Below are 143800 nucleotides of genomic sequence, written 5' to 3'. Positions count from 1 at the left end.
CCCAGGCCCACCCTCACCCTCACCCTCACCCTCACCCTCACCCTCACACCCTCCCCACCCAGGCCCACCCTCACCCTCACCCTCACCCTCACCCTCACCCTCACCCTCCCCACCCAGGCCCACCCTCACCCTCACCCTCACCCTCACCCTCACCCTCCCCACCCCAGGCCCACCCTCACCCTCACCCTCACCCTCACCCTCACCCTCCCCACCCAGGCCCACCCTCACCCTCACACCTCACCCTCACCCTCACCCTCACCCTCCCCACCCAGGCCCACCCTCACCCTCACCCTCACCCTCACCCTCACCCTCCCCACCCAGGCCCACCCTCACCCTCACCCTCACCCTCACCCTCACCCTCACCCTCCCCACCCAGGCCCACCCTCACCCTCACCCTCACCCTCACCCTCACCTCACCCTCCCACCCAGGCCCACCCTCACCCTCACCCTCACCCTCACCCTCACCCTCACCCTCCCACCCAGGCCCCACCCTCACCCTCACCCTCACCCTCACCCTCACCCTCCCCACCCAGGCCCACCCTCACCCTCACCCTCACCCTCACCCTCACCCTCCCCACCCAGGCCCCCTCACCCTCACCCTCACCCTCACCCTCACCCTCCCCACCCAGGCCCACCCCTCACCCTCACCCTCACCCTCACCCTCCCCACCCAGGCCCACCCTCACCCTCACCCTCACCCTCACCCTCCCCACCCAGGCCCACCCTCACCCTCACCCTCACCCTCACCCTCACCCTCCCCACCCAGGCCCACCCTCACCCTCACCCTCACCCTCACCCTCACCCTCCCCACCCAGGCCCCCACCCTCACCCTCACCCTCACCCTCACCCTCACCCTCCCCACCCAGGCCCACCCTCACCCTCACCCTCACCCTCACCCTCACCCTCCCCACCCAGGCCCACCCTCACCCTCACCCTCACCCTCACCCTCACCCTCCCCACCCAGGCCCACCCTCACCCTCACCCTCACCCTCACCCTCACCCTCCCCACCCAGGCCCACCCTCACCCTCACCCTCACCCTCACCCTCACCCTCCCCACCCAGGCCCACCCTCACCTCACCCTCACCCTCACCCTCACCCTCCCACCCAGGCCCACCCTCACCCTCACCCTCACCCTCACCCTCACCCTCCCCACCCAGGCCCACCCTCACCCTCACCCTCACCCTCACCCTCACCCCCCCACCCCAGCCCCACCCTCACCCTCACCCTCACCCTCACCCTCACCCTCCCCACCCAGGCCCCACCCTCACCCTCACCCTCACCCTCACCCTCCCCACCCAGGCCCACCCTCACCCTCACCCTCACCCTCACCCTCCCACCCAGGCCCACCCTCACCCTCACCCTCACCCTCACCCTCCCCACCCCAGGCCCACCCTCACCCTCACCCTCACCCTCACCTCCCCACCCAGGCCCACCCTCACCCTCACCCTCACCCTCACCCTCCCCACCCAGGCCCACCCTCACCCTCACCCTCACCCTCCCTCACCCTCCCCACCCAGGCCCACCCTCACCCCTCACCCTCACCCTCACCCTCCCCACCCAGGCCCACCCTCACCCTCACCCTCACCCTCACCCTCCCCACCCAGGCCCACCCTCACCCTCACCCTCACCCTCACCCTCCCCACCCAGGCCCACCCTCACCCTCACCCTCACCCTCACCCTCCCCACCCAGGCCCACCCTCACCCTCACCCTCACCCTCACCCTCCCCACCCAGGCCCCCCTCACCCTCACCCTCACCCTCACCCTCCCCACCCAGGCCCACCCTCACCCTCACCCTCACCCTCACCCTCCCCACCCAGGCCCACCCTCACCCTCACCCTCACCCTCACCCTCCCCACCCAGGCCCACCCTCACCCTCACCCTCACCCTCACCCTCCCACCCAGGCCCACCCTCACCCTCACCCTCACCCTCACCCTCCCCACCCAGGCCCACCCTCACCCTCACCCTCACCCTCACCCTCCCACCCAGGCCCACCCTCACCCCTCACCCTCACCCTCCCCACCCAGGCCACCCTCACCCTCACCCCTCACCCTCACCCTCCCCACCCAGGCCCACCCTCACCCTCACCCTCACCCTCACCCTCCCCACCCAGGCCCACCCTCACCCTCACCCTCACCCTCACCCTCCCCACCCAGGCCACCCTCACCCTCACCCTCACCCTCACCCTCCCCACCCAGGCCCACCCTCACCCTCACCCTCACCCTCACCCTCCCCACCCAGGCCCACCCTCACCCTCACCCTCACCCTCACCCTCCCCACCCAGGCCCACCCTCACCCTCACCCTCACCCTCACCCTCCCCACCCAGGCCCACCCTCACCCTCACCCTCACCCTCCCCACCCAGGCCCACCCTCACCCTCACCCTCACCCTCACCCTCCCCACCCAGGCCCACCCTCACCCTCACCCTCACCCTCACCCTCCCCACCCAGGCCCACCCTCACCCTCACCCTCACCCTCACCCTCCCCACCCAGGCCCACCCACCCTCACCCTCACCCTCACCCTCCCCACCCAGGCCCACCCTCACCCTCACCCTCACCCTCCCTCCCCACCCAGGCCCACCCTCACCCTCACCTCCCTCACCCTCCCCACCCAGGCCCACCCTCACCCTCACCCTCACCCTCCCCACCCAGGCCCACCCTCACCCTCACCCTCACCCTCCCCACCCAGGCCCACCCTCACACCTCACCCTCACCCTCCCCACCCAGGCCCACCCTCACCCTCACCCTCACCCTCCCCACCCAGGCCCACCCTCACCCTCACCCTCACCCTCCCCACCCAGGCCCACCCTCACCCTCACCCTCACCCTCCCCACCCAGGCCCACCCTCACCCTCACCCTCACCCTCCCCACCCAGGCCCACCCTCACCCTCACCCTCACCCTCCCCACCCAGGCCCACCCTCACCCTCACCCTCACCCTCCCCACCCAGGCCCCACCCTCACCCTCACCCTCACCCTCCCCACCCAGGCCCACCCTCACCCTCACCCTCACCCTCCCCACCCAGGCCCACCCTCACCCTCACCCTCACCCTCCCCACCCAGGCCCACCCTCACCCTCACCCTCACCCTCCCCACCCAGGCCCACCCTCACCCTCACCCTCACCCTCCCCACCCAGGCCCACCCTCACCCTCACCCTCACCCCTCCCCACCCAGGCCCACCCTCACCCTCACCCTCACCCTCCCCCACCCAGGCCCACCCTCACCCTCACCCTCACCCTCCCCACCCAGGCCCACCCTCACCCTCACCCTCACCCTCCCCACCCAGGCCCACCCTCACCCTCACACCTCACCCTCCCCACCCAGGCCCACCCTCACCCTCACCCTCACCCTCCCCACCCAGGCCCACCCTCACCCTCACCCTCACCCTCCCCACCCAGGCCCACCCTCACCCTCACCCTCACCCTCCCCACCCAGGCCCACCCTCACCCTCACCCTCACCCTCCCCACCCAGGCCCACCCTCACCCTCACCCTCACCCTCCCCACCCAGGCCCACCCTCACCCTCACCCTCACCCTCCCCACCCAGGCCCACCCTCACCCTCACCCTCACCCTCCCCACCCAGGCCCACCCTCACCCTCACCCTCACCCTCCCCACCCAGGCCCACCCTCACCCTCACCCTCACCCTCCCCACCCAGGCCCACCCTCACCCTCACCCTCACCCTCCCCACCCAGGCCCACCCTCACCCTCACCCTCACCCTCCCCACCCAGGCCCACCCTCACCCTCACCCTCACCCTCCCCACCCAGGCCCACCCTCACCCTCACCCTCACCCTCCCCACCCAGGCCCACCCTCACCCTCACCCTCACCCTCCCCACCCAGGCCCACCCTCACCCTCACCCTCACCCTCCCCACCCAGGCCCACCCTCACCCTCACCCCTCACCCTCCCCACCCAGGCCCACCCTCACCCTCACCCTCACCCTCCCCACCCAGGCCCACCCTCACCCTCACCCTCACCCTCCCCACCCAGGCCCACCCTCACCCTCACCCTCACCCTCCCCACCCAGGCCCACCCTCACCCTCACCCTCACCCTCCCCACCCAGGCCCACCCTCACCCTCACCCTCACCCTCCCCACCCAGGCCCACCCTCACCCTCACCCTCACCCCTCCCCACCCAGGCCCACCCTCACCCTCACCCTCACCCTCCCCACCCAGGCCCACCCTCACCCTCACCCCTCACCCTCCCCACCCAGGCCCACCCTCACCCTCACCCTCACCCTCCCCACCCAGGCCCACCCTCACCCTCACCCTCACCCTCCCCACCCAGGCCCACCCTCACCCTCACCCTCACCCTCCCCACCCAGGCCCACCCTCACCCTCACCCTCACCCTCCCCACCCAGGCCCACCCTCACCCTCACCCTCACCCTCCCCACCCAGGCCCACCCTCACCCTCACCCTCACCCTCCCCACCCAGGCCCACCCTCACCCTCACCCTCACCCTCCCCACCCAGGCCCACCCTCACCCTCACCCTCACCCTCCCCACCCAGGCCACCCTCACCCTCACCCACCCTCCCCACCCAGGCCCACCCTCACCCTCACCCTCACCCTCCCCACCCAGGCCCACCCTCACCCTCACCCTCACCCTCCCCACCCAGGCCCACCCTCACCCTCACCCCTCACCCTCCCCACCCAGGCCCACCCTCACCCTCACCCTCACCCTCCCCACCCAGGCCCACCCTCACCCTCACCCTCACCCTCCCCACCCAGGCCCACCCTCACCCTCACCCTCACCCTCCCACCCAGGCCCACCCTCACCCTCACCCTCACCCTCCCCACCCAGGCCCACCCTCACCCTCACCCTCACCCTCCCCACCCAGGCCCACCCTCACCCTCACCCTCACCCTCCCCACCCAGGCCCACCCTCACCCTCACCCCTCACCCTCCCCACCCAGGCCCACCCTCACCCTCACCTCACCCTCACCCTCCCACCCAGGCCCACCCTCACCCTCACCCTCACCCTCCCCACCCAGGCCCACCCTCACCCTCACCCTCACCCTCCCCACCAGGCCCACCCCACCCTCACCCTCACCCTCCCCACCCAGGCCCACCCTCACCCTCACCCTCACCCTCCCCACCCAGGCCCACCCTCACCCTCACCCTCACCCTCCCCACCCAGGCCCACCCTCACCCTCACCCTCACCCTCCCCACCCAGGCCCACCCTCACCCTCACCCTCACCCTCCCCACCCAGGCCCACCCTCACCCTCACCCTCACCCTCCCCACCCAGGCCCACCCTCACCCTCACCCTCACCCTCCCCACCCAGGCCCACCCTCACCCTCACCCTCACCCTCCCACCCAGGCCCACCCTCACCCTCACCCTCACCCTCCCCACCCAGGCCCACCCTCACCCTCACCCTCACCCTCCCCACCCAGGCCCACCCTCACCCTCACCCTCCCTCCCACCCAGGCCCACCCTCACCCTCACCCTCACCCTCCCCACCCAGGCCCACCCTCACCCTCACCCTCACCCTCCCCACCCAGGCCCACCCTCACCCTCACCCTCACCCTCCCCACCCAGGCCCACCCTCACCCTCACCCTCACCCTCCCCACCCAGGCCCACCCTCACCCTCACCCTCACCCTCCCCACCCAGGCCCACCCTCACCTCACCCTCACCCTCCCCACCCAGGCCCACCCTCACCCTCACCCTCACCCTCCCCACCCAGGCCCACCCTCACCTCACCCTCACCCTCCCCACCCAGGCCCACCCTCACCCTCACCCTCACCCTCCCCACCCAGGCCCACCCTCACCCTCACCCTCACCCTCCCCACCCAGGCCCCACCCTCACCCTCACCCTCACCCTCCCCACCCAGGCCCACCCTCACCCTCACCCTCCCCACCCAGGCCCACCCTCACCCTCACCCTCCCCACCCAGGCCCACCCTCACCCTCACCCTCCCCACCCAGGCCCACCCTCACCCTCACCCTCCCCACCCAGGCCCACCCTCACCCTCACCCTCCCCACCCAGGCCCACCCTCACCCTCACCCTCCCCACCCAGCCCACCCTCACTCCTCACCCTCCCCACCCAGGCCCACCCTCACCCTCACCCTCCCCACCCAGGCCCACCCTCACCCTCACCCTCCCCACCCAGGCCCACCCTCACCCTCACCCTCCCCACCCAGGCCCACCCTCACCCTCACCCTCCCCACCCAGGCCCACCCTCACCCTCACCCTCCCCACCCAGGCCCACCCTCACCCTCACCCTCCCCACCCAGGCCCACCCTCACCCTCACCCTCCCCACCCAGGCCCACCCTCACCCTCACCCTCCCCACCCAGGCCCACCCTCACCCTCACCCTCCCCACCCAGGCCCACCCTCACCCTCACCCTCCCCACCCAGGCCCACCCTCACCCTCACCCTCCCCACCCAGGCCCACCCTCACCCTCCTCACCCTCCCCACCCAGGCCCACCCTCACCCTCACCCTCCCACCCAGGCCACCCTCACCTCACCCTCCCCACCAGGCCCACCCTCACCCTCACCCTCCCCACCCAGGCCCACCCTCACCCTCACCCTCCCCACCCAGGCCCACCCTCACCCTCACCCTCCCCACCCAGGCCCACCCTCACCCTCACCCTCCCACCCAGGCCCACCCTCACCCTCACCCTCCCCACCCAGGCCCACCCTCACCCCTCACCCTCCCCACCCAGGCCCACCCTCACCCTCACCCTCCCCACCCAGGCCCACCCTCACCCTCACCCTCCCCACCCAGGCCCACCCTCACCCTCACCCTCCCCACCCAGGCCCACCCTCACCCTCACCCTCCCCACCCAGGCCCACCCTCACCCTCACCCTCCCCACCCAGGCCCACCCTCACCCTCACCCTCCCCACCAGGCCACCCTCACCCTCACCCTCCCCACCCAGGCCCACCCTCACCCTCACCCCTCCCCACCCAGGCCCACCCTCACCCTCACCCTCCCCACCCAGGCCCACCCTCACCCTCCACCTCCCCACCCAGGCCCACCCTCACCCTCACCCTCCCCACCCAGGCCCACCCTCACCCTCACCCTCCCCACCCAGGCCCACCCTCACCCTCACCCTCCCCCACCCAGGCCCACCCTCACCCCTCACCCTCCCCACCCAGGCCCACCCTCACCCTCACCCTCCCCACCCAGGCCCACCCTCACCCTCACCCTCCCCACCCAGGCCCACCCTCACCCTCACCCTCCCCACCCAGGCCCACCCTCACCCTCACCCTCCCCACCCAGGCCCACCCTCACCCTCACCCTCCCCACCCAGGCCCACCCTCACCCTCACCCTCCCCACCCAGGCCCACCCTCACCCTCACCCTCCCCACCCAGGCCCACCCTCACCCTCACCCTCCCCACCCAGGCCCACCCTCACCCTCACCCTCCCCACCAGGCCACCACCCCTCCCTCACCAGGCCCACCCTCACCCTCACCCTCCCCACCCAGGCCCACCCTCACCCTCACCCTCCCCACCCAGGCCCACCCTCACCCTCACCCTCCCCACCCAGGGCCCACCCTCACCCTCACCCTCCCCACCCAGGCCCACCCTCACCCTCACCCTCCCCACCCAGGCCCACCCTCACCCTCACCCTCCCCACCCAGGCCCACCCTCACCCTCACCCTCCCCACCCAGGCCCACCCTCACCCTCACCCTCCCCACCCAGGCCCACCCTCACCCTCACCCTCCCCACCCAGGCCCACCCTCACCCTCACCCTCCCACCCAGGCCCACCCTCACCCTCACCCTCCCCACCCAGCCCACCCTCACCCTCACCCTCCCCACCCAGGCCCACCCTCACCCTCACCCTCCCCACCCAGGCCCACCCTCACCCTCACCCTCCCCACCCAGGCCCACCCTCACCCTCACCCTCCCCACCCAGGCCCACCCTCACCCTCACCCTCCCCACCCAGGCCCACCCTCACCCTCACCCTCCCCACCCAGGCCCACCCTCACCCTCACCCTCCCCACCCAGGCCCACCCTCACCCTCACCCTCCCCACCCAGGCCCACCCTCACCCTCACCCTCCCCACCCAGGCCCACCCTCACCCTCACCCTCCCCACCCAGGCCCACCCTCACCCTCCCACCCAGGCCCACCCTCACCCTCACCCTCCCCACCCAGGCCCACCCTCACCCTCACCCTCCCCACCCAGGCCCACCCTCACCCTCACCCTCCCCACCCAGGCCCACCCTCACCCTCACCCTCCCCACCCAGGCCCACCCTCACCCTCACCCTCCCCACCCAGGCCCACCCTCACCCTCACCCTCCCCACCCAGGCCCACCCTCACCCTCACCCACCCTCCCCACCCAGGCCCACCCTCACCCTCACCCTCCCCACCCAGGCCCACCCTCACCCTCACCCTCCCCACCCACCCTCCCCCAGGCCCCCCACTTGATCCCCACAGCCAGAGCCTCACCCTCCCCACCCAGGCCCACCCTCACCCTCCCCAGCCCCCATGGCCACCTCCCCCCTCACCCTCCCCACACCAGGCCCACCCTCAAGGCCTCCCACCCAGGCCCACCCTCGATCCCTCCCCACCCAGGCCCACCCTCACCCTCCCACCCAGGCCCACCCTCACCCTCCCCACCCAGGCCCACACCTCTTCACCCTCCCCACCCAGGCCCACCCTCACCCTCCCCACCCAGGCCCACCCTCACCCTCCCCACCCAGGCCCACCCTCACCCTCCCCACCCAGGCCCACCCTCACCCTCCCCACCCAGGCCCACCCTCACCCTCCCCACCCAGGCCCAACCACCTCACCCTCCCCACCCAGGCCCACCCTCACCCTCCCCACCCAGGCCCACCCTCACCCTCCCCACCCAGGCCACCCTCACCCTCCCCCACCCAGGCCCACCCTCACCCTCCCCACCCAGGCCCACCTCACCCTCCCACCCAGGCCCACCCTCACCCTCCCACCCAGGCCCACCCTCACCCTCCCCACCCAGGCCCACCCTCACCCTCCCCACCCAGGCCCACCCTCACCCTCCCCACCCAGGCCCACCCTCACCCTCCCCACCCAGGCCCACCCTCACCCTCCCCACCCAGGCCCACCCTCACCCTCCCCACCCAGGCCCACCCTCACCCTCCCCACCCAGGCCCACCCTCACCCTCCCCACCCAGGCCCACCCTCACCCTCCCCACCCAGGCCCACCCTCACCCTCCCCACCCAGGCCCACCCTCACCCTCCCCACCCAGGCCCACCCCTCAACCCTCCCCACCCAGGCCCACCCTCACCCTCCCCACCCAGGCCCACCCTCACCCTCCCCACCCAGGCCCACCCTCACCCTCCCCACCCAGGCCCACCCTCACCCTCCCCACCCAGGCCCACCCTCACCCTCCCCACCCAGGCCCACCCTCACCCTCCCCACCCAGGCCCACCCTCACCCTCCCCACCCAGGCCCACCCTCACCCTCCCCACCCAGGCCCACCCTCACCCTCCCCACCCAGGCCCACCCTCACCCTCCCCACCCAGGCCCACCCTCACCCTCCCCACCCAGGCCCACCCTCACCCTCCCCACCCAGGCCCACCCTCACCCTCCCCACCCAGGCCCACCCTCACCCTCCCCACCCAGGCCCACCCTCACCCTCCCCACCCAGGCCCACCCTCACCCTCCCCACCCAGGCCCACCCTCACCACCCAGGCCCACCCTCACCACCCAGGCCCACCCTCACCCTCCCCACCCAGGCCCACCCTCACCACCCAGGCCCACCCTCACCACCCAGCCCCACCCTCACCACCCAGCCCCACCCTCACCGCGTAATTTGGACACAGCGCGGCATTTTTAAAATAGTTTTATTTAAACGTATTCATTTGTGGGAGAACCCATGTCCAGGTCACGCTTCAGCAAATCAAGTGTACAGCAAGCAAACGAAGCGAAACAATAATTGGCTAAGAAAACAAGTGTTTCAATGCACAACAGTTTTTGACGCCGGCGACACTTGGTCGCCAGCCCCACACCTCGCGATATTTGGGCGTTGTCGTGCCGACGCCGCGGCTCCGCATCTCGCCGCGCGCTTGGCAGGAGCAGCGTTGGGCTGCTCGCTAGTTTGGTGGTTTTGGGGGGCGGGAAGTTATTTTGTTCTTATTCTTCTCCGTGTCGTCTGTCTTTGTACGATCTCCACCCGAAGCTTCTGTGCGAGTCTCGGAAAGGTGTTAGGAACACGAGGGGTGATTGGACGTGTGTGGGTTGATTTCTGCTTATTCGATCTTGACTTGAAGCTTTCGTGACTGCAGGAATTCATATTCTTTGGGTCTTTAAGTAAAGCCATTCAACTGCCTCTTCGGGGAGGTATATTTTTGCTTCTTTTTAGTCGCCAGCCCCACACCTCGCGATATTTGGGCGTTGTCGTGCCGACGCCGCGGCTCCGCATCTCGCCGCGCGCTTGGCAGCAGGAGACGCCGCGCGCCCGGCAGGAGCAGCGCTGGGCTTGCTGGGCTGCTGGGCTTGCTGGGCTTGCTGGGCTGCTGGAGCTCTCACGGGGCCCGTCACCAGCTGGCGCGTAAGCGCGGGTATGCACGTAGGCGTGCGCACGTAGGCGGGCCACGCGCGGGGGGGGGGGGGCTGAACTACATTATAAGAGCCGGTATAGGATGTAGGGGTAAAAGGTTAATACAACAGGCTTCCAAAATTAACCCCCCCCACCCAAAAAATCAACAGTGATGCGTTATATTATTGGCTCGTTCGGTAAATTCACGTAGATAGAAAAAATAAAAGTCAATAAAATATAAACATTAATATTCCCCAATCGGATGATAAACAGGGGCTTCGTTATATTGGGAACAATCTCGGGAGTCTCTAATTACTCGCAAAACAATTACATTGTTGAACCCAAAACCGTTGCGATAGAAGGTCTCACAAAACGCCATGAACCACACGAGTATCTTACTTGAAATAGGCATTATATAAATTATCCACATATCTTTTTACAAATTGAGGTCTCGCAATCACGCGCAAGGTAGCAGGGGCAGCACAGCGTTACAAATCACTAATTAAACGTGCTTAAAAGTAAATTATAACGATGGTAAAGTCTTTAACAACTGCTCCACTCGTAATTACTTCAGCTATCTTCAGCCCTGGCGATGTCCACCAAGTCGTTCACGAACACTCGCCCTTGGTGTTTTCCGCCAAGTTGCGTTGTTCGTCAACAAGCCGGCCCCGATGTCGTCTACCTCGGACGTCGATTAGCCCCGAGCCTCGCCCCAACTATACTACTACTACAACACGTGTGCCCTTTAGAGATTAACGAGTACGATCACCTGTGCCAAATTAGCTCAATGCGTACCTTTTAACACTTCCTCTACAGCCCCCTTAAACGTGTGTGTGTGTACAACAGCGGATGCAATTAGCAAACTCACGGCGATGTGCCGGTGATTCTTACGCCCCGTGCTTTCGCCGAGTCTCTCCCTCTGAGGTGCACGCTTTCGGCACACCCCCCCCACTCAATGTCGCCGGGTTAAATAGCCACCGATCACTTCCGGCGCTAATCCAATCGCCGACGTCCACGTGCCCACGCCCCCATTTGGCAAGGTGACGTGCAAATCGATCCGAAGTTGTGACGTCATTGTTCGCTGCATCTGGTGCGAAAGGAATTTTACGTGCGTACACACCTAAAGCGTAAATGACGTCACACACCTGAAGCGTAAATGACGTCACACACCTGAAGCGTAAATTGTCACACACCTGAAGCGTAAATGACGTCACACACATGAAGCGTAAATGACGTCACACACCTGAAACGTAAATGACGTCACACACCTGAAGTGTAAATTATGTCACACACCTGGGGCTCAATCATTTGTGACGATGCGTGACGAGTGGGGGAAGGGGAGTTTGAGAAATGTGACGTCACGTCAAAATGCGCAACTTTAAATAGCTGAGTCGACCTAGGGGAGGCCCAGGACCGGTTAAAATAATCGTCACCGGTGGTGACCGTGAGCAGGAATCGAACTTGGGTCGCCGGGTTCGTAGCGCGGCGCGCTACCCACTACACTACAATGCGTTACGCTTCCACATGCGCGGGTCACGTGACAGATTTGACGTCACAGCTCACTTGCTGTGCAAAAAATAAAATGATTTATTGAGCTCCCCCCCCCCACCAAAAAAAGTGTATTTTTATAATTTTTGCATAGTGTACACTCTGGAAAGTACCCACATGGCAAATTTCAAGTTTGTTGCATCTCGGGAAGTACGCTAAACATTTTGAACAGACACACATGCACAACTTTGCCTTTTATATACATGGAGATTTCAGCTTTCCAACGCCTCCTTTTTAATACAACATCATAATGCCACATTAAATAAGCACTACAATGACAAAAGTTTAAAGTGAGTTTGACACGTAGGCTTTCGCAACCAATATTATTCATAATATGGAAATATGGTTTTAGGGGGAGGGCAGAGCGTTGTGACGTCATATTTGAGGGGGTCTGACTTTTTGTGACGCCGTGTGACGAGGGGGAGGGGGGTAAAAAATCGGCAAAATCTCGTGACGTCATTTATGGAGGGCCCATTTCGTGACTGCAGGAATTCAAATTCGTGGGTCTTTCGGTAAAGGCACGTAGATGGTTCAAAGAAAATAACAAAAAAAATAACAAAAACTACGACGTTTCGATCACAACACAAGCGATCGTCATCAGTAGGAGAAGTGATCGAAACGTTGTAGTTTTTGTTATTTTTTTGGTTATTTTCTTTGAACCATCTACGTGATTTTACCGAAAAACCCAAGAATATGCGTACACACATACGTGTCTGTGTTGGTGTTTGTGTCACGATCGGTCTTCCTTTTACTGCTTCTGTAACTCAGGAATAAAGTCCCCCATGTCAGTAACAACGCGCGCACTTTGTTGTTTATAGAGCCTGTTTATATAAAGTCTCACCTCGGCAGACTTTGAACGGAACAGGTAAACGTGCACCACTGCAATGCTATTGTGATGCCACTCTGCGAGAGGGGACCTCAGTGATGCTTTCCTGGCCAAACAAGCGCAATAAACAATGCCCATGGGAATACAAAAGAGTATATTATATTCTAGTGGGCGGCAGAGATATGTTCGTGAGCGACAAGCCAATGTCGATGTCTGGCAGGCTCGAGATGGCATCAGGAGTGAAGTGTTCGGATTATTTTGCTATTCCTCCTACATTGAGGGAGCACAGACCACACTGGGTATACTTTATCGTCCATAGTCTGGGTCGCATGGCCACAATCGCAATTCTGTGGCTCATGTCCATTCACGTCCATTGCGGAAGGAGATGGTCGCATCGGCCTGGTGATGTGAAACATGTGTTTAAGAGTTTTTCGAGTATTTGGCTTCTGCTATAAATGTCCACGTGCGGATAAGCCATTTCTATAGAGCTCAGTAGCCCTTATCTGGTAAAATAAAAACACTTTATTTTAATAGTTTGTTTTGATGTTCTGATGTAATAAACGACGGGAAAGCAGATGTCGTGGTCCTGCACGCAATATTGGCTCGCTCTTCAAGAGCGAGAGAGGACGAATCAAAGTTGCGAGGAGGAACCACGGACGAGCGGGCAAAGCAACAGTCACGCGATGAGGAGCCGGCGCTGCCAACAGTTGCCCGAGATCTGCGGCCCTCTATCTAGAAAGGTGTTATGAGTGACACGTGGCAAGAAACCGGAGCTGCCGGAGAAAACCCACGCGTGCCAGGAGGCGAGCCACGGCATGGCACCTCCTCCTCGACGCCCACGGTAAGGGAGTTTCACACCTTCTGTGCGTGATCCACCAACTCTCGCTGCTGCCTACACAGTGCTGGATGGATTACACGCCACTGCCTTATTTTCTGGACTAAAAGACACTCCGGAAAGTAAGCCAGCCTCAATGCTCATTCGAGCAAGACGCATCACTCGGCTGAGGGCCTGCTCTCTGGACGAGGGCATGTTGTGGCATCTCACGTTTGTGAGAATTCCAACGAGATGGGAGTCCACATCCTCGCTGTAAATTTCGATTTAAAGCTTTCGTGACTGCAGGGATTCATCTTATTGGTTCTTTAGGTAAAGTCACGTAGAAGGGAAATAATAAATAATGGGATTCAGACGCTGTCTTTGCGACAGCCCTGTTCTTCACCTGAGGACGGCTGCTTGCGTTGTGCCCGAACGTCGTGAGAATTATTTTATTGGTTTATATTTAATTTTATTATTTCCCTTCTACGTGACTTTACCGAAAGAACCAAGAAGATGAATCCTTGCTGTATATAACCACCTTCCCCTGGCAGAGCCAGGGTACGGCACCTCCTCGAGGCCCGTGGGAGGGGAGTTTGACAACGACACGTTGCGGTGATCCACCAACCTTTCGCTGATGCCTCCACGGCGCTGGGTTACAACGCAGCCACCACTCTTGGCTCCCATATCGAGATCATTCATTGCATGGCCTCTGTGCAGCAGGGCAGATGTTTATTTTACACTTTCTGGCCACATCGTGAGCAAATAAAGTGGTTCCTCTCGGTGGCAGGCGCCTCGATTTTTTTGGTTTAGTAATTAAACACGTGGGTTAGGCGAGCGTGCAGATGTAGTAGTATTACAACTGTGTGCGCGATTGGTCATAATCTGCCCCGAATAAATTACGTGGACGGAAAGCTCATTCAACTGCATGCTAAAAGCATTTCAGTCCGCATTACGTGAAGTGACCGTTCATTAGGGTGGTGCCACTCGTTATGTACACGGAAAAAGTAAAAAAAACTATGTCCGGTACTGTACAGAGGATCTTTGTCTTTACCTGTATCATCGTCATCCTATTGTGATGACACCGATCTCTAGTTGTACAATCATATCTGCCGTGCACGCGAAGGCGAAATCACTCGATATTCATACACAAGGCTGGACTGGCCATGTAATTTCACGGCTGATATGCAAAGGCCCAACATGCTAAACGGCCAGACACAACCAACACTAATTTGTAAGAGATAAGCGTTACCACTGTGAGTTTTTATTGGGCGAGGTTATTAGAAGATCGATGATGACGATAATGGGAGGAGAGGGGATTCCAAAGTGGAGCGGTGCGAGCGAAGCAGCAGTGAGAGAAGTGAGGTGACCTGCGGTGTGGTGAGTGGTCGACCGAGTGGTCGACCGAGTGAGTGGTCGACTGAGTGAGTAGTTAACAGAGTGGGTGAGCGTCTTTATTATCTCATTCCGGTCAAAAGTTACAACAAAACAGAATCATGCTTTCTGCCCTTTTAAAATGTGTCGGCCGTGCCGATTTCTCCGGCAATGCTGTCTATTGCTATCTGACACGCTGTTTCAATAAGTGAGATCATCATGAGCCCCCCCCCAACTCCTGTAGCCCTTTCATGGCGCCAGCATCCCGTCCCTCCCCTGCACTTTTATGACCCCTCTGTATAGGTCAGGCCGCTGCCATCTAATTCACTCTATCTTGTTCACGGCTTTTAAACTATGTTAAGTGCCTGGAGCTAAAGCTCTTTCTATAAATACTAGCTTTACTACCCGAATTCGCCCGGTACTTGGATTCTTGTCTGGGATTAATTTCATATTCCCTTATATTTCACTGAAAAACCCTGAAAAAAATGTATGCTTGCAAGAAAGAAAAAATCCGAAACAACTCAAGTTAACTAAATGGGATGTTTTTCACTCAAGGAAATTAAACCTTAACCCACTTATACGCAAGGCCGATTTTGGCAACTCGGGAAGGGAATGCCGTGGCGAGCTGGAAATAGTCACGTTCACTTATAAATTACATACAGCGTAAGCTGTGCAAATTTCATGACGTCAGAGCTCAGCGTTCGAGAGTTTTTGCTGCCTTAACATTGGAGACAAAGTAATTATCACACGTGAAACATTTGGGTAAAGCAGTTTGCGAACAGTAAAGCAACTATTAGAACAAACATTAACTTGCATTGACTCCATGCTACAGTGTCAGGTCACCATATCGTTACAACCATGCTAATCTGATAAAGAAGCGTTCCCCCAAGATACCTGGCGGCATCATCCTCATACATGTGTAGAGGAATGAAATACGCGGTGCGCAGTTAACCGAGGGTAACTGAGGGCAAACAGGTGCGTGTGTGCAACATGGGGGTTGCACGGACAAACTGCCAGTTGTTAAGGGGCGAAGCAGGTGAAAACGGGGTCGACCGGTTGTGCAAGTTGTGACCGGAAGTGTTGCCATGGAGACGGGAGATAAGGGTTGATTGATGGGCCAACAGGCGCCGGCCTGGCGAGAGCTTCAAGAGACGCAAGAGGGGTCTCGGATAATTAGCAGAGGGATATAAAATTAACCCGTAAAAACACAGTTTTTCACTATAAATCCTTTATATGCGTGGCATCGGTTTTATTTTATTATTCATTTCTGTTTTTCTTGAGTAAGAGTTTCATTTTTATCACATTGGTATTTTAAATTAAATATGAAAAAAAAATTTTCCTAAAAAGTGGGAAATTTTGGAAAAAAAATTTCACGAAAATAAATTGTCACGCACAACGAGTCTGCGTGCAAAATGTCAGCTCGATTGGATCACGGGAAGTGGGTTAAAAAAAACGACCGAAAGATTTGCACGGTCGTAAGCGCGCAAGCAAGCAAGCGAACTTAATATAAAGGATTTAAAAAGGGTGTGTGCGTAAGCGGAGAGTGAAGACATCTCGCCGCTGCCGCTTCAGCGGTCATCGGGACCAACCCTCACGCCGTCGCCGGGCGGGTGTTGGCTGATCTCCCCGCCCAGGACAGACGTATGAGCAGGTCTCAGGGAGCGTAGATGAGGGCAGCGGTGGAGATGTAGAGACGCTGTGTGCGGAGTTGCTGAGAGCAGAGCTGCTGAGTGCAGGATAAGCGAGGTGAAAGGTAGATAAGAGTGGGGAGTGGTTAAACATAAGTGGCCGTATAGATAGTTATAGGCGTGCCCACAACTGGTGCAAGAATAGGTGAATACATTGTAAGCAGGTTATGTGTCGGTGCGAGTAATTTTTGAAGACACTACACATACAAAACAGAGGGAGAACATACAAACTCCATGCAGAGAAGTACCCGAGTCGGGAATTAAAACTAGGCACTTCTCGTTGTGAGCGTTTTTACCGTGGCGTTATTTTGCCTTCACTATTTATTTCGGAGATCGTTATGCTCATTGGCTGTACGGTACGTAAAGGAGTATTTTCCTGTATCACAGTTAACATGTTTTAAACATTTGTTTTGTCATTGCCCATTCTACCAATGGGAGATGGCACTAGAGCCACGTGGGTTAGCGTGGTGGGGAGCGCCGTCAGTGGTTAGAGCCACTGCGCAACGACTATTCGAATCGGTCCTGTACCTCTATTTCGTCGACTCAGCCTTAAGTGAGTAGCTGGTACGGTGTGTAATTATGGGCATTGGGTTGACAAAGGTGGCCAGGCATAGTGCAGGCCACCAAACCCCTTAAGTGCCATGTTGGCATTAATAGGTGCTTGTTAACAGCTCTTGCCCCAAAAGTCATGGCATCTTTGTCATTGGTGGTGGAAGCAACGTGAGAGAGCGTGTTGGTGGCAAGCAGAGAGGTAACGCGCTGTTGGGGGGGGGGGGGGATGGAGCGTAGTACAGCCACCAGCTGGGTGACACCAGACATCTTCCTCATCTGCAAGAGACATCTAGCGACTGTATAGTAATAATAACTGCATGTATCAGGGTGGGGGGATATCACACAGTGTATATTTAAGCTCAGCGTTTAGTGTAATTTAATAGCATTTTTAAATGGGAAAGAAAATGTGTCCCCCCCCACCAAAGGCGCGTGGGTTGATATGGCCGTGCGCGAGTCATAAATAAATAAAAGGGAAGCACACAATCGCACTAAATCGCTAATTAAACTAATTTTAAGTTGACGGATGTGAAAAAGGAATAGAGCTTGCTCACCACAGGGCTTACGGCGTGGTACTTGGCTATTGTTTGTTTACATAAACCCCACCCTGTTGGAGAGCCAAGCGCGCGACCACACACAAACCCAAACACAAGTTTTGACTTTTATATAGATAGAAGATAGCAATTGTACAATTCTTCCCACCGATATGTATTGAAACTCCGAGAAGCAAATGGCTTCATCGGCCAGGAGCGAAGCGCCACCCTAAATCTCTCAGCACGTTGTTAACAGCTCTAGAACTTCGGCGCGCGGAGAGCCATATGGTAGGGGTAAGCATTGCAATCCGCTTAAATCATGTGTGTTGCGGGTTGACGCCACAAACTTAATGGTCCTTCCCCCCCTCCCCAAAATACAAAAGTGTATTTTTCTTATTTTTACATTGTATACAGTATGGAAGCTACCCACATTCCAAATTTAAAGTTTGTAGCCTAGTGTATTATATCCATTATTCACCCCCCCCCCCAGCCGCGCATTTGTGCGGAATACACGGCCTACGCGGAGGGTTTGGGGGGGGGCGATGCGTGGCGTCAGCAGGCACACTGCGTAACGCTGCCGCATGTGGGTGACATGACAGATGTGACGTCACTGCTCACTTGCGTGCAAAATATCCATTATTGCGCCTCGCCCCCCAAAATACAAAAGTACATTTTTATACTTTTTGCATTGTGTACAGTCTGGAAGCTACACACATGCCCAGTTTCAAGCTTGTTGCATGTCGGGAAGTATGTGAAACATTTTGAACAGACACATTCACAAATTTCCCTTTTATATATATTCAATAAGAAATATACCTTCTTAAGGGCTGCTGCCTCATGTTGGAAGGCAATCGCATTCGTTTTGGGAATTGTCTACCATTATAAACCTCCGTTCATGCCTGAAATTCAAGTTCCTTCAGAGATGTAGCTGTAATAAATAATCGGTAGAAAAGCATTTACCAAAGTCTGTATGGATCATTCTTAAAGTGCTAACTGATTGTGTTTGCTTTGATACGTTACATTCTTTTCCCTTTCTATATTTTTGTTCACAAAATAATGTAGTGTTTTGTTACAATTTTATGGAACATGTTTAACAAAAACAACCTTACACCAGTAAACATTGTTTATTCTTTTTTTTATTCGAAATTTGCAAAATAAGCCGTACAGTGTAACATCAACATGGTCGTGCTTGTGCGCTGCTGGAAATACCACAAGGCCCAACATGCTCTTTCGAGGGTGAATTGGCCAAAAGGCAACCAGCATCTGTATACAGCGTTACAAATAACCATGTGCACGTGCTTAAACAGGTTAATTTAAATATCGTCTTAGAGATACCCATTAAGCTGGAGAGAGAAACTCGTCTTTTTGTGCACGGTCCTTTGTGTGGAGCCAGGAGCAACCACAATGTGGTCAGACCAGCGTGGGGACAGGTTGAGTGGAACAGGCCGACCAGGGGGAGGAAATGTCAGACCATTAATAGTCGGACCTCTCACGTGATTGGCCCAGGGGCTAAACAATGAGCCGAGGGCAGCACTATACAAGGAACACCCAAATCGGCAGTGGGGTGTTGGGCGGATCTCGAAGCAGAGGGGGCGGCAGAATTTCTCCACGACCACCCCCAGTAGTGGCTGGGCAAGATCCCACCCTCAAGCAGTGACGCCAATGTTTTCATAGAACATTTGGAGACGCCATCCAAGAATCCACTCTACACCCGTCCTTGTGGAAGAGGTACGTGGAAGAGGTACGTGGATGACACGTTTGTCATTTGGCCACATGGCTGACCAGCTCGGCACCAATTCCTCAACCACATAAATTCCATACACCCAGCCATCAAATTCACCATGGAGGTAGAAAAGGATGGCATGCTACCTTTTCTTGGATGTTCTTATCAAAAACAGACCAGATGGTTCAACTACACAATCCGCAAAGCCATCACCCCAACCGTGAGGAAGGAACCATCCGAGGACCCAATAAAAAACATCACCTTGCCATACAGAGCAGGGGTCACCAAAATATTTCCAAAATCATTAACAAATAGAAGATCCAGGTCCGATTTAACACAGTGCATACATTCGTGATCTGTTAAGGGACAAGATCCCTGACATGCAATATCCCGGCGTCTACAAAGCTGCATCTGATTTCTCTAAGACGATGGTAGTTTGCAAGCCCATTGACTATGAACAAAGATTTGTTCATGAAGCCATCCATATATACAGACAATTTCAACCGAGAGGATGGTTACAAACTCGGCAATCGCTGGAAGGACGTAATCAACCATTTTAAGTCGTAACTTGTCTTCTCTTCACCTTTTCTTTTCGTCAACTTGTGCTCGCTCTTGTCAACTTGTGCTCGCTCTTGTCAAATGGCGCTCGCTCTTGTGAAATGGTGCTCGCTCTTGTGAAATGGTGCTCGGGCCAACTGGTGCAGCCTGGCACTGGCCAAGCTTAGAGACTGTTGCCATCTGGTTCCCTAGGCGGCTGCTTGGCTGGCTGCGGACATCTCCCACTGCTCGAAGAGGGGATAAGCTCGAGGCACGAGCTGCCCACTGCGAGCGGTTAGCAGGCAAACAGTGGAAACCCCTGAGGAGGAACACAGGGCCATCTATAAAGCAGAGTTGCGTGTGGGAATGTAGGGGAGGTGTTTGACCCCCTCCCCCCGAAGCTTGTGTCTCGGGAAGGCGTTATGAACACTAGGTGTGATTGGACGTGTGTGGGTGGTTTTCTGCTTATTCTTATTCGTTTTATTTTCTTTGTGGTAGCCTGCTACCAGGCTACAGCTCCTCTGCTCGGGGTGGTTGGTGTCAGCTCGTTTAGAAATAAAAGCGGACATCCCTAACAGCCACGTCTCCGTGTGGTCTAACACCAGCTCGACGCAATACACCCCCAGCCGCCAGCCCTCCGTGGATAGGCAACGTGACAATGAATTTAATCGGCATTATTATAAAAGGCAAGGTGTTCAGCTTGTCCGCCAACTACTACATAAGAGCCTGTCAGAAGTCCTGAATCTAATAGTTCTAGGATGTAGGGGTAAAAAAATAGCCCCCCACCCCCAAAACAGTGATCTGTTATATTCTTGGCTCTTTCGGTAAAGTCACGTAGACAGAAAAAAATAAAAGTTTAAAATAAAGAATTAAATAAAAAAAATACCCAATCACACCCAAGACAACAGCGGCTGCGCCATATTGGATATCCACTCATCTTTCAGTTAGTCTCCAAGTGATCGATGTTGGTTTACATTGTTGTACTCAAGACGGCTGCGTTCCATGGTCTCGAAGAGCGCCCTGCACCACCTGAGTATCTCACTTAAAGTAGGCATTATACAAATTATCCACTTATCTTTTTACGAAATTGAGGTCTCGCAATCACGCGCAAGGTAACAGGGGCAGCACAGCGTTACAATTCACTAATTAAACGTGCTTTAAGGTAAACTATAACTATGGTATAGCCTTTAACAACTGCTCCACTCGTAATTATACTACTTCAACACGTATGTCCTTTAGAGATTAACGAGTACGACCACCTGAGCCGAATTAGCTTACTGCGTACCTTCTAACACTTCCTCTACAGCCCCTTACACGTGTGTGTGTGTGTACAACAGCGGACGCAATTCGCAAACTCACGGTGATGTGCCGATGATTCTTATGTCCCGTGATTTCGCCGTGTCTCTCCCTCTGACTGACGAACGACCGCACGCGAAATCTTCCGCAGATATTCTCCTCCCCCACTCTCCCCTCAATGTCGACGGCTGAAATAGCCACCGATCACTTCCGGCGCTAATCCAATCGCCGACGTCCACGTGCCCACGCCCCCATATGGCAAGGTGACGTGCAAAATCGATCCGAAGTTATGACGTCGCTGTTCGCTGTGTCCGGTGCGAAAGGAGTTTCCACGTGCGTACACACCTGAAGCGTAAATGACGTCACACATCTGAAGCGTAAATGATGTCACACACCTGGGGCTCAATCATTTGTGACGATGCGTGACGAGGGGGGAAGGGGGGTTTGAGAAATGTGACGTCACGTCAAAATGCGCAACCTTAAATAGCTGAGTCGACCTAGGGGAGGCCCAGGACCGGTTCAAATAATCGTCACCAGTAGTGGCCGTGAGCAGGAATCGAACTCGGGTCGCCGGGTTCGTAGCTCCCCCCCCCCCACCAAAAAAAGTGTATTTTTATAATGTTTGCATGGTGTACACTCTGGAAAGTACCCACATGGCAAATTTCAAGTTTGTTGCATCTCGGGAAGTACGCTAAACATTTTGAACAGACACACATTCACAACTTAGCATTTTATATACATGGAGATTTCAGCTTTTCAACGCCTCCTTTTTAATACAACATCATAATGCCACATTAAATACGCACTACAATGATAATAGTTTAAAGTGAGTTTAACACGTAGGCTTTCGCAACCAATATTAATCAAAATATGGAAATAAGGTTTTAGGGGGGGGGGGGCAGAGCTTTGTGACGTCATTTTTGAGGGGGGGGGGTCTGACTTTTTGTGACGCCGTGTGACGAGGGGGGAGGGGAGGTCAAACATCGGCAAAATCGCGTGACGTCATTTATGGAGGGCCCATTTCGTGACTGCAGGAATTCATATTCGTGGGTCTTTCGGTAAAGGCACGTAGATGGTTCAAAGAAAATAACAAAAAAATAACAAAAACTACGACGTTTCGATCACAACACAAGCGATCGTCATCAGTAGGAGAAGTGATCTAAACATCGTAATTTTTTTGTTATTTTTTTGGTTATTTTTTTTGAACCATCTACGTGATTTTACCGAAAAACCCAAGAATATGCGTACACACATACGTCCTTGCAATGTCGGAGCCACTCATAGCACAGTAGAATTACTACCTTGGGAATAATGTACGCCCTGTGTGCGCGTGTCTGTGTTGGTGTTTGTGTCACGATCGGTCGTCCTTTTACTGCTTCTGTAACTCAGGAATAAAGTCCCCCATGTCAGTAACAACGCGCGCACTTTGTTGTTTATAGAGCCTGTTTATATAAAGTCTCACTTCGGCACACTTTGAACGGAACAGGTAAACGTGCACCGCTGCAATGCTATTGTGATGCCACTCTGCGAGAGGGGACCTCAGTGATGCTTTCCTGGCCAAACAAGCGCAATAAACAATGCCCATGGGAATACAAAATAATCTATTATCTTCTAGTGGGCGGCAGAGATATGTTCGTGAGCGACAAGCCAATGTCGAGGTCTGGCAGGCTCGAGATGGCATCAGGAGTGAAGTGTTCGTATTATTTTGCTATTCCTTCTACGTTGAGGGAGCACAGACCACACTGGGTATACTTGATCGTCCATAGTCTGGGTCACATGGCCACAATCGCAATACTGTGGCTCATGTCCATTCACGTCCATTGCGGAAGGAGATGGTCGCATCGGCCTGGTGATGTGGAACATGCGTTTAAGAGTTTTTCGAGTATTTGGCTTCTGCTATAAATGTCCACGTGCGGATGAGCCACTTCGTTGAGCTATAATTTGTGGTCAGGTCACATTTTTTAAATATTTATAGAGCTCAGTGGCCATTGGTAAAATAAAAAATAATATTGTTGAATAGTTTTAGTTTAAATGTTCCGATGTAATAAACGACGGGAAAGCAGATGTCGTGTTCCTGCATGTGTCCAACAGAGGGCGCCAAGTAGCCGTCGCGGATAATCATCGCGTATGTCCGGACCATTCTCAATCCACATTTGGGTGATGACAATAAATGTAAAAACTTGTAAATACTGCGCCGCCGCCGATACGCAGCATTGGCTCGCCCCCGAAGAGCGAAAGAGAGAGGACGAATCAGAGGCGCGAGGAGGAACCACTGACGAGCGGGGAAAGCAGCAGACACGCAATGAGAACCCGGCGCTGCCAACAATTGCCCAAGATCTGCGACCCTCTTCATATATAAAGGTGTTATCTGCCAATTAATGAGTGACACGTGGCAAGAAACCGGAGCCGCCGGAGAAAACCCACGCGTGCGAGGAGGCGACACTCAAGATGAGAACAGATGGCGATTAGTCCACTTGTTGTTACGCCCTCTTCTGGCGAGCCACGATATGGCACCTCTTCCTCGACACCCACGGGAAGGGAGTTTCACACCTTCTGCGCGTGATCCACCAACTCTCGCTGCTGCCTACACAGTGCTGGATGGATTACAGGCCACTGCCTTATTCCCTGGATTATAAGACGCTCCGGAAAGTAAGACCGCCTCAATGCTCATTCGAGCAAGATGCATCACTCGGCCGAGGGCCTGCTTTCTGGACGAGGGCATGTTGTGGCATCTCACGTTTGGGAGAATTCCAACGAGATGGGAGTCCACATCCTTGCGGATAACACCACGGCGGCGTGGTGTTATCCGAAAATATGGCCGACTGTGAGGGCGGGCACATGCCGGCGTGAGTAGGTGAAACGTTGAGTTTTATAAGGACACCACGGGGTGACCAGCCCCTCCCCACCCAGCCCCTCCCCTCCCACCCCCCACCCAGCCCCACCCAGCCCCTCCCCACCCAGCCCCTCCCCACCGCGCCCCTCCCCACCCAGCCCCTCCCTGCACGACGGACGGACGGACACAATAATCCCCTGTGGGCTGGTGTAACCAGGAGGTTCCTACCAGTATAACCACCTTCCCCTCGCAGAGCCAGGGTACGGCACCTCCTCGAGGCCCGTGGGAGGGGAGTTTCACAACGACACGTTGCGGTGATCCACCAACCTTCGCTGATGCATCCACGGCGCTGGGTTACAACGCAGCCACCATTCTTGGCTCCCATATCGAGATCATTCATTGCATGGCCTCTGTGCAGCAGGGCAGATGTTTATTTTCCGCCTCCTGGCCACAGCTTGTGAGCAAAGTGGTTCCTCTCGGTGGCAGGCGCCTCGATTTTTTTTGGTTCAGTAATTAAACACGTGGGTTAGGCGAGCGTGCAGATGTAGTATTATTATAACTGTGTGCGCGATTGGTCAGAATCTGTCCCGTATAACTTACGTGGACGGAAAGCCCATTCAACTGCATGCTAAAAGCATTTCAGTCCGCATTACGTGAAGTGACCGTTCATTAGGGTGGTGTCACACTCGTTATGTACACGGGAAAAGTAAAAAAAGATTTCTAGGATCACACACCCTGTTCTCAATTAGCCACTCTTGGTGTGAAAGTCAATAACTAAGGACGCCATTCTAATCCGCTCACATTACTGGTGGCTAAGGATCTCACCCCCCCCTCCGCCACCACTTCTCTACAAACATGCCCTTTTAAGCTGTGGGCACTTGTGTGTTGGATGTCACGCATTGCTCAACTCAACCGAGCACCCAGTAAACATTGGGGGGATTGTCTCTGAACGCGCGGTGGCTCAGTGCAACAAACCAATACATCCGCGAGGCATGACCGTGAAGAAAATGCTGATATTTTGAGTGGCACCCCATGACGAAAGGTCATTGCCCGAAACGTCGCCAATTATACATGTTATTGTTTTAAGGGCACAGTTTTATGGACGAATGTGTTGTTCTGAGTTGTTGTTGGTTGTGAACCGCTTCCAAAGCAACGGCAGCAGCAGCATCATCACCGCGTAATTTGGACACAGCGCGGCATTTTTAAATAGTTTAATTAAAATGTATTTATTTGTGGGAGAACTCATGTCCAGGTCACGCTTTAGCAAATCAAGTATACAGCAAGCAAACGAAGCGAAACACTAATTGGTAAGAAAACAAGTTTTTCAATGCACAACGGTTCATTTGCACTCACAAGTCAATCAAGCAATCGATATCGGGCCGCATTTCCTAACCGAATCGGGTCACCGGGGCAGCGACTCCACCAAGGCCTTCCACATCCTATTCTTAGGATTTTTCGGTAAAGTCACGTAGGTAAAAAATTAATAAAAGTAAAATAAAATAAAAATCACGACGTTTCGGAGGCAACACAAGCTTCCGTCTTGTCGTGATTTTTATTTTATTTTACTTTTATTAATTTTAATTTTTTACCTACGTGACTTTACCTAAAAAACCTAAGAATATTAATCCTTGCAGTCACGAAAGCTTCAAATCTAGAATCTTCCACATCCTGTCGTGTCCTCCGCCAGCGGCATCAACCGGATCGTCGGTCTCTCCTTCTGCCAGGCGCACCACCACCTTTGTCTTTCCAGGGTGATCGCGGGCGGCCTCTGTGTCTTTTGCCTGGAGAAACGTCCTTCGAACTTCTCACTTTTATTTGCGCTCAGAAGTAGAAAATACATTCTTGTGACCCCCATAATTGATCAAATTTGATGTGCTCCACAAAAGTGGGTGGCTTGCATAAAACACAAATCAGAGTAGGTATGTCTCTCCAGCCTACCGATCAATGTATCCGAACTTATATTCGAGTAATCGTCACTCTATTTCATATCTGTTAACCCATTCGGTTTACAAGCCCACGGGTGTGATCAATAAAGTCTGAATTGGTCTGTAATAAGCTAGGCACTGACAAGGGGTTGACGTGTATGCTATTTATTCGGATTCACAACAACAATAACAACAACAACAACAGCATCCACACAACCGGCGCGAAGTGAGTGAGAGTGGGACAGGAAACGCGGGTCAATCGTCAAAGTCACGCGTCTCCTTGTGCCGGGCTCAACGTGACCGCGTTTCCTACCAGCGGCTCCCGTCAGCCGCTAGGGGCAGCATCGAGAGCACGAACGCCTCCCCACGACTCCCCACGACTGCTGCTGCTGCTCCCTCCTTCCCACCGCCAGCCACTCACCCAGGAGGCTCACCACCCACCACCACCCCCCCCCAGCCACCATCTCGCCGCATTCTGGCGCAAGCCGGCAGAGCCGGGCCCGGCCCCTCTCGCTGTTTGTTGGCTGGCGATGTCGCGGGCGAGGGGGGTGTAGTGTGGGGGGGTGTAGTGAGGGGGGGTTGTAGTGGGGGGGTGTAGTGGGGGGGTGTAGTGGGGGGGTGTAGTGGGGGGTGTAGTGGGGGATGTAGTGGGGGGGGTGTAGTGGGGGGGGGGGGTGTAGTGGGGGGGGGGGTGTAGTGGGGGGGGGGGTGTGTAGTGGGGGGGGGGGTGTAGTGGGGGGTAGTGAGTGGGAGGGGGTGTAGTGGGGGGGGGTGTAGTGGGGGTAGTGAGTGGGGGGGTGTAGTGGGGAGGGGTGTAGGGGGGGGGTAGTGGGGGGGTGTCGTGGGGGGGGTGTATGGGGGGTAGTCGGGAGGGGGTGTAGGGGGGGGTGTAGGGGGGGTGTAGTAGGGGGGGGTGTAGTGGGGGGGGGGTGTAGGGGGGGGTGTAGGGGGGGTGTAGTGGGGGGGTGTAGGGGGGGGGGGGTGTAGTGGGGGGGGTGTAGTGGGGGGGGGGTGTAGGGGGGGGTGTAGTGGGGGGGGTGTAGTGGGGGGGGTGTAGTGGGGGGGGGGTGTAGGGGGGGGTGTAGGGGGGGGTGTAGTGGGGGGGGTGTAGGGGGGGGGTGTAGTGGGGGGGGGGTGTAGGGGGGGGTGTAGTGGGGGGGGGGGTGTAGTGGGGGGGGTGTAGGGGGGGTGTAGGGGGGGGTGTAGTGGGGGGGGGTGTAGGGGGGGGTGTAGTGGGGGGGGGGTGTAGGGGGGGTAGTGAGGGGGGTGTAGTGGGGGGGGGTGTAGGGGGGGGGTGTAGTGGGGGGGGTGTAGGGGGGGTGTAGTAGGGGGGGGTGTAGTGGGGGGGTGTAGTGGGGGGGGGTGTGGAGGGGGGGGTGTAGGGGGGGGGGGGGGTGTAGTGGGGGGGGTGTAGGGGGGGGGTGTAGTGGGGGGGGGTGTAGGGGGGGGGTGTAGGGGGGGTGTAGTGGGGGGGGTGTAGGGGGGGTGTAGGGGGGGGTGTAGGGGGGGGGTGTAGGGGGGGGGGTGTAGGGGGGGGTGTAGTGGGGGGGGGTGTAGGGGGGGGTGTAGTGGGGGGGGGGTGTAGGGGGGGGGTGTAGGGGGGGGGTGTAGTGGGGGGGGGTGTAGGGGGGGGGTAGTGAGGGGGGTGTAGTGGGGGGGGTGTAGTGGGGGGGTAGTGAGTGGGTCACTCTATTTCATATCTGTTAACCCATTCGGTTTACCCGCATTCTTGTGCAGGGAAATTGGGCGTACAGCCGTTTCAATCCTGGCTTTGTAGGATGAACGTTGAGATTTATAAGCCCACGGGGTGATCAATAAAGTCTGAATTGGTCTGTAATAAGCTAGGCACTGACAAGGGGTTGACGTGTATGCTATTTATTCGGATTCACAACAACAATAACAACAACAACAACAGCATCCACACAACCGGCGCGAAGTGAGTGAGAGTGGGACAGGAAACGCGGGTCAATCGTCAAAGTCACGCGTCTCCTTGTGCCGGGCTCAACGTGACCGCGTTTCCTACCAGCGGCTCCCGTCAGCCGCTAGGGGGCAGCATCGAGAGCACGAACGCCTCCCCACGACTCCCCACGACTGCTGCTGCTGCTCCCTCCTTCCCACCGCCAGCCACTCACCCAGGAGGCTCACCACCCACCACCACCCCCCCAGCCACCATCTCGCCGCATTCTGGCGCAAGCCGGCAGAGCCGGGCCCGGCCCCTCTCGCTGTTTGTTGGCTGGCGATGTCGCGGGCGAGGGGGGTGTAGTGTGGGGGGTGTAGTGAGGGGGGTTGTAGTGGGGGGGTGTAGTGGGGGGGTGTAGTGGGGGGGTGTAGTGGGGGGTGTAGTGGGGGATGTAGTGGGGGGGGTGTAGTGGGGGGGGGGGTGTAGTGGGGGGGGGGGTGTAGTGGGGGGGGGGTGTAGTGGGGGGGGGGGGGTGTAGTGGGGGGTAGTGAGTGGGAGGGGGGTGTAGTGGGGGGGGTGTAGTGGGGGTAGTGAGTGGGGGGTGTAGTGGGGAGGGGTGTAGGGGGGGGGTAGTGGGGGGGTGTCGTGGGGGGGTGTATGGGGGGTAGTCGGGAGGGGGTGTAGTGGGGGGGGGGGTGTAGGGGGGGGTGTAGGGGGGGGTGTAGGGGGGGGTGTAGTGGGGAGGGGGTGTAGGGGGGGGGTGTAGGGGGGGTGTAGTAGGGGGGGGTGTAGTGGGGGGGGGTGTAGGGGGGGGGTGTAGGGGGGGTGTAGTGGGGGGGGTGTAGGGGGGGGGTGTAGTGGGGGGGGGTGTAGTGGGGGGGGGTGTAGGGGGGGTGTAGTGGGGGGGGTGTAGTGGGGGGGGTGTAGTGGGGGGGGGGGTGTAGGGGGGGGTGTAGGGGGGGGGTGTAGTGGGGGGGGTGTAGGGGGGGGTGTAGTGGGGGGGGGTGTAGGGGGGGGTGTAGTGGGGGGGGGGTGTAGTGGGGGGGGGTGTAGGGGGGGTGTAGGGGGGGTGTAGTGGGGGGGGTGTAGGGGGGGTGTAGTGGGGGGGGGTGTAGGGGGGGTAGTGAGGGGGGTGTAGTGGGGGGGGTGTAGGGGGGGGTGTAGTGGGGGGGGTGTAGGGGGGGGTGTAGTAGGGGGGGGTGTAGTGGGGGGTGTAGTGGGGGGGGGGTGTAGGGGGGGTGTAGGGGGGGTGTAGTGGGGGGGTGTAGGGGGGGGTGTAGTGGGGGGGGTGTAGGGGGGGGGTGTAGGGGGGGTGTAGTGGGGGGGGTGTAGGGGGGGTGTAGGGGGGGGTGTAGGGGGGGGGTGTAGGGGGGGGGGTGTAGGGGGGGGTGTAGTGGGGGGGGGTGTAGGGGGGGTGTAGTGGGGGGGGTGTAGGGGGGGGGTGTAGGGGGGGGTGTAGTGGGGGGGGTGTAGGGGGGGGTAGTGAGGGGGGTGTAGTGGGGGGGGTGTAGTGGGGGGGTAGTGAGTGGGGGGGTGTAGGGGGGGGGGGTGTAGTGGGGGGGGGGGTGTAGGGGGGTGGTGGGGTGTAGTAGGGGGGGGGGTAGTGAGTGGGGTGGCGGTTCCCTGCTTAGTCGCTCGCTCGCGCTGTCGATTTCACTTCCCCCCCAGGAGGCATCGCTTCGCCCACCGTCTCGCCTCTCTGCCCCTGGAGTCCCTCACCTCGCTGAGCTTGGTGGTGTTGTGTGGTGGTGGTGTGTGTGGTGGTGGTGGTGGGTGGTGGGTGGGGGGGTTTATTTCTTTGACTTGAGGTTTTTTAGTTTTCACGATTAGGGGGGGGGAGGTGTGTGAGGTCTGCGGGTTGTTGGAGACTTTAAACGGCAAGACGGAGAGGAGCCAACGCGTGTGCGTCCATCGCTCTCTTCCACATCACCCCTTCTCCTCGTCCTCCTCCTCCTCGTCGTCGTCTTCGTGGCTGGAAGTTGCGGGAAGCGATTGTCGCGTGCAACTGGGAGGCGATCAAGGTGAGGCGACTTTTCGTTTTGGTTTCGGCTGCGGTGGTGGTGGTTGTTGTTGTTAGTGGTGTGGTTGTTGTTGTTGTTAGTGTTGGTTGTTGTTGTTAGTGGTGGTGGTTGTTGTTAGTGGTGGTTGTTAGTGGTGGTGGTGGTTGTTGTTGTTAGTGGCGGTTGTTGTTGTTGATCATTGTTCGTTAGTGTCGGGGGGGGGGGAGCGGTGGCGCAGTGGTTAGCGCACTGCGCCCTCCAAACCCGGCCCACCCGAGTTCGATTCCCGTTCAGGACCAATAACAGTGGCGACTATTTGGTGCAACATGTCGAGGTGCCATGTGTCAACATCCCCACTCGGGAGACAAAGACGGCCGGGCTAACGGCGCTAGCCCCTACAGTCTGTTACAGGCTACACGTGGGATCTTTGCTAAAGTTCGTGGTGGTGATGGTGTTGTTGTGTTGTTGTTGTGGTGAATTGTTGTTGTGGTGTACTCTGTACAACTCCTCGTGCCGGTGTGGGGCCGTCGTCAGCCTTAATAGGCGCTCGCTAACACCACCAAACCTGCCCCTGCAGCTTCACATGAACCATGTTAGTGTGTGTGTACTGCAGCTGTACAGTATACAGTATACAGTACAGTATACAGTACAGTATATAGACTGTCCCGTACGGGTCGCACTGCGCTACGAACCCGGCGACCCGAGTTCGAGGTGCCGCTCACAGCCAACACCAGTGACGATTATCTGAACCGGTCCTGGGCCTCCCCTAGGTCGACTCCGCCTCAAATTAGTTACCTGGTTCGATGTGTCTACATCGGCACTGGGGAGACAAAGGCGGCCGGGCACGGTGCCTGCCCCATCGGCGCTTGGCTGTGTCTCTGTGGGCTCTACGCTAACAGCACTTGCCCCTACAGTCTGTAAAGACTGTACGGGGGATCTGTGTCTTTGTCTGTTAACAGCACTTGCCCCAACAGTCTGTAAAGGCTATATGGGGGATCTTTGTCTTTGTCTACGCTAACAGCACTTGCCCCAACAGTCTGTTAAGACTGTATGGGGGATATTTGTCTTTGTCTACGCTAACAGCACTTGCCCCAACAGTCTGTAAAGGCTATATGGGGGATCTTTGTCTTTGTCTACGCTAACAGCACTTGCCCCAACAGTCTGTTAAGACTGTATGGGGGATATTTGTCTTTGTCTACGCTAACAGCACTTGCCCCAACAGTCTGTAAAGGCTATATGGGGGATCTTTGTCTTTGTCTACGCTAACAGCACTTGCCCCAACAGTCTGTTAAGACTGTATGGGGGATATTTGTCTTTGTCTACGCTAACAGCACTTGCCCCAACAGTCTGTAAAGGCTATATGGGGGATCTTTGTCTTTGTCTACGCTAACAGCACTTGCCCCAACAGTCTGTTAAGACTGTATGGGGGATATTTGTCTTTGTCTACGCTAACAGCACTTGCCCCTACAGTATGTAAAGGCTATATGGGGGATCTTTGTCTTCGCCTGCAACGTCTAGATCCTATTGTGATGACACCGGACTCAAGTTGTACAATCGTATCCGCCGTGCACGACGAGAAGGCGAATTCACTCGATATTCACACACACACAAGGCTGGACTGGCCACGTAATTTTTATCACGGCCCGATTTGCAAAAGCCCCAACACGCTAAGCGGCCAGACACCACAAACACCACTAAGTTGTAAGAGGTAAGCGTTAACACTGTGTGTGTGTGAATTTTTATTTGGCGAGGTTATTATAAGATCGATGATGATGATCATGGGAGAGGGGATTCCAAAGTGGAGCGGTGCGAGCGAAGAAGCAGTGAGAGAAGTGAGGTGACTTGTGGTGTGGTGAGTGGGTGAGTGGTCGACTGAGTGAGTGGTTGACTGAGTGGGTGAGTGGTTGACTGAGTGGGTGAGTGGTTGACTGAGTGGTCGACTGAGTGAGTGGTTGACTGAGTAGTCGACTGAGTGAGTGGTTGACTGAGTAGTCGACTGAGTGAGTGGTTGACTGAGTGGTCGACTGAGTGGGTGAGTGGTTGACTGAGTGGTCGACTGAGTGGGTGAGTGGTTGACTGAGTGGTCGACTGAGTGGGTGAGTGGTTGACTGAGTGGTCGACTGAGTGGGTGAGTGGTTGACTGAGTGGTCGACTGAGTGAGTGGTTGACTGAGTGGTCGACTGAGTGGGTGAGTGGTCGACTGAGTGAGTGGTTGACTGAGTGGGTGAGTGGTTGACTGAGTGGGTGAGTGGTTGACTGAGTGAGTGGTTGACTGAGTGGGTGAGTGGTTGACTGAGTGAGTGGTTGACTGAGTGGTCGACTGAGTGGGTGAGTGGTCGACTGAGTGGGTGAGTGGTCGACTGGTCGACTGAGTGGTCGACTGCGAGGCCGTAGCCATGGAGTCAACATTGGGGGGGACCAAATCTTCCAGGGTGTCTGTGGGTCCCCAACCCAGAAAAATATCTAAATTTGAAAACTCATTTCCTGCCTGAAATATAAAAAAATGCACTAATACATGGGATGATTTTTTTTACAATAATGTCTAATAGTGTATTGTATTCCATTGCTCTGTTTTTACATTTTTTTACCATTTCTTGTTTCATTGTATGTAATGGCAGAGATTCGGGATTAATAAGCGTGAGTGAACGTGTTGTTGTGACTTGCAGTGCCAGCGGGGTGGCTCTGTTCGTGGTTGTGCGCGGTGTGGATGAGACGAAAGAGCCCCCTGCCTGGCAAGGCAGGCGAGCACAGGTCCTTCTTACAGACGCACTTGATAATTAATCAAAGCGCCACAAACCAAAGGAGCCTTGAGATGTTTAAAGCTGTCAAACAGTGCCTATCGCCTGCTCTGACATGCAGATCAGAAAACATGGTCCCTGATGAAGTGGATCGATATGTAGGAGGCGCGTGAGTTGGCATCGGTCGCTTGCCTGTGCGTGCGCCCGTGCAGCCGTAGAAATGGCTTCAATTCGCGCAGTTTGTGGTGGTGGGGGGAGGGTGGTGGTGGGTGGGTGGAGATTGGTGGTGGGTGGGTGGGTGGAGGTTGGTGGTGGTGGGTGGGTGGGTGGGTGGAGGGTGGTGGTGGGTGGGTGGAGGGTGGTGGTGGTGGGTGGGTGGAGGGTGGTGGTGGTGGGTGGGTGGAGGGTGGTGGTGGTGGGTGGGTGGAGGGTGGTGGTGGTGGGTGGGTGGAGGGTGGTGGTGGTGGGTGGGTGGAGGGTGGTGGTGGTGGGTGGATGGAGGGTGGTGGTGGTGGGTGGGTGGTGGTGGTGGGTGGGTGGTGGTGGTGGGTGGGTGGTGGTGGTGGGTGGGTGGTGGTGGTGGGTGGGTGGTGGTGGTGGGTGGGTGGAGGGTGGTGGGTGGGTGGAGAGTGGTGGTGGTGGGTGGGTGGGTGGAGAGTGGTGGTGCGTGGGTGGGTGGAGAGTGGTGGTGGGTGGGTGGAGGGTGGTGGTGGGTGGGTGGAGAGTGGTGGTGGGTGGGTGGAGAGTGGTGGTGTTAGTGGAGGGTGGTGGTGGGTGGGTGGAGAGTGGTGGAGGGTGGGTGTAGAGTGGTGGTGGGTGGGTGGAGAGTGGTGGTGGGTGTGTGGAGAGTGGTGGTGTTAGTGGTGGTGGGTGGGTGGAGAGTGGTGGCGATAGTGAAGGTGGTGGTGGGTGGAGAGTGGTGGTGGGTGGAGAGTGGTGGTGGTGTTAGTGGAGGGTGGTGGTGGTGTTAGAGCAGTTAGACTGTTAGTGGAGGGTGGTGGTGGGTGGGTGGAGGGTGGTGTTGGCGATAGTGGAGGGTGGTGGTGGGTGGGTGGGTGGAGGGTGGTGGTAGGTGATAGCGTGGAGGGTGGTGGTAGGTGATGGCGTGGAGGGTGGTGGTAGGTGATAGCGTGGAGGGTGGTGGTAGGTGATAGCGTGGAGGGTGGTGGTAGGTGATAGCGTGGAGGGTGGTGGTAGGTGATAGCGTGGAGGGTGGTGGTAGGTGATAGCGTGGAGGGTGGTGGTAGGTGATAGCGTGGAGAGTGGTGGTAGGTGATAGCGTGGAGGTTGGTGGTGCTGTTGGTGCAAGGTGGCGGGCGGCCGGCCGGCCCGACGCCAACTATTTATCCTTATTTATGGTTTCTGAAACTCGTCAACAGCAAGCACCGGAGCGGCGCTTGATGATAACCTGCGTGCCAGGACCTGCCCTCGTGTATTGCACGCTCGTACGGACTGCACGCCTCGCACTCCGCCAATCACCGCACTCTCTCGCACGCCGCAGGGCATGCGTTGGGCAAGTCGGGATGATGATGGTGATGGGGGATGATGATGGGGGAAGCTGCACAGTTGTTGGGCGAGTGTGGGAGCTGTGGGTGGATTGAGTGGGGTGCGGTCGAACGAGCTGGTTGGTGCGTTTCGTTGAGCGAACGAGCGAGCGGGTTGTGTTGTCAGTGTGGGTGAGCGAGAGATGTTGGTGGTGAACGTGTGAATGGGTAAGTTAATAGGCGAGTGGGTGAGTGTAATGTGTGGATGGGTGCGCTCCGAACCCGGCGGCCCAAGTTCGATTCCCGATCACGGCCAACACCAGTGACGATTATCTTAACTGATCCTGGGCCTCCCCTAGGTCGACTCAGCCTCAAATGCATACCTGGTGCGGTGTATAGTAAACATCGCCACTAGGGAGACAAAGGCGGTCAGGCGTGGTGCTGGCCACCCACTCCCTCGTGTACCGTTCCGGCCTTCATAGGTGCTCACTAACAGCACTTGCATCAATCGTCTGTTAAGTCTATGCGGGGGATCTTTGTCTTTGTGAGTGCACTGTTCAAGTGGTTGAGGTGTCAGGTGAGCGAGTCAATGAGTGAGTGAATAAGAGAGTGGAGTGTCCACACGGACACAACCATAACAATCAGGCGGGGGGGGGGGCTCTGAACGGGTCGCCTCCGAACTCGGGCAGCGACTCTGATTTTGACTTTCCTGGGTGACCCTGGGCGATTAAAGGGGTCATCGCGCTCGGTGTGGTTATGTAAGGGGGTGGAACCAGACACCGACGGAGAGGGGGGGCCTCATGGGGACATTGGGGGCAGGCGGGCTGCGGGGGAGAGAGGTGGAGCGATTACCTACTCGCGCAACTGCCAGCAGAAGGGCCTCCTGAACTCGAGGGAGCTCTGAAGAGGCGTTCTCGAGCCGTGCTTTGCAGCCAGTGTGCCCTTGGGCGTGTATTTGCTGCGTTTTATCGGCCCGGCACTCTGATCATGGTTGTGAGCATCGCTCCTCCGAACCCCTCCGTCTCTGTTGGAGGACGACTGCCTCCCAACTGCTCGGTGGCTTTCTTCACGAATGCCGAAGTTGACGCCATTAGACAAACACACTGACAAACATCTGTTAGCGAGCAGCACCTATTAAGGCCGCACAAACGCAATGATCCCCCTATAGCCTTAACACACTTGGGGCAAGTGCTGTTTGCAAGCACCTAATGAAGGCCGGAACGGAACACGAGGTGGTGGGTAGCCAACTCCATGCCCGGCCGTCTCCCCGGTGGCGATATTTATACACCGCACCAGCTACTCAATTGAGGCTGAGTCGACCTAAGGGAGGCCCAGGACCGGTTTGGATAATCGTCACTGGCGTTAGCCGTGAGCGGGAATCGAACCAGGGTTATAGCGCAGCGCGCTAACCGCTACATTACCGCTCCCCGCAAACACACACATTGACACACGTGGGGTGTGCATACCTGTCAACCCCTTATCGGTGCTTACCTTACTACAGACTAATTCAGACTTCATTGGTCACCCCGTGCCCCTTAGAAATCTCAACGTTCATCACAAGGGAGAAACACAAACACATATTAATTTTTGCCCGTATCGAAACGGCTGTACGCCGTATGGACCCGAAAACTCTACTTCCCTGCACAAGAATCCGGCTAAACCGTATGGGTTGACAGGGGTGGGTGTGCGTGACTCAACCAAGAGGCCCGGAGTTGGCATGCGGGATGGGTGGAATTTGTTTCCAGCGTTCTCTGGGGAGCCGCGGCTGTGTGACGAGCGCCAGGAATGGTGGTGGTGGTGGTGGAGGCCTTGCGGGCTTGACCTCGAGTCCCACTAAAATTTTTTATTTTATTTCACCAGGTTCGTTAAAAGGAACATTAGAGCTCGTTTTCAGAAGCGACCTAAAGCCACCGCAAATGAGAGCTCAACGAAGTGGCTTGTCATCATCACCACCATCATCATCACGTGGCCATTCATAAGAAGCCAAATACTCTGAACGCGTGACGTTGATGCTAAATGTGGAGGAGAAAACCGGAAGACTCCGGAGACAAATCCACACGGCCACGGAGAGACCATGCGTACTCCAAATATACAGCAGCAGGCGTCAGGGTCGGGATTGAACCCACGACTTCCTGTATACCAGGCGAGGTAGTTAACATCTCCCCACCGAGTTGCTTCTGAGATGGCGGTGGTGGTCGTGTTTAGGCAAGCGAAGGGTTTGGGGGGGGGGCTCCCCCACTTTGTCCAACCCCCCCCCCGCCCACCCCTTCCTCTCACTCTCCCTCCCCCCCCGTTACGTTGTTTCACAGCTACGTCGTCGCTTTATTAACACCGCTACCCGATTTGCGTCGCCTCAACCCCACACACTCACGGCATCGCCCGTCGTTTCACGTTATCTGTCGCCTCTCGGCCTTCGCCCCACCACCGGAACCCTGTAAATCGGTCTGTGACGTCGTTTCGATATTCGTCATCGCACCTGTTGGGAACGCATCCCTGACGTAAACTGGGGTATTACTCTACCAGTGCAGTACCGTCGAGCGATGGGTATTCCTAGGCTGCCCCCGATATCTTGCCGAGCACATAGCGCCCGTGGCATTCAGCTGAACAAACACCCCCAGATATAGGACGGCCGAGCTCGGGCAATCGTCGCCGCCGTTTTCGGGGCTGCCCTTGCATCCTCGTTACAGAATCTGCAGCCGCGCTTTGGAGGTCCAATTTGCACGAATGACACCGTTGCATACAATATTATTTTAAAAAATGTTAAGCCATATTGCAAACTGTTTTTGCACATTGTATTAAGTAACTTGGGCTTAATTTGTCATGGGATTTTCCCCGGCTCGTTTTGGGAGACTGGCATATGAGGAACGTGACCCATTGCCACACCCATTGCGGGTGGAGGTATATTGGATGTAGTGTGCCAGATGCGATTAATAATAATACCCTCATAATGCTTCCCAGCTACAAATGTCACATCGTTGGGAATGTGTACGGTAATACAGTGTCTCGCAATGCCGGAAGTGGGGAGAACCACATGCAACTGCTTCGTCTTGAGTGCTGTCATAATTATTCCTACGCGACTGACAAAAGCCGAGACTTAACATCCCGGCAAAGACTTTGAGAGTTCCTAGGAACAGCAGCTGACTCCCCAACGAGAGAGGACGATCCTGCGGAGACCAGGACAGCTGGCAGCAACAGCCCTATCGCCGACTCGGACACACCGGGCTGGTATTCAGTCCCGGTGGTCACACATCCAAGCACTGTCCACCCTCGGGCCTGCTCAGCTTCTGAGATCTGACCCGGCGTGTATGGAATAACTCCTTTCATCCGCGGAAATCATGTATCCCTTTTTTAATCTGGGGGAAAATATTGTGGATAATTGCGAACAGGAAGATTTTGCAAATGATCTCCCCGTTATTTGCAAAAAATTGCGGATAATAGGAAGCCCTTCCACAGATAATCGTTGGTAATAGGAAGAATAGGGGTGCGGATAATAGGGGTTTTCACGGACCATACAGCTCCAGCGAATAGTAAGAGTCACGAGTCTATGGGTCTCTGTGTACGACTCTATGGGTCTCTGTGTACGACTCTATGGGTCTCTGTGTGCACGAGTCTATGGGTCTCTGTGTGTGTGACTCTATGGGTCTCTGTGTGTGTGACTCTATGGGTCTCTGTGTGTGTGACTCTATGGGTCTCTGTGTGTACGACTCTATGGGTCTCTGTGTACGACTCTGGGTCTCTGTGTGTACGACTCTATGGGTCTCTGTGTGTGTGACTCTATGGGTCTTTGTGTGTACGACTCTGGGTCTCTGTGTGTACGACTCTATGGGTCTCTGTGTGTGTGACTCTATGGGTCTTTGTGTGTACGAGCCTATGGGTCTCTGTGTGTACGAGCCTATGGGTCTCTGTGTGTGACTCTATGGGTCTCTGTGTGTACGACTCTATGGGTCTCTGTGTGTGACTCTATGGGTCTCTGTGTGCACGACTCTATGGGTCTCTGTGTGCACGACTCTATGGGTCTCTGTGTGCACGAGTCTATGGGTCTCTGTGTGCACGAGTCTATGGGTCTCTGTGTGCACGAGTCTATGGGTCTCTGTGTGCACGAGTCTACGGGTCTCTGTGTGCACGAGTCTATGGGTCTCTGTGTGCACGAGTCTACGGGTCTCTGTGTGTGACTCTATGGGTCTCTGTGTGTGACTCTATGGGTCTCTGTGTGCACGACTCTACGGGCCTCTGTGTGTGACTCTATAGGTCTCTGTGCACGACTCTATGGGTCTCTGTGTGTGTGACTCTATGGGTCTCTGTGTGCACGAGTCTACGGGTCTCTGTGCGTGTCGGTCCCCAGCTCCTTATCCGCTGTGGAGTGGGGCGCTTATCTTGTGGCTTGCCCTCCGTGGCCGCGAGCCCCGTCCATCCTCCCGGCGTGCGTGCGGACGAAGGGAGGAGAGGGGGGAGGCTGCTACCATCGTCCTGTTTACCGGCCACTGGCTGCGCCGTTTATAGCGACTCGCTTCTGGCAGGCGACGGGGGGCCAAGGGAGTCAGCTGCTGCTCCTCAAAAACACCCCACGCACGCACAGCGCACTGCACACACACACAGACACGTGTGTGCTGTCCGTACACATGAGCACACACACACACAGACACGTGTGTGCTGTCCGTACACGTGAGCACACACACACAGACACGTGTGTGCTGTCCGTACACATGAGCACACACACACACACAGACACGTGTGTGCTGTCCGTACACATGAGCACACACGCACACACAGACACACACGTGTGTGCTGTCCGTACACATGAGCACACACACACACACAGACACACACGTGTGTGCTGTCCGTACACGAGAGCACACACACACACACGTGTGTGCTGTCCATACACATGAGCACACACACAGACACACACGTGTGTGCTCATGTGTACAGACAGCACTTACAGACAGCATATGCCATGCGCAAGTACATGTACTGTACTTAAAAAAAACAGCACCTGCTGCTTACAGACACAGGCAGCCACACAAAGATGCTCCCTGCCCTGCCATGGCCTTCACGGACTGCTGTTTCTATGCTACTGCATGCTGGACTTCTTTCGCACCATACGTAGCCAGCCGTGCTTTTAGGAGATGCGGGGCGGGGGGAAGGACAACAACATAAACACCAATAAGCAGTTTTGTCTTTAGTTGGGGCAAGTGCAGTTAGCGAGCCCCGATGAAGGCCGAAACGGCACACGAGGGGGCGGGGGGAGAGGGGCAGCACCATGCCCGACCGCCTTTGTCTCCCTGGTGGCTTGTACACACAAATGTGCACACGCACACATGTGTTGTGTGTATGAAGACAACCAAATGATTTGAACCAAAACAAATGGGGGCTGCAGCAGCAGCTACTCGGATCGTCTGAAAATTGCAAGCAGGCCGCCTGGACGGCGTTTGCGTTTGCAAGGGCTTGGAGATATTTGATTTGGAGCGAGGCCAAGGGCAGTGGTGGTGGTGTGCGACTGTGGGCGTGTGCAAGGTGTGGCAATCTCGACTGGAGCGAGCGGCCTGGTGTATCCGCGGCCGCACCTTGCTTGCGCCACATGGTGTCACGGTGGCGAGATGTTAACTACCTCACCTGGTACACAGCGGGGGGGGGGGGGTCGTGGGTTCGATCCCAAACCTGATGCCTGTCGTATAATTTGAACTTTGCACGTCTCTTTCTCTCTCCGTGGTCGTGTGGATTTTTCTCAGAGGACTTCGGTTTTCCCCCCGTCCACGTTTAGAAACGTGCGTCACGGTATTTGGCTGTCGTAGATTTCCACGTGATGAGCCACTTCGTTGAGCTAGGATTTGTGATAGCCACGGCGCTTCTGAACAAGAGCTACATAGCTCAGTGGGCCTGACCTGGTAACAAAAAAAGTTAGTTACAGACTATGCAGCAGCAGCAAGTGGAACTTTGCACACCCTGTGCACGATCTTTCAAATAGGGCGCATACAAAAGACAAATGCCCCCCCCCCCCACGTGCGTACCCTACACTGCGTAGAATGTTTGGGAACAAAGTGTACTCTGAGTGCCCTGCCCGTGGAGGGCTTTGTGCGCACCAAGCCCCAATGAGGATGCCAGCGCCACCGCTGGAGAGTTCCACCTTCACCCTTTTTACCCGTGGTGGCAGCAACAGCAGCAGCAGTTAGCAGTCGCAATGATGATAATAATAACACCTTGTTGTTGAGGATCGCTTCGGAGCTCTTAGAAAACGCGTTCGCGGAAGGGGCTCCCCAGCCCCTGGAGTAGGAGGAGAGACCTTGGCAGGAATGCGAGTTATGAAACTCTGCGCTCCCTCTCCCACTCGCATCTGTGTTCGAGAGAGGCGGCTCTTGTGATTTTATTCTTTGTTTTGCTGCTGTGGCCCCGCCGCCCGAAGGTCGCGGTTCGAGCCCCACGGCCGCCCTAGTTAATGCTGCGGGTGCATTTTGCTGCACACACTCGCTACACGCCGTCTGGGAATGTGTTGTGAAATGACCGAATGGCTTTACACATTTTCGACTCAATGCACCATCGTCGTTACCGCAGCGTGGAGCCCTAGTACGTCCGATGCCGCCTCGGTATTTTACGATCAGCAGTGAAACGTTGTACTCTAATTGTAAATGTTGTGGCTTTACTCTTCCAACACCCCGGTGTGTTTAAGTAGCAACTACTTGGCACGCTGTGTTTGCGTGACGAACCTTAGTAAGTGGCTGTGTCGAGTGGTGGCGAGTTTAACGACACATATTTTATGATGTTTTCTGAGCGGTTGACCCATTGTCAAAAAATGTTGGACGAATTACTTCTGAATCTCAGTCCCCGTTTGGTTGATGCGCTATATTCCCCAGCAGCAGGCCACTTGTTCCATGTCGACAACAATGATTACCCACTGCTTTGAAGTGTCTGAAATGCGTGCTTCGAAGGGTGGAACAGATCGGCCACAAAGAGGGAGCCTCTGAGTTATTTTAGGAATTATATTTTCGGTGTAATTGGATTTGGTCAAATAATGGCGATGCTGGCCCCGTGACTATATCAGCTGGAATGAGACAGATCTCATCAGATCTAGGAAACTAAGCGGGGTGAACCTATGTCATAAAGAGAGGGGTCCTTGTCTGTAACATCGCCAGTTCACCAGCATTGATCCCAGTAACCATGACCCTGCTGATGAGGCACTGTGCATCGAAACCAGTCCAACGTTTTGCTTGTCTTGAATCAACAGTGCCGACATGATGCACGTGCAGCAGGAAGGCCGTGTGGCTGATGGGTTTCGTAAGAATACTTTCACTTCTGTGACTGTGGAGAGACGGATTACAGTAAGTCCTTGTTTAGTACGGTAGATGCGTGTCCTGAAAAGTGCCCCGTTAAACGGAAAACGCGTTAAGCGGAAACATTTTCCCCATACATAAATGTAACGATACATTTTGGTGATGTAGTACGTACACACAGTGAGATTGCAGGAGTAATAACTGAGGCTGTGCCACCCTGTTACTGTATCATTTTGTGTACTGTATTTTACCGCCTCAGCCGCGCAGCTGGAGAAAGTAGTTCGTCGTTGACCGCTTAGAAGTCGCGTTATAACGAGGTGCGCGTTCCGCGTTATAACGAGGTGCGCGTTCCGTGTTATAACGAGGTGCGCGAAAAGTGTTCCCTCGGGGAGGAACCGCGTTCTAGCGAAAACGCATTCCGGTGTGAACACCGGAGCGTCAAGTGAGGACTTGCCTCGTCTGTGAACGAAACATTACAGTCTGCCTATATAGTTGGAGCAGGGTTGAGAGCGGTGGTGGAAGGCACTTCGCTGAATGTGGCAGTGACCCTTCGCGTGCACGAGCAGGGGTCGTCACAGGCTGCTGCGGCGCCTGCGTGCTGCACGGCAGAGGGAAACGTTCGTCCTGAACGGTGGAGCGTCACGCTTGTTATTTTACGTTTTTATTCAGCCGGGGAAGGGGCGGGGGGGAAGGAGACGTTAGCGGAGGGGAGTCTGGAGGCTAAATGGTGACAGCTGGCGCGGGGCTCAAACGGAGTTTTTTTTGTTGCGTTAATATCGAGTCTCATTCTCCGTTGGCCCCACAGCGGGAGAAACAACAGGTGCCGTCGCACTGACGCTCACCCACAAGGGTGAAGCTCGTTTGAGGTGTTGTTTTGGGCCGATAGCTGTTGCGTTACGGAGGGATGGCGGCGCAGAGCGGAGAGTGTGAACCGGTCCTGGGCCTTCCCTCTAGGTCGACTCGGCCTCAAATGAGTACCTGGTGCGGTGTGTAAACATCGCCACGTGGTCTTCATAGGTGCTCGAGGACAGCACTTGCCCCACAGCCTGTTAAGACTTTACGGGGGATCTTTGTCTTGGGGGTGGGTATGATTGGTTAATTCGGGCTGTTGTGCTACCCAGCATTCCGTGCTCTGTTTTTGTACCCGCTGTTAAGTTTAATAATAGAAAGGGGACAAGATTTATGGGCCACGTGTACTCATGACGGGTAGCTCTTGAAGAGCAAAGTGCAATTCATTTTCCCGCGTCAAAAAAATGAAACTCACTCGTCAACAACACTGTGGCCCTAATAAAGTTTATATATGCTGTATATAATCGGTGACGTTTTGGGCAAATGTACCTTCTACGTCTGGAGATTGTCAAGCCCAGAAACGAATTGTACCGATCTACATTCTGTATAAATCAGATATAATTTAAGTTTTAGTCTGTTGGCCTATTTACAGTATTGAATTCCTCTTTAGGGGGGTTATGTAAGCCGGCTGCAATGTGTCAAGCATGCAAACTCCGTGGAGAGATTTCGTCCTTCCGGGGCACATCAGCAGTGCCAGGTGTGATACATGCTGCTGGCTTCTGTCACCACGGGGATCGAGTTGTGTATGTGCACGTGTGGACGCGTGGGATTGTCACGAGTTCAACATACATACATACGTGCGTGGAATCATATATGATGTATGTGTGTGTGCGGCTGTGTGTAGGTGCGTATGTGATGATTATATAACGTTAACTCAGCATTAAATGAGCACCTGCTGTGGTGTGTAAACATCAGCACTGGGGAGACAAAGGCGGCCGGGCATGGTGCTGGACACCCACCCCATCATGTGCCGTGCTGGCCTCCATAGGTGCTACTCGCTCACAGCACTTGCCATCAACAGCCTGTTAAAGGCCATAGGGGGGAATCATGTTTGTCTTTGAATCGTCTTGGGTCTGGGACTGTTTTTGCTCTTGTTTTGCTGCCGTGTTCAAGCTTGTGAATTGGTGTACTTATGCCATTTTGACTTATATACTTTAATTATATTTTACGTATTTATTTGTATTGATTTGTATTGATTTGTATTTATTTGTATTGATTTGCTTACCTTTCCTATACTTTGCACTCATTTCGTCTTCTTGTATTGTTTGTTGTTGTAACGTTATGACCCCCCCCCCCCCTACTGGCCATCTGTGAAAAAGAATAATAATAATAAATAAAGATTCTGATTGTGATTCTCTGTGTATAGGAGTGTGGACGTGTGTGCAGTGTCTCACGTGCGTGTGCTGCGTGTGCTGCGTGTGCTGCGTGCGCCGCGTGTGGATGCTCAGCGCCACGATGATGGGGCGGATGCGGCACAGCCTGCGGCGCAAGAAGGACGGTGACGGCGCGGAGACGCCACGCCGCCCGGCGCAGTGGGAGATCGACGAGAACAACGTGCGCACCGAGGGCTGCCACTTCTTCGTCAAGGTGAGCGGCGCGGCAGAGTGGCGATCGAGCGGTAGAGAAACGGCGATCGCGCGGTAGAGCGCCGATGATGATTCGACGCGCTGTTCAGTTTCGCGATACGGCGGTTCGTCCCGATGCCGGTTGCGGGCGTACGTTTTCAAAAAGTTACCGGAGAGAAAGCAGAGTGATTGAGAGCTCCCCCCCCCCCCCCCCCCGCTGTGTTTTCCTTGTGCAGTACCTGGGCTGCGTGGAGGTGCAGCAGTCCAGGGGAATCCACGTGTGCGAGGAGGCCGTCAAGAAGCTCAAGTCTGTACGTACAGTCGCCTGCGTGGCCATTGGGTCCTTTAAGCATCGGAAAAAAAGTTTTGCTGTCTGACTGGTGTGCAAGTGCGCAGGTCGTGAGCTCACCTCACACGTCTGCGTCACCCATGTTTGATGACCGCTGTGAGTGAAGCAGATGGCGCGTAGAAGTATTGTTAATATTGACACTCACACCGCAGTAATAACCAGGGCGGCCTCATGGATACGAACCGCGAACCTCTGCAACAATCCGCAGGGCGATGCCAGACCATGTCACCGCGCAATTAAGCAGTCGAACAAAACAATGGAATACTAATAACAAATGTAAATAAACTGGGAGCAACGATACAAAATGACACAAAAGATGAACAAACCGCAGCTGTCAAACCACCCGCCCTGCGCCTCTCCCCCTCCCCACCGCAGTCCAGCAAGAAGGTGCGCGCCGTTCTCTTCGTGTGCCCGGAGCAGCTGCGCCTCGTGGATGAAGACACCAAGGTGAGGAGGAGCCCTGGCAGCTAGGTCCACGCGGGCCACGCCCCCCTGCACGCGGGGCACGCCCCCCTGCACGCGGGACACGCCCCCCTGCACGCGGGACACGCCCCCCCTGCACGCTGGACACGCCCTCCTGCACGCGGGACACGCGCCCCTGCACACGGGACACGCCCCCCCTGCACGCTGGACACGCCCTCCTGCACGCGGGACACGCCCCCCTGCACGCGGGACACGCCCCCCTGCACAAGGGACACGCCCCCCTGCACGTGGGACACGCCCCCCTGCGCGCGGGACACGCCCCCCTGCACGCGGGACACGCCCCCCTGCACACGGGACACGCCCCCTTGCACGTGGGACACGCCCCCTGCACGTGGGACACGCCCCCCTGCACGCGCGTGCGCCTGCATACTGCTGCACGATGGGGGAGGGGGGAAGGTGCTGCGTCGTTACTCCGAATTTGCAAAAACTCCACGCAAATGCACTTGCGCAAATCTGGATCGTGCATGGCAATCGTCGTCGTTTGCCCCCTGACTGTAACAAATTTGGGCAAGGTCCTCCTGCCAAAAGAGCCATGAGACTCGGTGAGGCTTTCCTAGGTAAACAAGAAGGGGTGAGTGGTTGGCTCAGGTGGGGGTGGTGGGGGTCGGGGTAGGGAAACACGGCATGGAGGAGAGAGGGGAACGCAGCGGCACAGCCTGGAGTAAGACACACTTAAGCGGTTGTGCTTTCGCTAAATTGTCCCCACCTGAAGAAGGAGGCTTGTGTTGCGCCCGAAACGTCGTGATTTTATTTATTTTTATTTTTTACCTACGTGACTTTACCGAAAAAACCAAAGAGTACACATTTGTAGTAAAAAAAAAATATATCCCAGGTGATCCAGAGAGGCCATTTGATTGAAATAGACGATAATCCAATGTTTTTAAATAAAAAGTTATTTTAAATTATTGTTGTTCTTTCTCCCCGTCCTCCACAGGACCTGATCATGGACCAGACGATCGAGAAGGTGTCATTCTGCGCGCCGGACCCGCGGAACGAGCGCGCCTTCTCCTACATCTGCCGTGAATGCACGACGCTCCGGTGGTTGTGCCACAGCTTCCTCGCCCGGCGAGACTCGGTGCGACACCCACTCGCGCGAACAAAGTTCATCGTCGTCATCATCAGATTGCTCCTCATCGTTAGGATGATTGTGATGTCACCGTCATGGCTGTATAATTTTTTCAACATTCTAGAGGAATCCAGTGAGCTGTAAAGCACGCTGCACTATAAACCTGGCAACCCGAACTCGATTCCCGCTCACGGCCAACACCAGTGACGATTATCTGAATCGGTCCTGGACCTCCTCTAAGTCGACTCGGCCTGAAATGAGTAACTCGTGCAGTGTGTAAACTTCGCCACTAGGGAGACAAAGGCGGCCGGGCGTGGTGCTGGCCAACGCACCCCCTCGTGTGCCGTGCCGGCCTTCATAGGCGCTCGCTAACAGCACTTGGCCCCGCAGTCTGTTAAAGGCTAAACGGGCCGGGGGTCTTTGTCTGTGTGTGTGGCAGGGCGAGCGGCTGAGCCACGCCGTTGGCTGCGCCTTCGCCGAGTGCCTCGAGCGCAAGCGTCAGCGCGAGCTGGGCTGCTCCGTGACGGCCACGTTCGACGAGAGCCGCACCACGTTCTCGCGCGAGGGCTCCTTCCGCGTGCCCTCCGCCGGGGAGCTCGCGCGGCAAGGCGAAGGCGGCGCAGGCCAGGCCCGGCAGCTTCGTGAGCGACCGCCCTCATCTTCACTCTCTCTCTCTCTCTCTGTCTCCCCCCTCTCTCGATTGCTAAAACTAAAGGAACTATTTTTATTTCACCGGGTAAGGTCCACTGAGCTGCATAGCTCTTTTTCAAAGGCAACCTTGCCACAAATGTTAGCTCGGTGAAGTGGCTTATCATGTGGACATTTACAGCAATCAAACACTCTAAACGCACGTCGATTCCAAATGTATGGAGAACATGCAAACCCTAAGTATACAGGCGTCAGGGGTCAGGATCGAACCCACGGCCTCCTGCAAAGTAGGCGAAGGAGTAAACATCTCGCCACCACGGCGCCCATGCCGTTGCACGCGTTCCAGAGGGAGGCGAAAGTTGAGCGTGACAAACTAGAAAAACCGGTTATTCAGAGGCAGCAAATACCTTGAGGTTTGGCCAAGCGCCTGTTATTTATTATGGCCGCCCCGTGGCTCAAGAACCGGCCTAAGTCACCCTCCGGATTGTTATCATTTATTGCTGTCGCCCGAGGCTTGCGGTGTCAGACCAAGAGGCACCTTTAGGGTCGTTCGGGCTGAGCGTAGACACGTGGTGTTTATACCGGCACGGCCACGGGATTAAACCGCCTCCTTTGGATATAATCGGTACGGAATGTACGAAACCAACTCCGACACGGACACGAATCGACGCTTGTCCTGATCGCCGGGACTCAAACCGGTTTGAGATGGTCGTTTATTTCCCTTTCCTTTTGCCTCCGGCGCTCAATCTCTCTCTCCAGACCCCGCATCGCCTTCCTCGGCCGGCATCGCCAACGAGGCCGCCCTCGACTTCCTGCCGAGCGGCGGCACCAACGGCGCGGGCGGCGACGCGCCCCGCTCGGAGGACCCGGCGGCGCCGGTGCCCCCCTTCCCCGCCGACTTCTCGTGCCCGGTCAACGTCCCTCCCCCTGGCGCCGGCCGAACCCACGGGCGCAGCTTCTCGGCGGGGACGTTCGTCGGCATCGCGGAGGGGGCGGCGCGGGGGGGCAGCCCCGGCGGGGCGGGCTCTGGCGGGGGGTCGCCCGTGGCGTCGCTGCCCCCCAGGAGCAACTCGATGGGGGGACTCGGGCGCTCGGAGCTACCGCACGCCATCCCTCGCCGGCACGCGCCGCTGGAGGAGCTGGCGCGCCAGGGCTCGTTGCGCAGCTTCCCCAAGCTGCAGCAGAGCTCGCCGTTCAAGCGCCAGCTGTCGCTGCAGCACCAAATGGGGCAGTGCTCGCAGCTCAACCGAGGTGAGGGCGGGAGAGGAGCGGGCATGGAGTGTTTGCTCCGAGCGAGGACTGGGTTGTGAGTTGGCGTTGACAACTCTGTCCTGGTTTTTCCCAGAATCGTCTTGTTTTTCGAGGCGGCTCTCGTGGCCTTCGCGAGACATTTCAAGGTTTTGTTGTGGCTTCTCTTTTTCGTCATTTGCTGCCACTTGTAAATACACGCCATTAATTGGCTGAAAACGTATTCAAGTAAATAGCAATATGTTAGATTTCATTGAGGGACTTGCAGGAGAGGAGGACCATCGTGATTTTTTTAATAATTAAGTGACAGCAGCCCTTCAATTGGAGTGTTGAGCTCCACATCAAATACGCATTCAGGTGCCGCTAATCTTCTATTTACAACCCTCTGCCAGTGGTGGGGACGAGTCACTAAAGGTGTGTTTCTTGTTAGCAACTGGCCACAGATTAACATAACGGTGAAACGGCAAAGACACATTGCACGTGACGAGCCACCCCATTGCTCCTGGCGATGGGGACTATGGTGGAAAACTGGTCTGGAGAGAAATTCAATTGTTCTTGTGTATTGAATTCCTGCTGCTACTCCCACCACACCCGAACCCCCCCCCACCCCCCGGCGGCCCCCCACAATCACCCCCCCCCCCAAACCGTGCAGTTCCCGAAGTCGAGGTCATGGCTGCCGCACAGGAAACGGCGGGGGGCGACGCCCTGAGCTCCTTTTCCGGTTCGATGGCTTCGGCGCTCGCCGCATCCTCCTCATCTTCTCAGCCGCCGCCGATCTCTGACCCCTTCTTGGCCGCCCCCATGCCCCGGCCTCCGCAGCCCTCGGGTGAGAGCTCGCAGCGCGCCCTCCACTCGCTAGACACATGCCGCCACGCTCCGCAACGGAGTGGCCCTGATTGGCAGCCTCTTCGTCGCCGTGGGTGTTGCCGTAGTGGAATCCAATTTAGAGAGATTTCCCGGTTCTATCTCCCGGCGCGAAAGTTGAAACAATGGGGAAGGTTTCTTATATTCCCTACCCCACCACCACCACCTCTGAACACCCAGGAGGATAAATGGGAGACACCGCATTTAGTTTATCGGCAGGTCACCTGTGGTGGGGTAAAATGTGGGTATTACCATGATTCTTCCAAGACATCTGGCCGGAATGGAAGAGTAGGCCAAAAGTACCCTATAGAGGAGTTGTCTAGATCTCACTCTGTTGGAGCCGTGGCATAAGCGCTAAATTTGCACGGCTGCACCCACCACCATCGAATCACGAGGTTGGGGCGTGCTGGGGGAAGAGGGCAAACAGACGTGGCCAGCGTTAATATTCTCACCGGATATCTTCCGGCTCGCTGACGTTGAGGAGCAGGTGGCACGAGAAAATATTTCTTCACCGTGTGTTGCCAACCCGGCCAGATCCGGCCGAAACGAATCTCCCCGCGCGTCGCGTAACGTGTGTGACGCGTGGCGTGACGCCGCAGGCGGCGGAGCGATGGGCTGGTTCCTCGGCGAGGACGACCAGCAGAGCCCCGGCTACCAACCGGGACGGCGACGCACCCCGTCGGAGGCCGATCGCTGGTTGGACGAAGCCATCTGCGCATCGCGCCACAAGCAGCAGCAGCAGCAGGCCGCGTGGGGGCAGGCTGGCCCATCGCGCGTTGCCTACGACGAGCAGGGCTTCCCGAGGGCCTTCTCGGACCCCACGATGCCCTCCTACTTCAACGGGTCAGCAGGGCAGGACCACCAGAAGTTGCACTTCGAGCTTAACAGCAATGTCAACAATCAAACGTGGGGCGGCGGCGGGCACGCGTCAGCGCTGTTCTCGCTGGGATCGCCCGTGAACCCCGACCCGTTCATGCCGGTGATGGACTCCCCGGGCCAGGCCAGCACCACGGCAGGCCACATCGCCGGCCTGTCGCCAAAGAGCTTTGAGATTCAGATTTAGAGCAGTCACTGCCAGCACTACGGTTTTCATGTTTGTTTTTTTTGGGAAGATTATTTGTGGCTTTGTCTTTTTTTTAATCAAGTGACCACTACTGTTTATTTTCTTAATTGCTATATATTAATATATTGTCACACTTGTAAGGGCTTATTGCAGCCTGATAGTAGACTTTTCTTCGGAAGAAGAGTTTAAGAAGGATATGGCCAAAGAGTTAGCCATATAAATGTAAGTAAAATACCACGTATTTTCTGATGTTGTTTTGTTTCCTGATCGCTGTTTCATTTCACTCCTGTCGTGTGACCACGATACAAAGTCACATTTGTAACATAACACAATCACTGTCCTACATAAAGTGTTGAAGAAACGTTTTTTAGTATGTCGGGGATGCGTTCCTCGAATGTGCCACAACGAATATTGAAACGACGTAAATGAAAGCGATTTTCAGGGTACGGTGGTGGAGGTGTAGGCTGAGAGGCGACTGATAACGAGCAAGGACGGACGATGCTATCAACGACGTAAGTGTGTGGGGTCGACGCAACACAAGTCTGCCAGCGGTGTTAATAATAAAGTCACGGCCTATTGGTAAAACGATCTAAAAGGGGGAGACGTAAATCGGGGTATTACTGTAATTTTCACTTTGGGAATTTTACGTTCACCTCCGCCCACCCCTCCCCCTCTCCAAAGTGCCGTGACCACATTTTATTGCCACGTTTTATTTTGCAAAGCCTAAAACTTTGGTGCCATTTTAAAACGGGGTCCCGACCACGTTATGCAATGTTAAGCATCGGTGACGAATTGCCAGCAATTAGCCCGCCACCTTTGGCCTTGTTGTTGACGTTGGACACGTTTGTGCTCGGTGGTAAATCTAGAGTCGGGGGAGGTGGGGGGGGTCACCCTCCACCTCAGGTTTGGAAGCACAAGTTTTCCATGACGAATCAATGTGGCGTAAAGCATTAAATATACTTGTAATGCTACCAGCCACAGAGCCTGCACAAGGCAACTTAAGTGATGCTCTTAGTTTCCATTATGAATCAACATCAACTAATGTAACGTTGCACTTATGATATGTTTTATTCAATCGGCCATATAGCCTGCTGTCCCAATGTGCTAAACAGCATTTGTTCTCATTTGCTGTAGCGGATTTTTGTTAACTTAAAATGTATGTTTTCGTAGCCAACACTACGACCCGTATTTGTATTTGGGTTTCGTGCCAATTGTCGTTTTGCCGATTTCTGAGGTAGGCTGAGTGTCGTGGACACATTATGGGGATGGAGAAATGCTAAATCGGAGGTTACCGGGAGATCAAACTCGCGATATCTGATGCTGCCACGGTGGTGTATTGGTCACCACACTGGACTTCCAACCCAGTGGTCGCTGGTTGGATACGATCTTCCGACGTGGCAGTTGGCCTCAGGTTTCTTAATTCCCCTCAACCCACCGCCCCTGTCCACCCAGCAGTATAAATGGATACACTACAGTTAGTCGGATCACGCGTGGTGGGGTAGAGTGTGGGTACTCCCACGTGGTCTCGCACGTCTGGGCAGCGAAGAAGAGTCGGACAAATGACCCGCTAGAGCCTCGCGCTCTCTCTCGTGGAGGCCCTCCCGCCGACAGTGGCACGAGCGAGCCATCGCATGGCCTGCGCCTTTAGCTTCTATCATAACCCACCACTCCTGGTGCCTCCCCGTTTATCCCAGCTGCTGCTGCTGCCACGTCCGCTAATGCCGTCTTCGCTTTATGCGGACGACTGGAGCGAGGAGAGAGAGAGAGTTTAAACGATTGTGTGTGGCGTCGACAAATACGTGCTTTGTTTCAGATGCCGTGCGCCGATAAAGCCGTTGCGTGCCAACGTGCCGCTTCGAAACCGGAGCAGTATTGATCCGTGTCGTCTGCCTCTTGTGTACGGTAATTGCCCCTTCGCGCCTGTGCCATCCCAACAGAAATGCGTTTGTCTTGTATAAGTGTTCGTTTAAAAGATGCACTATTCGAAATGTCAATCTCCGGCAATGAGCGCTTGTGTGCCTTTATATCCAGATGCCTTGGTTGTGGCCTTGCATGTGAGAAGTTCTGCTAGAGTTTTAAAAATAGTATAGTTTTTCTCGACACGACATCGTAACCACACGGGATAATGGTGTGAGGTGGAAAATCGGAGTAAAGTCTGTGAATGCCATAAACACACAAGAGCCATTGAGAGCAACTGTATGTTCTATTATGGGCACATTTTAAATAAATTCTGCCTACACAGACAGATGCCTGTGTTGTTTGTGACATTGCGTGTGTGTTTTACTGTCGCTCATCTCATGCAGTTCACCCTTATCAACGTGTGTCTGTCCCGTAACCTCCTGTCAGCAAGCCTCTGACGCTTAACGTGGCCTCAAAGGGAACCTAGCCTGGCACAAGTACCGTGGTGGTGTTACCACCACTTGTTGGCGAATGGTGGCTATTGCATGCTTTGCGGTTCTGTGCTAATATAATCATCAGCCATGATCTATCCACTGCTGAAGGAAGACCTCAGCCCTCTTAATCTCTTATGGTCTTTTTATGCAACAATCAGTCTGGTGCCTTCATACTAAACTAAAAACTAAGCATTACTAAACTACTGTATTTTTATTTTAGCAGGTAAGGCCCACTGAGCTATTAGCTATTTTTCAGAAGCGGCCTGGCCACAAACAGCTCAACGAAGCGTCTCGTGAAAATTTATTGCAGCAGCCAACCACTCCAAACGCGTGTTTCTCAATGCGGAGGAAAAAACCGGGGGAGCTGGAGAAAAATCCGCGTGACCAGAGAATATGAAAACTTCAAATATACAGGCGGTCGAGGTTGAACCCACAACCTCCTGTATACCAGGCGAGGTCGTTAACATCTAGCCACCACGGCGCCCGAAACCAGCATGTCCTGGCCACACCTCGAAGACCTACAGCACCTGGCAAGCCCTAGTGGTGGTGGTTACCCGTTCAAATGCTAACCAATGCTCAAGCCTGCTTATTATGTGCATCACACAATGCTGTACTGGAAAGCAACAGCAAAAACGATTCCGTAATCAGTAAATGCTTGCAAGGCTATCTTAATTGTATTTGTTTAAACAACACATCGGTGATGTATAATACAGGTTTTTTTGGGTTAGATCACGTAAATATAAATGTGTCGTTAAACTCTCCACCATCAAGGTTTGTCACGTGCACAGAACATGCCATCTGTGATGTTTTTATGATGTTTTCAGGGCATTGTGTAGCGATCACGCCGAGGACCAGTGTTTCCCCAGCCAGTGACTTTGTCGTCAGATTATGGCGATTTTGTTGGCTTTATATCGTGACGAGATGTTCTAGAATTGACAAGATTTTCTTGAAGTGACGAGATTTTCACGAAGTGACGAGATTTTGTCGAAGTGACTAGCAACACGCATCTGGGTCCGAGGATGGGATTGCAGATTCTGGGGACTGTCCTTGGAATTTAGTGAGGACACTGCATCAATTGAACACACATGGGTGCACGTTGGGACTTATTTCGCACCGTACGTAACCAACCAATCGTGCTTATCGGAGGCGCGCGGGGTCAAGGGTCGCGAACGAAAATCGGTTCTAAAGAAACGCGTTGCTCCGCTTCAAAGTGGCACTTGCGGTTAAGTTGTCTGGGAGACATTTGAACCTTGTATGGCGGTACCTCGGGGTACCTATAGTACCCCCGGCTCTCGCATAATGTCCGTGATGCAGTCATTACACACTTTCATTTAATTCTGTTGTATCAAATCTTGTAACTAAATTTTTACCCACTTCCCAATGTGGTATCGACTGCAAACTTGGTATACTTATATCATACTGATGACAATACTATATTCTATCATAAAAAATATATATATTTTAAACATTATTTTTGAAATGTTATGTTTCGGCTTGGGTCTAATTGTCCACGGACGACTGCCGTTGACTGTAATTGCCCACGGTCCCTTACGTTATGGCAAGCTTCGGGGCCACTTCCTGGAGTCGTGGAGTTCTTCCATTGCTAGTACATTTTATAAAAGCGTGTTTTTGAAAAAGTGTTTTTTAATATTATTTTTAGTCTGTTGATGGTCGGCGATGTGGCTATCGACTCATCTCGACGAGCTGTGCACCACGCTGCACCACCACGGTGCCACGTGCGAGCGTTCAGGGTTTCAGCGCAATCCTCGCTGCATTTCGACATCGCGGAGTGTGGCACCGATTTTGGATTGATTTGTGCCCCAGTCACGGAGTGAAGTACACCCCTGGAAAAAATAGTGTCCCAGAAATAACATTTAATTGCCTCGGCCCATTTTGTATTATTTGATTAACCCGGGGTACCGCCATCAGGATCACTTGTGACTGGAGAAGGTCTATCTTGCGACACCTAGCGAGGCGCTGGGCAAATTGCACTATGTTACACGGTTTTTGTTCCTGGGTTATTTCTTAATTGCTAATGCCTAAAAAGTATAGAAAATTGCTATTATTCCCCACAAACTTTGCTTTTGTGACCAGGACTTTATGTGAACGAAAGACACACATGCACACGTTTTCTCATTGAAAATAGGTAATTTTGTGCCCGTATTGAAACGGATGTACGCCAGCATGGACCTGAAAACTAAATTTTCGTCAACACTGTGGCTTTAAAAGGAAATGTGTGTGACAATCGACGTTTCGGGCAATGATCCTTCAAAGCACATAAATATATTTTTTGGGGGGGGGAGGGGGTCCTTATCCGCATCCTGATTGGGAAATATAACAACTCTCCTGCTCGTATGCGTATCCACACTAGTAAATCTTAATGAGCCGCGTTGTGCATCCAAACTGAGAAATGCAACACGGCTCCGACCCTCCGTTGTGCATCAAGACTGGGAAATGCAACAACATCGCCGACGCTCCGTTGCGCATCAAGACTGGGAAATACAACACGGCGCTCCGTTGCGCATCAAGACTGGGAAATGCAACAACATCGCCGACGCTCCGTTGCGCATCAAGACTGGGAAATACAACACGCCGCTCCGTTGCGCATCGAGACTGGGAAATACAACACGGCTCCGATCCTCCGTTGCGCATCAAGACTGGGAAATGCAACACGTCGCCGACGCTCCGTTGCGCATCAAGATTGGAAAAAACAACATGTCGCCGACCCTCCGTTGCGCATCAAGACTGGGAAATACAACACGGCTCCGACCATCCGTTGCGCATCAAGACTGGGAAATGCAACAACATTGCCGACGCTCCGTTGCGCATCAAGACTGGAAAATACAACACATTGCCGACGCTCCGTTGCGCATCAAGACTGGCAAATACAACACGTCGCCGACGCTCCGTTACGCCGCATCCAGTATAGAAAATCTAAAGCCCCGCCGCCACTCACGGGCCCATCCGGACTGTGAAATGTAATCGGATCACCTCCAGCCCCTGCCGCCGGAGCCCGGGAAACCCCTGCGCAGGGCCCGGGCCCCCGTCCGCAACAATGAGCGATACGAGACGGAGGGTGAAGTTGTACGCGCTCAACGAGGACCGCCAGTGGGACGACCGGGGCACTGGCCACGTCTCGTCGTCCTACGTCGAGAAGCTCAAGGGCATGTCGTTGCTCGTGCGCGCCGAGTCGGACGGTGAGCTCGATTGAGGAGTAAGCCCGAGACGAGGGGGGGGGGGGGGGGGGGAAAGAAGTAGGCCGAAGCCTCGTGTTGGCCTAAATGCTCTGCGGGGTTTTGAGCGAGGAGGGCCGGCTGGCTGGGCAGGCCTTGAAACTCTCCCCCCCCCCCTTTCCTCCTCATAGTCTGTTTGCTCTCCTCTTACGTTTATATTTAACTGCGCGATAAAATTATAATAACGGTTGTCGTAGCGATGGTTGAAACGATGTGTAGATTGTAGGGGCGCTTATTTGTTTATTTTGAAAGCTCGGAGTGTCGTGCGTGGTGTTGATGGCCGTGACGTTTGTAGTGGCATCTGGTGCGCACGGTGTGATGGTGAATTACAGCACATATAAAACACACACACACACAACAATCCTACTGCTTGTGTCGAGACCCTCACGAGCATGACATCACCACGCACACCAGAAGTAAACAGTCTGGGTGTTTAATCGGTGTGAGATGTAGAACGTATTTGGCACCCCGGAAGCTGAGCATATATCTATCGCGAGCGTTAAGTTGGAACAGTTGCCTCAAAAGCCCTTCGGCAAGTTGCGAAAGATGACGAATCTCGGCGGACTCTCCTCACCTGGGGTTAAACGGAAGGGAGCTTTGTTTTGAAGAACCGCTTGGCGGTGTACGCGTGAGCCCAGCGTGCGAGCGACGGAGTAAACAACACGAGTTCGTTTGCAGATAAAATAACAGACAGTACGGGTACGTACTGTCTACCACCACCACCACGTGGCTTACCACAACTGCTGTAACTAATTTATTATTTTCTCTTTATACGTGACTTTACCGAAAGAACCAAAGAGTAACTGCTGTAACTGTACAGTGATAAATAAGCAGCAGATAAAGATCCGTGTCGGCGTCAAAATATAATAAATACAACGTTTGGGTTCGTCAACCTTTGGGCCTTCTGGACCAGTGTTTTTCAGCAGCTTTTGTTGAAACAGGGAAACTCTCCGCACCAGTGTTGATTATCCGAGTCCCATCAGTAGAGTGACCTGTTAAACAGATGTCCCGCATCGCTAATATACATACTACTTGTTGGTGCTAAGATAGGCTTCTAGTTAAGGTAGATATCTATAAAGCCATGTGCTTTGTGAGTAACTTTAAAGGTAATCTGGTAGATATGTATCCCTTAAGCCTGCTGAAAGTTTTGGGACGTGCAAACTTTGATATCAGAATACTTCGTGTAAATGATTGAACCCTTGCGATTTGCATGTCAAGAGGCTAGCACAGGGGTCGGCAACCTACGGCTCCGGAGCCGCATGTGGCTCTTTACGGGCTGCTTCTTGACGATATGTACGTATGTACAGTATGTACTCAGATGCATTGCGGCTCTTGAAATACTGAATTTTGTACCGAATTGGAAAGAAATGGCTCTTCTTGTTATTTTGGTTGCCGACCCCTGGGCTAGCACAATGATTGTAACTGGTCCACTTGAGGATTTAAGATGGCTTGTGGTACCTAACAGTGTTAATTTTGTGTTGCAGGGTCTGTGCTACTGGAATCGAAAATTAAGCCAAACACGGCTTATCAAAAGCAGCAGGTATGCAGATCACAACCTTAGAAAGATGTTGCAATATTGTCCACCCTGGAGTCATGTCTACATGCTTGATTAATAATAACGTACAGCCTATTGGCAATCTCCAGTTAGATAAAGCCCTCCTCACGCAGTGTGAGTCATGGGGATTATTTGGTCATTCCTGGCAATGCTGGTTAGTGCAGTATGGTTGAGGGCTGCCCAGGAAAATATCACTCGCCACAGAAGTTAACCATGGTTGAGGTTCAAACTTAGATCACAAGGTTTATAGTTAAGTTTTCCAACCAATGTGCTACGGATTCCAGCCCTGTATTAATAATTAAAATGTAAGCAACCTTATTCTACGAAAACAAACATTTTTGTTGTTGTTGGATTGTAACGTCAAATAAATATAAATAAATTGACGTGGAGCTGTTAAACATGCTTTCTGAAGTTTTGTGAAATGTGTGTACATCGAATACGTTAAGCGTACCGTGTTTTGTGAAATGTATGGTTTGATGGTCTTTTTGTTTACCCTACTAGGACACACTCATCGTGTGGTCTGAAGCAGAAAACTACGACTTGGCTCTCAGCTTCCAGGAGAAAGTTGGCTGTGATGAAATATGGGAGAAAATCTGCCAGGTGTGATTTTAATCATCTATAATATGAACAACACTAGCTGTTAGTCTTAATCTTCATCATCCTTTTGTCGTTGATCCATCAGTCCTTTTTACTTTGAAACAAATAAACCAATTAAGTGTAATTGTTGTGACCAACATGTATTCATTTAAACTGGCACATTTGGCTTGTTCCAGCTGGGAAACTTAAACTTATTTGTATGACAGACTTGTGATGCACTTAAAGGTGTGCCCCCAGTGTAAATATAGCGGTTCTATTTGAAGTAACTACAGAAGTAGTTATCTGACGCCTTCTTTCAGTGGCTTTATCGGACACAGGGGAATGCACTTCTAGCTGTCAAAGTCCTGAATCGGACATTATTTATCTCATGACATGAGGCCCATTGCATAATTTAAATATAATTTCATGAAAAAATCATAGTAAAGGTTTTTTTCAATGAAACATTGAAATCCTAAAACATACGTTCAACAAATACTCAGTCATTTAATGAATAAACCAAAGTTATTACAACATTACTACTATAATGAGCCAAGAATGTTTGTGTGTAACGCGCGTGACGTCACTCCACATGCCACACCCCCTCCCCTGTCATTAATATTCATGAGTGGGTGGATTTTACACTCGTGCAGAAGGTCGAGCGGACATATTTTTTTTCTCGCAAATTCGCTTTAAGTTTGATGTTTCTTTATTGAAAGTGAATCGAACAAATAATTCTACACGGCAACAAAGTGGATTTGGTATCTTTATTTATTTATTCAGCACTTGAGACAAGGTAAGTCTAATTTATGCTTCTACATTATGGTAAAATAGACATTTCTCGGTGATTTTCCAGATATTGTATCGAATTCTAATTTATTTCAATTCCAATTTATTTCAACCCCAGAGACCGAAAGCAGAAGAGAATAAAGTATCAGAGCAGTGAATCTGAACAAAGTGAAGGTCAATTATATACAGTGCTACAGTGACATGAAGTGAAGTGTTTAATGACATACTTTTGTGCAAGATTCACTGCCATTAAATTTACACAAGATTATACTCTGCTCAATTTTTTTGTAAATATTACAGCTTCCATCCTAGGATGGGTAAACAAGCTAGTAATATCATATTTGAAGTGATTAGCTATTCAAGGCCAGAGTCGAGGATGGTTTTGTATTTGGAAAGCGTGTTGGAGGTAGGTTGAAATAAATGGTGACCGTATATTTTTAAACTTTAAAAGCATCCTTTGTAACATATATAATAGGAATGTCAGACAGAATCATTCGGTTTCTAATGGTTGACGAGCACACAAAGGCCCAAAATGTTAAGTACTCAACAAAAAACAGCACTATGGAAGTTCTAATAGATAAGCGTTAACACATGTATAGAATTGAGCAAGATTGTTAAAATAACTTGGGAAAAGATCCGATGACGGGAGAGGGAATTCTAAAGTGGAGTAGTGCAAGAGAAGAAGCAGAAAGAGCATGGCGGTTAAACACGTATGGATGGGACAAAACAGTCCTGGTAGACTAATTCCTGCCTGGCAGAATCAAGGAGTGAACCTCATGGGAACTGAAACCACGGCAGTAGTGAATGATGAGGACAGCGAGTTGGCAGTCGTCTCTGTGCAGCGGCGTTGGCGTTAACGAAGGGACGTGTTTGCCGCCATGGCGATGACGCAGGTGCAGGGGAAGGACCCCTCGGTGGACATCACCCAGGACCTCCTGGACGAGTCGGAGGAGGAGCGCTACGACGACATGCCCGAGGCGTCGCCCGCGGTGGAGCTGCCGCCGTGCGAGCTGGGCCGGCTCGTCGACATCGCCGAGCTCGTGTCCACGTCGCTGTCCATGCCCGTGCGACGCGAGAAGCTCATGCTCGTGCTCGAGACGGAGGGCTACATCAAGAAGCTCCTGGAGCTCTTCCACATGTGTGAGGATCTGGAGAATACCGACGGCCTCCACCACCTATTCCAGATCTTCAAGGGCATATTTTTGCTCAACAGCACGGCCATCTTTGAGGTGATGCTGTCGGACAGCTGCGTGATGGACGTTGTTGGCTGCTTGGAGTACGACCCCTCGCTCCCGGAGCCCAAGAGGCACCGGGACTTTCTGAATACGACCGCCAGGTTCAAGGAGGTCATCCCCATCTGTGACCCCGAGCTGAAGCAAAAGATCCACCAGACGTACCGGGCGCAGTACATCCAGGACGTCATCCTGCCGACGCCGTCACTCTTCGAGGAGAACCTCGTGTCCTGTCTCAGTTCGTACATTTTCTTCAACAAAGTGGACATTGTAAAGCTTCTCCAGGTTTGTGTTTCCACGTCTATGCCGTTATCGCACTGATGCGTTTCTTGTGACGCGACGCAATAGAGAGATCTATGCTTGTTATTGTTTCGCGATTGTTCTCCATTGTGTTTTGCGCCTAACATTTTAAATACAAAACCGCAATAGAACTTTTATTTCATGCCCAATGGTTTTTTGCCAGGAAGATGAAAAGTACCTTACAGAGCTGTTTGCACAGCTGACAGACGAGGCCACTGATGATGAGAAGAGGAGAGAGCTGGTAGGGTTATCTGGCCTTGTACTCTTTTATTTCCTTCACGATAAGTAACCATGCATAAATTACATGGAATGTACATTGCAATAACTGTATAAGGATATGTTGTTTGGTGCGCGTGGGGGGAAATTATATAATATATTTGTGATTACCATGAACAAACAAGCATTTATGTTACTCTTCTAACACCTTTTATCAATGCCCCCAATTTCCGGGCTTACATATTTGACCTTGTGAAAATAATGAAGTTAAATTATTGGCGAGAGAGAGAAAAAAATACAATGGAAAAGAATAATGTACTGTGCATGTATTTTAAAGTAAATTTTCTCGTACCGTACATGGACGGAACGCTAGTCTCACTGTTGACTTGGAGTCCCTTTGCAGTTGTATTAATTGACGAAAACGGGCATTGTTTGTTATTGCAGGTAAACTTTTTAAAAGAGTTTTGCGCGTTCTCGCAAACGCTTCAACCCCAGGATAGGGACAACTTCTTTAAGGCCCTGTCCTGTCTGGGCATCCTGCCAGCCCTGGAGGTGGTGTTGGTAAGCACTTTAACATTTTCCACACCTCACGCTTTCATTACCATCCCTGCACAATCACCCGAGCGACCATGTGCTATGAATAAGGACCGTTGTCCAAAACGTCGCCTATTAGAAATGTTTTCCCCCCTTAATATATTTGTATACAGTGTTATGTACGAATGTGTTGCGATATTTGTTCAGAATCGGAATATTTATTTATCCTGGAGGAATCTGATGAGCTATTAAGCTCTTTTCACAGATGTCCAGTAGATTATTTTGTGCTTTTGCATCGCTGCCAATTCAATCTTGCCAAATAATGTGTTAAGTTTTGAAATGAATGAGAATCCCAACTATGGCCAAAATCACCTAAATTGATTGTGCCCGATCAGATTTGATGGGTGACCACCATATTTTATGGCTGTTATTGACTATAGATTTGCAGAGTTGCTTGTTAGACAGCAGAGGGCACTAAAGCAGCAAAATTAATTGTTTTTTTGTACCAATATGCTACCAGGCCTTCACCAATCCATACTGACTTGTGTTGTATGGTCAAATAACCCCCGTGACCTGCTTGGCATGTGGAGACACTCATCCAGCAGTTGATTAGCCACAGAGCTGTAAATGTTCGCGTGAGAATGAACGACAACACATTTTATTTTGCATGATAATTGTTGTAATTAATTCTCCTGCTTCTAATTGCAATCTCGGCGGTAGCTCTCTCTTTGTATGTATGCTGAACTTCTTTCGCAGCTTGTTCTCTCTCGGGTACGTACGATGTGCACTCGTTCGCTAAATGTGTTTCCCCCCCACCCTCCCCCGTACACGCGCTTGCTCGCTTCCCGTAGGGAATGGACGACGCCCAGGTGCGCAACGCCGCCACGGACATCTTCTCGTACATCGTGGAGTACAGCCCGTCGATGGTGCGCGAGTTCGTCGTCCAGGAGGCGCTACAGAACGACGATGTGAGCCTCCCCAACGCTTCCCCCGGAATCGTGCTCTGGGGGGGCCACTGTGCCCATCATTGTCCGTTGCTCGCAGCCCATTGTCAGTCTGCTATCGCATGAAGGCCCTGCCTCCCCCGCGCCGTGTCGGTCATCGGGGTTGTTTTGACCGTAATTCACCACGCGCTGGTCACTGTGGGTTGGTGAAGGAACGGTGGCGTGTGTGGGTGCCCAAGACCGGTTTAGGTGTCGCTCGCCACTGATGTTGGTCGTGGTCGGTATTTCGGTCGGCTGGTTACGTTTCTGGGTCCGCTGTGGTGCTCGGTCAACTTGTGAAGCGTTGTCCGTGCCTGAGCGATCCGTTTGTACAACCAAATCACTGAGCAGGTCGATTCTGAGCAACCGGTTGTAGAACTGCTCACAACTGGTTGCAGAGGCATCCACATATGAGCAATTCAATTGCTTGTGACTTGATTTCTCAGGTGTGGACCTGTATTTACACCATGAAAGGTTTCCTGTTACCCTGTCGTAGCTGTGCGAGTTTTTTCAACTGCTGATGTAAGAGAACATGTAAATTAATATTTGTTCCTACCAATATGTGAAACGATCACAATTTGTGAATACCACCTTATGTATCCCTTGCTTTAATGCTCTTTCTGTGGAGTTGACCAAGTACTTAATGTGTTAAAATACACTGCGCCTATTGGCAACATTTCCTCTTGCGTGTGCGATTGTGGCATGGCCGAGTGTGATAGCGCATTAGCCACTGACTGTGAAACATAGCGTTTTCCTTCGTGGTGATAGCCACGCACTATAAGAATGGCACGAATACTAAATAGACTAACACAGGGGGCTTTTCAAGGACTGCTTCGTGATGTCATTCACGTGCATTGCGGCTCTTGAAATATTGAGTCTTTACCCAATTTGAAAACAAAAAATGGCTCTTGTTATTTTGGTTACAGACCGCTGGACCAACATATATTCATTATGTTTGGTTTTTTTTTCAGGACATCCTGCTCATAAACCTGATCATTGAACAGATGATCTGCGACACAGACCCAGAGCTGGGCGGAGCGGTGCAGCTCGTGGCGCTGCTCAGGACGCTCATCGACCCCGAGAACATGCTCGCCACAGCAAACGTGCGTCGCCCGTGCCGTCACCACCCCTCGAAATGCTCCGTTGCCGCAGCGGTTCGCGTGTGGAGGGCGTCCTCTCGTGCGTGTTCTAACCGATGCTGGCGTGAACAGGGAGGGTGCGACCCGTGTCGAAGGGGACACGCGACGTGTGAGACCGCACGCCGTTGCCCTCGACTTTGGCTTAGGTTTTGTGATTGGCTCTTGGTGGCGTTGATGGTGGTGGGCGGGGGGGTGATGATGGTAATTGTGGTCATGGTGTCGGCGGTGCTGGTGGTGGCGATAGTGATGGATGTGGTCCTGGTGATTGTGGTGGCGGTTGCCAAAACGCAGCAAGTTGGCACAGTGGGGAGCATAGGTGGTGCATTTGCCAGTGTTTTCAGTCCAAACACTGGGGTCAGTTCCGTGACCTCCTGCCAGAGAGCCTTCTACACTTCATGTGGCTTGAAAAGTGCACCTAGCCTGGCACAGGTGTTGTGGTGACATCACAACTAGTTAGTGATGAATGGCAGCTCTTGATGGTGGGTCGCTGGGTTTACAGTGTATCAGAAGGTGCAACAACCAACCATAAATGATTATCTGGATGTGGCGTGTGAACATAACTACTGGGGATACAAAGATGGTCGGGCATGGTGCTGACCACACCCAACCCCCTCTTGTGTCGTGCCAGCCTTAATAGGCGTTTGCCAACAAGACCAGGCATTAACTGTCTATGTTGGGGGGGCACTTGTATTTGATAGCGTTTGGTGGTGGCTTCTGCGAGGACCAAGGTTTGACGGAGGGAATTATTTTTGTTTCTCCAGAAAACCGAGAAAACGGAGTTTCTGAGCTTCTTCTACAAACACTGCATGCACGTGCTCACCGCGCCCCTCCTGGCAAACACTGCCGAGGACAAGCCGGGGAAAGGTCAGGAGCGCTGGACACCCCTCGGCAAAGACAACACAATACAACTTGTATTCACGTAGCATCTAAATGCAACCGCATCTGAAGGTGCTTTAAAAAGTTGTGCTGTAGCTCATTTAAATTTTTTTATCGTTCATTTCCCATGCTACTGGCAAAGGAGGTCTAATGATGAAGTTAATTTCCCGTTGAGTAATTTTTTTAAACAGTTGCTTGTCACAAGCCCACAGGCCTACAACGTTAGAACGGCGAGCGATGAACGGCACCGTAGAAGTTGTAATGGTAAGAGTGTAACACGTGTCTTGAGTTGAGCAAGGGCATAAGAGCTTGGGAAAAGAGAGACGATGACAGGAGAGAGGCAATTTTAAAGTGGAGCAGTGCGGGGGAAGAAGCAGACAGAGAGAGGACTTGTGACCAGTGGTGAGTGTGGTTGGGTGGGCGAGTGGGTGAGTGATGTGTGAGCTGTCGTGTGATGACGTGAAGCGGGTAGACAGTCTACAACGTAGGTGGAGGGATCAATGAGGACACGATGGCGATGTTATCAGCAAATAAGGATGGTGACTGGTGTCACAATACAACCGTGCATTGCGACGATTAGACTTGTGGCAATGTTCCCCGCACAATGATTTGACGAATCGTAACTCCACTTGGAAATTAACTCTTTATTTTCATATGTTCCATCTGTCTTAATTCATTGGGACACGTTCCATCAACAATATTCGTAGAAAACGTACATAAATCATACACCGCATTTCAAGCAGAATTAATGTGATATCGGGGTAAGAATGAATTTAAATATGTTTTATTCTACACACCTATCGAGTGTGCTCTTGTCATTTATACAAGCATTTTTTTTACTTCTGTCCTCAGTTTATCATGTAATACCAACAGGTTGTTAATGATTAAATACATATGTAAATACTTGTCAGTGACCCGGATGGTTTGGTGGTCACTGAGTTCACCACTGAGTTCCTGGGTTAAAATCATGAACTCAACCGACCGTGGTTAGACCAGGCTCTCGGTTGTAGCGCGTTGACAGTCACCGGTAACTGAATGTCAATTTGACGGTCACGTGACGACCATGACTGTGTGGCAGGCAGGGTGTGGGGGAAAGTGCTGCCCCAATAAGTGTGTGGACCAAAGATCACTTGAAGGGAACTCGGTGGTGGTACTCCTGCGATATCCACTTCTGTGGGGCCATTTTATAGCACAAAGGGTTGCACTGTTCTGCGAGAGATTCGACTCCTACGCTGGCAACATGTGAAGTTAATTGTGCGTGATGAAGTGCTTTGGGATTTATGGACGTTTAAGTACAAATGTGACCTTCAAGTTCAAAAAGTGTCCAAATCAATGAGATGGAGCGCACAAACGAAAATAAATAGTTCATTTTTGAATCGACACGACACCGCTAACACAATCGGGTACGCAGCCGTTAGTCGATCGGCAGGTCGCCGAGTGTGGTGGGGTAAAATGTGGGTACTGAAGACACATTTCGGATGCAATTGTGGGGGGGGAGGAAAACAAGTTTCTCTAAAACACGTTGCTGAGCCTGCCTCGGCTGTCCCCTTGCTCCGCAGTAAGTGAGAAATTCCTCCCTGCAGACGACTTCCAGACGGCGCAGCTGCTGTCGCTCACGCTGGAGCTGCTCACGTTCTGCGTGGAGCACCACACGTACCACATCAAGAACTACATCATGAACAAGGACCTGTTGCGCAGGGTGCTGGTGCTCATGAACTCGAGGCACTCCTTCCTTGCTCTCTGTACGTGTGCCCGGCAGTAACAAAAAAACAAACACATTCCTGCGGAGGGAGCTGGTAGGAACGTTGGTTTGCTCGATCAATGGCCAGGGTCAACGGCGGCGTGGTGTATTCCGCAAATATTCCAGACTGTGAGGGCGGGCACAAGCCGGCGTGAGTAGGTTAAACGTTGAGTTTTATAAGGGCACCACGGGGTGACCAGCCCCTCCCCACCCAGTCCCACCGACCCCACCTCCCACCCACCCTCCCCACCCAGCCCCTCCCCTCCTCACCCAGCCCCTCCCTCCCCACCCAGCCCCTCCCCACCCTCCCCTTCCCACCCAGCCCCACCCTCCCCACCCAGCCCCTCCCCACCCAGCCCCTTCTTCCCCACACAGCCCCTTCCCACCCTCCCCTCCCCACCCAGCCCCTTCCTCCCCACCCAGCCCCTCCCTGCACGACAGACGGATGGACACAATAATCCCCTGTGGGCTGGTGTAACCAGGAGGTTCCTACTAGTATAACGATCGGTTCACCCACACTGGATACAAATGGTGAAATAAATCAACTGTGTCGATGCTTTGGCCCTTGCGGCGGCGTGCAGCCGTCTGTTGCGTAATCGTTTGGCCGCCATTCGATACGAAGGAATTTGAAATTGAAAGCGTTGGAATGCAGTTCAAATAATCGCAACAAGCGCGGCTCTCATTGCACGTTTATTTGCGTCGTGCTCTGTTGCAGTTTTTATTTAGTGGTTTCATTTCGATGGTTTTTTTTTGTTAAAAGTGGCCACCGGGCTAGGATTTGTTTTCTCTTGAGAAGGATGTCTGTCCCGTCTGTTTGTCTGAGGACGCTTCACACGTCACAAAAACTACAAAATCCCCGAACCCAATCGTTACGAAATACCTACATTTCCTTTTTTGGTACGAACGACAACAAGATACTTAGAAAAAAACTAAAACTATTTAAAAAAAAAAAGACTAAAAACCCGCTACTGTTTCCTGGTGAATCGGCACAATTGGTGTGTGTGCGTGCGTTAGGACACTTGGCCGTGTGGGTGTGCGAGGACAGGTTAAATGTGTGCGTCGACATCTCTGCGTTACCCGTGCCACACGTTTGTATATACAACCAAGTGGAGGGGCCCCACTGAGTCTCCCGGCTTGCTGACTTGAGGAATCTGTCAAAAAGCTCAATACATCGGTCAATAACGCTGTGACCTTAAGAGGAAGAGTATCTTGTCGACATTTTGTGCAGTGGCCCTTTCGTCGTAGCCCATGTGTATTGAAGTCGGGCTCCCTCCGGCATCTCTGTTTATGTGCTATGAAGAAGGTCGAATGTCCGAAACGTCGCCTAATATAAACCTTTCCTTGTAAGGCCACAGTGTCATTGGTGAATGTGAGTTTTGTAGTTAATGTTTGTGCTTGTGCACCACTAACAAAGGCGCATCGCCAAATCACTTAATATCTGCCAGGCGGACTGTGCGTGTTCATTTTCCAGAACGTTCTGGCAATGTTGATCCCTTCGGTGAATTCACGCAACCCCCTTAAGATGACCTTGTGTTGCTGTCGTGCCGTGTACAGGCAGAGATGGACAAAATACATCCAAAAGACTAAATACTGGAGTAATATAATTCAAATACAAATTACCTTTCGCTTTGACGTGTGTCATTTAGATATCAGTTACAAATTACAATAACATTGCATATTTAAATGACGTGTCCTTCTATTTGTACTTGACATTCACCCTGATTTATTTTTTAATTCTCACCTGGTTAAACAAAATAAATGTGACCTTGTACGTGTGACTTTGTACTTGAACACTGCCCATAACATGCAGGCGCGCTGAGGTTCATGAGGAGGATAGTGGGCATGAAGGACGAGCTGTACAATCGCTACATCATCAAGGGCAACCTCTTCGACCCGGTCGTCCGGGCCTTTCTGAACAACGGCTCGCGCTACAACCTCCTTAACTCGGCAGTGATTGAGCTGTTCGACTTCATCAGGACGGTGGGTGACTTCGACACAGTGAGTCCCGCGATTCTGTCGATGAAACGCTCCACCCTTCCCTCGGCCCTGGCGCTTAGGCTTTGGTAACTCGCCCATGGGTTAGCCTCCCAACGTAGTCCCATGGCTTTTCAGATCGCCGCCTTTTAAGGACTTCCAACGTCGAGGCTCTGTTCATGGGGTGAACGGGCTTTTGTGAGCGCAGCTCCTAGAGTGCGGATGAACAATTTGACTTTGGTAATCGGGCAATCCAGGCTTATTTAAATCTGTCTTGAAAACTTGCCTTTAAATTGGCCTAAAGCTCACGAGTTCTTATCATTTGCCCTGATTAAATTTTATTTTATGATTTTCACGCAAGGCATATTTGGATCTACGGTTGACATGCGCCATACAAATTAAAGTAAATACTATTATTAAGGTAATATCGGCAATTAATTAAACACGATGATGAATGCTCGTTTCGGAAGCGTCACGGGATCCGCATGCACGCGCGTGGTTTGCCGTCTTCGTTTATTCCGGCAGGAGGACATGAAGCCTCTCATAATGCACATAGTGGAGAACTTCTACAAAGGCTTCGAGGACATCGATTACGTGAACACCTTCAAGGGACTCAAGATGCGCTACGAACAGGAGAGGGATCGAATGGAGACGCCCAAGGCGGACAGGTGAGCGAGACCAACGTCGCCAACGTCGCGACACCTCCGCGGGCAGTGGTGCGGTTGGCCCAGCGGTCGCGTGTTCGTCGCTCGTCGTTGCACAGTTTCGCGGCTGGAATCTGGGTCCGCCCTAACTCTTACTGCGGCGGTATTGTCCGTGAACATATTACGGGCGGGGGGGGTGGCGGTCAAAGATACCCCGGTGTCATTCGCAAGAGTAAGGCCATCGTGTGGTGGCGTTCACATTTGTGTCGAATTACTAAAATTACCCTGCAAATTACTCAATTGGGATTATGCACAGCTGTCATCGCCCTCTACTGGCAGTAGGGGGCGATGTTGAAGAGCGAGAACACCTCCAGAGGCGCGAAGAATCAGACGAGCAGGAAGTGCAGCAGCCAGGTCGTCGTGAGGTGGCACCAACAAATGCCCAAGCTCTGCGGTCCTCTACATATTAAGATGTTGTCGGCCAATTAATGAGTGGTTTACACGTAGCATGAAACTGGAGCGTTCGGAGAAAACCCACGTGCCCCTGGAGGCAGCACTCTTTCCCATCCAGAGGGAGCAAGTGTAGCACATTTTGCGGTACCTCCTTTTACTGGCAAGTCGGGGTGCGGCGCCTCCTGGACACCCGCAGGCAGGAAATTTTGCAATGTGTGATCCACCAACCCTCCTCCACAGTGCTGGATTAGAGCCCACGTGCATAGCCAGCACAGCCCGACAAGCAAGAATGACGAGCACGATGAGTTGCGTCCGTCGGAGAGAGGGAAAGTGTGTGTTTCCGGTGTTGCCCAGCACAACGCCGCTTCTGCGCAACCACCGGTTCCGGAGAGACATGCGTACCCTGGAGGAGGAAGAGGAGATCTGGTTTGACGACGAAGACGAGGTGGAGGACGAGGAAGCGGTCGTTCCTCCGTCGGAGAAGACCAAGAGCGAGGAGGACTTCATCGACCACCTCGGGAAGTTCATCGAGAGGAAAAAAGGTAAACCTCCGTGCGCCAACTGCATTTGCACCACAGAAGTTACTCTTTGGTTCTTTCGGTAAAGTCACGTATAAAGAGAAAATAATAAATTAAATACTAGCATACGACGTTTCGATTGCAACACAAGCAATCATCATCAGGTATAAATGAAATAGAAACACAAATCTAGTATACTTAGAAATGTAATGTAATACAACAGATTTGTGTTTCTATTTCATTTATACCTGATGACGATTGCTTGTGTTGCAATCGAAATGTCGTATGCTAGTATTTAATTTATTATTTTCTCTTCATACGTGACTTTACCGAAATAACCAAAGAGTAATTCCTGCAGTCACGAAAGCCCCAAATTAAGTATGAACCACAGAAGTTCACAATCAGAATATGTATTCCTACTGAAGGAATCTGATGAGCTCTTAAGCAATTTTTTTTCACGGATGTCCTTGTGTGGTACACATGAGCTTTGTACATGAAGATTAAAGGCTCGAGCTCGTATCCTGTTCATATTCTTGGGGAAGGATCTGTTAGCAAGCATCTTTTTAAGGTTGGACTTACACAAAGGCGATCAGTGGGTTCGTTTACTAGAATTGTACCAATATTTTCCTGCTAGCACTACATTGACTGGGGGAATTATTGTGCAGTCGCTAGCGCACTACACAATGACCACGATCAATATTAGGATCGAGTGATGTCTGAACTGTTCCCTGACAGCAACATCACTAGACATGTGTAGTGGGTTCTAAATAGGCGCACACCGAGTCTTGGAGGCAACACGTTTATTTACTAACACAACTCGAACCGGCTAACATAACGGATAACTGCGCAACGCTCCGAGGTAAACTATGTACATCACGGGTTAACTGTGTACATTACGGGTTAACTATGTACATTACGGGTTAACTACATAGGGTGGTGGCCAACGCTCCTAACCACCTAACCACTTGAACGGGATCACTATATGGTTGGACCAGGACAGCAGACACGCTGCCTGGCCCTCGTGCGCGAAGGATCGAAGAAGGCGGCTTCATTCCCGGGTCGAACAGCCCAGCTCCCTCTTGGGACTGGGCTTATATCTGCTGCGGTGTGACCGGGGTCCGCCCCTGGCCACGCCCCCTTCTAGATCCTTCGTGGAGGCTCTCGCTCCATACCACGTGGCCCCCTCACCCCCTTCTGGGGGTCCCCGTGCCCCCTCGTCCGGTCACGTGCTCTCGTGGGTTCACGCAGGCTGTCATGTCCTGACCCGACCTCCGTGACACCTGGACCCTGCCCTTTAGTGAGCCCCTGAAATGCAGTACACACTGGTGCCATAGAATGGCACCCCGTGTACAATACCACTCTTCCCTCGATACTGTCACTACACTGTAATGATACCATTTATGTCGCTACACATGTACTGACCGGCTTGGTGAAATATGGTGATTGAACACCCACAACCGACGTGCCATGTACAGTCTGTTAAAGGCTACATGGGGTGACCTTTACCTTTTCTGCCGCGAGCAGCCAAGGACAATGAGGACACGGATCTGCTCGCCAAACCTTCCGTCGCGCCGGCAGCTCTGGGCACCAAGCCCGAGTCGCCGGTGCTAAAGCTGTCGCTGTCCGTGAACGCCGCCCCCTCGGCCGGTCTGGGCCCAAGCCTGGGCCTGAGCTTGTGTCCTAGTGCCAGTGGCGCTGGTGGCAGCGCTGGTGGTGTGGGCAGCAGCGGGGTCACGACGGCGCTCTGCTCCGAGAAGCCGCTGTCCCCGCTGGGCGGCTCCGGCAGCGGCACCGTCGGAGGGGGGGCACTGTCACCCACGGCGCCGCTCAGCCCAGCCTCTCCCGGCGCCGTCTCGAGCAGCGTCGCCACCATCTCCATCAGCGCCAAGGTGCGGTGAGCTGTGGCCACTTGGAGCTCGGAGGTCAGGGATGCTGAGCTGGTACCGCCAAGATCTTGGGTCCGAACGCATCGTTTCTTGTAGTACCCTGTGCTTAAAGCGGGTCTCGGCCCGGTCACGGATGATTGACATACAGACCCACAGACTTACACAGCGACCCGTAGGCTCGCACAGAGATACATAGACTCGCACATACCCAAAACTCGCATAGAGAGCCAATGTCAGGCTTAGAGACCCATAGGCTCGCACAGTTGTGATTAAACAGGGTTCTTTATCAGATTTGCACAATGGCCTATCGATTAACGTAGAAGGGGTGTGCATTGTTTTGTGTGCAGTACGTCGCGCATCCGACTCGCTGGGGCCTGCGTTGTATGTAAATGTGTGACGAGGTCAGATATGTGAACATCTGTAGAAAATGATAAATATACACCACACACAAATATGACACAAATACTCAGGCAGTTAATTGGTCAGGGTGGATATATGACGGTGGGATATGCGACGTTCTCCTGTACCTGACGTGGAGTGCATAAGAATAGACTTTTGTCATATCAACCCAGCAGCAGATAAAACCATTAACGTAACGAAACTGCGTCGCATTTAAGCCAATCGCCGTGTCTCCGTTATGCAGCGCGGCCTTGTGGGGCTGGTGGATTACCCCGACGACGAGGACGACGAAGAGGAGGAGGAGGACGACGACGAGGAGGAAGTGAACGAGACGCCGCCGACTAAGAGAGCGCGCCTGGAGTCGTAGACGTGGCTGCCACCCACAAACTCTCCCGTGGGGGCGGGGGGGGGGGGCAGGGGGGTGGTGGGGGCCTGGCGGGGGGGTGGCGACCGTCGCAGATGTGGGGGGGCGCCTCCGCAAGGGCCGCCTGCCCGCCCCCCGCTCTCGGACACGACGGCCGAGCGCGGTGCCGGTGCGCCCGCCACAGTCTATTGCCAAGTGTCCCCCTCGCGGGGATTGTTTCACAGCCGTCCGTCCACCAAGCCAGCCAGAGGTTTCGCCGTTCCTGGTCTTGTCCTAATTGTCGTTGTCGTCGTCGTTTTTTTCCCCCTCCTCTTCCTCCGACTGGCGTGAACGTCCGCGTGACGCCGCTGCTTGGCCCGGGTTACGAATTCCAGCCGCAGGCCCCGCCTGGCGGTGCTGCTTGCTGCCGCTGGCGGGCCGCTTGCCAAGACGTTCAGCGGTGGGGGGCGGTGGCGGTGGGCAGCTGAGGCTCGTCGCTGTTACGGCCGCCTTAGAGCCTCACCGTTCCGCGGTTCTCAAAACTCAGGGGATTAATGTGCGGCATCGTCGACGGCTTCACATTCGACAGACCAGCCTGATAGCTGCGTAGCCTTTCCCTGATTAACACGCAGACAGCCTTCCGCTGTCATGACTCTCAGACCGTGCGGAACGGTGTTCCGTGTTTTCAGAATCTGATGGGACGATCAGAGTAAACTTTTGCTTCAACCAACAAACAAAGGGGTTTGCTCTAACCCCCTCGTGAAGGATGTTTTTTATCGCTCATGGCCCAAAAACTTGAAGCGATAACGGGTTTGAATGTTTTGTGGTCGTACAGGCAAGACCAAGATGTGTGTGCTTCGGTGGATGTGCGAGCGTGTTGTGGTTTGTTTTTAAAAGGCTTGACGTTCACTGCTCTCACAGCCTTGGTAATTGCTGTGGCAATAACTGATTTATAGGCAAGCACACTTTAGGCTACCTCTGAATTTTTTTTTAAACTTTTAAGTGGTGGCCATCATAAAAGGGTTATTTTCCACACGTAAAAAAAGCAGAATGTGTAGAAATGTAGTGTAGTAGCACGTGTAAGGCTCATATTTGAGGGTTAAATGATTTCTGTTTTTGTAAAACCTACTTCAAATCAACTTATTGCAACAGCTTTTATCTACACTTTGAGCTGAGCGATTGTGAGCTCCCCCCCTCCCCCCGACTCTTGAACGCCATCGGCAAATGAGAGAGCGAGAGAAGAGACAGAGTGAGACGAGCGAGAGAAGAGCTGTGATGGGGGAGAGATGGCCGAACAGCATTGTCTCGCCGTGAGCGTTGGCCGGGAAATACCCAGCCCCATGGGAAGAGGCTTTTTGAGTGTCTTTGCCTGAAGAAAGTTAAGCTGGAAAAATGCCATAAATAAAAAGCGAGAGAGAGAGAGAAAGCGAGAGAAACAAAACTCGCCATAATATTTGGCGTGGTCTCTACGTGCAAACAACTTGCATGGGTTTTGGCGGAGTGTTAGCTGAGATGGGGGGCATCGTTTGCCCTGTTAGGAAATGTGGAAACTTGGGGGACCACGTATGTCCGTCCACAGCTTGGATGGCATTCACTCTTGTCACTTTCACATCGGTGTAAAGTTTCATTTGTTCACATTTATTAATGACACAGTTTGTCTTGTTGCCGTACTATGCCTTGTTATTTTGTTACGTTTAAATGAGTTAATCGGCGCCGTTAAGATTCTGGTCTGCGTAACGTGTATTCATTGCACAGAAGCAATATGACACATTTGACGTGGGTCGACTGAGAAAATATTGAACCTCTTCGGCAACCGCGCGAGAGGCCAGATTATAGCTATTGAAACCATAGCTCGTCACGTGTTTTTAAAGGGAGGGGGAAACACCGTATAATTGAACAGTGTTACAGAAACAAAAGTTGTATAAGTAAAACCCATATGTTTATTATTGGCTTGGATGTCTCATTAAATATTGTGTCATCCGGGGCTTAATTTCTCACTGAATATTTTCCGGGTCGCTGGTAGACGACCTGGCAGTAGGTGGCACGTGACCAGTAGTCGCAGCCCCGACGAGAGGTAACACTGGATATTTGACGCGTAGGATCTTTGCAGCCCCTCGTAATCCCAAACGTGATCTTATTGGGTTCGGCTGCACGTTTTGAGCCCTTTCGTTTGTCCACATTTCGGCGCGAACTACTTAGTGGGCACCTTCAGGAGCTGAAGTGAAGGACTCTCACCTTGATATCTCCACCCTGATTGCACGTTGTCCGAGTTTATGATTGCTTGTTTGTCCCTGGGCGTGTCCGGGAATTCTGAACGCTTCCCCTGGGAATGTCTGCGTTGTCTGAAACTTGCCAGGGGAATCGCGCGTGCGCAAGTCGGCGTGTCTGGCAACGTTCTCCAACGGAACGGTCGTTTTAAAGCGGCACTCCCCTGCTATCCGCCCTCCCCTGTTTGAGATGAATGTGGGACTCATTATCTCGGCGCCCGCAAGATGCCCGAAAGCCCTGGCAAGAAGAAATGCTCAACAGTTGGCGGACCACGCACGGGCTTACTACTGGGTGAGATGTTGTCGTGTGTGGCGAATATATTTGTGGTTGCGAGGAGCCCGTACGAACCTGGCCGAAATTAAGCCCTGGCCTCATCGTCGTTCTAAAAGCAGGACAAGATTGTATTTGCGTGTGCGGGATGACCCTCCGCGGTCCCGTTGCGTGCGGCTCGCGTCCCCTCGACGGTGTGCGGCATGCTCCCCCGTGGCACGTGCTCTGTGTTGGTCGCGTCGACGATGCTCTCATCAGGGGGAGGGGAGGGGGTCGGTGGGGACGCGGCGCGCGCAGGGCTTGTGGGTAAATCGCTTCACACTTGTCCCCTAACGCTTGTCGATGGCCATGCAAATCAATAACGCCAGTTATTTAAGTCTGACGTGACATGTGATATGACAGCTTCTGCCTTGTTTTTTGACGTTGCGTTTAAAATCCATAGAAGGGTAATTTCTGCCCATGTTCGGTGGGGGAAAAAAACAGCCAATTTGTTGCTATTCAGCCACCAAAGGAAATTCTGCAATGTCCTCTCCGCCGATACATTAATCGTGCCCTGTGGTCTCGTGTTTCATCCGGTTTATAAAATTTTCTGATTCCGTTATTGCATTTGAAGGAACATTTATTTTTTCTTTCCTACTCCATTGATCACCAAACTGACTCGAGCCGTCAGGAAGAGAACATTTCTCGCGCCCTTCACCAAACACATCGTCGTCACGCGCCCTCTTGCCCCGAGATCGGCACAGCTAATGCCGCCCACGATTGCCTCGTGATGTCTCTCCATCGTGGCACCCTCGTGGGCAACGTCACTGACTCAACTCAATTCAAAGGATTCACCGCATCGGCGGCTTGGAGGCGGGGTAGATCGCCTGGGTTCTGAAATCGGCTTCCACCCCACTGGGCAGTTCCTAGCATTAGCCATGCGTCTCCGGACGTGGTCCACCGATGACGGACCCGTTGATAAGAGCGAAAAGTATCTGTCTCTGATGCCGTGGATTACCCATAATGCCTTTCTTGGAGGCCTGTGTCGGCTGAAAATTGACCGTGAATTTATGTTCACGCACGTGGTTTTATTATAAAGATTCTTAGTTTTGTTTGTAGTCATTAAAACTTTATATTTTATGTCGTATTGGGCCAGTGGTCAGTTGCAACATCACCTCTTGTGTTCCCTTTGTCAATCGAAGCAGTGCACGTCCGGGTGCATTAAAGTAGCCCGGTTTTACTGCGTGTTCGACGTTTCGTGCTGGGAGCATCTTCACAAACAATCGGTTCAGTTGCAGAGAACTGAATTCGGTTCATGAAGGAGCTCCCAGCACGTGGAGCGAAACGTCGGACACGGTGCCGGCCACCACACGGTACGACCCTGAAAACGTGTCGGGAGAGCAATGTACGGGTACGGCACAACCGCGTTAACGTGCAGAAGAATAGGAAGTTACTCGAGGTGTTTGATGCAACCGACCACAAATTCGCGTGACGGTATAAACGGAGAGCGACATCGCTCTGGGCGAGTCGCACCAGCGGGTGGTGATGGAGACAACGGTGGCTTCCTTTTCACCAAAAGTCGAATTAAAAGCAGCATTGGCCATCGGCACGGGATTTGGGGGGCCTGGTGGAAATTTGGGCTGCTGCGGCTGGAATGAAACACGAACCGATGTGATCATCCGGAAGCGAGGCTGCTCGCCCTGTTCTTTGCCTGGGGTGCCGAGTTGTTGGGGGTGGTCAGGGAGACCTCGGACTAGGAAGAGGGGACCCCCAAAAAAGCAAGCAGCTCTTCTCTTGTAGCTGCACACCTAAGGTTGTATGTCCCAGGCTGCTGGAATTTGATCTTGCTGGTCTCTTGATGAGATGAAAACAACTTGAAATTGGTAAGGTGGTGTCCTTGCGGGCTCGCGCCTGTATTCCACTCGGGTGCTCTTGACTGAAATTGTAAATCTTTTAGTCGCATCCCAAACCTTGAAGCATCCTTTGTAAACTTTTTCTACGACCAAATCACCCAGAATCGTGCCCGATCTCGGAGGCCTAAGCAGGGTTTGAGCCTGATTATTACTTGCATGGGAGGCTGCCTGGTAATACCATGTGCGCTTACAGGCTTGGGTCACACAGTGGCCAGGAGATGGCAGTCTAGCAATGGATTCGTGAATCTATCTGTACGCATCTTTGGGGCCATCTTCGGCCACGTGCGATTTCTCCAGGTCCTCCGGTTTCCTCTCATGTGAAGCCAAACACCGGGTGACGGAATTGACCAAACGCGCAACCTTCGCCTGACCCTTCTGGACGAGTGGTGGATCTGCCGAGTGTGCAGGCTGTGCAACTGCACCGATGCCCCACAAACAGGAGGGGAAGGCTATAGGGCACGGGCAATGAAGAGTGAGGGACGTGGGATGAGGGGGGGGGGGTCCCATTATTTGATTCCTTGCACCAGGGCCCATGCCAAACAGTCTGCGCCACTGCTACAGAGTCTGAGTCTTGAAGAGGCTTTCCTGGGTATCGGGCATTACTATGATTCACAAGTCGATCGGTAGGTCGCGTGTGGTGGCATAACATTTGTAAACTCTCCTTTCTGCCAGCAATGGCGTAAGTCATTATAGGACTGCGGCTATACCGTTGAGTTTGGTTATTGTTGTCATAATCATCACTAGCCTGGGACAGCCTGGGTGTGTTATCTACGGTATAAGAGACGTCATGTTTGTATGGGTTTCTTATTCCTTTACAATGGGGGGTGGGGGGTCGTGTCGCGCTCACTCAACCTGCCTGCGTGGTGTTTACAGTTTTGTATATTGCCAATATCGTCCTCGAGTTTCGGGGGGGGGGGGCTAGGTTGGGAGATCTATTTCTTTACTGTCGAGCTAGTTTATGAATAAGAACCATTTATGTTCCAATGTGTGTGTGGAGGGAGGGGAGGGAGGGGGGGGCGATGGAAATTAACAAAGACGAATATTGTCATTTATTGATCATGGTAGTTCAATATTTGTTGTGATTTAAAAGGTTTCTCAAGTTAGACAATAAAGCTGTGGCCCATGTAGGATTGCCGGCTGGCAGGTGTGTGCGTGTCATCTCTCTCTCTCAGCCCATCGCTCCTCTCAAAAGTCTCCGTGCTTCAGACGCGAGGTCGTGATCACAGAACCCCCGTTCATCGATTTCAGCCTCAGCGGTTTTCAACCCGTGGGGTCGTTCCCCCACCCCCCTCCTCTCCCCCTAGAGAAGTGTGAATGGAAATACTTTCAGCCCCCCCCCCCCCAGGCCGCGGCATGGATACCGTGCAGGGGATATCAGCGTTACGCTGCGGCGACATAACACACTTGATTGCCTACGCAACGTGAAGGACGTGGCTTGCTGACACAAAACATGCCGGTAAAACAACGCGACTCACTTAACTCGGCACTCCGCCGGGCGTCTGAAGCCAAGCGAAGGGTTACGCCTGGCCACTAGTAGAAGAGCCACTGCTTCGTGCCGCTTACCTGCGAGCACCCACAGAGCGGGTTTTTTTGGTCCTCGTGATTGCCTATCGCGTTTTGCCCGACCCGCACCAGTACGACGTTCGCTTCTGCAGAAGTGACGTCCGCACGGCGGAGTTTCGATCCACGTAACAACACGCAGGCGTTCAGAGGTCTTAGAACAAGAGAAGCTCCGTTGCTCGTCGGCAATAGGCATCGTCAACGTAGACACATTGTGAAGGCATCGTCAAGACAGACATTGTCAACAGAGACATTGTCAACAGAGACATTGTGAAGACAGATTGTCAATTGATTTGTCAAGAGACAAATCTATTGACAACAGCGACGGTCAATATACGCAGATTGCTAAGACACATTGACAATATATACATTATCGATAGTCGCAATGGTCAATAGACATCGACAACAAATAAAGACAGCCAATAGATTGTCAATAGACTGAACACGTGCGTCAACAACGCTGAGGCCTTTCAAGTAAATATGTTTAAGGGATGACGTTTTGGGCAGTGACGTTAGCTTCGCCGTAGCACATACAATAGGCCGGAGGTTGGGTGGCTCATACAAGTTTTGAGACGACACTTGATACCATTGTGCCGGATTAATTGTTTTTACTTTTAAAGAACGTGGGCTGATTAACAGCTACAAAATAACTTAGTGTTGCATCCCTGTGCTCGATTCTTATTTCAACAGTGTCAGCCTTGAGTGGTAGTGGTGGCGAGACTGACAATGGAGACACGATATATGATTCCTATTACTATTATGATTCGGTTTAACGATATTTACAACAAAAAACCGAGCTCACACATCTTGATAATTGTTTTTTTTACCCTTTTATCTGGCAACAAAACTGACAACTTTTTTTTACAAAGAGTCATTTGCATTGACCACAATACCTGCGGTCGGAATGCAAAAAAAACACAACTCTTATAATGTAAGCACTGTCCTTGAAATTGATTGGTCCACACCCGAGACAGCTTTTCTTAGAGCCAAGTCTCACATGGTGTTGGACCAGATGACGCCAAAAGGCACACACCTCAAAGACAATGCACCATCAGAGTATGAGAGCTCGGGTAAGCATTTACACCATTGGAACCTCCTTTGTCAGTAGCAAAATAAGATACTTGTTTTTTTTACCCTTTTATCTGGCAACAAAACTGACAACTTTTTTACAAGGAGTCATGTTTGCATTGACCACAATACCTATGGTCGGAATGCAATTTTTTAAAATCATATTTTGCTACTGGCAAAGGAGGTTCCAATGGTGCTCACACATCTTGTAAAGGAAATGTTACCATTCTGGTTTAAGTGAACTTGACCAGCATTGTATCATTTGATGAGACAAGTCGGTGTCATACCTGCCGACAGGGCCCTTGAAACAAAGTCAGGGAGACTGAACGTCGCGATTCATGCAAATGCCGACCTCGCTACAGACTTAACACGCGGGGGGGGGGCAGATAGTCGGGGGGGCGGGGAGGATGGTGGGGGGAGGATGGTGGTGGGGGAGGATGGTGGGGGAGGGACGGTGTGGGGGGAGGGATGGTGGGGAGGGACGGTGTGGTGGGGGGGGAGGATTGTGTGGGGGGGGGGGAGGATGGTGGGGGGGATGGTGTGGGGGGGGATGGTGTGGGGGGGGGATGGTGGGGGGTGCTCAAAATGTTGCAGAGCCAGTTGAGCCGTTCAATGCATCACGATTGTATCCACTGCTAGACCGCCACGTACGTCGACTCAGCCCTAAATAAGTACCCGGCACTGTGTTGTGTGAGGCTCTCCCGTGGCCGGCAGACCTCAACGTTGGCACATTTTGCCGTCACCCGCGACAATAGACTAGCGCCGGGAAGACGACGGCGTTTGGGCGTCTTTCGTCCTCTCTCACCTCTGCTGCGAAGGCCTTTGGGATGCGCGTTCACATCACCTTGGCCGCAACAGCCTGCAACAAGAAGCCTCCCCGCGAATAGGGGGGGAGGGGATGGGTGGGGAATAGAGAGGGGCGTGGAAACTTTACCTGTGGTGTTGTATTGTGTGTGTGGGTGGGGAGGAGCCACGTGGGCTGTGGATGTGTAAATACTAAAGCACCTCGCTTCGCCTGCTCCCCGGACATGCGATTCGGTTCGCTGCTGCAGCGTTTGCGACGGTGGAGTGGAGGAGGAGGAGAGGGGGTAGACTTTGGTTAGCGAAGGCCGTCTTCCTCCGTACGGTCGGCCTTCACTATTAAACGCCACGACGCGTTCGCGTGCGGCACGTGCGCGGTGTGTCAATACGTCGCACGCAGAGAAAGGGGTGGGGGGGTATTTACGGGGTTTGTGTCTCATAAACAAACAAGAAGCTTAAAGTTGTCGACAAAAAAGAAGACGAAGAGACCGAGCGGATCAGTTCGTCGTGCCTCGAGGTGGATTGCCTCGTTCGAGCCGTCACACCGCCGTCTGCTCGTGGGTGAGCCTCGCTGCTGCTCACCTCTGCACAGTCACGCTGTCAGACTCGCGATGCAGATTCGCACGGCATTACGTGGCCTCTCGTTGCGTGGCCTCTCGTTGCGACGAACGATAGCACCCGGGAAATCGCCACCGTTGGGGGAGAACGCGTGGATTGGAGAACGCGCGCTTGGCGATTGACATTTAAGTCAAACTTTTCGATTTAAAGCTTTCGTGACTGCAGGGATTCATCTTCTTGGTTCTTTTTTATATAAAACATAATAAAATACAATTCTCACGACGACAGCGTCTGTGACGCTGTCTTTCCGACAGACCTGTTCTTCACCTGAGGACGGCTGCTTGCGTTGTGGCCGAAACGTCGTGAAAATTGTATTTTATTATGTTTTATTTTTATTATTTTATTACTTCCCTTCTACCTGACTTTACCGAAAGAACAAAGAAGAAGGTTAAGTCAAACTGTGAAGGAAAGCGAGTTGGTTGGGACAGAACGCGTCTCTCTTTAATTACAGAAACGATGATGATGGTGGTGATGATGATGATGGTGGTGGTGGTGGTGATGATGATGATGATGGTGGTGGTGGTGATGATGATGATGATGGTGGTGGTGGTGATGATGATGATGGTGGTGGTGATGATGATGATGGTGGTGGTGGTGATGATGATGATGGTGGTGATGATGGTGGTGGTGGTGGTAATGATGGTGGTGATGATGGTGGTGATGATGATGATGATTGTGGTGATGATGATGGTGGTGGTGGTGATGTTGATTGTGGTGATGATGATGATGGTGATGATAGTGGTTGTGATGATGGGCCCGATAGCTTGTCAAGAATAATAGCGGAGTCGCAGTCAAGGAATGGAATGCGCATCGCGCAGGAGAGCACGTCTGCCGAGGAGACGGAGCGATGGAATCAGCTCGGTGTTGCATGGCGATCGGCTCGGGCAGGCCTTCATCCAGCAGTGGACTGATAATGGCTGATCATGATGATGATGTAATCACGTTATGACCACGTCTGCACAGTATGGCCAATGTCGCCCGGACAGCTGATTGAACAGCTGAGACGATGAACACGTGAAGAGTTTTATCTCGTGCGACTGGAACGCTCAGAGTCGTCTGTAATCAAATACTTTCCATGTACGATGACACATCGAAAATCTTCATCGGTCCTGCTAATTCCACTGCTGGATTAAGATGTCTCCACGCCTTGTCGTTAGAAGGGGCTGTTTGACCATACTTCACCACGCAGGTCGGTACGCGTTGGTTAAGAGCGGCGTTGTTGTTAGCTAGCAACACCGCCTGGTATTGTATTACGGCCTGGTGTTAAATGACATGTACGTTACTGTAGATTCTGTATAATATACAAGCTATATTGTAGGCATATATTACAAATATTAATCCGAATATTTATACTGGAGGAATCCTATAAAGCTCTTTTTTTTCTCACAGATGTCCAGTGTATTAAGTTCCCCCGTTTCGCATCGTGTATTGTCGTGAGTGAGCGCCGATCGAAGGGCTTGCGAGATCTGCCGATATCGGCGGGCGCGTTCGGGTTGTGTGGGCCCCCGTGATCCAATGTGTCATGGGCAGCGTCAGAGGTCGCAAACGGGTACCCGTACCCGGCCGTACCCGTACCCTACCCGTACCCGGTCGTACCCGTACCGTACCCGGCCGGGTACGGGTAGGGTACGGGTATCGGGTACCTGATTGCGACCTCTGGGATGAAGCCATGTTGCAGGCGCGGGTGGGTTGATTCTAGGAACTTGAATTGTGAGAAGAGACGAGACGTTGGGAAATGAGTGACAAACAGTTACTCACCAGTGACTCACGGTCTACCCGTACCCGGCCGCACCAGGGTCGCAAATGGGTACCCGTACCCGGCTGGGTACGGGTAGCCGGGTATCGGGTACCCGGTTGCGACCTCTGGGCAGCGTTCAGGGCAATGCTCCTTACTCAGAGCACATCAAGACTGGCTACAGAGAGACGGAGTGGGCGATAATAGTTGGAGGATGCCGAGTTTGTTTACAATGCATCTCGGCTCTTGATTTTTGTTGTTGTCTGTACAGAATTCGAAACTTGTTTGGGTCGTCTTGTTGTTTTGGTTGCTGACCCCTGGGCTGACAATAAACAATTAATTACGTAACAAATGAAACATTGCAATCTCCTATAACCTGTTGTCGAAACGTTTCAATACACGTGTGAACTATGAAAAAGGGCCATTGCCCGAGACGTCGCCTATTAATATTGTTCATTTAAGGCCAAAAAAGACGGATCCCCCCGTATAGCCTGAAGAGACTGTTGGGGCAAGTGCTGTTAGCGAGCACCTATGAAGGCCAGCACGGCACCACGCCCTGCCGCCTTTGTCTCCCCAGTGGCAATATTTACACACCGCACCAGGTACTCATTTGAGGCTGAGTCGACCAATGGGAGGCCCAAAAACCGGTTCAAATAATCGCCACCGGTGTTGTGCCGTGAGCGGGAATCTAACCCGGGTTGCCGGATTCGTAGCGCAGCGCGCTAACCGCTACACCACCGCTCGCCACTTGTAAGGCCACGCACCCGCTTGTTGTTGCTTGTGCACCATCACTGCCAACACGGGCAGCAACAGCAGCGCCACCAAATCCTCTGTTCATTAGACGCGCGTCTGCACACAAGCGAGCGTACAGTACCTATAAATAACACGGGGTAATTTATTCTTTGATTAAAGAATGCGCGTAAATTACCCACCCAATAACGATCTCGGGGCGGGTGACTCGGTCGCTATTAATAGACGCGCGGTGTTTCCAGGTGCGCGCATGCGTGACACAACAGGTTGGTGGAATTCCGTGTGCCGCGTGGAATCAACTTCCCGAGTGTGAGCTGCATTGGTTCCTCTGTTGCTGGCGGCTTCCTGAATGCAAACCTCTCGGCACCACTCGCCACATAAGACAAAGATCCCCACACCATAGCCTTCACGGGCTGTTGGGGCAAGTGCTTTTGGCGACCACGTAATAAAGTCAGATGATCGTCCGTGGTCTTGGCCATGAGCGGGAATCGAACTCAGGTCGCCGGGGGTTTGTAGCTCAGTGCGCTAACCACAGCACCACCGCTCCCCCCCCCCCGTATTCTGTTCGTGATGGACACTCAAGTCACGGCAGGTTGGAGTTGGATTCCGCGAGCTGTCAGGCCTGGGGCGGTCACAACACGTGGAATCGGATGATGATCATGATGATGATGACGACGACGTACGATTCTCATGATGACTGATGCCGATGAGAATGATAAAAAAAAAACTAATGACAAGGACATTGATGACGGTGACTAGAACGATAACAATGGAGTTAGTGACTGATGATGATGATGATAACAATGATGATGATAGTGAATAATGATTGCGTCTGACAATGGTGTTCACTGATGCTGGCGATGTTGCCGTTGTGGTTAGGGGATCGCGTCTGTCACCGCTCCAATGTTGGAGCGCACGGAGTCAGCAACGTCACGAGCCATGAGCTGCCACGACGCGCACAGCGGTGATTACCCCCCCAACCCTTGTCTACCCCCACCCCTTGCCTACTCCTACCCCTTGCCTACCCCTACCCCTTGCCTACCCCTACCCCTTGCCTACCCCTACTCCTTGCCTCCCCCTACCCCTTGCCTACCCCTTGCCTACCCCTACCCCTTGCCTCCCCCTACCCCTTGCCTCCCCCTACCCCTTGCCTCCCCCTACCCCTTGCCTACCCCTTGCCTACCCCTACCCCTTGCCTCCCCCTACCCCTTGCCTACCCCTGCTCCTTGCCTACTCCTGCCCCTTGCCTCCCCCTACCCCTTGCCTCCCCCTACCCCTTGCCTACCCCCACCCCTTGCCTACCCCTTGCCTACCCCTACCCCTACCCCTTGCCTACCCCCACCCCTTGCCTACCCCTTGCCTACCCCCACCCCTTGCCTACCCCTTGCCTACCCCTACCCCTTGCCTACCCCTACCCCCGGCCTACCCCTTGCCTACCCCTACCCCAACCCCTTGCCTACCCCCACCCCTTGCCTACCCCTACCCCTTGCCTACCCCTACCCCTTGCCTACCCCCACCTCTTGTCTACCCCTACCCCTTGCCTACCCCTACCCCTTGCCTACCCCTACCCCTTGCCTACCCCTACCCCCGGCCTACCCCTTGCCTACCCCCACCCCCGGCCTACCCCTTGCCTACCCCCACCTCTTGCCTACCCCTACCCCTTGCCTACCCCTACCCCTTGCCTACCCCTACCCCCGGCCTACCCCTACCCCTGGCCTACCCCTTGCCTACCCCTTGCCTACCCCTACCCCCTGCCTACCCCTTGTCTACCCCACCCCTTGCCTATCCCTACCCCTTGCCTACCCCTACCCCTTGCCTACCCCTACCCCTTGTCTACCCCTTGTCTACCCCTTGTCTACCCCTTGCCTACCCCTTGCCTACCCCTTGCCTACCCCTACCCCTTGCCTAACCCTGACCACTGCCCCCTCACCCCGGATCCCGACAGACCCGGCGGAGTACGACCAGTACACGCAGTGCCTGGCCAAGGCGCTCTGCCATGTGGCCACCCCCATCACCGTGGGGCTGTACGCGCCTTGGGGCAGCGGCATGGATCATCTGCAGTATAAGATCGAGAGTGAGTGAAACCCTCCTAATCCCCAACGCCTCCACACGTTTCCATTCTCCCCGTCTCCAAATCTCTAGAACCTCCAATCTCCACAACTACGCATTTCCAGACCTCCCGACCTCTAGATCAACCGACCTCTGGCCCGCCCCCCCCAATAGATGAATCTCACATCTCTCGATCACGAGATCTCCCGACCGTTCAAACTCCTGATCTCCAGTTATCACCATTTCCCAATCTGCAGATCTGCTCAACTCTTAATTCCAGAACCTCCTGACCTTTCAAACTCGAGACCTTTTGACCACCAGATTCTCCAATCCAATCTCAAAGCTTCCGACCTCCCGATCTGTAGATCTCGTCGATCTCTCAATCTATCAATTGCTCGATCTCCAGAACTATCGATCGAAAACATAACTCTCTGAAAATACACCTAGAGAAAGTAAACTTAGACCCCCCTGCCCAGTAGTGCGGACATAGAATCCGCCATCTCCCCTGCTGACTCTATTCTTGCGCCACGTCCCCCCTCCCCACCCCGCGTCCACCCAGGGTGCCTTGTCGCCAACGCCGCCACCATCGAGGAGAAGGAGTGGACGCGCCTGGCTGAGCGGCCGCGCTCGGCTCAGGGCCCCCTCGGGCTGCTGGCCCTCGTCGCGCGGCTCCTCTTCTACGACCCCTTGCTGACGCAGCGCCAGCGCGACCGTCGCAACGTCCGCTTCGTCTTCGTCCCCTTCAACGCCTGGGAGTTCGCCGGCAGCGACCGCCTCTGGGCCGGCCTGGTCACGACGCTGTGCGAGGCGGTGCGCCTCAACTTCCGCACGCTGCCCACTGCGATCTACCGCGCCGTCCGCAGCCGCGCGGTGCCCACGTGCCAGCGCTGCGGCGGGGACACCGACTGGCAGGTCAAGCGGCTGCTGGGCGTGCCTCTCTGGTTTGCGCCGATCCTCTTCCTCGCGTTGCTCGTGATGCTCCTGGTCACCGTGCTGGCGCTGGGCTTTCCGAACGGGCCGGTGGTGGCCATCGAGGGCGTCTGCGCCGGCCTGCTGGGCGTCTCCTCGACGGTGGCGCTGCGCAACGCGCTGGCGATCGTCAGGAGCGCGGTGGTGACGCAGAAGGCCGAGGTGGAGAAGATCATGAACAGGACGGACTTCAGCGACCAGCTGGGCTTCATGTGCAAGGTGAAGCAGGAGGTGCAGGTCGTCACCAACTTGGTGCGCTACATGGAGGTGTTCGAGCGCCGCCGGATCCGCATCGTGCTCAAGGTGTGCGACCTGGACCGCTGTGCGCCGGACAAGATCGTGAGCGTGCTCGAGGCCATGAGCATCCTCCTCTCCAACAAGCACGCCCGCTTCGTGTCGCTGCTCGGCGTGGACCCGCGCGTGGTGGCCGAGGCGGTGGAGCGGGTCTACTCGAACCTGGGGAAGGCCTCCGACAACGGCTACCTTCTGCTCAACCGCACCGTGGACCTGCCCTTCGCGGTGCCCCAGATGGACAAGCGGGTGAAGCTCCGCTTCTTGAACGCGTTCGCGGAGGGCATGGACTGGGCGGTCAACGACGACGCCGCCACCAACGCCGCCGCCGCCACCTTGAAGTCGGTGACAGTCGGCGAGCGGAATTCCCGCGGCGGCCCCGACGACGCCGCCGCCGCTGTGCCCCTCGTGCCACTCGCGACGACGACGACGGGGACGGCGTCGACGTTCGTCGTCGCCGCGCTGCAGTTCCTGAAGAGCGGCGACGGCACCGTCCTCGACTACGTGGAGCACAACCTCGTGACGATGCGCAGGATCGTCAACACGCTGCCCGTCATCGTCCGCCTCGCGGTGGCCGCGCACGGCGGCCTCGGGCCGACGCTCACGCCCGAGCGGATGGTGGCCTGGACGGTGCTGAGCACGCAGTGGCCCTGCCGGCTCAGCTGGACGCTGCAGTGCGGCGAGGCCTGGGCGGACGAGCCGGGGGCGGGCCAGGACACGTCCATGTGGGACGTGTACGAGAGGTCCCTGACGGAGTTCCGGGCGCTCATGAAGGACCTGGACGATTTCTTCGTCCTGGACGGGGACTCGGCGCAGTTCGAGAGGTTCTTGAAGCGCGACCACGTGTTCACGGTGAGGGAGGGCGCCGTGCTGCGCCCGCTCAGCGTCAACCTCGACCGCTCCATCCAGAGCCAGATGGAGCTCCTGCGGGGCAAGTACAGCATCAGGAACTTCGACAGGCAGCGCGGCGGCCATGGCAAGGCGTTCGATGCCACCAAACTCCCCGACATGACGCCAGAAGACGTCGGCAGGGAGGTACAGCATGCGCGATAATCATTGCCGGAGTGGTGGGGGGGGGGGGTGATAAGCCTCATAGCATTCGTCCATAGCCCTGTGGCCTTAATTAATATTAAATAGACAACGTTTTGACCCATGGATCCTTCGTCATATAGCAAGTAGGTCTGGACATTCGCTATCTCGCACGCTTGCGAGTCCACATGTCGTCCAGTCCGTCATGAACGCGTCACGCTGATCGCGCACGGGAGTCCGCTCTGCGCTATTTAACGACGACGCCGTTTTCCAAGTCTCGTCGCGAAACCGCCTCGGACCCGAGGATGGATCCTGAACATTTACCCGGAAAACCCTTGCCCAGGTATAATAATAGGGGTTTTCCCCCTTTTTTCTGGCAACAAACTGACACCTTTTTTACGAGCAGTCATGTTTGCATAGACCACAATACCTGCGGTCATAATGCAAACAAAAAACATAACTCTGATAATGATATGCACTGTCCTTGAAGTTGATTGGTCCACACCCGAGACAGCTTTTCTTAGAGCCTAGTCTCACATGGGTTGGACCAGATGACGCCAAAAGGCGCACAACTCTTAGACAATGCACCATCAGAGTATGAGAGCTCGGGGTAAGCATTACGACTGCAGGTATTGTGTTCTATGCAAACATGACTCCTCGTAAAAAAGGTGTCGGTTTTGTTGCCAGATAAAAGGGTAAAAAACCAATTATCAAATACACGTTTTCTTTGCCCGCATTGAAACGGTTGTACGCCGTGTGGACCTGGACACACTCAATTTCCCTCGACAAGAATACGGGGTAAACCGTGTGGGTTGACGGGTGTGGATTCTCGTGGTCGACACCGGTGCCGTTTCCGTCCGGCAATAAGTCTTCCGACCTTCTCCTGACGCGCCAGGGCGGAGGCGGTACAGCAAAGTGCGGACTAATCCCCACCTGTTCCATCTGCGCGGCAGAGAGTGCGCGCACGTGGGTTTTCTCCGGCCGCTCTTGGTTGTCTTCCGCTGCACGCATACACGCTCGTTCATCTGAATATGTAGAGGACCGCAGAGCTTGGGAAATTATTGGTGGCGCCAGCTCGCCGCCTGGCTGCTGCCTTCCAGCTTGTCTGTGCTTCCTCGGCGATTATGGGAAAATAAATAATCGCGAATGATGACGGAGTTATTTTTAGCACGTACGCATTATTACTATTAATCTTGCCCGAATATTAATTAACATTTTACAAGAACTTAATGTTCACAGAACACGAAGGCTAGTGACGAGTGTGGGACCCTCCCATCTATAAGTCAGACTTCTAAATACGTGGACGAGTAATTAAAATGTGTACCCACCAACAACGTCAAACTCTACAGCTTGACGTTGCCGTTCAGACACTTTTTGCTGCTGATCTTGTAAATATGTACTGTGTACGATTTCCAATGTAGTGAAACTAACAAGGTGCGGAGCCCGCGATAAATCTAACCCCCCCCCTCCCCCACAAGCTCTGCAGTCCCCTATATATGAAGGTGTTATCGGCCAATTCACTCAGCACTTGTGATGCCTGGGGCTACCCATTCACCTCCAGCGCAATCAAATCGTGAACACGTTTCCTCTTTGCACCAACGCTGTAGCGCAAGGCTGTCGCGGAGGAGGAGGAGGAGGGGCGCGGTTGTTGACGGGCGGGCATCATCTGCAGTCGTTTCCCGCAGCAAGGGGCGACGATTGTGCGACGTTTCCCCAACGGGGTAATTTTGCGGTGTAAATCCCCGATTTTGGACCACGACGCTGGGCAAACGCGGCCCCTGCATGTTTCTTCTTCTTCGCGTTACCTTTGAACGTCCACCGTGAAGCGGACGGTGTCTCTTATTTATCGTGGACGCATGAACATAAGGCGCCGCGGGTTCGAATCGCGAACTACGAACTCCCGAACGCGCGCCACCCCTCGCCTGGGTCGCTGCTCTCCCCTGCCCCTCGACCCCTGACCCCGCGGAGCGTTGCTGTCGCGCGCAGATGGAGGCGCTGGAGCTGAGCTCGGAGCGGCTGGCCGACTACCGGAGCCGCGCCGTGGAGCACGGCGTGAGCGGCCGCGCTCTGCTCCACGGCACGGAGGAGGAGGTCAGGAGGGCGCTGGGGATGGAGGCGCTGGGCGACTGGGCCACCTTCCGGGACCACTTCCTGGGGACATCGCGGATGTCGCGGGCAGCGCGGGACAAGGTGGACGGTGGGGATGATGAGACGGGCGTAGAGTTGGACGAGCAGGAAGATGACGACGAGGAGGAGGAGGAGATGCGAGCTTGTGGAAATCATCGCCGGCGCAGGCGTAGGACGGACGCGTCGCGCCGCAGAGTGTGAACGTTTCTGCGGGAGGATGAGTTCTTTGAAGGATTTGTTGCGTGCGGGCTCGGTCAGAGTGCTGAGCCAGGCGGGAGAGATGGTGTCTTGACCCCGTAGATTTTAAACCCCTTCGGATCAGTATTTATTTGATACGATTTGAGCACCAGGATACAAATAATATTTCTTAATATGACAACCTCCCCCTGCCATAACCCGGGGTGCGAATACTCGTATAGGGGGCTAGGTTGTCATCTCAAGGTCTTGTTCATATTGGCTGTTGTCCCTATAAAGGTACACGACTGACAGGCAAACTCAAAACATCACCACAGACGCACATACAGACAATGAGACGCACGCAAGACACATACACAGTGACACACAGTGACACGCATAGATACACACGCACACAGACACGCGCACGCTTTATTTCCTTGCGTATTGTGGCAGCAATCGTGTTCAGGAGCTCGGTGTCAATGTCGAGGTCTGCCGGCCACGACGATAGGGCTTCAGGAGTGAAGAGTTCTCGTGGTTTTTCCTGTTCATACTCCGCCTCCTCCGCTGAAGGAGCGCGCAGACCACAGCGGGTTTACTGCGCAGTCCATCGTCGTTTGAGTTGCATGGCCACACTCGCACTGCTGTGGCTCGTGTCTTGAATGTATCTCAATGTTGGTCTACGTGTATGTCGATGAGTCTCTGTGTTCTCTACGGGTTTACTGCGCAGTCCATCGTTTGAGTTGCATGGCCACACTCGCACTGCTGTGGCTCGTGTCTTGAATGTATCTCAATGTTGGTCTCCGTGTATGTCGATGAGTCTCTGTGTGTTCTCTACGGGTTTACTGCGCAGTCCACAGGTCGAGTTGCATGGCCACAATCGCACCGCTGTGGCTCGTGTCTTTAATTTTGATCGCTATGTACCTCTGGGTGTCCACGTGTCTCTACGTGTCTCTGGATACCTACGTAAATAGGTGGCTCTATGGATCTCACTGTGTCTCTTTGGGTTCACGAATCGGTCCATATTTTGGGTTGCATGGCCACAATCACACCGCTGTGGCTCGTGTCTTTATTTGCCAATGTGCGAAGGAGGTGGTGTGCATGGGCCTGGTTGACGTTCTGATGCAGTTGATGATGCTTCTACGAGTGTCGACAGGGAGGAATGTGAAAGCCAGGAGGAGGTGTGAAGACGTGTGGGTCTCGAGTGAGCTGGTGTTTGTTCTGGACCTCTGCCGCGTTGCTCCACGCTGCTCTCCTCCGGAGCTGGGCGAGACTCTCGCACGGTGACAGCAGCGTGGAGAGTGATCGCGAGGATTAAACAACAAGAGGCGGAGTTCGAATGATTTCCCCGTGTGTAGTTTTGTGACCCCGGAGTCGGTAGTCGAGCGACCACAACTTGCACCGAGACTGCACACATCCCGAGGTCTCAAACGCGTGTAGCTGCCTGTGTTTGAACCCGAGGTGTCCACGTGTAGTGGCGAGTCTATGGTCTCGGGCCGGTCGCTTTGTTAAAAGGTTGAGAATGTGCCCCCCCCCAAAAAACCCCCACCTTGTTTGCTTTTCTGTGATGTAAAAGTTGTTCAGATCCGTGTTTTACAACCCCCTCCCCCCCCCCAACTTCTTCCGTCTCTTGCTTTGCGTTTAAATAAATGACGATTGTTCAAGCGGGCAATGTGACGCGTTTCATTCCTGCGGGGTGTGTATTCACCGGGAGCGCTACGCGCCGTCTGCTTGGCGGTAGACGTCGGAAGGTCCCGGTACGCCACTCGCAAAAGCCGTTGCTTGCTCGCAGTCATGCTACGATTTTTGGCGAATTTGGAAGAAGAAGATATAACAAACCTCAAATTACTCGCTTGGGATCGCAACAAAGACAAAGATCCCCCATTAGAGCCTTTAACAGACTGTTGGGGCAAGTGCTGTTAGCGAGCGCCTATTAAGGCTGGCACGGCACATGAGGCGGTGGGATGTCCAGCACCACGCCCGGCCGCCTTTGTCTCTCCAGTGACTGTGTGTACACACCGCACCAGGTACTCGTTTGAGGCCGAGTCGACCTAGGGGAGGCCCAGAACCGGTTCAGATAATCGTCACTGGTGTTATCCGTGAGCGGGAATCCAACTCGGGTCGCCGGGTTCGCAGCGCAGCGCGCTAACCGCTACCACCACCGCTCACAATTCGCAGCGAGCGGCAATCGTCGCCCTCGACTGCGAAATCTTGGCAGGACCCTCCTGAAAAAGAGTCCTGAGATTCGGCGACGCTCTCTCTCTCTCGGGTAAGCACGCGGATTGATGATCACGATACCAACGGTAGTAAAAGGATACAATGAACGAGAGTAGTGAGGAGTGATTGTGAATGGTTTAAGGCGATGAAGTAAAGCAGCATACCAATCTGCACAGAGTAGCACGTGTGTGTGGGGGGGGGGGCTGGAAACAACCAAAACATCCTCGGTAGACACAGTCCCATCGTCAGTGAGCTCCTCTGGCAGGCGAGGAGGCTGCGTTGGCTGGGTCACTTAGCCACCACATGCCCAGCCACCACATGCCCAGCCACCACATGCCCAGCCACCACATGCCCAGCCACCACATGCCCAGCCACCACATGCCCAGCCACCACATGCCCAGCCACCACATGCCCAGCCACCACATGCCCAGCCACCACATGCCCATGCAGCTTCTGTTCGGCGGGATAGAGGGGGGCTAAACAGGAAAGGGGGGTAACCTCTTACAAGACGGCTGGCTGACGAGGAAGAGTAGGCCGAACTCCCTCTCGAGGGACTCTCTGGTGGACGCCCTTACGTCAGCAGTGGGGCGATTAAAAACTCACGGATGTGGTGCACCTCCTCAACCTTCATCTTGCTGTGACGTCGTGTGACATGCAAGGCATGCTGGGTGCAACGGGCTTATTGATCACGATATCATAGCTCGCTGGCTAAAACATCCGGAATGGTCGCGGGATCTTTAACGTCGACCGTGAACCAGACAGCACGTGGTATGGTTTACTTCCGCTTGATACGCCCGCAGTATTTACCAGGGCGGACGCTGGAGTGAAACCGTGAACCTCTGCGTCGAGCGACCAACGGCGCATCTTGTCCTGTCTGTGTGTGGCAAGGGGAAGTTGGCACCACTGTGTGTGTGTAGCCTGCGTGTTGAGCCATCGGAGAGCCTCTGTTCAGGCTTGCTGCATACCGGCGATACTGCCCGGAAATCAGCAGTGTTGGATCAGCTGATCCACGCTCTGTGAATCGGCGGTGCGGGAGGGGGGCAGTGTTGGATCAGCTGATCCACGCTCTGTGAATCGGCGGTGCAGGGGGGGCAGTGTTGGATCAGCTGACCCACGCTCTGTGAATCGGCGGTGCAGGGGGGGCAGTGTTGGATCAGCTGACCCACGCTCTGTGAATCGGCGGTGCAGGGGGGGCAGTGTTGGATCAGCTGATCCACGCTCTGTGAATCGGCGGTGCAGGGGGGGGCAGTGTTGGATCAGCTGACCCACGCTCTGTGAATCGGCGGTGCAGGAGGGGGGCAGTGTTGGATCATGCGATCCGTGGGCTGGCATTGGTGACTGCAGCAGTCACATTTGCGGGGACTTTCCCTTAGTTTCCCATCGCGACGAAGCAGGAGGCGACTGCATCTGCCATGCCCCGGTCCGCAGCGGGCAAGGGGCTCACCCACTCCCCGTGACGGCGCTCTACGGCGAAAGGGGGGGGGGGGCACGTGAGCGCTCCAGAGGTTGGATTTGGCACCGCGCGCTGGAAGAGACGCGGGCTGGGTACGGGCAGTGCGTGGCGTGTCACTCCCAGGCTGGGCTGGGGCGTGTGCACGCGTGGGACTCACGTATTCATCTGCTGCTGCACGCTCACACGCACACACGGCGACGCCTGAGTCGTTCTTTATTATCATCTCGAATTCTTCTTGCGGACGAATTCCAGATTTATCTGCAATGTAATAAATGTGTTCACGTCGATTTCAACCGTAATCATCTTTTTTGGGGCTTAATTCGCTAACAAATTGACATTCGTAGCCTCTGCAACTGTGTGCATTATTGCTGCAGCGGGCATAATTTTCTGAGGATTATATATACACGTTAGAATTATGCGTTAGCTCTTTGACCCGCGAGACTGATGTCGGGACATTAATGACCAGTAAGCGTTATTACGAGCTACCGTCTCTAGTGAATGTTCAGCAAACGGGACAGACAGACAGACAGATAGAGACATTGCTGGATTAGAGTTGATCATCCTACAGAAGCTGCCGTCCCTAGCGAATGTTCAGCAAACGGGACAGACAGACAGACAGAGACATTGCTGGATTAGAGTTGATCATCCTACAGAAGGAGGCTGTTTCCACGGCTGTGAGCTGCGGGTCAGCACAGATGGATGTCCACAACGGATTTCTGCACAAATACGGTAACGGGACGTCTGGACAACACTCGCGTGTTAGATGCGTTATATATATGTTACGACTGTACCATGAAGAAGGGCAATTTCTCGAAACGTTTCCTAAATATGTATTTGCCGTTCTATTGCAGTGTTATTGACGGATGTGTTGAGTGCTCTTGTTGTTATTTGTGCTTGTGCACCGGTGCCAACGCGGCATATGTGGGAAGAATGCATGCGGATCCATTTGTAGATACCCCACTGATTTCTCATGATTCCACCCCTCATATATACTTTATTAGCCACGGCTGAGTGGACATTGCGCATGAAGGGATGGACAAAATAGCGTAGAGAGTTAAATGAAGCAATGCGTGTGCTGAGATTGGCGAGGAACGTGCAGAGGCTTTGATTTAGAATCGTGTGTTCTCGATAAACTGCAGTACATTTTCAGTACTGTATTATTTTTAATGGGGTATCTATAAATGGATCGCCTTGTGTAACGTTACAGAAATCATATACGGTATTATAAGATGATGATGTTCCGATTTAAAGCTTTCGTGATTGCAGGGATTCATCTTCTTGGTTCTTTCGGTAAAGTCACGTAGAAGGGAAATAAAAAAAATAAAAATAATTCTCACGACGTTTCGGCCACAACGCAAGGACGGCTGCTTGCGTTGTGGCCGAAACGTCGTGAGAATTATTTTATTATGTTTTATTTTTATTATTTTATTATTTCCCTTCTACGTGACTTTACCGAAAGAACCAAGAAGAAGAAGATGATGATGATGTGTATGACGATGCAATATTCGAGTTGGATGACGACGATGAGTAATGCAATTGATAAGCACGACTTATCAATTGCGTCCGACGTTAATGGTAATGATGACGTTTAACGATCGTGATGATGACGACGGTAATCACGATACATTTTTATTCCACGAGAATGGTGACGGTGAGTCACGGTGATGACGATGACGGTGGTTGTGATTATAATTTAAAATATGATGATCTACAATCACAATAATAAGGCTGACGATTTTCGATCACGATGATGATGGTGATCATCATCATCATCATGATTTGTGAGACGATGATGCAATAATTTCCCCATCAACTCATCGATAATTAAAAAAAATAACCTCAACACAGTCGTCAATAAGTACTGCGTGGCCTTCAAAGTATAAAAAATATTTCAACGACGTTTCGGGCAACGGCCCTTCTTGATCGATTCAGAGAACATCATACTTCCTCATAATATCCTGACAATAACTCCATTCTTTTTTTAAATATCTAATTTCTTAAAGAACCGCTCATTGTGCTTAGTTTCTGGTCCTCTCCTCCCCCCGCACTCCAAATGAGTAGGGTTGGCCACGTACGGTGCGAAAGAAGTTCAACGTACGTAATAGAGCTTTAATCTCGGCACGCCGTGCGTCCCTGCACATTGAACTCATCATGTCGATGATGTTGTGTGCTACAGATGCCTCCGCGCGCTCATGCTTTGGCATTAGTACAGTGTGCGTGGATTAACTGGGGGAGTCATATAATCTGCACAATGTCCCGGACGCTTTCCCGCACAGAGAGAGAGAGAATTCGTTGCGACCCAGATTTAATCTCGCTGGGAATCCAACAACAAAGACAACGATCTCCCCTTGCAGCCTTAACAAGCGCTGTTGGCGAGCACCCATGAAGATCGCCACGGCACGGCCGCCTTTGTCTTCCCAGTGCTGATGTTCATTGCACAGCGCACCAGGTGCTCGTTTAAGGCTGAGTCGGCCTAGGGGAGGCACTGCGCCGGTTCAAAATTGCATCACTGGCCTTGGCTGTGAGCGGGAATTTAGCATGGCTGATGGACATCTGTAAAAAAACAAAGAGCTTTATATCTCGTCGGGTTTCTCCAGTATAAATAAATTCTCTGAATCTGGCATCCGCCCCTCGACGTCCACTCCTCCAAAACCCCCTCCTCCTACTACCCCCACCACCTCCACCACCAGGGGGATTCCTGGTGAAGCGCTGGCGGCAGCGTTTCGTGGCGGTGGAAGAGGACGGCTCGTTGTACATCGCCAGGGGTCCCGGGGCGTGCCCGCGGGGCCCCATCGCCCTCCCGAGCGCCTGCAGGGCAGTGGTGCCGGGCCTCGAGGTGAGCTCCCTGCCACCGCTCCCGACAGGGGCCCGGCCCGAGTGCTGCCTGGCCCTGCAATTGCTGGGAGGCAAGCACGTGTTCCTGCTGGCGGGCGACGCGAGCGAGTTCAGGTGTGACTCTTTGGTTCTTTCGGTAAAGGCACGTATAAAGATAAAATAATAAATAAAAAAATAGCATACGACGTTTCGATTGCAACACAAGCAATCATCATCAGGTATAAATGAAAGAAAATGAAATAGCAACAAAAATCTGACCAGAAAACTATAGACAGACATATAAGCAGACAGATATCACCAAGATACATAGAGAGAGAGAGCAACACATAGGCACACAGAGAGAGAGAACGTCTCTGTGACGAGGTCACGAAAGCTCCAAATTAAGATTAGTTCAGGTGTGGTTTTTTTATGCCCCCACTGTAATGCCATCGTGCTAGAGGCCGTATCTGCATTATAATTGCTGTGGCTGAAATACAACGTGGCATTTGGTGATAATAATCTATTTTTAACTGATATTTTATTTTTAAAAAGGGAAAATGTTACATTGCGATTATGATTTGCTAGCTCTTTTTTTATTTATCTTATCTGTTATTGTTTATTATTCATTTCTTCTACTGCGACTTGTTGCGTTTGTCGGAGAAGCGGCGGTGTTGTTTATGTTGATGAATCTCGATTTAAGAGCATCTTGGCTCACAGGGTACTTCAAAATAAACTCAGGTGCGTCTGACGCTGGGAGCAGGGCGGCAGTGCGGGTAGTACCCTAGCAGCAGTGGTAACAGGCGTGTGAAGTTCCTTCCTTTCCCTCTGCCTCCCACCCCTTCTTCCCGTTCCCTATACCCCCCCCCCGACACTAGAGGCCGACCGAAACGGAATTTCTGGTTTGGGCCGAAAAGGAAACCAGACCGAAAGTTAAAAATGTACTTTCGGCCGAAACCGAAAGTTAACTTTTTCGCTTCGGTCGAAACAGAAACGATGCCGGAAGAGGCCATTTGCCATCTTTCGGCGCCGAAACCGAAACCGAATTTCGGTCGGCCTCTACCCCACACACCGTTTTACTGGGGGTGGCGAGATGTGAATTCTCTCGCGTGGTATACAGGAGGTCTTGGGTTCGATCCAGACCCTGACGCCTGCTGTATATTTGGGGTTTGCGTGTTTCCCTCTCCCCGTGGTCGCTTGTAATGTTCTGCGGGTCCTCAGGTTTTGTCCTCTCCACATTGAGAATGAACGTGCGTTCAGAGCATCTGGCTGCTGCGATACATTTCCACGTGATAAGCTGCTTCGTTGAGCTGTCATTTGTGGCCAGGTCGCTTCTGAAAAAGAGCGATATAGCTCAGTGGGCCTTACCTGGTAAAATACAAAAAAACATCAATGTTTAATTCAGTTTAAATCCTTCCTACCTAGTCACCCCTGGGACAATGAACCAGACTTTCCACGCTTCTCTCTGTTGATTGTGCACGAGCATAGATTATGGAATTTATACCCGTCGGATTTCCGTGCTCCTCCCCATACGTCGCGGGTTCTTGCTGAAATACAATAAAATCATAAATAAAAAAGAGTAGTGCGACTGGTAGAACTAAAACTGATTCAAGCATCGAGTGGTATTTTGATAACCAGGATGGGAAAATCAAACAGAAAAAAAACAAAGTACAACAATGAAGCGAACAGCAATCAAGACAAACACTAAAATGTATACAATGAAGAATAAAATAATACTCTTGCGCAAACACAAATACTGTAAATGTTAAATCAAAGCTAAAATAGAAAATTCCCTGCAACGAAAATCTGCTCTGGCAGATCACTTACAGATCGATGACAGTCATCAAAAACAAAGCTGCAGACACATGAACCATTGACACCGATATATATAGGGTGACTATAATACTATATGATGTAAACAAACGCCGATATATGTCAAAGACAATCACTCACATCACACCCGCAACCTTCCAAGAAGCATAAACCATCACGCGAACTCCGATCATTCTCGCAGCAACGGCGTTTGGTTAACCACCGAACAAATACGGTCACCGCATCGCGCGCTTTCAGATGCGTTTCTGCGGCCGTCTGGAACGCTCTCCCGATATTATAACGTCACTTTAGCTATGCACTTTAAAATCATCTATAAGATTGAAAACTCATTTATTTAGAACTCCTTTTTGTGTTCAGCTTGTTGTCCTTCACCCCCGCTCCCCCGCAACTCCGATTACCACGGTTTGCTACGTACGGTACGAAAGAGGTTCAACATACGCACGTGCATATGTAACGGGTTCCGGAGACACTTGTAGAGGTAACTGCTTTATTACAACACAACACTCCAACAGTCCTGATACTCTGTTACAGCCTAGGTACACAGCCTAGGTACACAGCCTAGATACTCTACTCTGGCTACGCTCTGGAACTCGCCCTCACAAGGTCGTAGAGTCGGGAGTTCCAGAGTCCCACCACTCGCTCTCACGACATCCCAGGGTCTTCAGATGGCTGGTCGTGGGTCTTGGGTCTTGAGTTACAACTCGCCCCGATCGTCTAGGGAGCTCCCCTTTTTATGCCTAGTCCAACGAGGGGTGGGGCCGTGTGCGCCACCAGACATCCCACAGAGCACACACAGCCCCCCCCCTCCCCCGTTGGCGGCGCCAAAAGGCTTAAGCGTCTGGGAACCCAGCGCCTGGCGCCCAGAGGCTTAAGCGTCTGGACCCACCTGGGAACCCAGAGCCCTCAGCAGCCCCTCCCTTCTTATGTCACTACACATACAACACTCCGGCAGCCTTCACAGTCCACCCGCACCCCAACAACAACACCCGCACCCACGAGGCCCACGCGTTTCCCCCGTCAGCTCGCTCTGCACGGTTGATTGACGTGCGCTCTGTCACCATTCCTTGTGCCCCCGCAGGCGCTGGTTCGGCATCTTGATGCAAGCCAGGAAGGTGAGTGATGGGTACATCACGGCGCGGTCCAACCTCGCGTATTAAACGTTGTGTGCTTCGCCCCCCCCCATCCCCCAGGTCAGCTCACGCTCCCTCAAACAAACTCGCGTCATTGCACCTATGGGACACTTATTTGCTGGTTACATAACAAAATAATAACACTGGTCAACAAAAAAAAAACCTGGACTTTTGCAGCTGTTTTAGACTAATTTCAGGGTGCTGATTCCAAATCTGATCTCAGATTTGCCCTATCACATCTCATTTTTAAATCCTTTATATTAAGTCCGCTTGCTTGCTGCGTGCTTGCTTGCTTGCGTGCTTGCTTGCTTACGACCGTGCAAATCTTTCGGTCGTTTTTTAACCCACTTCCCGTGATCCAATCGAGCTGACATTTTCCACACAGACTCGTTGTGCCAGACAATTAATGTTCGTGAAAAATTTTTTCCAAAATTTTACACTTTTTAGGCAAAAAAAAAATATTTTACATATATTCAAATAGAACTCATTCATCGCTTTGGCTGAACGTCACAGTATAATAGCCCAGAGCGTAACCCCTCCACAGGCCTTGGCGGAGTAGCGCAGTTGGTAGCGCCCTCGCTTCCCATGCCAAAGGTCGCGGGGTCGATCCCCGCGTCCTCCACAGGCGAATATATTTTAAATCTTTTAGATTAAGTTCGCTTGCTTGCTTAGGACCGTGCAAATATTTCGCTCGTTTTTTAACCCACTTCCCGTTATCCAATCGAGCTGACATTTTCCACACAGACTCGTTGTGTGTGACAATTCATTTTCGTGAAAAAAACATTCCAAAATTTTACACTGTTTAGGGAAAACAAATTAAATATTTAATTACCAATTGCTTAATGGTGGCAGACAATCATCTGACCCATAGGTGGCAGCCATCTCAAGCTAGAGGACGAGAGGACTCTAGCCGCCACGCATATAAAGGATTTATAGTGAAAAACTTTGTTTTTACGGGTTTACTTGTTATGCTATCGGCATACCCCATTTTCATTGATTTTTCCCGAAATTAACTCTGTCACTTATGATTGCAAATTGTTGCGAGTCAGTGACTGCTTTAGTGTTAAAATTTGGTGCTGTATTTTTAGGATAGGGTGTTTATAATATCATTGTATGTAGATATCCACATTTATTAAATCTTTTTCTTCTGCAGTTTTTATTGAAAATACAATCTTTGATATCTCAAAAACCTGATGTGATAGACAAAAACTGATGGCAGATTTGGAATCAGCACCCCAAAATTAACTTAAAACCGTTGGAATATCTTATGTTAGAAAAAGTGTGTTGACCAGTGTAATAGGCTTTACCCTTTCCCGGGCAATGTTAGCTGCTGCTCAACCTGAGCTGTGAATGCGTTGTTTGCGGTGCCTTTGTGCTGTTCGCTGTTTGGCGGTGTTCTATCGTCTAACACTGTTGGTGAGATGAGGCTGTGGAGGGGAAGCAGTCTTTGGTGGAGGCCAATACGTTCCAAGGACAAGGCATACATTATTGTCAACGCTTCTTCGTTTACATGTTTTATCATAAGTATGATGCTGGCGAATAAAGATCATGCCCTTCAGTATGCGTCTATTTGGTGTTTGAACATCTTAACACCTCCTCCTGTATTATTGCCGGGAGGAGTAAAGACTGTTATTGTTTCATCACGTTACATTTTGTAGGCACGAATGTTTCATTTTCGTTGGTACAAATTTTCGTTGCTGCTGATTTTCATTGGTACTGATTTTCGTTGGCAACTGATTTTCGTTGGCAACTGATTTTCGTTGGCACTGATTTTCGTTAGTACTGATTTTCATTGGTACTGATTTTCATTGGCACTGATTTTCGATGGCTCTGATTTTCGTTAGTACTGATTTTCGTTGGCACTGATTTTCGTTAGTACTGATTTTCGTTGGCACTGATTTTCGATGGCTCTGATTTTCGTTAGTACTGATTTTCATTGGCACTGATTTTCGTTAGTACTGATTTTCGTTGGCACTGATTTTCGATGGCTCTGATTTTCGTTAGTACTGATTTTCGTTGGCACTGATTTTCGTTAGTACTGATTTTCATTGGCACTGATTTTCGATGGCTCTGATTTTCGTTAGTACTGATTTTCGTTGGCACTGATTTTCGTTAGTACTGATTTTCGTTGGCACTGATTTTCATTGGGACTGATTTTCGGCGGAGTATTGCTCACCGTTGCTCTGCGCGCTCGACCTCTCGACCTACAATCCCCATGGCAAACAAACGAGAACAACTCACAAGCAAGCAAGCAAGCCAAGCGCGCGCACTGCTGCCCAGCCGTTCGGCCGTTTGCCCATCGGTGGTCAATGTCACTGCGTCGTTGCCACCCCCGTGCTGCCGCAGGGCGTCCTGTGTCCACTGGACGGGCGACTCACGCCGTCTGCCTGGCCGGCCGACCCGGCCACTCGCGACAAACTACAGCGGCGCAGAGTCGCCGCCGCCGCCAGCACCGCCGCCTCACCATCCCCAGCGCTCTTCCGTCTCGTCTACGCTCCGCGCTACCCTCGTTCATCGCCGCACGCCGCCGCCGCCGCCGCCACGCAACCCGCCCTTCCGCCGTGCTACCACAGGCGACACGAGCGGCCCTGCGTGGACCTGGCCTTCTTAGTGACCGTTGAAACGGTGGCCGGGCCCGCGTTGGGCCTCGTGGCCCCGGGGTCGGTTGCCTCCATCGAAGGGGCAGCGCTGCGTGAGTGCGTACTGGGGGCGATGGGTGGTGGCGGTGGTGGTGGTGGCGGTGGTGGCGGTGGAGGAGGAGGAGGTGGAGGAGGAGGAGGAGGTGATGCCACGCTCTACCACGCCGGGACGGATGTGTTCCACGCGCTCGCTGGGGACGCGTACGGAGGAGATTTTGTGGATTACGACGGCTTCGAGGGCGCGGATTTCGGAGCGTTCTCGTTTTGAGGTGGCGTGGTGATCGCGTGAGGTGTCCCTTGTCCTCGGCAGCGGTCGTGTTAGTAATACTCACATTGATATTCACAGTTCATGGGTGTTTTATTATTAGAATAGTGTTTCAGTGTATTTATAATGTAGGTAGCAGTATTACTCACACTAGATTCCCCGTTCCCTGTGCACCCAGACGCTGCTCCGTGCAGCTCATCTCTGCTCGCTCCTTTCTACTCTTTCCCCTCCGCTCTCATCGTCACCCATTCACCACCCCCACCCACTTCTCATCTTCTTTGCCTCCTCCCCTTCCTGCACCGGCTCCAATCTTTCTTTCTCTCATGCTGCTCATCTTGAGCCCCGCCCCCCCCCCTCTGCGTGTCTCTCCTCTCGTTGGAGACTGTCACCCAGGCCTCCTTTCCCTTTCCCCCGGTGTCACCTAGGCCCCCTGTCTGCTGCACCCTCTGCTGCACCCTCTGCTGCACCCGCTGCTGCACCATCTGCTGCAACCTCTGCTGCACCCTCTGCTGCACCCTCTGCTGTACCCTCTGCTGCACCCGCTGCTGCACCCTCTGCTGTACCCTCTGCTGCACCCGCTGCTGCACCCTCTGCTGCACTCTCTGCTGCACCCTGTCTGCTGCACCCTCTGCTGCACCCTGGCTGCTGCACCCGCTGCTGCACCCTGTCTGCTGCACCCTCTGCTGCAACATCTACTGCACCCTCTGCTGCATCCTGGCTGCTGCACACACTGCTGCACCCTCTGCTGCAACCGCCTTGCACCCCCCTTCCCCCGTGGTGCGCTCCCACGGGTGGCAGCGCTGTACCCATCCCAGCGGCGCTCTTGGCCGGCGTAATGGCACGGGACGAAGACTTAACGCGCGCGCGCTTGATCCGGGGAAAGCCTCGCTGAGTCTCGAGACTCTGTTCCAGGAGCGATCCTGCCAAGTGCTCACAGTAGCAGGGGCGCGATGTTGTTGTTCTGTGTGTGCAGCGGCATCATGGTGAACACTTTGTCAGCTGCCTCAGGGCGTGCGGGGATCGGTCAGGTGGGGCCCCAATATTTGATTTTTACCCGTCCTAGGACGAAAGCTGTATCATTTACGAGCAGAGTATAATTGATTCGTGTGTAAATTTAATGGCAATGAATATTGCATGAAAGTATGCCAACAAACACCTCACTTTATGTCACTGTACCCTTGTATATAACTGACCGTCAATGTGTTCAAATTCACTGCTCTGATACTTTATTATCTTCTGCTTTCGGTCGTTGGGGTTGAAATAAATTGGAATTCGACACAATATCTGGAAAAATCACCGACAAATGTCTATTTTACCATAATATAGAAGCGTGATTTAGACTTACCGTGTTTCAAGTGCTGAATAAATAAATAAAGACACCGAAACCAATTTGTTGCTGCGTAAAATTATTTAATAGATCACTTTCAATAAAGAAACGTAAAATATAAAGCGAATTTGCGAAATAAATTATTTCCGCTCGACCTTCTTCAGCGTGAGTGTAAAAATCCACCCGCTCATGAATATTCATGACGGGGGGGGGGGCTTGTGAAGTGACGTCACACGCGTTACACACAGACATTCTTGGCTCATCATCCTCTTGCCCAATCACATCAATAAATGTAAACCGCGTTTTAAATAAGTGTGTTGTTCTTTCACGCTCTTGTTGAAAACTCATCTCATGATAATTGTTTTTTTTTACCCTTCTATCTGGCAACAAAATTGACGCCTTTTTTTACAAGGAGTCATGTTTGCATAGACCACAATACCTGCAGTTGTAATGCAAACAAAAAACATAACTCCGATAATGTATGCACTGTCCTTGAAGTTGATTGGTCTACACCCGAAACAGCTTTCGTTAGAGCCGAGTCTCACATGGTGTTGGACCAGATGACGCCAAAAGGCGTACAACTCAAAACTCGTCTCATGTTGGTTGTCAAGGGGGCCCCGACTCGTAGCTTTGGCCACCAGGGGGGGGGGGGGTTGGGGGGGGGCAAGGCACCCCCCCCTCCCCCACGTCCGTTGTGCTGCTGTCTGTGTGCAAATCCTCATCGAGTAATTTGCAGTGTTGATTTTTAGCATTGCGATATTTTGGCCAATTTGCAGTTGCGTTGTGTGCGTGTGTGTGTGTTTTTTACGTTATTGGAGGGCAACGGAGAACCCGGAGGAACGCTAATGCAGAACAGGGGGGGTAGGAGGGGGGGGGGAGATCATACAGACTCCACGTAGAAAGGCGCCCGAGTCTGGAATCAAACCCGGTGGGTCCCAGTCAGTCCACGCTGCTAAAACCCCCACGCGTGGGTGCTGGGATCCTAGCCGCGCGTGCTGTACATTGCCCAGCGTCGTCCAGATGCAGTTGCGTAAATGATTGCTCCTAGCAAATAAAATAAACCTGCACATTATTTGTATTATCATTATTAATACGTGGGCACTGGTCACAATTCTTGAGCTTATCATTTCTGGGGCTCAGTGCGCCAAACCATCATCCACTTAGCATAATCTTTTGCTTCTACATTTAGGGGGCTGGATTATTTGTCCGTTGTAAATCTGACCAAATGTGATCTCTCTCTCTCTCTCGAGCGAGTGTGTGTGTGTGTGGGGAGCGGTAGTGTAGCGGTTAGCGCGCTGCGCTACGAGCCTGGCGACCCCGCTCACGCCCAATACCAGTGACGAATATCTGAACCTATCCTGGTCTTCCTCTAGGTCGACTCAGCCTCAAATTAGTACCTGATTGTGATGTGTAAACATCGCAACTAGATAGACAAAGGCGGCCGGGCGTGGTGGTGACGGCCACACACACCACCCCCTCGTGTACCGTGTCGGCCTTCATAGGTGCTCGCTAACAGCACTTTCCCTAAAAGTATGCTAATGCTATACGGGGGCTGCCACCGCATGCCCCAGCCACCGCATGCCCGGCCACCGCATGCCCAGCCACCGCCTGCCCAGCCACCACATGCCCCAGCCACCGCATGCCCAGCCACCGCCTGCCCAGCCACCACATGCCCCAGCCACCGCATGCCCAACCACCACATGCCCCAGCCACATTATGCCCAGCCACCGCATGCCCAGCCACCGCCTGCCCAGCCACCACATGCCCCAGCCACATCATGTTCAGCCACCGCATGCCCAGCCACCGCATGCCCAGCCACCGCATGCCCGGCCACCGCACGCCCGGCCACCGTATGCCCAGCCACCGCATGCCCGGCCACCGCATCCCTAGCCACCTCATGCCTCGCCACCTCATGCCCAGCCACCGCATGCCCGGCCACCGTATGCCCAGCCACCGCATGCCCGGCCACCGCACGCCCGGCCACCGTATGCCCAGCCACCGCATGCCCGGCCACCGCATGCCCGGCCACCGCATGCCTAGCCACCGCATGCCCAGCCACCGCATGCCCGGCCACCGCATGCCCGGCCACCGCATGCCTAGCCACCGCATGCCCAGCCACCGCATGCCCAGCCACCGCATGCCCAAGCAGCTTTTGTTTGGTCGGTCAGAGGGGGATAAACGGGCACGACACGGTTCAGCAGGATGTGGAGCTGAGTGGAGTTGTCGACGACTGGTACCAGCGGTGTCAAGACCGGCCTCCATGGAGGAGCTTCGTGAAGGACGCTGCTGGGTAGTTAGATGCAGTCGCCCTCCACCGCCCTGGTTATTCCTGTGGGTGTAATTAAAACAATTAGAAGTGCTTTCCCCGCACCTCCGATTAGCGCGGTTGGCTACGTGCGGTGCGAAAGAAGTTCAACATGCTTGGATGTCAAAGATTCGCCGACGTCGTTTGCAAGAGTCGCCCATCGTGTGCGGCTGGCGTCATGGTCGAATTTTGAAGAGAGAGAGAAAAAATCCCCACCCCTATTGGGATTATACAGCAGCAGCAGCATACATCGCTCCCGTCTGCGAAAACTTTGCAGGACCCCCCCGTATAAACAATGGTCTTGAGACTCAGTGAGGTTTTTTCCCTGCGTAAGACAGGGGTAGCGATGAAGGGGAGCGTCAATCGTGGCCATTGAACCAACCCGCATTGTGCAAGCAAGCAAGCAGCCTCTCCTCCGTCGAAATATCACGCTAGCGCAAGATGCGAAGATAGGCCACAAGAGGCCGCTGTGAGTCCGCGCGACGTTGAGCGGCTCCGATCCCACGAGACGAAGTCTCTCAAACTTAATTTGGAGCTTTCGTGACTGCAGCAATTACTCTTTGGTTCTTTCGGTAAAGTCACGTATAAAGATAAAATAATAAATTAAATACTAGCATACGACGTTTCGATTGCAACGCAAGCAATCGTCATCAGGTATAAATGAAATAGAAACACAAATTCTAGTATACTTAGAAATGTAATGTAATACAACAGAGAGTCGGATAATATAACAGTCAACACCCTACCTGGTTGATTACGTTCTTCCTGAGAATGCTAAATTTAGCATTATTTTACGTTCTTCCTGAGAATGCTAAATTTAGCATTGTCAGGAAGAACGTAATCAACCAGGTAGGGTGTTGACTGTTGTGTTATACGAAGTCTCTCCCCGACGTTTTCGCTTCGCCCGCCGCAGCAGCGGCCTCTTGCCCATACGAACACCCCGGGCCTGCTGACGAGAACTCAGAGTGGTCGAAACCCGTTTCGCGTTTAGCCGCTTGAGCGCATATTGTTAGAACGCGACGATCCAACAAAGAAGAGGCACATGTTCGGCTGGTCATTTCTTGAGAACTGCTTTAAGTGTTTAGTTTGTTGTCCTTCCCCGCTGCCCCTCCGATTAGCACGGTGCGAAAGATGTTCAACACACACACACACAAACATGCTGATGGACCGTAATATAATTTTATTTTGACATTCGCACATCTATTCTATTCCTCCGAATTCACAAATAGGTCGTCGTGCCATTAGTCTCTCCGTTTGTTATTATTCTAAATCGCCTTGAACGAATACAACAATAATTTACAGACCGCTCCGCGCAAATATTCGAAGGTGAACACCCCCCGTATAACCATTAACAGGCTTCATACTCTTTGTTTTTTTCGATAAAGTCACGTAGGTATAAAATAAATAAATGAAAACAACTAAATTAAATCACGACGTTTCGGGCGCAACACAAGCGTCCTTCTTCAGGTGGGGACAACGTAGCGACACACTTAAGCAGTTGCTTTCATTTATTTTATGTTTCACCTACGTGACTTTACCGAAAAAAACAAAGCGTATGAATCCTTGCAGTCACTGAAGCTTCAAATCTAACATTAACAGGCTGCTGGGGCAAGTGCTGTTAGCGTACACCTATGAAAGCTGGCACGGCACACGAGGGAGGGGTTGGTGTGGCCACATCGCCACAAGGCCGAGTCGACCTAGGAGAGGCCCAGCACCGCTTGAGCTCGTCTCCGCTGATGTTGCCTTTGTGAGCGGGAATCGAACTCGGGACGAGGGCAACAAGCGAGGGGGCCCTGTTCAATGTGACCCGACGCCTGGACCCCCACATCGGCCCCGTTCAGCCCGAGCGAACCCCACCCCCGGCCCTGTGCAGTTGCACCGCCTGCGCACTCAACATGTTAACCACGTTACTGAGAGCACACGGGGTGGGGGTTGGGGGGAATGACACTCGATTGGGTCCGCGCACGCGTGGTTCGCGAAACTGCTTGTCTGTACTTTGATCGCATTGCGCGCACATCAACTCTCGCAGGACCGCACAAGGAGTTCCCATTCTTACCCCAACCCCAACCCCACCACCTCCTCCACCAGCCAGCCAGCCCTCCACGATTATTATTTTTCTTCTTCTTTTACCAAAGGACGCGGGGTCCTCTCTAATTTCTACTCTTGAAAGGTTTCCTCCTCCTCCTCTGCCGACCACCCCCTCCCCCACTCCGATCACAGATAAGAGCTCAGATCGTAATTTGGTCCACCCCAACCCCCCCACGCGCAACAGAGGCAATTGGACACTTGTTGAAAACTACCCCTTGCAAGGCGACGTAATTTATGGGAATATTTACAGAACGGTAGTGTTTTGGATTTTTTAGTTTTTAATTGCTGTTGTGTTTGTGGTTTTTCAGTTTTCATTGCATAGCCTGTGCGAATATAATGAGGATGATGATGATAGGGGCGGAGTGCTGGCGCAGTGGTTAACGCAATGCGCTGTGACCCCAGCCATCTGAGTTCAATTAAAGGCCACGGCTGAGATCAGTGGCGAATGACCTAAACGGGTCCTGTGAATGTCAACCCCCCCACCACCCACCACCCCAGGCCACCCCAAAGCGTGGTGAAGTATGGTCAAGCAATTCTAATCGCAAAACATAATTGTTACGTGGCTTTATATCGAGGATTCACTGGATGTCCGAACACGTCTACAACAACGCACAGCCGATTTACAACACTTCGTATGGAAGCAATTTTTCAGAATTCAAATCCCCCGTATTTGTGGAGATTGCATAAGTCCACGCGGCTCAAGAGAGAAGACTCAACAACACCGTCGCCTTAAAAGGATATATACAGTTTATGTAAAATGTGCACGAAACGTCACCTATTAAATATGTTTTGTCCTGGTAAGGCCACACCGTGTTATTGATGAATGTTTTTGTTTGTTAACTGTGCTTAACGCAGCAGCAGCAGCGCCAGATATTGTTTTATATGGTCGCTCACAACGAGGACATCGCTCACCCGTGTCAGTTCAGGGCTGCGCATTTGTCAACTTCAATGTAAATGCTCACTGCATCAGCAAGGAATGCCTCGAGGGTGACGTGGCTGAGCGGCCGCGCTTATTGTTGCAGAGGCTCGCGGTTCAAAGCCAGCGGGCCGCCCTGCTCAATACTGCCCGGGTGTATTCAGCCAGGAATACTCCGACCCGCGTGATTTCGCGTTGGACGCTAAGAGGTTCCCGTGACGCTATTCCTGGTAGAATAATAAATAGGCCATTGTGTAGCGGCGTCACGGATTCAAATGTTGCCACATTTAAACTGACACCGAAATTCAGCTAATTGGGTAAAAACAAACAACACACACATCAACATCGCCCATCTACGGCAGTCTACCTGTCTGCTAGCCACAGCAGCGCCTCGCTTCGTGATGACCTTGCACCGTGAAAACGACGCGGTTAACAATTGTACAAAGTAAATTACTTTGAAAGTGTGTCCGGATCTAAAATTCAGCCAACGTCTCTGTCATATATCTTGCTCTGAAGTAGGTTCATTACCCGAAGCGTCAGCAGCCCATTATATGTATCATGAAAGGCAGTGTTCGTGATGAATGTGCCGAGTTACTTTTTGTTATATGTGGCTTGTAAATACACGACCGCTAGCGCAGCTATCTTATTGATGATTTATGATTGTGTGTGTGGTGATGGATGTGCGTACGCCGTGGAGCTGCGGTGAGAGCGATTTACTCCGAACCGGAAGGTTACGAGTTCACATTCCAATCGGGTTTCCACTCAGCCCATCATCACCACCATCCCCTTGGGGCCAATAAAATAGGGTACCACGTTGTACAAAGTCAACACTGAGCACGTCCTATGGGTTTCAAACAGTTGGCGAGCAGTGTTGACTGTGCTTGGGGGGTAGGACACATGATGATGATGACCATGGCCAGTGGTTGAGACTAAAGACGAAGTTGCAGCCAAATGATGGATCATCCCCCTATTGACGGTTCGTGTGCAGGCGCTTGCTCGATGGTTCTTCGTCGAGCAGTGGACAACGCGCGCTCGCGTTATGTTGCATGCGATGGGCACGAGTGACCTCTGTAGCCGCTGGAGGCCGCTACATTCACCGCGACTGTTAAACATGATAATGATCGATATTTGAAATCGAATCGCCGTGTGGGTGGAAGGTGGGTGGGTGGGTGGGAGGTGGAGAAAGAGTGGTGTTGACTCGTGTCAAGGGAGGTCCCGGGGAGTTTAGGGGAGCAGATGGGGGAGGTTCCTCTACATATTTTTTGGGAGTTGAGTACATTTCAGCCTGACCCCACCGAACAGCAAGGGGTGGGGAGGGAGGGGGCGGGAGGGGGGGATGGGGGAGGGGCTTCACGGTTGTTTTCCCCAGACGGCCAAAGAATAACTTTGCGCAGTGAAAGTGAACCCGGAGCGAGGTTCGTGTGGCGAGTCAGCAGAATTCTTGCCGACTGAGACCCGCCGTGACCTCCGACCTCTAGTCAACATCGCCCCTCCCCTCACCCCTTGCAACCCATTTGCCCCCCCCCTTACACCCCTCGCCCGCCACACACAGCCGGGCAAATTTTCCTCGTCTTGCCCACGCCGCTATTGCACCGTGAACGCTCGACACGAAATATTATCCGAGCGTAAACATGGAATTTAAGTCTTGGGGAGGGGCAGTAGGGGTCAGGGCTTAAGTGGGGCTGCCAGGGGAGTAGTGGTGACTACACCACCAACAACAACACCACCAACAACAACAACACCACCAACAACAACACCACCAACAAAAACAACAACAAAACCAACAACAACACCAACAACAACAACAAATCCACGAAACAACAACACCAACAACACCACCACCAACAACAACAACGTATGTTTAGTTAGTTGTCCTTCCCCGCACCTCCGATTAGCACGGTTGGCTACGTCGTCATCGGCAGTCCCTGGGAGTTCGAGGATGACGTCTATCAAGTTTCGTGGTGGCTCTTGAGGTGGCTGATGAGTCAAATTCTGGATCTGCAGATCTTTGGGCAACATACGGTAAGTCCAACATACATGCCACATCGATGTTTGAAAAGCTATCGCCGAGTCTCGATGCCATCTCTCAGAATGCTCCATTTCCTTCTCATTGCTACGGTCGGAGCAAGTTCTGCCACGTGGTAGCGGCCATGATCACAGAGGGGATGATGTCAACGAGCACGTGGCACCGTTCTCAAGGTCGCATTGACGTCCCGCGTCGCCTGTACGGCAGGGACACTGGGAGGAGGAGAAGGGGGGTGATGGAGAGGAGGGGGGGAGGAGGAGATGATGGAGAGGGTGATGCGGAGGCAGGGAAGATGCGGGAGGAGGGCGGTGGACTTCCAGAGAACAAAACGAAGCACATGACGGCCACTCACTATCGCCTCTCTCGTCGCTTTGGGTTGTTGTTTTTTATATTTGGCGAGGAGAGAATTTGAAACGCGACACCGCTGGCCCGTGTTGAGCGTCGGTGGTGTTGGTGTTGGAAGGATTTTCAAGAGAAGCCGCGTGAGACGAGGCCAAGGAAAACTGACGACGTCGATTAAATTTGCCTCGCGTCTCGGCCAAGGACTCACTCGGCCCGCGGGGTCGTTTCGAAGTTGAGTGCCTTCGTTTTTTCTTTTTGGGGGGGAGGGGGGTTTGTTCGAACAAGTCAAGGTTTTCCCTTTCACCAACACGCACTCGCCAGCGTGGTGAAGTATGGTCAAATAAAAGACACACGCCCGCGGAGCCTTAAACCAGTGGTTCTTAACCTGGGAATGCAAGCACCCGCTGGGGGTGCGAGATGCCCTTTCTGGGGGTGCAAGGGGCCGTCCATAAATGACGTCACGCGATTTTTGACGATTTTTGACCCCCTCCCCCCTCGTCGCACGACGTCACAAAAGTCAGACCCCCCCTCAAATATCACGTCACAAAGCTCTGCCCCCCCCGCCCAAAAAATGAAACATGCTTGGAATCGCTTTAAACTATTGTCATTGTAGTGCGTATTTAATGTGGCGCTGATGTTGTAGGAGAAAACATTTATCAAAAACTATATTTAATTAAGTATAGCGTGTTGTCTATATTAATTTAAAGTTGCGCATTTTGATGTAACGTCACATTTCTCAAACCCCCCCCCCCTCGTCACACATCGTCACAAATGTCTGAGCCCCCCCCCCCCTAGGTGCGTGACGTCATTTATGGATGGCCCCTAAAGGTTAAGAACCACTGCTTTAAACAGACTCTTGACGCAAGTGCCGTTCGCGAGCAGCACCTGTGAAAGCCGGCAAGGCACACGAGGAGCTGGGTGGTCAACACCACGCCCGACCGCCTTTGTATCTCCCCCAGTGCTGACATTCACACACCGTACCGGGTACTCATTTAAGCGTGAGTCTATCTTGGGAGACAAAGGCGACCGCGCTTGGTGCTGCCCGTCGCACCCCGCTAATCTTGCCGGCCTTCATTGGTGCTACTCGCTAACAGCAATTGTAGTGCAGGATTATCCTAGCAGCAGAAGTAGCTAAATGTGTAGTAGCTACGGGCCCCGCACTTTCAAGGGCCCCGCGTTAAATGCTTTCAAGCTATCAATGCCCGTTCAGTGATTCTGCACTTGCTCTATTACTATAGTATTATACCGCCTTCAACTTTTATGAACGACTGGGTGTTAGCTAATTGTCGTATTATCTGGCCGTATAGCACGTGAAAAAATACAATTACTTAACTATGCAAGTTGAAAATGTATTTTAATATTATTCTTTTTTATTTAGGGCCCCTTTATAACATATGATTCAGGCCACGCACTAGCTTTATCCGGCCCTGAGCACTTGCTCCCTAAAGTCAGTGAAGGCTACACGGGTGATCTTTGTCTTTGTGTGGGTGTGTGAAGGGGGAGCGGTGGTGTAGCGGTTAGCGCGCTGCGCTACGAACCCGGCGACCCGGTTTCGATTCCCGCTCGATTATCTGCACCGGTCCTGGGCCTCCCCTAGGTCGACTCAGCCTCAAATGAATACCCGGTGCGGTGTGCAAACATGGCCACTGGGGAGACAAAGGCGGTCGGGCGTGGTGCTGACCACCCACCCCCTCGTGTACCGTTCCGGCCTTCATAGGTGCTCGCTAACAGCACTTGCCTTGACAGTCTGTTAAGGCTATACGGGGGATCTCTTTCTTTGGCTTTGAAGTGGGCGGGATCGTGATTGGGGGCGACATTGTTGTTCCACGCGCAGCGGGGGTGCTCGGAGTCTCCGGTCGAGTCTCCCGTCAGAGCCAATCTCGCTCGCAGCGAGGAGGAATTTAAACACCGCCGCCGCCGCCACCACCACAGCCACACGCGGCTCGGTCGGCGGCACGCAGAGGAGACCCTCGCCGGCGAGTAGGGGGGACGCGTGTGAGTGAGTGCGTGTGCCTGTGTGTGTGCCTGTGTGTGTGTGGTGTGGGCCTGTGTGTGTGCCTGTGTATGTCCGTGTGTGCGTGTGCCTTTGTGGGGAGCGGTAGTGTAGCGGTTAGCGCGCTGCGCTACGAACCAGGCTACCCGCAGTGACGATTATCTAAACCGGTCCTGGGCCTTCCCTAGGTCGACTCAGCCTCAAATGAGTACCTGGTATGGTGTGTAAATATCGCTACAGTCTGTTCGTGTGTGTGTGATGTGTCTGTGTGTTTGTGGTGTGCGCGTGTCTGTGTGAGTGGTTAGTGTCTCCTGCTCACGGCCAACACCAGCGACGATTATCTGAACCCGTCCTGGGCCTCCCCCTGGTCGACTCAGCCTTAAATGAGTACTGCACATCGCCACTGGGGAGACAAGGGCGGTCGGGCGTGGTGCTGGCCACCCACCCCCTAGCGTGCCTCATGCGCCTTCCTCGGCGCTCGCTAACAGCACTTGCCCCAACAGTCGGTCGAGGCTATGCGGGGCACCTTTGCCTTTGTGTGAATGGGTCTGCGGGCCGTGAGTGCGCGAACGGCGCCGTCATCAGCCAAACATTCCCCGGCGCGAGGAGTTACTTCTCAAATCCAAAAACCATTCCACGGATGGTGCCGCGCGGCTCTGTCGGGGCTCCGACTGGAGGGACGCGATGAACTTTGGGAAACAGACCACGTGCCCGATCGTCACGACGATTACTGTTTTAGCCACACGGGCGCGTGACTTGTCATCCAGCGCCGTAGAGGCAGCGGCGAGCGTTGGTTGAATCACACCGAGATGCCGGGAAAGTCCCTTCCCCGTGCAACGTGTGTGTGTATGTATGTACGTTGAACTTCTTTCGCACCGTACGTAGCCAATGCGAATCGTAAGTGCGGGATGCTAATCGGAGTGGATGGACGTCGAGGAGGATACGTCCGCACCCTGGCCCTGCCAGGAGAAAGCGGGAAAAGCATATTAAGCGCGGTCCAATGTCATCGGGATAGAGTGTTTCACCCTCGCACGCATGGGTTTTCTCCGGCTGCTCCGGTTTCCTCCCACACTCAAGCACTCACCAACTGGACGATGACACCGTTCACATTGAGAGGACCGCAGAGCTTGTATGCTGCCGGCTCCTCACCGCTTGACTGCGGTTCCTCCTCGCACCCCCCCCTCCCCCGAGTCGTTCTTTCTCTCTCTCCGAGAGCGAGGAAACGAACACTGTGCGGCGGCGACGGCGGCGGCGCAGTGATACAAACTGAGATGATTATTATTATAATTACCAGTGGCATTTCTAATAGAGATCCGAAGCACTGCACTATGTAATACAATACCAGGATAATAAGTATTGTGAGGTCTGTTATATTCTCTAGTCTTAGTGGTTCTTAATCCGAGGTGCACGCAACCCCTGAAGGGGGCGAGAAGCCCTTTCTGGGAGTGCGAGGCATGGCCAGATTTGTTTTAGAAAGTAAATCATCGAAACACAAACTTAGTATGTCACGTAAATACAACTACTTTGTTTCATCAAAACTATGCATTTATTAACATTATACATTTTTTACGATTAGAACCAAAAGGGTGCAAGGCTGCAGTAAAGGAACCACTGCTCTAGGATGTTTATATGTTAAACTTCTTCACACCGTACGTAGCCTACCGTACTAATCGGAGGTGCGCTGGAAGGACAACAGACTAAACACAAAAAGCAGTTCTAAAGAAATTATTTTGCCAGAATATAAATAATATTCTGCCAAAAGAATTACATCATATAGGGACAACACATTGAGAAGTTAAAGCAATTCCGCATCAATCCGCTTCCGAACATCTTCTTCCGTCCGTGTAGCCAGTTACCCAGCTAGTTTCGGCGGCCACGGCCGCAGCAGCAGCAGCAGCAGCAGCAAGGAGCCCAGCCCAGCAGCCAGCCAGTAAACTCGAGGCGTAGGGAGAAGCCTTCAACAGTAGATTATGTGAATAGTGTACGCAACGTACGGTAGCGTCGTGCCATGCACGTTTGCCGTTCTGCCGCTTGTGCAATAGGAGCGAGGAGTGATCGCTGGGTTAGTGGGCCGTGACCGCGCCTGTCAAACACCCGCGGCTGGCAGAGGGCACGATGCGAGGTGAGGGTTCAGCTTCAGGTGCGGCAGGACACGGGGGGGGGGGGGGGGTGGCCAGTTTGGGTTCAGAGGTCAGATCGCTTAGCCGGCACGGCACAGAGCCTGGGTTTGAATCCTGGTCTCACAGCCGCTGCCCTTGCGGTTTTAAACGAGGTTACATCGAAACGAGTTTTGCGATGTGCAATGCACACCTCGCCCCCTCCTCCTCGTAATCTTAAACCGTCCCTACCCGTGCCGTGGTAGCTTTCTCATTGTGTAAAAACATTATAATAAGTTTCGATTTAAAGCTTTCGTGACTGCAGGGATTCATCTTCTTGGTTCTTTCGGTAAAGTCACGTAGAAGGGAAATAATAAAATAAATATTTTATTATAGTATTTTATAATGTTTAATTTTTATTATTTTATTATTTCCCTTCTACGTGACTTTACCGAAAGAACCAAGAAGAACATTATAATAATGTAGTGTGGATCTTGATTTGAAGCTTTCGAGAATGCAGTGTGGATTTATAAATTGATTTTTGGGTCAGTTCGCCGTGCGAGTAAAATGCACCCGATGTGTCGTGCACCGTCCTCCACCCGACTTGGGTCAAGCCATGCATTTAGTTGCCACGAGAAACAAACACCGCCACTTTTGCCGGTCATCTCAGTCATCCTGTGGCACCTGGGTCTGTCACGTGACCCTCTGCCAGCGAGCCCCGATACCACGGGGTCATCTTTCTGCCCCGCCTCTTCCCACACCCCCCTTCTCTCCCCCCCCCCGCTACTGCCGAGGCCTACTATACTCTACACTATACACTACACTATACACTATTATACACTACACTATACACTACACTATACACTACTATACACTACACTATACACTACACTAGACACTACACTATACACTACACTATACACTACACTATACTCTACACTATACACTACACTATACACTACACTATACACTACACTATACACTACTATACACTACACTATACACTACACTAGACACTACACTATACACTACACTATACACTACACACTACACTATACACTACACTATACACTACACTATACACTACACACTACACTATACACTACACTATACACTACTATACACTACACTACACACTACACTGTACACTACACTATACACTACACTATACACTACACACTACACTATACACTACTATACACTACACTATACACTACACTATACACTACACTATACACTACACTATACACTACACTATACACTACTATACACTACACTATACACTACACTATACACTACACTATACACTACACTATACACTACACTATACACGACACTATACACTACACTATACACTACACTATACACTACACTATACACTACACTATACACTACTATATAATCTCGTGCCACGGCAGATTTCTCGCCTATTTCAGCAGCTTTTTCTCGCTGTGGTTGTCCCACCTGATGACGATTTCTTGTGTTGCGATCGAAACGTCGTGATCTATTATTTTCCTACCTACGTGACTTTTACCGAAAGAACCACAGAGTAAAGCCTCCTCTGGAGATGGATATTCGATCTCATCATCACGATCTATGGGCAAATAGCCCGTGTAGGTGTCCGCTGCACATTTAGTTATTTATTTCCACGTTTCTCTGTGTTGTAGTGCCAATATGCTCAAGCGCTTAAACATATTCCTGGCATCGTCCAGCCATTCTCTGTTTGGGTTTTCCTCTTTCTATACGCTTTTATTTAACTCACTTTGTTGTTCTTGTTGTTGTCGTTGTTGTATCCTCAAATCTTGTAACTCAATTTAACCCACTTCCCAATGTGGTATCGACTGCAAACGTGATATACTTACGTCATATTGATGACACTACTATATTATATCATTTTAAAATTTATATTTTTAAACAATCTTTTTATATGTTATGTTTCGGCTTGGGTCTAATTGTCCACGCTCAACTGACGTTGGCTGTAGTTGGCCACGGTCTCTTACGTTATGGCAAGCTTCGGGGCCACTTCCTGGAGTCGTGGAGTTCTTACATTACTAGTACGGTACATTTCATTAAAGCGTGTTAAATTTTTATTGTATTTTTTACTTATTCCGGTTTCTTCTATTTCTCCGAATCACACACTTAAAATTTTCCTTTTGTTGTTGTCCATCTTACATGTTTGTCCAAATAGGGGCAGTTTCCTTCTTATCACTGCCTGCGTCATCAGGTTGCCTTGTTCTATGTGAAACTCTTTTCTTACTTTTACTTTGGTACCTCTTTGGGTCCAGCTTAGGGGCCGTCCATAAATGACGTCACGCACCTAGGGGGGGGGGGTCAGACGGTCAGACATTTGTGACGATGTGTGACGAGGGGGGGGGGGGGTTGAGAAATGTGACGTCACATCAAAATGCGCAACTTTAAATAAAAATAGACAACACGTTCTACTTAATTAAATAGACTTTTTAATAAATGTTTTCTCATACAACATCAGAGTGCAGCGCCACATTAAATACGCGCTACAATGACAATAGTTTCAAGCGATTTGAAGCACGTTTTTATTTTTGGGGGGGGGGGGGGGTGCATAGCTTTGTGACGTCATATTTGAGTGGGGGTCTGACTTTTTGTAACGCCGTGTGACGACGGGGGGGGGGGGGGTAAAAAATCGTCCAAAATTGCGTGACGTCATTTATGGACGGCCCCTTAGACGCAGTATCCTTCTGTATCTCGATGAGTCTCTATTTATATCGATAAATATCGATATATCTCTCGATGAGTATCTGTGTATTTCTAGAATAATTTACATCTACGAGTCTCTATGCATGTCGATGAGTCTATTTGTTAGTTAGTCTATTAGGTTTGTGAGCCAGATTTCTCACAAACTTCATAGCCCACTTGAACACCCAGGCAATTGGCGAGCAGCACTGACTCAGTGCCACATTACAACTAACAACAAAAACATATTAAAGAATCACGATCAAGAGACAGACAACGCATCATCTGTGAAAAAGAAGAATCGCGATCAGGTTTTTACTTTTTTACAAATGTATAATCTCATCGATGGTAACACACGCACATATGCACGCACGCACGCATATACAGCACATGCATGTGCGTGTGTGTGTATGTATACGCGTGCGTACGAATATCATTGCTGTATTCTACCCCCCCCCCCAATCCACCCTCCACCGCAACAATTACACACGAAGCACGTGGGGTGGGTGGGGGGGCCACGCGTGTCCTCAACGAGCAATTTCAGCAAAGAATTCGCGTTCGCTCCCCCAGCCCTCGGTGTGATTGTGGTTTGTGTTGTTTCTGCTGCTGCGCGGCCTCCGCTATCGACTCCCTGGAGGCGCCGGGTACGGGCCTCCGTGGCGGCGAGGGGATGGGTTTAGAGTTCGCACGCAAACGGGGGGGGGGGGGGGCTCCTCTCCCTCCCTCCCTCCCCTCCCTCTCCGCCCTCTGATCTTCTCGCTTGCTCGCGTCCGGCGACTCGTGGAGAGCGCACGCCTTCACGTACGACAGGATGACCTCGAGAATGGAACCGCACTACCACCATCATCACCACCAACACCACCACCATCACCAACAACAACAACCGCCATTCGCCACTAAGTGGCGGTGACCTCACCAGGCTATGTGCACCTTGAGGCCACGTGAAGTGTCGAACGCCCGCTGGCAGGAGGTCACGGGGCAGACCCAGATGCCACGGGTCGACTGACTGAGACGACTGGCTGATGCACCACCTGTGCCCCCTACTGTGCCAACTTGCTGTGCTTTAGCCACCGGCGCTCCGCTCGTTGTTGTGAGCGTCGCTCCTCCGCCCTCCGTTGTTGCTGGAGGGCGACTGCCTCCAACTGCCCAGTAGCGTCCTTCACGAGCCTCCTCCACAGAGGCCGATCTTGATAGCACTGGTACCAGTCATCGGCAAGTCCACTCAGCTTCACATCCTCCTGTACCACATCACTCCATCTCTTCTCTAGACCGTGCCGTGCCCGTTTTCCCCCCTCGATCCGGCCGAACAAAAGCTGTTTAGGCATGCGGTGGTTGGGCATGCGGGCTACATGACCCAGCCAACGCAGCCTTGCCTGCCGGAGGAGCTCACCGATGGGACTTTGTGCAGATCTTTCAAGGATTTGCGAGCTCCTCACACAATCCAGCCTGATTAAACCCAGGATGGATCGTAGGCAGGCCAGCCTGAATGTTTCTAACCGGCGAAGATGTTCCATTAGGGGGGTTCACAAGCGTAGAGACGGGAGGTAATGACTGTGGCCGAGAAGACCTGAAGCTTCGTGTGGAGTGAGAGACCAGGTAGCTTCCACACAGTGTTGCGCAACCGATAAAAAGATAATGCCGCTCGACTGATTCGGAGTGAGACCTCTGCTGTTAAACCGGAGCCGGTCATGATCACACTTCATCGGGGTTTAAGTCACGTCGTTGATAGTTTCCTTGTCTCTACAACGCGCCAAACGAAAAGGAAAAAAAACATCTCAAATTATTGAACACTGACTCGCTGTATACATGGGAGCCCGGTTCTAATCACGACCCAGTCAGTGCACAACTATGGGTCTCTGCGTTGTCGTATACGCGAATCTGCGGGTCGCCGTGCGAGTCTACGGGTCGCTATGTGGGTCTATGGGGTCGCTGTGTGGGTCTATGGGGTCGCTATTTGGGTCTATGGGGTCGCTGTGTGGGTCTATGGGGTCGCTATGTGGGTCTATGGGGTCGCTATGTGGGTCTATGGGGTCGCTGTGTGGGTCTATGGGGTCGCTATGTGGGTCTATGGGGTCGCTATGTGGGTCTATGGGGTCGCTGTGTGGGTCTATGGGGTCGCTATGTGGGTCTATGGGGTCGCTATGTGGGTCTATGGGGTCGCTGCGTGGGTCTATGGGGTCGCTATGTGGGTCTATGGGGTCGCTATGTGGGTCTATGGGGTCGCTGCGTGGGTCTATGGGGTCGCTATGTGGGTCTATGGGGTCGCTATGTGGGTCTATGGGGTCGCTGCGTGGGTCTATGGGGTCGCTATGTGGGTCTATGTGGTCGCTATGTGGGTCTATGGGGTCGCTATGTGGGTCTATGGGGTCGCTATGTGGGTCTATGGGGTCGCTATGTGGGTCTATGGGGTCGCTGTGTGGGTCTATGGGGTCGCTATGTGGGTCTATGGGGTCGCTGCGTGGGTCTATGGGGTCGCTATGTGGGTCTATGGGGTCGCTGCGTGGGTCTATGGGGTCGCTATGTGGGTCTATGGGGTCGCTATGTGGGTCTATGGGGTCGCTGCGTGGGTCTATGGGGTCGCTGTGTGGGTCTATGGGGTCGCTGCGTGGGTCTATGGGGTCGCTGTGTGGGTCTATGGGGTGGCTGTGTGGGTCTATGGGGTCGCTATGTGGGTCTATGGGGTCGCTGTGTGGGTCTGTGGGGTCGCTGCGTGGGTCTATGGGGTCGCTGTGTGGGTCTATGGGGTCGCTGTGTGGGTCTATGGGGTCGCTATGTGGGTCTATGGGGTCGCTATGTGGGTCTGTGGGGTCGCTGTGTGGGTCTATGGGGTCGCTGCGTGGGTCTATGGGGTCGCTGCGTGGGTCTATGGGGTCGCTATGTGGGTCTGTGGGGTCGCTGTGTGGGTCTATGGGGTCGCTGCGTGGGTCTATGGGGTCGCTGTGTGGGTCTATGGGGTCGCTGTGTGGGTCTATGGGGTCGCTATGTGGGTCTATGGGGTCGCTATGTGGGTCTGTGGGGTCGCTGTGTGGGTCTGTGGGGTCGCTGTGGGGGTCTATGGGGTCGCTGCGTGGGTCTATGGGGTCGCTATGTGGGTCTATGGGGTCGCTATGTGGGTCTGTGGGGTCGCTATGTGGGTCTATGGGGTCGCTATGTGGGTCTGTGGGGTCGCTGTGTGGGTCTATGGGGTCGCTGCGTGGGTCTATGGGGTCGCTGTGTGGGTCTATGGGGTCGCTATGTGGGTCTATGGGGTCGCTATGTGGGTCTATGGGGTCGCTATGTGGGTCTGTGGGGTCGCTGTGTGGGTCTGTGGGGTCGCTGCGTGGGTCTATGGGGTCGCTGTGTGGGTCTATGGGGTCGCTGCGTGGCTCGGTGGGGGTCTCTATGTGAGTTACCGAAGACCGTGCCGAGACCATCACCTCATCGCTGTTCACTCCGCTTGAGAAACCGGTTTAATCGCGGTGGGGGGGGGGGCATAATCACGGGGGGGGGGACCGAACCCGCAGTTTACACTGCTGGTGTAGTTTATTGCGTCCGACATGGCCATTATGAACCCCCACGACCACCACCACCCCCACGACCACCACCCCCACCACCTCCAACACCACCACCACCACCACCCCCATCAGCTCCCGCCGAGTCACCACCGGGCGACCTCGAGAGACACACCGAGAGAGACACACACAGAGACACAGACAGAGAGAGGGACACAGAGAGAGACACAGAGAGAGAGACAGAGACACAGAGAGAGAGACACAGAGAGAGACACAGAGAGAGACAGAGACACAGAGAGACACAGAGAGACACATACAGAGAGAGACACACAGATAGAGACACAGAGAGAGACAGAGACACAGAGAGACACAGAGAGACGGAGAGAGAGAGACACACCGAGAGAGAGACACATTGACACAGAGACACACAGAGACACAGAGAGAGAGAGAGACCCACACAGAGAGAGACACACACAGAGAGACAGAGAGAGAGAGAAAGACACACACACACACACAGAGACACACAGAGACACACACACAGAGAGACACACACACAGAGACACACACACACAGACACACACACACACAGAGAGACACAGACACACACAGAGACACACACAGACACAGAGAGAGAGAGAGACACACACACAGAGACACACACACACAAAGACACACACACACAGAGAGAAAGACACACAGAGAGAGACACACACAGAGAGACACACACAGACACACACACAGAGAGACACACACACACAGAGACACACACAGAGACACACACACACAGAGACACACACACAGACACACACACACAGAGACACACACACAGAGACACACACACACAGAGAGAGAGACCCTCTTTGATAGAGTCGCATGCGAGTCCGCGACTCATTAACGCGTCACCCTCGTGCGCTCCGCGGTCTCGACGAGTTGACGGCCACAGTTCTCCAGCCCGCATCTGGTTCGCATTCCCCCCTCCCTCTCCCTCCCTCCCTCGCGCGCGCGCGCGCCTTTAATTGGAGGGGGGGGTGCCGTTTTTTTGTTGAATGGCGAAGAGGGAAATAAAAAAATAAATAATACACAATGTATACGGGGGGCGGCGGGGGGGGGGAGAAGCGAACCTGGGGGTCTCTTTCTGTTGTTGTTCTTGCTGCTCTTAGTTGAAAAGACTCCCTGTGCCCAGAGTTGGTTGTGGGGGGGCGAGGAGGGAGGCGAGGGGGGGGGGGCGACTGGTGGTGGGAATTGATTTCATATGCGAACAGCGCCCTGGACGTGAGAGTTTACTCCGCCGGTTTGTGTGTGTGGGGTGGTTTCTCTCATTTCATTTTGGGTTTTGGAATATATTTCCCTCCCCCCCTCCTCCTCCTCCTCCTTCGCCCTCTCCTCCTCATCCTCCTGCCAATTATAATGTATCCATATCCAGATCCGTTCCCCATTGTTAGCCGACCAGGTGGCCCCATCGGCAGAGAGAGACAGCATGTCATTGCGGGGTTGCGACTTCAAATATCGACTTTAGATTCACTCAGCCCATCATTACCCATCGTGGGGAAGGTAGCGACAGCTCAGACGACGAGCCGGCGTCGTCAACGATTGCCCAAGCTCTGCGATCCTTTATATATGACGGTGTTATCGGCCGATCAATGAGCACGTATATATGTGGGATGCAATCGGAGCACGCGGAAACCACCCACGCGTGCGAGGGGGAAACACTCAATTCCATGCCGATGGAACAGGTGGAGTTCACATTTTTTGTTGTTGCTAACGCCTTCTCCCGGTGAGCCCATGGGAAGGGAGTTTCACGTCACCTGCGTGTGTGTGGTGATCCACCAACCTTCCTCGCAGCTGCCGTCTGGGTTACGGGCAGCCTTGTGTATAGCCACCACCACCCGATGTCTTGGCGTGACATCTCAAACCGTCCCCAAGGGGACCCACCTTCCTCCCAGTGACAGCCGTCCCGACGCGGCGCAAGGGATGCATGTGGCACCGATCTGCCAATGGGCGCGACGTCTGCCAGGGACCGAAGGTTAATGAAGCAAATTGTCCAAAGCAAGGGGAAGAGAGAGAGCGAGCGAGGAGGCGGGTGGGTGCAGGCAGACCCGGAATGGCCACGGGGCAGTCCCGGCAATTGCCCGGTGGGCCGGTCAATTCCGAGGTGCCGGTAAGCCGGCCTGCGTGGGGACATTTCAAATGTGTTCTTGGTTCTTTCGGTAAAGTCACGTCGAAGGGAAGTAATAAAATAATAAAAATAAAACATAAAAAATAATTCTCACGACGTTTCGGCTACAACGCAAGCAGCCGTCCTCAACGCAAGCAACCTGAGGACGACTGCTTGCGTTGTGGCCGAAACGTCGCGAGAATTATTTTATTATGTTTTATTTTTATTATTTTATTACTTCCCTTCTACGTGACTTTACCGAAAGAACCAAGAAGATGAATCCCTGCAGTCACGAAAGCTTTAAATAGAAATTTCAAATGTGATCAGAGTAAAAAGTTAACAGATATGTTTTGGTGAGAATATTTTATTACCTCTAGATGTGTACCCTCTATTGCGTGTTTACGCTCTCAGTTGCCACTGAGTCCAATTTTCGGCAGCCCCAAAGAATATTCCTCACCGGCCCATTTGTTTTATTTGGACCCAGCCCAAATGGGCCAATGAGATTATACGGCAATTTGGGCTCGTGTGTTTACAAATGTCTGGGCCGATTTTTTTTGTCCCAGTCCTCCACTGGGTGGGTGCAGGTGCATGCGAGGGCTATTGAGGGTCACATGGCCTAGCCGTAACGCGTTTACCATGCGTTGGCAGAGATTCGTGGTTCGAGCCTCGCGTCCGCCCTGGTTAATACTGCGGGTGCATTAACCATGAACAAATGCGCGTCGTCTGCTTCAGACCGCTGTGGGCACGTTACAGATCACCTGACGTTATTCGATAATAATGAGCAATAATGAGTAACATTCTTTAGAGCCTAGTCTCATATGGTGTCATCTGGTCGAACACCATATGAGACTAGGCTCTAAAGAAAGCTGTCTCTGGTGTGGACCAATCAGTTTCAAAGACAATGCATAAATTATCAGAGTATTGTTTTTTGTTTGCATTTGACTGCAAGTATTGTGGTTAATGTAAGCATGATTCCTTGCAAAAGGTGTCAGTTTTGTTGCCAGAAAAAAGGGGAAAAACCCTATTAGTATATTTTGGCACTGGCAAAGGAGGTCCCATGATGGTTCCAACTATTCGGATTGTGTGCCGGCGTCACGGTCTAATCTTTGTGAAATTTAAAAAGTTTACCCGCAAAATGAGTTTGCTCAATCGGGATTCCACACAGCACGGCAGTAATGCCCCCCCCCCACCTCCTCCAGCCCCACCCCCCCCACCTCCTTCAGCCCCGCTCCTCCTTCAGCCCCCCCCCACTCCTCCACCAGGCCCCCCTCCCTCCAGCCCCCCTCCCCTCCTACTCTGAAACGACTTAGCAGGCTGTCGGGGAAAGACCACGTGAAAACCTAAATGCGATCTCCAATACAGTACGCATATACTGTATGTTGACGTAAGAAATCGATTCACACAGTTAGGCACGAGATAATTTGATGATAAAAAATCACGTGTGTTTATTGTCGTTTTTCTTACATGTTTAATAGTGTTTATTACAAAGCGCGCGCACGCCCACACACACAAAAAAATCACCGCCGGCAAACACATTATAAACCGGCAGCTGTACTTTCACATCGTGATAAAGTGCACACCACTTACTCTTTCGTTTAACAACGCGAGGAATTTGCCCCCCAGAATAATAGCAATTATTATCATTAGATTCGAATTACATTTCTCGTAAAGAATATACGTATTGCCTTAGTAGCGGATCAAAGGTTACATGCCGTACATACAATTAAAACACTGATTGGTATTTATACTTGAATACCTTTGCACATATACGTAGGTAATGAATACTGTCTCCCAATGGATCACTTGGGATAAAAATAATTATTATAATTATCAGAACAATGTTCATAATACGATATCGGTAGTTGTTATACTCATGGATTAACATCATCGGGGTGTGAGACACGCGACAAAACAACACATTTCTGAACCCGGCACACCACATCGAGTATATCTCTCGCTCGTGACTGCGGATTGCTACTACTGCGACTAACCCCACGTGCCACGGACAAGAACAAATAGATAGACGGCGAGTGAGCAATGGGTTCGACTCGGTGAGAATTAGGAGATAACATGACCCACAGGCGGCATTGCCGGTAAAACAGATCGATGTCTTTATAGACTATAAATACGAATTACGCATGCACATGATGGGTATAAAAAACATTGGAAGGTTGCTTATACTTGAAGCACATTAAAAAAAAAATATTTATATAACGGCTGATGAGCATTGGGGTACGAAGGCTGGAAACTCCATGCGGCCAGCAACAATCAGCACTATGTTAGTTTGCAATGATAGGAGTGCGTGGAGAGGCGGTGATGCTGGGAGGGAAGTCTGAAGTGGAACGCTTCCAGGGAAGGAAGCAACAGGGAGATAAGTGTTGTGACCTGCTGGTGTGGTGGGCGGGTGAATGAGTGGGTGGATGAGTAGGTGGGTGGATGAGTGGGTGGGTGGATGAGTGGGTGGGTGGATGAGTGGGTGGGTGAGTGGATGAGTGAGTGAGTGGATGAGTGAGTGGGTGGGTTGGTGAGTGAGTGGATGAGTGAGTGGGTGGATAAGTGGGTGGGTGAGTGGATGAGTGAGTGGATGAGTTGGTGAGTGAGTGGGTGAGTGAATGAGTGAGTCGGTGGATGAGTGGGTGGGTGAGTGGATGAGTGAATGGGTGGGTGGGTTGGTGAGTGAGTGGGTGGGTGGGTGGATGAGTGGGTGGATGAGTAGGTGGGTGGATGAGTGGGTGGGTGGATTAGTGGGTGGGTGGATGAGTGGGTGGGTGGTTGAGTGAGTGGGTGGATAAGTGGGTGCGTGAGTGGATGAGTGAGTGGATGAGTTGGTGAGTGAGTTAGTGAATGAGTGAGTCGGTGGATGAGTGGGTGGGTGAGTGGATGAGTGAATGGGTGGGTGGGTGGGTTGGTGAGTGAGTGGGTGGGTGGGTGGATGGGTGAATGAGTGAATGGATGAGTGAGTGGGTGGGTGGAAAAGTGAATGAGTGGGTTGGTGAGTGGGTGGATGAGTGAGTCGGTGGATGAGTGAGTGGGTGAGTGGATGAGTGAATGGGTGGGTGGGTTGGTGAGTGAGTGGGTGAATGAGTGAATGGGTGGATGAGTGGGTGGGTGAGTGGATTAGTGAATGGGTGGGTGGGTGGGTTGGTGAGTGAGTGGGTGGGTGGGTGGATGGGTGAATGAGTGAATGGATGAGTGAGTGGGTGGGTGGAAAAGTGAATGAGTGGGTTGGTGAGTGGGTGGATGAGTGAGTCGGTGGATGAGTGAGTGGGTGAGTGGATGAGTGAATGGGTGGGTGGGTTGGTGAGTGAGTGGGTGAATGAGTGAATGGGTGGATGAGTGGGTGGGTGAGTGGATGAGTGAATGGGTGGGTGGGTGGGTTGGTGAGTGAGTGAGTGGGTGAATGGGTGGATGAGTGAGTGTATTGTTGAGACCTGGCAGTGATGGTGGCTGAACGCGGTGTAGATGAGACGGCACGAGCTTGGTTGAGATCTCGGGCGAAATCAACGCAGGATAAAGGAACGCTTACACGAAACATTACGTCAAAAATTTCGCCGAGATCAGATCACGTGAATATGTAACAATACAAGTAATGTATAATCCCTTTCATCAACACATTGCTTGATGAGGGGCCTACCCTACGCCATATGGCGGTTGTTTTGACCATACTTCGCCACGCTGGTCCGCGAGGGTTCATCAAGGCCAGGTGCATATATGCGGGGGACATAGAAGTACAGTACTGCAATTGGTTTTCCTGCACTGCCATCTGCTGGCCACAGCAGCCTAAAGCTTTGTGTTGTTGGTGGTCGCTCATGCTCACACTATCGGTCGCGTGCCGTGGCTCATTGGTCAGTTGAAGGGGGCCTTCATTGTGAAGCTTGTGAAGCTCACCCACCTACTCACCCATCACCTACCTCGCCCACCTGCTGACCCACGTACTCACCCACGTACTCACCTACGAACCCACCTGCTCGCCAACACGCTGACGTTCCTACTCACCCATCTACTCCTCACCCCACCTACTCACCCATCTACTCCTCACCACACATACTCACCCATCTACTCCTCACCCCACCTACTCACCCATCTATTCCTCACCCCACCTACTCACCCCACCTACTCCTCACCCCACCTACTCACCCATCTACTCCTCACCCCACCTACTCACCCATCTATTCCTCACCCCACCTACTCACCCCACCTACTCCTCACCCCACCTACTCACCCCACCTACTCCTCACCCCACCTACTCACCCATCTACTCCTCACCCCACCTACTCACCCATCTACTCCTCACCCCACCTACTCACCCCACCTACTCGCCCACCTACCCACTCACCTGACCCCCCCCATCACCCAGCATGTAATTGTGCAACTTGAATCCCACGTGACGTGTCACATTAAATCCCACGCGATGTCTGCACGACAGACAGATGATTCTAATTAGGGGGCTGTCCTGGGACACCTCTTCCCCCCCCCCTCCAAAAAAATCCCCACACAATATATAATTGTCAGGATATGGTTGAGAATAGCAAAGATGAAGTGGCCAAAACGAGCGAGCGAATGATTACGTTATTCGTGCGACAGTTTGCGCAGAGAGGCGATTAATGGCAGATATCGATCGTAGATTGTAAAGTGTTCACAATGAATCGAGCGCGAGCAATCTCTTAAGAGAACAATATCGTCATCAACATCCTCCATTGTCTTATCCACTGCTGGATGAAATCCTTCCTCCCACCCCGGCACCGTATGTCACGGTCTGGTGCCGCTACCATTCGTCTCACTTCTGAGCGTGAACTGCAAATAAATATGTATATTTGTGTAATCAAATAAAAAATGTGTGTATGCGATTAAACTATTTTGTGTGCGTTGGCGGTGGTGCACAAGCACAATAAACAAAACCTACAACGCTCGTCGGCAACACTGTCGCCTTAAAATAATATGCATATAATCGGCGACGTTTCGGGCATTGACCCTTCAGCTTCTTTACATGGCCCGTTAGCGATGGAGAAGGGGCACCGCAGGAAAAGTCGACGGTTTGTATCTTTTACTGCCACGGTTGACGAGCTTGAGTTGTGTGCGTTTGATTTATAAAAATGCGGGCGTGGGTTATCAACTTTTTTCAAAGGGCACTCAACTCAAATGAGATCGAATGGGAGTTGGGGGGGGTCTCGTTTTGTATCTGAGCGGAAACGCGACTATCGGGTCTGATGATCTGCCTAATATGTTAACAATATCTATTAATCAGATTAGATTTTTATTTAATTTCACCTATAAATTTTGTTTAGAATAAAATATGTTTTGGCCCAATGTATCTGTGTGTCTCTGTGTGTCTCACTAGGTCCGCAAAAAAAAAGTAGCGATTCGTCGAGGCAAATTTGCGATGTGGCTCTGGCTGTATTCGAGTGAGTGTGTGAGTGAGTGTGTGAGTAAGTGTGTGAGTGAGTGTGTGTGAGTGAGTGTGTGAGTGTGTGAGTGTGTGTGAGTGAGTGTGTGAGTGAGTGTGTGAGTGAGTGTGTGAGTGTGTGTGAGTGTGTGTGAGTGTGTGTGAGTGAGTGTGACTGTTGGCTCCAGCAGTCTGTTAAGGTTATAGGGGGGGGGGATCTTTGTCTTCGTTGTGATCTCTGTGCGAACTCCGCACCCCCCCCCCCTCCGTTATCGATGGTGGATGTGTGAGTGATCGGCGTATCTCTGCAGCAAATTATACCAAATAAACATTCGCCAACGACGCGTGAATTAGACCCCTTGGTGAGGTCAGCGAATATAAAGTCGGCCCGATTTCCGTTCAGTGACAATACAAACACACACACATATATAGAATCACGCGAGTGTGCCCATCCAGCCCAATAGTGTTATTATAATAACGATAATAACCGGTATAATATTACTACAATTACTATACATTTCTGGACCAATATCACCTTGAACATATTATCTTGGTTATGCTTTTCTTTGGCTCATATCAGCTCGATTTAACTCGGGTTTGTTATCAGTTTGGATTGCTCATCAGCCGATGTGCTGAATGAAAGACGTGTTCCTTGCGTGGCGACACGGAAGAGAGTTTTGCATCTATATTCACCACGGCAGCCCTTGATTGATCGCTCTGCGTACGAAATTAATGAGAAGCGAGGCCGTAACGAATTTCACCGTCGTCGACACCAATACATTGTCACGATTCGATCAATGTAATCGATTAACGTGTTTTTTTGCAGCTATCATCGCGCGAGATGAACCCAGTAGTGACCGCAGTTCCCACCGTCGGCTGTGCGAACGAATGGAAATAATCGATACAAAAATGATCGATGGAGGAATCGTGAATGTAATCGTCAAATTACACCACACACCTCGCAAGTGTGTATATGTGCGTACAGGATACGCACATACACACAAATACATGCAAAGCCCCCCCCCCCCTATAGTCTCCATCGTATGTTGGGGCAAGTGCTGTTATCCACCACCCATTAAAGCCGTCACGACGCCCGACCGCCGTTGTCTCCCCAAGTGTGCGATGCTCACGTACGCCATGCCAGTTACGTGTACTGGTTTCAAGACCGTGTCGACCTATACGGACGAGGCCGCAGGACACGTTCAGATATCACTTCGCTGCGGCTGTAAATCGAACTTGTCCACAGCGTGTGCGGCGCTGTGCGCGAACCACTGCGTAGCCGCTCCCTCCCCACTCTCAACGAACTCATCATCATCAGCATGAGTATGTATCACACAGCTCTGCCTTCTTTACTCGCACACGATCTCTCTCCAATCTACGTCGTGCCTTCTTGCAATTGTCCCGTTCATCTCGTCACTCGCTCTAAAATATGATCTCACTTTCTCACCCCGATCGCGCCTCCTGTAAATCCCGTATTCATGATTTTTGTTTTTTTAAATGTATCTTACACTCCCCCCCCCCCCCGCGCTCTCACTCGCTATCCCAAAGTGTTCTCTCTCTCTCTGGCTCACTCTCTCGCTCACTCACTTGCTCTCTCGCTCACTCACTCGCTCACTCACTCGCTCACTCTCTCGCCTGCTCATTCACTCTATCGCTCACTCACTCTATCGCTCACTCACTCGCTCTCTCACTCACTCACTCACTCTCTCGCTCGCTCACTCTCTCATTAAAGCGCCTTCCATCTCAACCACTCAATCACTGTCACGCATGCGCGCTCTCACTGTCGCTCACTCTCTGTGCCCCCCCCCCACCCAAAACTCTCACTTGCATTCTCACTAACACAGTAATATCCTCACTCTCTCGCTCTCTCGCTCTCTCCCGCGTCACTCCTCTGCCTCTCCCGGCCGACCCAGCAGCTATTCGCGCGGCGTGAACGCCACCGAGATATGCTTGGGCTTCAGGGAGAGACCGTACACGCCCTCCAGGCTCACGACGTGCCCAGGGGGCACGGACATGCTCAGCTGGTGGAGCAAGACGCTGCAGAAGAGGAAGAGCTGCATCTTGGCCATCTCGTAGCCGATGCACCTCCTCTTGCCCGACGAGAAGATCATGACCCTGCGTGCTAGGTCGCGGTCGAGCGCCGCGCCCGTCTCGTCCAGGAAGCGGCTCGGATCGAAGCGCTCGGGGTCGCGCCAGATTGCCGGGTCGTGGTTGACCGACCACTGGTTCACGAATACCACTGTGCCCTTGGCGATGCGGTAGCCATTGAGCTCAGTGTCCGTCGTGGTGGCGTGCGGGATCGTGAAGGGCACGTAGCTCACGTGACGCATCATCTCGCACACGAACGCGTCCACGCACGCCAATTGCGGTCGGTCGTCCAGGCGTGGCAGCCGTTCGCGTCCCACCACGCGGTCGATGTCCCTCTGCATGTCGGCCTGAAGGTCCGGGTGCTTGGCGCACAGGAGCACGAACCACATCAGCGACGTGGACATGGTGTCCTGGCCGGCCCCGAACACGTCCGTGAGGGTGCTGTCCACGTACTGCGGCCCCAACTTCAGGGGCTCCTCGCGCGCACCGCCTCCAGCGCCACCAGCAGCGCCACCAGCAGCGGCGCCAGCCCCGTCTGCCGCGTCTCCCTCCTCGTCGCTGTCGCCGCCTCCGCCCTCGATGTGCCCGATGAGCGCGTCGATCATGTCGCGCGGGGTCGCCGCGGGGTCGTACGAGTCGCGGTGCTCCTGCACCTTGCGCTGCACGAAGGCGAAGAACTCGTTGTTCATCTGCTCGAAGTCGCGGTAGATGGAGCGCACCGGGTTGGGGAAGCGCATGAGCCACGGCATGACGTCCACCACGCTGCCGGCGCCCACCGTCTTGCTGAAGCGCTCGTTGTTGCTCAGGAGGTCGCGCAACTCGGCGTCGTCGTGCTCGTAGCGCTTGCCGAAGCACACCGCCGAGATGACGTTGGCCACGGCCACCACCGTCGGCTCGCTGGGGTCGACGACGCCGCCTCCCGCCCGGCTCGTCGCCGCCGCGAGCATCGCGCACAGCTCGGCTGCCTCGAGGCGCACGTGGCCCTCGAAGACGCGGCGGGTCGCCGCCGTGCCCGTGAAGAAGGCGCGCAAAGTGGAGTGCGCCAGCCGCCGGTGCATGCGCCACAGCTCGCTGTAGTTGGTGAACGACATGCTGTTGCCGCCCGACACGAGCGCGAAGGAGGGGAAGTCGGGCCGGCCCGCGAACTCGGCGCCGCGCTTGACCAGCGCCTCCCGGATGATCTCCTCGCCCGTGAGCACCACCACGGGCTCGTGGCCCAGGTGGATGCGGAACACGGGCCCGTAGCGCTGCGCCATGGCGGTGAGGGTCAGGTGAGGCATCGGTCCCAGCTGGAGGGAGTTGCCCACGATGGGGAACGCGAAGGGACCCGGAGGGTCGGGAGCGCTGTGCTTTTGCTGCTGCTGCTGCTGCTTCTGCTGATGAGAGCGGCCGTGCTTGCGAGCCTCCAGGGTGACGAGGAGGATGAGAAGAGCGGAGAGGAGGAAGAAGAGCACGGGAGGGTGCGAGATGTCCCACAGCTGGGCCCCGCCGCCCGCCGCTACCACGGGCAGCGCCTCCATGCTCTCGGCTGCGGTCATGGCAATGCAGAGAGAGAGAGTGAGGGAGAGAGATGTCAGGCAGAGGAGATTCTCTCACTCGCAAACGTCGTGGGCTCGTTCATTCAACGCGCGCCAAGGGGAGGCGCCGTCTCTGCGACCTGATCGCTGGCACGAGTCCGCTCTGCTGCTGGCGATGATTACGATGATGCTGGCGATGATTACGATGATTGCTGGCGATGATGGTTTGGTTCGCTGATGGTACTTATGCTGCTGCTGCTGCCACTTTTAAGTCGCGAGTGGCGTTGATCTGCGGGTGCCGCAGAAACCCACGTGTATTTATCAGCATGACCCCCCCCCCACTCCTGCATCGACTGCCCCCCCCCCACCACCACCCATCCACTCGTCCCCTCCCTCCTCTCCCACCGCTCGCCACGATTGTGACCGCCACTCGGAAGGAGGAGAGCGAGGGGAGGGGCGGGGCGGGGGGCGACTGCTGCCTCTGATATTTTGCGAAGACGACCCCACCCCCTCCCCCCGTGTTCTCTCCCCATCCTCCACACCTCCTACAGCCCCCACCCCCAGCCCCGCCACCCCCCACCCCCCAACCCCATTACCATCCCCTCCGCGTTCCAGGGCTGGGGGCACAGGGCTACGTGCAGAATCAGAGCCAGGGGAGATGGGGGGGGGGCTCCGTGTGTGTGTGTAGCGGTTAGCGCTACGCTGCACTACGAACCTGGCGACCCGGGTTCGATTCCCGCTCACGGTCAACACCAGTGACGGTTATCTGAACCGGTGCTGGGCCTCCCCTAGGTCGACTCAGCCTCAAATGCGTACCTGGTGCGATGTGTAAACATCGCCACTAGGGAGACAAAGGCGGCCGGGCGTGGTGTTGGCTAACCACTCCCTCGTGTGCCGTGCCGGCCTTTATAGGTGCTCGCTAACAGCACTTGCCCCGACAGTCTGTGAAGGCTATACGGGGGATCTTTGTCTTTATATTTGTGTGCGTGAGTGCGGGGTGGATAGAGGTGTGAGCGATATCGTCGCGGTTGGCTCTGCGAGTTTCAATTCCCGTTCGCGGCCCACCAACACCAGTGACGATTCATCCGAACCGACCCTGGGCCTCCCCTAGATCGACTCGGCCTAAATTGAGTGCCGTATTTGGCAGCAGCGGCGCGTATGTAACATCAGCACTGGGGAGACAAAGGCGGCCGGGCGTGCTGCTGGCCACCCAACCCCCCTCGTACGTCGATCCGGCTGACCAATGCGCTAAATAGCCCCACACACAAACACACACACACACAAACACACACACACACAAACACACAGACACACACACAAACAAACACACACAGACACACAAACACACACACAAACACACACACACACACAAACACACACAAACACACAAACACACAGACACACACAAACACACACACAAACACACACACAAACACACACACACAAACACACACACAAGCACACACACAAACACACGCACGCACGCGCGCGCGTGCATTGCCCATGACCCGCGGGAACGAATCCCCCCGGGAAGTTCCGAGGGGGTGTCTTCCCCCGCCACCAAGGCCTCGAAATCTGATGACAAATTTCCCTCCCTCCCCACCACCCCCTCCAACTGCTTCAGCTTCGCACTTAACGAATTCGAAATCCCCCCCCCCCAAAACCTCCCCCCCCCCTCCTCCACCATCCATATTTCCATGTTTGTATGAACCTCGCTCGCTTCGAGAAACGATAACGACCACTTGAATGGCGCCGAGGCTTTCGAGACCAAATCTCATCTACAAATTGGCACGTTCTGTCTACGTGGCAAACCTTACTAATTGGCTGTGTCGGGTGGTGGCGGGTTTAACGACACATTTATATTCACGCCTTTGGGCCCTGCTGAGTTAAAACAAAATCATCGTTCGGTTGTCCTTCCCCCGGCACTTCCGATTGGCACGGTTGGCTACGTACGATGCGAAAGAAGTTCGACCCTAATACATCGTCATCATTATCACACCTCGACTCCTCGGCTCGACCAATCGTGTACACTGCTGGGACACCTCGCATAGCAGCGGAGTCGGGGTGTCAGTGGGTCTCTGTGTGTGTGTGTCTGTATCTGCGTCTGTGCGTGCCTGTGTGGGTGTGCGTGTGTGTGGGGAGCGGTGGTGTAGCGGTTAGCGCGCTGCGCTACGAACCTGGCGACCCGAGTTCGATTCCCGCTCACTGCCAACACAAGTGACGATTATCTGAACCGGTCCTGGGCCTCCCCTAGGTCGACTCAGCCTCAAATGTGTACCCGGTGCGGTGTGTAAACATCGTCACTCGGGAGACAAAGGCGGCCGGCGTGGTGCTGACCACCCCTCGTGTGCCGTGCCGGCCTTCATAGGTGCTCGCTAACATTACTTGTTCAAACAGTCTGTGAACGCTATACGGGGAATTTTTGTCTTTGTGGTGTTCAGAAGTGAGTGTGTGTGTGCCTTCAAATGTGCTTGCTAACAGCACTTGCCCCAACAGTCTGTGAAGGATATACGTGGATCTTTGTCTTTGCCGTGTTCAGAAGTGAGTGTGAGTGTGTGTGCTTTCATATGTGCTTGCTAACAGCACTTGCCCCAACAGTCTGTGAAGGCTATACGGGGTATCTTTGTCTTTGTCGTGTTCAGAAGTGAGTGTGTGTGTGTGCGTGCGTGGTTGCGTGCGATTGTGCGCTAGGATGGCGACGGATGTTTTGGGTGTGTGTGTGTGCGAGCGTGCGCCTGTGCGTGCGAGGTAGGTAAATAGTTCGCGTGAGTTCAGGGCTGTGACCCACCCACCCACCCTTCCACCCACCCTCCCACCACTACGCCGTCGTCTCGCTGCTATCTCGCTCTGTAATCTCGCTCTCGTCCTGGCACGGCCACGCGCTTGGTGATTGTGCGCGCGCGCGCGCGCGCGAGCGTGGTCGGGGTGCCCTGCGCGCGCATCTCGCGGGACATTCCGGCGTTGCGAGTTCGATTCCAGGCCCAGGGGATAATCTGATTAATAATGATACATCGGGAATGGGCTTCCTTTAGGTCGATTTAGCATCTGAAAGCGTACCCGCTGCAGTGTGTAAACAACATATATCAGCACTGGGGAGAGACAAAGGCGGCCGGGTGTGTTAGTTGCACCATTCCTTTTGTAGACCGTTCCGGCCTTAATAGGAACTCGCTAACAGCACTTGACCCAAAAATCTGTTATAATCATGATTTTTATATTTAATGGAGGGGGGGGGGGGGTGTGACGAGTTGTGACGTAGTGGTTAGCGCACTGCACCGCGTGCTGAGTTCGACGTTCCGGGCACAGCCAACATCAGCGGCGAGGCTGGTTCCCTAACCATCCTCCCTCGACGGCGCCTTAATAGGATCGCTGCCGCCGCGTGCGCGCGTGCATTTGATGGGAGGTTAAGGGTCACCTTGTGCACAAAGCCCCGCGGGCTCCCGACGCCTCCAATCGAGATGGGGGACGCATTTTTACAGAGGGCTCAGCTTCGCCATGAGAACCATACACAAATACAAAATTTCCCCCGGTGTTTTCCATACCACGCTTTCGGGGCAAGTGCTGTTAGCGAGCAACTCCCTGACACGGCACACGAGGAGGTGGGGTGGCCACTTTCATCTCCCCTCGTGGCGATGCTTACACACTTCGCCACGTACTCATTTGAGGCCGAGTCGACCTAGGGGACGAGGCCCAGGACCGGTTTGGATAATCGTCACTGGTGTTGGCCGTGAGCGGAACTGGGGTCGCCGGGTCCTCAGTTGCAGCGCGCTAACCGCCGTGCCACCGCTCCCCTTCACCATGAAAACCAACTTAGCCCTGAACACACACCACACACAACACCATACACACACCAACACACACTACACACACACCACACACACCACACACACACCACACACACCACACACACACCATACACACCACACACACCACACACACACCACACACACACCATACACACCACACACACCACTCCACACACACCACACACACACCACACACACACCACACACACACCTACACATCCCACACACACTACACCACACACACACCACACACACCACACACACACACCACACATACCACACCACACACACACCACACACACACCACACCACACATACCACACCACATATATACTATACTACATACACACACCACACACACACACCCCACACCACACGGTGCTGTGTGAGTGTAAATTGCCTGCCCCAGTTGGTTGTCGCAGCTTCATCGTTCACGCCGTGTCAAGGTAAAGGTGCAGCCCTGCAATTGCCTCCTAACGCGACGCTCGGGTGCGCTTTGAGATCGAAAGCTTCTAGAGGGGATGTTGGCCAACCCATCCACGTATGGGAGCATCCACACTTCAGAATCAGAATTTGTATTCAGACTGGAGGAATCCGATGAGCTATAAAGCGCTTTTTTCCCCCCACAGATGTCCAGTCGGACGCGGGGTAAGAAAGTTAAAACCAACAACCTGTACAAAAAACACGATCGGAGTGGCAGAGTGCAATAAAGGTTACCAAATCGCCCAAACGCACAACAAAAATAAAACTAAACCATCACCCATCCTGCCAGACAAAGCCCACCGCGGTATTAACTTTCTTTGTCGAAAGCCACCTGGCCACAAAGGATAGTTGAACAAAGTGGCCCACCATTTGGACATTTATAGCACTTCTACTCCCATGTGGACAGAACCGGGGTGTGGTGGTAAGGGGTGGCCGTGGTGGGGGGGGGGGGACTCTGGTTTTTCACACACGGCCCGGATGATGGCCTCTCACCACGCCTTGTCGTTCATTGGGGGATTTTGTCTGACCATACTTCACCACGCTGGTCAGTGCGAATTGATGAAGGGCGGGGCGTGGTTGCGGTGGGGGTGGAACCGGTGCAGATTTCAACTCGCGTCACCGTGAATCGATCTCGCGTGGTATGGATGATTGACGAGTTCAGTGCGCTAACCACTGCGCCACCGCTCCTAACCCCCAGTGAACACACAGCGGCCCACGTTTGTAGAAAGGTCACTCGATAATTGTAGTCGTAATAATGATGGCGCTGATCGCATTTTGTTGATAGCAACCGCGATAGCAAATCACAACTACGATGCTTTAATCATTGTTACAGCGATGATGATTAAGGGTAGCGATGATACGTGCTATTCCAAACAAATTGGTGCTGCTCCTGCGTTCGCAGTGGTGCACAAACAACAACAACAACACGCTCCGTGTCAATAATAACACCGCCGTGCGCGTAGCCTGAGCGTGGAAATGGGCGACGTTTCGGGCAATGGCCCTTTTTCACAGCATATTCGAAAGGGAGGCCAGAGAAGTAGAGTTATTTTTGTATATTCGAACGATGGTGAGTATAAAATTACCGTTACAGCGATGCTGACGATAGGCCTACGGATGATGCTCATGACGACATCAGCCATCGCGATGCCGTTAGCAATGATTATCATCACGGATACAATCACCACAGCGAGCATCACCGATTGATGCCGCTGCTGCTGGTGTTGTTCGTTACGAGCTTATACATCGCCCCACCCCCGCACCACCCCCTTCATCCCCTTTCGCGTGTGGCACCAGGATGGCAGTGCGGGATAATTGGGTTCATTTCCCTGCCCATCTTGGATCGCGGCACGCGAAGGTGACGCGAGGCCGACAGAGACCCCCCCTCTCCTCCTCCTCCTCCTCCCCACCACTCCTCCCCAAGCACCCCCACGTCCGCTCCGCTCCCCCACTCATCCCTCTCCTCTCGCCCCCTGCGCACGCCACCCCCCCCCCCGCCCGCCTGCCTCGCACCCCGGGCGCTTCCTCGCCGCGGCTCTTCAATGCGTGCTGTTGTTTACGGTACTCGCCTTCAGCCCTCACCTTCTACCCCCCCCTTCCTCCTCCACGCACCCCCTCTCCCCCTCCTCCACCCTTCCACCCCCACCCTCCCCACACCGCCCCCTCGTCTTCCTCGCACGCGATCCGCGCAGCTTGCCAATTACTCGGGGTTGCGAAGGGCGCGTCGCTAATTGCGTAAATTATTTACGCGAGGTTCGACTGCCTCTCTCCCGCCGCCGCCGTCACGCTCCGTGCCGTGCCGTGAGCACGCACGTCCAACCCCCCCCCCCCGCCCCCCCCCCCAAAAAAAAAACACAAAGACAAAGATCCCCCGTATAGGCTGAACAGACTTTTGGGGAAAGTGCCGTTACGCCAGTAGCGCCCGCGAAGGCCGGGACGGCACACGAGGGGCTTTGGGTGACCACATGGCTCATTTGAGGCCGAGTCGCCCTAGGGAAGGCCCACGATGTTGGCTGTGAGCGGGCATCGGACTCGGGTCGCCGGGTTCAGAGCACAGCGCGCTGACCGCCACGACACCGCACGTACAAGGGCAAATACAAAGATCCCCGTATAGCCTATGAAGGCGGAACGGCACACGAGGGAGTGGGTTTCCAGCATCACACCCCGGCCGCCTTTGTCTCCCCAGTGCTGACATTTACCCACCACACCACATACACATACATACACACACACGCACACGTACGTACACAGCTCCTGCACGCGACGCACACGCACGCACTACAACATAAATGCACGCACACACACAAACATCACACAAAAGACATCCTTAGAGCTTCACTAAACTTGCTGATGCAATTGCAGTTAGGGAGCACCTAGCACGGCCCCAGGGGCCCCCCAGAGGAGGTTGGGGGAGGGGCTGGTGACGCGGTTGCACCCGGACTCGGCCCTCTTTGTTGCTTGTGAAGTTTTGGATGATTTTGAAACTCGGGGGGTGGGGGGGCGGGGCGGGGGTTTGAGGGGGGAGGCTGCAATTTTGTTTCTAGTGTTGGGAGAGCGGTTGACGCACAATCGTGATCGTCATCCATGATATATCCACTGCTGGATGAAGGCCCTCGCCTCCTCCGCGCGGTGGCTCCACCTCCCACGCGTCTTCACGTCACCTTGACGAAGACAAAGATCCCCCGTATAGCCTCAACTAAACTTTGGTGGCAAGTGCTGTTAAGGGCACATATGAAGGCCACCCGCCGCCGGAACGGCACGCGATAGGGTGGGTGGCCCGGCCGCCTTCGTCTCCCTAGCGGCGATGTTTACTGCACACCGCACCGGGTACTCATTTGAGGCTGAGTCGACTTAGGGGAGTCCCAGGACCGGTTCAGATAATCGTCCCGGGTGTTGGCCGTGAGCGGGAATGGATATCGGGTCGCCGGGTTCGTAGCCGCTGGCTGCACTGCGTCACCCCACACGCACTCGGACGTTCGAGCCAAGCGGTGATCAGCACGGGGCCAAGAGACAGATTCGAGTGAACCGACTAAATAATGAAGGCCGTGGCGTTAACCGGCTGTGGTCTGCGCTCCTCACTGTTCCATCACCTCCTTGCGCCCAGTCTCACTTTTGTTATTTCTCTCTTCCTGTCAAGTTGCATAGGAACATACTCCACGTCTGACTCTCACCTCTCGCTTTCCACCTGTCGCTCGGCCCTCAGCTCCTTCCTCTTCTCGGTTTGCTGTTTCTCTTCCACCGCCTCCACCCCGACCGGCTCCTTCGCCCGCCTTTCACCTGCTCCCAGCCCCCCCCCCTCCTCCCCCCAGTCATCTTCCTCCGACGACCCCGATTCCTGACCCGGCCCCGACGTCTCGCTATCAACGTGCACCTGGACACATCTCTCCCCCGCCCCCTACGGCCGTGCTCCTCCATCTACTCAACTGTCCGGCCACCAGACCTCTGCCTCTAACACCCTCCACCTATCCTCATCCGTGCCCATTTCACAACTTTCACGCGCGTGCCCCCCCCCCCATACCCCACTGCCACTCATCCACCTTGCACCCACCAGACGCCCTCACTCACCATCGCACTCCACCTCACTCTGCCTTACGGACTCCTGCAACATCAGCTCCATTCCCAGTCCCTGTCCCTCCATCAATTCCGTCGCCTTCCTCACCGAACGCCCTGGAAAGGACGCTATGTGAATGCGAAATAGAATCGAATAGAGGATGAGGAACGGCAGCACCACTTCACGAACTTTCTCCGCGGAAGACCTTACTCTCTCTCTCTCTCACGCCGTGGCTTTGGGGACCTGGACGTTGTAATGGATCTCCTGAACTCTCCAGATGCTGTCGTACGCCGCCAGATGTTTTTTTTTGCAAGCGAGCCGATTCCATCGCTGGTGTGGCCGCCCCTCTCATTTCCGCTGCCTCAATGCGGTCGTTTCATCTCCGGCTGAGCGTCCCTGCCAATGTCATTAACACTACAATTGTCACGTGCTTGCGAGTGATTATAATAATGTCATCATTATTATTCACGATGGTATCGATTCTCCGTCACGGCCAACATCAGTGGTGCGTGGTGGCTATGAGATGTTTACTACCTTGCCTGATATACAGGAGGTCGTGGGTTCGATCCCGATCCTGACGCCTGCTGTATATTTGTAGTTTGCGTGTCTCTCTCATCATCACGGTGGCTAGGAGATGTTAACTACCTCGCCTGCCATGCAGGAGGTCGTGGGTTCGATGTCAACCCTGATGCCTGCTGTATATTTGGAGTTTACGTCTCTCATCATCACGGTGGTGAGATGTTAACTACCTCGCCCGCTATACAGGAGGTCGTGGGTTCGATCCCGATCCTGACGCCTGCTGTATATTTGGAGTTTCCGTGTCTCTCTCTCCCCGTGGTCTCGTGGATTTCCCCCCCGGGTCCTCCAGTTTCTTTCTCCACATTTAGAAACGTGCGTTTAGAGTAGTTGGCTGCTGTCAATTTCCACGTGATAAGCCACTTCGTTGAGTTATCATGTGTGGCCAGGACGCTTTTCAAACAGAGATATATAGATTTAAAGCTTTCGTGACTGCAGGGATTCATCTTCTTGGTTATTTCGGTAAAGTCACGTAGAATGGAAATAATAAAATAATAAAAATGAAACATGATAAAATAATTCTCACGACGTTTCGGCCACAATGCAAGTAGCCGTCCTCAGGTGGAGAACAGGTCTGTCGAGAAGACAGAGCCTGGGGTGTGTCATTCACACTCTGTCTTCTCGACAGACCTGTTCTCCACCTGAGGACGGCTACTTGCGTTGTGGCCGAAATGTCGTGAGAATGATTTTTATGTTTTATTATTTTATTATTTTATTATTTCCATTCTACGTGACTTAACCGAAAGAACCAAGAAGAGAGATATATTGCTCAGCGGGCCTTACTTAACCAGGAGTGGTGAAGTATGGACAAACAATTACCGGCACGGCGTGGGAAGCCTTCATTCAGCAGTGGATCGACAGTGGCCTTGCACGCAACTGAGCGGTGCGCGGTGCTCATTTCCACGATACAGCCTTGATCCAGTCGCGGAAACTCCACATTCGTATGACCAGGACCAGTCGTGCCAGAAGATTAATTACTTGGTGATACTGCTGCTGTGGATCGGCAGTGATGCACAATCACAAATAACACCCAAAACTCAGCACATTAGTCAAAAAAAACATACAATAGGCGACGTGTGTTAAGTTTCATGTTTAGTTTTAATTTCCTTTCCACAACACGGCCACAGTGGTACTTGTTTTTTTTTTAAATCGACCCTTAAAGGATGATGGGATAATTCTCGACCCGCCCCCCACCCCCATCCCCCCGACCTGGATTTGAACTCGCAAAATTTTTTTTGCGATTGCAAGCCAAGAGCTCTCTATAGCTGCGCCACCCCGGCCAGATATATCTACTGCTGGATGAAGGCCTCCTCAAGTTGTCGCCAAGTGTAAAGAGCAGCACTGGGGAGACAAAGGCGACTGGGCGTGGTGCTGGTAACCCCACACTTGATACAGCTATCGTGCTGTGACGGTTCCACCTGAAGACGGAAGCTTGTGTTGCCTCCGAAACGTCGTGATTTTTATTTAACTTTTATAAAAGAAAAATTTTTACCTACGTGCCTTTACCGAAAAAACCTAAGAATATGAATCCTTGCAGTCACGAAAGCTTCAAATCTAGAATTAACCCCACGCCCTTTGTTTGTCCATATTGGCCTTCATAGGTGCTCGCTATCAGCACTTGCCCCAATGGTCTGCTAAAGGCAATACGGAGGTAGGGGTGGTGGTGGTGGCGATGATGGGGGTGGGTGGGGGGGGGTCTTTGTGTTTTTGTGTACGAGTGAGCCGTCCTCGCGTGCGAATGAGTTTGCGTGTAAGTGACCCGGGTGTGTCTCTGACCGAGAGGGTTCGAGTGGTGTTCGCGAGCGAGCGAGGCAGCCAGCCTCCCCTTGCGTGAGAACGCGTTGCACGGTTGCGAGCAGCGTGCACGTGCGCGCGCGTGTGTGCGTGGGGGCGCGTTCTCAACATTTCAATATCCGTGCCAGTGGCGTGCGTGCGAACGGGGTTTCATCGGTGGGAGCGGTGGTGTCGCGGTTAGCGCTGCGCTGCGAAACCGCCCGCCCGAGTTCGATTCCCGCCCGCTCACGGCCAACACCGGTGACGATTATCTGAACCGGTCATGGGCCTCCTCCCCTAGGTCGACTCAGCCTCAAATGAGTACCTGGTGCTGTGTGCAAACATCGCCACTGGGGAGACAAAGGCGGTCGGGCGTGGTGTTGGCCACACACCCGCTCGTGTGCCGTGCCGGCCTTCATAGGTGCTCGCTAACAGCACTCGCCCCAACAGTTTATTCAAGGCTATATGGGTGATCTTTTTCTTTGTGTTTTCGTGTGTGTTTATGTGAAGGATTATCTTGGGCAAGTTGAAAGCAGCCACCCTCCTTACAACAACAACAACAACAGCAACAACGGAGGGCGGAGAAGCGACGCTCACACCAACGAGCGAAGCGCGGCGTCGTTAAAACGCAGCAAGTTGGCACCGTGTGTGCGGCACGTGAGTTTAAGAGGGCGGGCGAGTGTCTGCGTGAATGTGAGTGTGTGTGTGTAAGTGTGTGTGTGTGAGTGTGTGTGTAAGTGTGTGTGCGAGCGTGAATGTGAGTGTGTGTGAGCGTGAATGTGAGTGTGTGTGTGTGTAAGTGTGTGTGTGTGAGTGTGTATGAGTGTGAATGTGTGTGTGTGAGTGTGAATGTGAGTGTGTGTGTGTGAGTGTGTGTGAGCGTGAATGTGTGTGAGTGTGTGTAAGTGAGTGTGTGAGAGTGTGTGTGAGTGTGTATGTAAGTGTGTGTGTGTGTGAGCGTGAATGTGAGTGTGTGTGAGTGTGTGCATGCACGTGGTTAGTGCGCTGCGCTACGAACTCCGCGGTCCCGAGTTCGTTTCCCGCTCACGACCAGTAGCAATGCCTCCCTTGAAATAAGTACCTGGTGTGGTGTGTACACATCGCCACTGGGGAGACAAAGGCGGCCGAGCGTGGCGTTGGCCACCTACCCCCTCGTGCGTGGTGCCGGCCTAACAGCACTTACCCCAACAGCCTATACGACTGTCATTTCCTTTGTTTTAATGCACGCGAGCTTCCGTGCATGCGTGCCAGTGATTGAGTTCGTGCGGCCGAATCGGTGTGCGTGTGCGAGTGTGCGCGTGCGAGTGTGCGCGTGCGAGTGTGTAAACGTGAGTTCACCCACCGCTGTGCTCGCGTGCGTGCGAGCGAGTGAGCGTGCGTGCGAGTGCGTGCCACGTGCGTGCGAGTGAGCGAGCGAGCGTGCACGTGAGTCTACGCGCTCGCACGACACTTGCGTGCGTGCGTGCGAGCGTGCGAGTGAGTGTTCCCCCACACCCTCGTACACACACAGAGAGAGAGAGAGAGCGCCGAGCTCTGTGCGCTGTACCCGGGTCCAGCCAAACTCGACACTCGCACGCGATGCGTGGAGGCAGCGTGCGCGCGGGGCCGTCCCTCACTCGGTTCAGAAGCCGAGGAGGGCCGGCTCCGACAACTCTCTGTTAACATTGCCCTCATTCCAGAAAGATCAATATTTTAAATATGCCGACAGGACGAGGATTTCTACACAAGCGGTCACAACCGCCTACCCATCCCCCCACCCCTCACCCACCACACACACACAACCACTTCCCCTCCTGCCCACCGCGGC

At 53.5% G+C, this 143800-nt stretch overlaps 3 protein-coding genes, 1 long non-coding RNA gene and 1 pseudogene across 7 annotated transcripts in view; 4 read left to right on the top strand and 1 right to left on the bottom strand.

The window, feature by feature from the left end:
* Nucleotides 1-29813: 29813 nt before the first annotated feature.
* Nucleotides 29814-51888, top strand: LOC144943181 (numb-like protein). Its single transcript, XM_078870422.1, has 9 exons — nt 29814-30044; nt 43808-43946; nt 44161-44235; nt 44649-44720; nt 45691-45831; nt 46262-46463; nt 47230-47721; nt 48371-48544; nt 49182-51888. The coding sequence occupies exons 2-9, from the start codon at nt 43815-43817 to the stop codon at nt 49643-49645; spliced, it is 1752 nt and encodes a 583-aa protein (XP_078726548.1). The 5' UTR covers nt 29814-30044; nt 43808-43814; the 3' UTR covers nt 49646-51888.
* Nucleotides 51889-55009: 3121 nt separating this feature from the next.
* Nucleotides 55010-77115, top strand: LOC144943179 (serine/threonine-protein phosphatase 4 regulatory subunit 3-like). 2 transcript variants are annotated; one of them, XM_078870421.1, is made up of 15 exons: nt 55010-55235; nt 56756-56811; nt 57328-57426; nt 59082-59705; nt 59884-59961; nt 60381-60497; nt 61322-61438; nt 62425-62556; nt 63354-63456; nt 65052-65210; nt 67020-67189; nt 67709-67851; nt 68635-68822; nt 70323-70687; nt 71328-77115. In XM_078870421.1, exons 1-15 carry the CDS (start codon nt 55094-55096, stop codon nt 71448-71450), a joined length of 2616 nt encoding a protein of 871 aa, XP_078726547.1. In that variant the 5' UTR covers nt 55010-55093; the 3' UTR covers nt 71451-77115. The 2 variants fall into 2 exon arrangements, with proteins under 2 accessions (XP_078726547.1, XP_078726546.1); XM_078870420.1 differs by having other exon boundaries at nt 67020-67207.
* Nucleotides 77116-79783: 2668 nt separating this feature from the next.
* Nucleotides 79784-89678, top strand: LOC144943313 (NTPase KAP family P-loop domain-containing protein 1-like). Its single transcript, XM_078870686.1, has 5 exons — nt 79784-79846; nt 83268-83352; nt 84334-84462; nt 84997-86732; nt 88713-89678. The coding sequence occupies exons 2-5, from the start codon at nt 83292-83294 to the stop codon at nt 89052-89054; spliced, it is 2268 nt and encodes a 755-aa protein (XP_078726812.1). The 5' UTR covers nt 79784-79846; nt 83268-83291; the 3' UTR covers nt 89055-89678.
* A 5948-nt stretch (nt 89679-95626) lies between these two features.
* LOC144943312 (uncharacterized) lies at nt 95627-100921 on the top strand. Its single transcript, XR_013639485.1, has 3 exons — nt 95627-95646; nt 98420-98453; nt 100818-100921. It is a non-coding gene; the product is annotated as an uncharacterized LOC144943312 (long non-coding RNA).
* A 28793-nt stretch (nt 100922-129714) lies between these two features.
* LOC144943178 (cytochrome P450 1B1 pseudogene) overlaps nt 129715-143800 on the bottom strand; it is a 28333-nt pseudogene continuing 14247 nt past the window's right edge. The window contains exon 2 of one of the 2 annotated variants that reach the window (XR_013639468.1): nt 129715-131822. The product of XR_013639468.1 is annotated as a cytochrome P450 1B1 pseudogene, transcript variant X2 (transcript). Of the gene's footprint in view, nt 132095-143800 lie in introns of those variants that run through there. The other variant, XR_013639467.1, reaches the window with a different exon arrangement.

This window comes from Lampetra fluviatilis, chromosome 30 (genome assembly GCF_964198595.1).
Source record: "Lampetra fluviatilis chromosome 30, kcLamFluv1.1, whole genome shotgun sequence".
NCBI classification, from domain to species: domain Eukaryota; kingdom Metazoa; phylum Chordata; class Hyperoartia; order Petromyzontiformes; family Petromyzontidae; genus Lampetra; species Lampetra fluviatilis.
The sequence above is the reverse complement of the archived record's forward strand: the minus strand, read 5'-3'. Positions and strand labels throughout refer to the sequence as shown.

Excerpts from the sequence above, each read along its gene's own strand:
- LOC144943181 (XM_078870422.1), top strand. The coding sequence starts at position 43,815 with ATGATGGGGCGGATGCGGCACAGCCTGCGGCGCAAGAAGGACGGTGAC. Across the intron at positions 45,832-46,261 it reads TCCTCGCCCGGCGAGACTCG|GGCGAGCGGCTGAGCCACGC; the intron begins GTGCGACACCCA and ends TGTGTGTGGCAG. Across the intron at positions 48,545-49,181 it reads CCGGCCTCCGCAGCCCTCGG|GCGGCGGAGCGATGGGCTGG; the intron begins GTGAGAGCTCGC and ends GTGACGCCGCAG.
- LOC144943179 (XM_078870420.1), top strand. The coding sequence starts at position 55,094 with ATGAGCGATACGAGACGGAGGGTGAAGTTGTACGCGCTCAACGAGGAC. Across the intron at positions 62,557-63,353 it reads ACATGCTCGCCACAGCAAAC|AAAACCGAGAAAACGGAGTT; the intron begins GTGCGTCGCCCG and ends TTGTTTCTCCAG. Across the intron at positions 67,208-67,708 it reads CGGTGGGTGACTTCGACACA|GAGGACATGAAGCCTCTCAT; the intron begins GTGAGTCCCGCG and ends TTATTCCGGCAG.
- LOC144943313 (XM_078870686.1), top strand. The coding sequence starts at position 83,292 with ATGTTGGAGCGCACGGAGTCAGCAACGTCACGAGCCATGAGCTGCCAC. Across the intron at positions 84,463-84,996 it reads TCTGCAGTATAAGATCGAGA|GGTGCCTTGTCGCCAACGCC; the intron begins GTGAGTGAAACC and ends GCGTCCACCCAG. Across the intron at positions 86,733-88,712 it reads CAGAAGACGTCGGCAGGGAG|ATGGAGGCGCTGGAGCTGAG; the intron begins GTACAGCATGCG and ends TGTCGCGCGCAG.